Source organism: Molossus molossus, unplaced genomic scaffold (assembly GCF_014108415.1).
Source record: "Molossus molossus isolate mMolMol1 unplaced genomic scaffold, mMolMol1.p scaffold_m16_p_4, whole genome shotgun sequence".
Lineage (NCBI taxonomy): Eukaryota > Metazoa > Chordata > Mammalia > Chiroptera > Molossidae > Molossus > Molossus molossus.
This window is the reverse complement of record NW_023425377.1, coordinates 79,545,165-79,686,823: the sequence shown is the minus strand read 5'-3', so window position 1 is coordinate 79,686,823 and position 141,659 is coordinate 79,545,165. Positions and strand designations below refer to the sequence as shown.

Genomic DNA, 141,659 nt, shown 5'->3' with positions numbered 1-141,659 from the left:
CAACACCATTTGTTAAAGAGGCTCTCTTGACTCCACTGTATGCTCTTGCCACCTTTGTTAAATATTAATTGAGCATATTGCCTTGGGTCCATTTCTGGGTTCTCTGTTCTGTTCCACTGGTCTATATGCCTGTTCTTGTGCCAGTACCAGGTTGTTTTGATTACAGTGGCTTTGTAGTGTAACCTGAAATCTGGTAATGTGATCCCTCCAACTTTGTTCTTTTTCAAGATTTCTGTGGCTATTTGGGGTCTTTTTTGGTTCCATATGAACTTTTGAAGTATTTGTTCTTGTTCTGTGAAGTATGTCGTTGATATTTTGATGGGGATTGCATTGAATCTATAGATTGCTTTGGATAGTATGGACATTTTAATGATGTTGATTATTCCAATCCATGAACAAGGTATGTGCTTCCACTTTTTTATATCTTCCTCTATTTCTTTTTTCAATAACCTGTAGTTTTCTGCAAATAGGTCCTTTATTTCTTTGGTTAAGTTTATTCCTAGGTATCTTAATTTTTTTTGCTGCGATGGTAAATGGGATTGTTTTTTTAGTTTCTCTTTCTGTGAGTTCATCATTGGTGTATAAAAATGCCATCAATTTCTTGACGTTAATTTTGTATCCTGCTACTTTGCCAAATTCATTTATTAAGTCTAGTAAATTTTGATGGAGTCTTTGGGGTTTATTACATATAGTATCATGTCATCTGCGAATAATGACAGTTTCACTTCCTCCTTTTTCATTTGGATCCCTTTTATTTTTTCCTCCTGTCTGATTGCTGTGGCTAAGACTTCCAATATTATGTTAAATAAGAGTGGCGAAAGTGAGCATCTTTGCCTTGTTCCTGTTCTTAAGGGAAATGCTTTTAATTTTTGCCCACTGAGTATGATGTTGGCTGTAGGTCTTTCATATATGGCCTTTATTATGTTGAGATATGATCTCTCTATTCCCAGATTACTGAGCGTTTTTATCAGAAATGGGTGCTGGATTTTGTCGAATGCCTTTTCAGCATCTATTGACATGATCATGTGATTTTTATCTTTCATTTTGTTTATGTGGTGTATCACACTTATTGATTTGCGAATACTGTACCAACCTTGCATCCCTGGGATGAATCCCATTTGGTCAGGGTGAATAATTTTTTTGATGTATTGCTGGATTCGATCTTTGTTCAAGATTTTGACCTCCATGTTCATCAGGGATATTGGTCTGTAGTTTTCTTTCTTTGTAGTGTCTTTTTCTGGTTTTGGAATTAGAATTATGCTGGCCTCATAAAACGAGTTTGGAAGTCTTCCTTCTTCTTGAATTTTTTGAAATAGTTTGGGGAGAATGGGTGTTAGTTCTTCTTTGAATGTTCAGCAAAATTCCCCCATGAAGCCATCCGGGCCTGGGCTTTTGTTTGCAGGGAGAGTCTTGATTACATCTTAAATTTTTTCTGTTGTTATTGGTCTGTTCAAGTTTTCTATCTCTTTCTGGTTCAGTTTTGGGAGACTATGTGTTTCTAGAAATTTGTCCATTTCACTTAGATTGTCAAATTTGTTGCCATATAATTGTTCATAATATTTGTTAACAATCTGTTGTATTTCTGTGGTGCCAGTTATTATTTTTCCTCTTTCATTTCTGATTTTGTGTATTTGGGTTCTCTCTCTTTGTTTCTTGGTGAGTCTAGCTAAGGGTCCATCAATCTTGTTTTTCTTTTCAAAGAACCAGCTCTCTGTTTCATTGATCCTTTGAATTGTTGTTTTGGTCTCTATGTCATTTATTTCTGCTCTGATCTTTACTATTTCCTTCCTTCTGCTTGCTCTGGGGTTTTCTTTTTGTTTGCTTTCTAGTTCTTTTAGTTATGAGGTTAGATATTCTGTTAGAAATTTTTCTTGCTTCTTGAAGTAGGCATGTAGTGCTATAAACTTCCCTCTCAGAACTGCTTTCGCTGCATCCCATAGATTTTGTGTTGCTGTGTGTTCATTTTCATTGCTTTCCAGGAAGCTTTTAATTTCTTCCTCGATCTCCTCGGTAACCCATTCATTGTTCAATAACATGCTATTTAGCCTCCATGTTTTCAAATGTCTTTGCATGTTCTTGTTGCAGTTGATTTCTACTTTTATGCCATTGTGATCTGAGAAGATGTTTAATATGATTTCAATCTTCTTGAACTTGTAGAGACTTAGTTTGTGTCCTATCATGTGGTCTATCTTTGAGAATGTCCCATGTGCACTTGAGAAGAATGTGAATTCTGCAGTTTTGGGGTGTAATTCTCTGTAGATATCTATTAAATCTATTTGATCTAGCGCTTCATTTAGAGTCTGTGTTTCCTTGTTAATTTTTTGCCTAGATCTATCCAGTGATGTCAGTGGGGTGTTGAAGTCCCCTGCTATGATTGTATTGCTGTCAATTTCTCCTTTGAAGTCCTCCAAAAGATGTTTAATATATGTTGTTGCTCTTATATTGGGTGCATATATGTTTACCAAGGTTATATCTTCCTGTTGGATAGATCCTTTCAATATTAAGTAGTGGCCTTCTTTGTCTCTAGTTATGGCCTTCATTTTGAAATCTACTTTATCAGATATGAGTATTACTACCCCAGCTTTTTTTTGCTCTCCGTTTGCTTGAAAGATTTTTTCCATCCCTTCACTTTCAACCTATGTGAGTCTTTTGTTATGAGGTGGGTCTCTTGTAAACAACATATATGTGACTCATGCTTTTGTATCCAGTCAGCTACTCTGTGTCTTTTTATTGGTGCATTCAAACCATTCACATTTAAGGTGATAATTGATATGTACTTATTTATTGCCATTTTTGTTAAGGGTGGTTCTATTTTTCTTCCTATTTCTTCTACTAATTACAGCAGTCCTTTTAGCATATCTTGCAGTGCTGGTTTGGTGTTAATATATTCCCTTAGCCTTTTTTGTCTGGAATGCTCTTTATTTGACCTTCTATTTTGAATGATAGCCTTGCTGGATAGAGTAGTCTTGGATTCAGATCCTTGTTTTTCATGACCTTGATTACTTCATGTAACTCCCTTCTGGCCTGTAGTGTTTCTTGTGAGAAGTCAGCTGAAAGCCTTATGGGGTTTCCTTTGTAGGTATCCTGTTGCTTACCTCTTGCTGCCTTTAGGAGTCTCTCTTTGTCTTTAATTTTGGGTATTTTAATTACTATGTGTCTTGGTGCGGGCCTGTTTTCGTTCTTCTTACTTGGGGCTCTCTGTGCTTCTTGAACTGGAATGCCTTCTTCCTTCACCAAGTTAGGAAAGTTTTCTGTCATTATTTCTTCAAATATGTTCTCTAACCCTTGCCCATTTTCTTCCTCTTTGGGGAATCCTACGATGTGAATATTAATATGTTTCCAGTTGTCCCACAGTTCTCTTAAGCTATCTTCCTGTTTTTTAATCATTTTTTCCTTTGGTTTTCTGATTCGTTGATTTTTTCTACCCTGTCTTCTAATTCACTGATCTGGTCCTCAGCTTCCTCTACTCTGCTGTTTAGTCCTTCCAATGTGCTCTTTATTTCTGCTATGTCATTCTTCATTTCCACTTGGTTGGTTTTCAGTGTTTCTATATCTTTATTCATGGTGCTGATGTCCTTACTCATGCTGTTGAGCTTCCTCAAGATCATGGCTCTGAACTCTACCTCTGATAATTTGCTTAGCTGCATTTCATTGATCTCATCTTCGATAGAGTTCTCTTGTTCTTTCATTTGGGATTTGTTTTGTTTCACCATTTTGGCTATCTCAGTGAGTTTTGGAGCCTGCCAAATTTACCCTGTGGGTGTTGGTGTTCTGCTGTTTGTGGCTCTCTCTGCTGGGTTCAGATGAGCCTGGGTGGGCCCACATTAAACACCACTGTCAAGCCTTACTTTCCTGGGTAGATTTGCAAGCCCAGAAAAGGTTCGGTTATACTCTAGCTTTTTCCTGGTGGCTAGTAGTCTCAATTACTCAGTGCCTTGGAATGTAGCTCTGGTGTTCTGCCTAAGAGGATTTCCAGAGGGTGGGATAGATGCTGACTGTTAATGAGCCTCAATTTTTATTTTTTTGCCTCACCTGGGAAAGTCTGAATCTCTGAGGGCGGGGGGCTGCTGCTTTTCCCCACAGCTCTGGGAAGGAGTACACTGGCCACTGTCCTTTGTGGCTGCAACTCAGCAGAAATTCTGAGTGCCCTCCAAATCCTGGGTGTCCCCACAGAGTTCCAGCCCAGTCTGTCCTCCCTCTGCCGTAGGCCCCAGGTGAGTGGCTGTGGCTATTTTAGTGCTCTGTCCTGGCTCTCTGGGCTGTGGAGCGGGCTTGGTCTATTCTTCAAGGGTGCTGCTCACATCTAAGACTGCTGCTGTCCTTGGGCTCCAAGCCCGCTACCCTCTCATGCCTCCGCAGATCCTACCAGTGTCCCTGGTTATATGGTCCTGTCCTGCTGCTTTTCTGTTGCTTTTTTCTGAGGTTTTGTCTTTATTTTAGTTGTAATTCCCGTTTGGTCCTGGGAGATCGTCTGTGTGGCTTCTATTCACTCTGCCTCCTTTTTCACAACCTCTAAGCCTATCTTGTGCACAGCTGGGTTGCACAGGCCTTTCTGGTGCCCCTGCACCCTGCAGGTCCCATGGGTAACTGGATCGCACAGTCCCTCTGGGGACCAGGTTCTATGCCTATATTATGGGCTTCTGGGACGCACAGGCCTCTCTGGTGCTTCAGCATCCCACCGGCCCCGTGGGTAACTAGATTGCACAATCCCTACTGGGTCGCACATTCCTCTCTGGTGCTTTAGTACCCCACAGGCCCTTTGGGTAAGTAGATCGTGCAGTCCCTGCTGAGTCATGGGGGCCTCTCTGGTGCTTCAACACCCCACAGGACCCGTGGGTATATGGATCGCACAGTCCCTGCTGGGTGTCACAGACCTCTCCGGTGCCCCTGCGCCCTGCAGGTCCCATGGGCGGGCAGCTGGATCGCACCAGACTCTCTAGGGATCAGGCTTCCCACTGCTCTTGTGGGCAACTGGACTGTACAGGCCTCTGTGAAGCCCCAGGTCCCGCTGCTGGCGGCTGGGGAGTGCTGCTGCCCCGTGGGGCTCAACTCCTGCTCAGCTTTTACTGTAGATTGTGGGGATGGGTCTCAGCTGCTGGTCTGTACTTCTGTTGCCTGGGGATGGATGTCTGCTCCCCAGCCTCTGTTGCTAGGAGTATATCTCAACTCTGATCGGGCTGCTACTATGGGGGATGGTGCTGGGCTCTGGGCTGTCTGTGGCTTCCGTGACCAGCACCTTGGGAGCTCCACTACTGTGCACGGGTCTGTGTTGACACAGAGTGTCCACTGGTCCGATGGTGCCAGGTGCGCTGGTGGCTCAGGTTGCTGGGCCCTAGCCGCTCCCACTGCCTCCTCCCAGGGAAGACCCGGGATCTTCCAAAATGGTGGGACCTCCCCGCGGGCAGGGAGAAGCTCCCTGAAGGGCTGCCTACCGAGGTAGCCGGCTCCGTCCACAGCACAGGAACCTTCTGCTCCGCAGCTCTGCGCTGCTCGGGTTCGGACGTCCACCTTCACGTCCACTCACACTCTCACACACTCGCTCACTCTCACACACTCGCTCACCCTCACACACTCGCTCACTCTCACACACTCGCTCACCCTCACACACTCGCTCACTCTCACACACTCGCTCACCCTCACACACTCGCTCACTCTCACACACTCGCTCACTCTCACACACTCGCTCACTCTCTCACACTCACTCACTCTCACACACTCGCTCACTCTCACACACTCGCTCACTCTCACACACTCGCTCACTCTCTCACACTCACTCACCCTCACACACTCGCTCACTCTCACACACTCGCTCACTCTCACACACTCGCTCACCCTCACACACTCACTCACTCTCACACACTCGCTCACCCTCACACACTCGCTCACCCTCACACACTCGCTCACCCTCACACACTCGCTCACCCTCACACACTCGCTCACTCTCACACACTCGCTCACCCTCACACACTCGCTCACCCTCACACACTCGCTCACCCTCACACACTCGCTCACCCTCACACACTCGCTCACTCTCACACACTCGCTCACCCTCACACACTCGCTCACTCTCACACACTCGCTCACTCTCACACACTCGCTCACTCTCACACACTCGCTCACCCTCACACACTCGCTCACTCTCACACACTCGCTCACCCTCACACACTCGCTCACCCTCACACACTCGCTCACTCTCACACACTCGCTCACTCTCACACACTCGCTCACTCTCACACACTCCCCCTCCCTCCGGTCCTGCCCGCCGCCATCTTTTTCTTTCAACTTCAAATAACTTTTATTCAAAAATGTTTAGGGTCTTTCAGAGCTTAGCCCTTATTCACGTTTTTTTCTTAATTCTCATCTGAGGACACTTTTCCATCTTTTGTTCAGATAGAGTGGGAGGAGAGAGAGGAAGAGAGAGAGAGAGAGAGATATCAATGTGAAAGGGACACATCGAGTGGCTGCCACCCGCACGACCCAACCAGGGCCGGGGACAAACTGCAGCTGAGGTACGTGCCCTTAGCGGGAACCGAACCCGGGTCTCTCTGGACTGCAGGCTGATGCTCTAACCGCTGAGTCAAACCGGCCAGGGCTATTCATGTTTATTAATCTAACTTTTACCATTGGAGGATTTTACCTTTTTTGTGTACTGATTGAACTGCGAAAGTCTTTTGGCACTTCCATAGTTTTGCTATTAGGGTTAATGTTTCTAATAACATTATTTTTAAATGTTTTAATTTTTTTAAATATGTTTTTATTGATTTTTTTAAAGAGAGAGAGGGGAAAGAAGAGAGAGATAGAAACATCGATGTGGGAAAGAAACATCGATCAGCTGCCTCCTACACGACCCCACTGGGGACCAAGCCCAAAACTCGGGCATGTGCCCTGACTGCAAATCAAACTGGGGCCTCTCAGTCCATTGGACAATGCTCCATCCACTGAGCCACACCTGCCAGGCAAATGTTTTAATTTCTAAATTGTAGTAAAATCCTTTTTATTTTTATTTTTTTATTTATTTATTTTTTTTTATCCTCACCCGAGGACATTTTTCCATTTTTTGTACAGACAGAGTGGGAGGGAGAGAGAGGAAGAGATAGAGAGAGAGAAACATCGATGTGAAAGGGACACATCGAGTGGCTGCCACCCGCACGACCAACCAGGGCCGGGGACAAACTGCAACCGAGGTACGTGCCCTTAGCGGGAACCGAACCCGGGTCTCTCCGGCCAACCGCTGAGCCAAACCGGCCAGGGCATAAAATCCTTTTTAAAAGGGTTTCTGTCGTGAGTGGCACACGTAGAGCAGCTTGATTGCTCCACGTGCAGAATCGACATCGAGAGATTTCGGGAGCATAATTTTTTGGTCCTTGGCAGCTGGTGATTGTTGGTCCTGGCGCCCTCCCCCCCAAAAAAAATTGTAGTAAAATCCAATAGTTCTTGTGCCTTTATCTTCTGCTTTAGTTTGTCCTAATCTCATCCCCACTTCAACATGTTGCAAGTAGAATCTTCACAGTTCACCGAAGTCCTCCATGGGTGAAGACTTACATCTCAGTAAATCCATCCAGCCCTTTGTTCCTGTACAAAACAATGGGGTCACCCTTGAGTCCTCCTTTCACCCCAATTCAGTCCATTAAGAAATTCTGACAACTCTGACTTCCAACTAGATCTAGGAAAACAGTATCTATTCTCAAGGTAACTGAGGGATCTTGGGAAGCTGCCCCATCAGATCACTTTTAGGCTCCATGTCACTTACCACCAAAGTCAGTCTATCATGGTTGCCAGTTATGACAGGATGTGCTCACCCACCCCATCTCTGTCCTGTCACCTCTGCTGTCCTTGCTCCTCCTCTCACTCTGCTCCAAGTACACTGGCCTCTGGCCATTCTTCAGATATCCACGGCCCACTCCCTCCTCGGGAAGTGTATTAGTTTGCTCGGGGTGTCATGACAAAGTGCCACAGACTGGGTGGCTGAAACAACAGAAATTTGTGTTCTCACCATTGAAATCAAGTTTTTGGCAGAACTGTTTCCTTCTGGAAGCTGTGAGAGAGGATCCGACCCAGGCCTCTCTCAGTTACCGTGGTTGCCTACAGTCCTTTGTATTCCTTGGCTTCTAGACAGATCACATGAATCTCTGCTTCTGTCTTCCCGTGGTGCAGACACGTCTGTCTTCTGTGCAGGTCTCTGAGTTCAAATTTTCTCTTTTTGGAAGGATACCCATCACTAGATTAGGACCAACTCTAATTCAGTATGACTTTATCTTGATATCTAAAAATTTTTATTGATTTTAGAGAGAGGAAGCAGGAGAGAGGCAGAGACAGACATCAGTTTGTTGTTCCAGTCATTTATGCATTCATTGGTTGATTCTTTTATTTATTTATTTTTTAATCCTCACCTGGGGACATTGTTTTCATTTCTTGTTCAGATAGAGTGAGAGTGGGGGAGAGAGAGAGAGAGAGAGAGAGAGAGAGAGAGAGAGAGAGACATAGATACGAAAGGGACACGTTGAGTGGCTGCCACCCGCATGACCCAACCAGGGCCAGGGACAAACTTCACATTGGTTGATTCTTGTACGTGCCCTGACTGGGGACTGAACCCACAACCTTGGCATATCAGGACAATACTCTAACCAACTGAGCCTGCCAACTAGGGTGACCTTATGTTGATTACATCTGCTAAGATTTTATTTCCAAATAAGGTCATATTCTGAGGTTCCCAGTAGATATGAAATTTGGGGGAACACCATTAAAATCAGTATATACACACACATGTACTTGTATATATTTTATAATCAATTTCGGTATCGGCTTTTAGTGTTATCTGAAATAATTATTTTACTGTTCTGGTTTACTACTTTCTGGACCCAGATTATATATATGAAATATATAAAATCTGTATATTCATAATCTTATCTCCTCAAAGTACTGAATATTTCTGTGCTACTGTGAAAGGTCAATGAAATCTACAAATAGATAAGGTTATTCATTGTGGGTAAGGCTGGGAGCTCTATTTCCCAGAATCCCCATCTTTATGACCCAGGTTAGAATTCAGCAATGGCCTCGCTTGCATGATGCTTGGAAGGTACTAGTGAAGAAACCATTACTCTCAGGGTTTGGAGCCACCATACTGACAATGCATTGGGCTTCTTGGGCAACAGCTCACAGCTTGTTTTTCTGATAACCAGCCCAGTCAGTCAACTATGTACCCAAACCAAAACCCACTTTTTCTTTTCAATTTCCTTAGAGGTCCTGGCCTCCACACACGAGCTACATGAGCTCCCGCATCATGGAACAGGTCTTTAGAAAAGAATGCACAGGTTTGAGGTTTCCAGCAAGCCCTCATGTGTCCACCAGGCCACAGATTTAGGTTGTGGATCTTCTGATACTTTGACTTTTCTCTTCTCCATGTCTTACCAAGTTTATATAAGGTCTCATTTCGGTAGCGAACTCCACTCTATTGACAATTTGAGATCTGAGACCCTGATTCCATCACTATGGTGCAGATCCATAGGACTTTGTTTCTCTCTGGAAGTGTTGAGTGGCCAGCCTTCCATGTAAGAAGCCCCTTCCTCATTTTTTTTAAATCCTCACTTAAGGATTACTTCTCCATTGACCATCTAGAGACAGTGGAAGGGAGGAGGGGAGAGGGAGAGAGAAAGAGAGCAACATCAATGTGAGAGAGGCACATTGATGGGTTGCCTCCTACACGACCCCAACCAGGGCCAGAGCACTGGGGCTGAACACACCTCGTGCAGGACTGTAGGATGTGTCCATAAGAACATATTAGGACATTTGACATATATTGAGTGTTCAAGAAAGTGACCCTTTACTCTGGATTCGATGCTGTCAGAAGGTAAACAACTTTATTATTAGATATCTTAATTGTTCTTTTCTCAAAAGCAGAGAGAATGAAGGGCAGCTAAAATTACTTAGCAAAGAGGCACCAGTTGCATTAGCAAGAAGCAAGAATGTTCGATGAGTTTTGTGGTTTGGACCCCGTTCCATTTTTAGCCTTTTTACAGATGTGCACTCTCCATCTTGCCTACGAGCTCCCTGCTCTGGGCTTACTCTGCTGCCCTGCAGGTGAGAATATAGGGACTGGACTCCAGAATCCTGCTGGGCAGGTATGCGCAAGCGCTTCAGCTCCTGGGAGAGCAATGTCCAGTCCAGGGGGACTGTAAGCACACCTGCCCATCCCTGCTTAGAGGGTACTCCTGGAATCCCACTGTGTGGTTGTGATCCATACCTTCCATGCTGTGACAGCTCAGTGCCAATATAGTGAGCCTTATTAGTGTGCGAGTGTCCCCACGAGTAATGGTAATATTGATTGGTAAATCAATGACACTGAAGAGTCAAGTCCATTCTGACAATTGTTGGAATTGATTAGGTACAAGCTTCCTCTCACTACAGGTATCTTTTATTATTATTGATTTCAGAGAAACATTGATCAGTTGCCTCTTGCATGTGCCCTGACCTGAGAGCGAACCCACAACCCAGGGGGTGCCTGAGTGTCTGACCAGGAATTGAACCCACCACCTTCTAGTGCACGGGATGATGCTCCAACCAACTGAGCCACACCTGCCAGGGCTCAGTACAGGTATCTTTACTGACCATTTCCTCTCTCAAGTCCCTCAGGGACTCGTCACTTTACACACCAGCTGAGACATAGAGCTACAGCAGGTAAATGAAAACACAACACTTCCAGAATGCACACGGCCAGAGAAGTATCACTGGAGGCCATCTGACACAGAGACAAACTAAGCTTTGTCTTCTGGGGCAGATCAATAGAACCATAAGTGAGCTGAATGAAAAAAGAAAAGCATGGCCCATTATTTCATCCTACAAAGGATCATCACTGGGCAGTAGCATTATCAACCAATTACCATCCTGTGGATATTCAGCAAAATTACTAGCAAAAAGATGTAAGAAGGAAAGTGTTTCCATTCTGGTATCAATTATCCATTAAATCTCTAAGAGCAATTGGAAAACAAGCATTTAGAAGCAGCATTTCTAGAAAAAATTGAATTTACTACTCAAGACACTTATGCCTGTAAACTGAAGCTCCATCTCCTAACTTATTCACACCACATCTAAAGTGCTCACCTAACCTAGAACACTCTGTCCCAGTTTTCCACAGACAACTAGGGAAGATACACACGTCCACTTCCTCTCCCACCCTGTTGAGCTGCATAAAAATGAAGGAAAACAAACCAGAAAATACTTTCAAAAGGTATTATGTATTTAATACTATTACCCCAGAATACATATGAAAAAATGGTCACAATTAGAATAAATTATTTCTTAGAATGGGTTATTTTAACATATACTCTCAGGTAATTAATGAACATAAAACATAATAATATGCATCAGTATACAACAGATTTGAAAATCTAAGTAATAGCTTTCTAAGAAACAATGTAGAAAACTCCATCTGAAAAAAAAATTCACTGTTCGAATCATATATAAAAAATGAAAGAATTAAACACTTGGTAATCACATATGAAAATTGAACATAATTAAACATACCGGGCTTATCATTTACAGAGCGTTCAGCTATAAACTTCCACAAATGTATTTACAAATGCTTATTTCAACCATGGAAGCATCCAGAAACAAGAAATGCAAGCTCAGTGCAGCCTCTGAACAATGCATCCTGGGAGGTAAGTTTCCTGTATTTGTGGCTCCAGCGTTAAATGTGTCAGGTGGAGGCAGAAAAAGGATCTGCCAGTAGAGAACAAGATGCTTCCTACAAAAATCATGTTATTAGGAGAGGTCCTGGAGATGATGGGGTGACAGGATGAGAGAAGATTGCTAAGTTCCACAGCCTGAAGAACTGGCCTGTTGGACATCAAAGAGCTACGGGAAAATGTAAGGATCCATGTGAACCTGAAAACCAAAGAGGGTCCATGATGGGGGAGCTCCTGGAAATGTCTGTAGAATCTGCTACCTGAGAGAAAAAAAAAAATCAATCATTTGTTTGATTGGGGCTGTTCCAGAGGAGCAGAGCCAGAGGTCAGAAGAATGTGCTGTATCTCAGGCCCACTCAGTTCCCATATCCCTGTCTCCTGATGGTAGAGATCTGAGAGCCGTGCCTTCTTCATTTCCAAACTCTTCCTCTTCTCTTGACCTAACAGAAGGAAGATGGGAAAGATATAGCTTCCCACCTTACACCTGTTGACAACACAATACATGGAATCATCTAGACATCAGCCTTCACTGTCACACTGTGAGGTCTCTCTTTGTAACCACAGTTACTGACTACTGCAAGGAACATAGATGTGGTATCCACTAGCAACAAATAAATGTGAAAGATACAAGTTTCAATAATAAAGACTAAAGGGAAGGGTAGATATCAAGTCAGGAAATTCCAGTATCTGCAGCAGTGAACCAGAAAAGAAATTTAAACAACAGAGGTCTCATATCATGATCACATACTAAAAACATAATGAGCCCTGGCCAGTTTGGCTCAGCGGTTAGAGCGTCGGCCTGCGGTCCAGAGAGACCCGGGTTCGGTTCCCACTAAGGGCACGTACCTCGGTTGCAGTTTGTCCCCGGCCCTGGTTGGTCGTGCGGGTGGCAACCACTCGATGTGTCCCTTCACGTCGATGTTTCTCTCTCTCTCTCTCTCCCTTTCTCTCTCTCCCTCCCATTCTATCTGTACAAAAAATGGAAAAATATCCTCGGGTGAGGATTAAAAAAAAAAATAAAAAAAAAAAATAAAAACATAATGAAAAGTAGAAATCAAAAAACCTTTCATCTAAAATCTTATCGTTTCACATAAAAAATAATTTTTAAAAACCACTTAATCTAACCACTATGCTGTTACACTTGAAACTAATACAAAATAATACTGAATGTAAACTAATTTTAATTTTTTAAAGCAAAATATGAAAGGAATAATATATTTACCACTCAGAATTTACAAATATAAACAAAGTTTAGCCATTAAAAAAAGAGAAGCCCTAGCAACTCTTAACTGTTATATGATATTCAGCAAGTCACGTTGGCTCTCTGAGCCTCAGTTTCCCCAACTGTAAATTTGACACAATAAAAATCACTAAATTATGAGGGGAAAAATAACACTTAATACCCCTATGTCCAAAAGTAACTGTAATGGAAATGAACAAGTTTTATACAACTATACAATCATTTAAAACCCAAGATAATAAAATATGTGTAGTACAGATGAAGGGACATAAAGAAATATTTCTTACCTCAAGCTTTCATATCAGCAACATGAGCCAGAAATTAATACACTGAAAATCATTATTAATAATGAGCCATTTACAAAGGCAATACCATATTTATAAGTAAAAGATTTCAATCCTGCTCTGAATTTTCATGTACAAAATAAGTGAAGTGCTACATCTGAAGGTTTTTCCACATTCTTTCCATCCATAGTTTCTTTCCAGTGTGTTCGCTCACATTTACAACAAAATTTTAAAGAAAAATGAAAGCATCCCACAGTCCTCGTATTCAGTTTCTGTCCATCATGTGCCTTCACATGTGCCGACAGATATTCAAGATGCATGAAGGCTTTCCCACATTGCCGACATTCAGGTATTCTTTTCACTGTGTGTTCTCACATGTTTTCGCAGGGATGTGGGGTACCTGAAAGCTTTCCCACAGTACTGACATTCATCAGGTTTCTCCCCAGTATGTGTCCTCACGTGTACTCGCAGGTTGTCAGGATACCTGAAGGTTTTCCCACACTCCTTACATTCATAGGGTTTCACCCCAGTGTGTGATCTCATATGTCCTTGAAGGGAGCAGAGACGACTGAAGGCTTTCCCACATTGCTGACATTCGAAGGGCCTCTCCCCACTGTGCATTCTCACATGTATTCGAAGGGATGAGAGAAAACTGTAGGATTTCCCACATTCTTTACATTCATAGGGTTTCACTCCACTATGTATTCTCATATGACCTTGAAAATGTTGAAGCTGCCTAAAAGCTTTCCCACACTCCTTACATTCATAGGATTTCTCCCCACTGTGTGTTCTCACATGTTTCTGAAGGTAAGAGTGACTAGTGAAGGCTTTGCCACACTGCTGACATTCATAGGGTCTCTCCCCAGTGTGTGTCCTCACATGAACTCGCAGGGAGGCAGCATACCTAAATGCTTTCCCACAGTGCTGACATTCACAGGGTCTCTCCCCAGTATGTGTCCTCACATGTACTTGCAGGTTTGCAGGAAACCTGAAAGCTTTTCCACATTGCTGACATTCATAGGGTTTCACTCCACTGTGAGTTCTCACATGCCCTCGAAGGGAGGAGTGACGACTGAAGGTTTTCCCACAGTGCTGACATACATAGGGTCTCTCCCCACTGTGCGTTCTTGCATGTTCTTGCAGATTTGTGAGATACCTGTAGACTTTCCCACACTCCTTACATACATAGGGTTTCGCTCCACTGTGTGTTCTCACATGTCTTCTAAAGTATTTCAGACTACTGAAAGCTTTCCCACATGCCTTACACTCATAGGATTTCTCTCCAGTGTGAGTTCTTACATGTCCCGTAAGGTAAAAGTAATACATAAAGCCTTTCCCACATACTTTGCACACATGGATTTTCTGTCCACACTGACCTCTCACATGTCCCCGAAAGGCTGAGTAACAAGTGAAAGTTTTTCCACATTTCTTACACTCAATAGAGCCTTTATTACTGAGACTCTTCACGTATTTCTTAGATGCTCTCCCAGTATCCTGACATTTATAGGGTTTCTCCACAAGGTCAGTTTCCACCTGAGTACTCTGGCATGAAACCAACCCACAGGCTTGTCCACATTCCACACATGGATGAGGTTTGTGTCCAGTGGGAGATCTTTGCTGATTTATAAGGAAAGAACAATCCTTGAAGACTTTTCCACACTTGGTGCATTCATAGTATTTAGCTCCAGTCGGATGTCTCTCATTCACAGGAAGATCTGTGATCTGGTTCAGGGAGCCTCCACATTGATTATGTTCATTAGTTTCACAGAGACTCTCCACAAGATGACTTCTGTTCAAAACAGGAAGCACACTATTATTAATGATCATAAGTGATTTCTTTATTAATGATTATTGATGGTGTTAATGATTACTTTGACCACATATTTACCATTTTCAATGCACGGGTATGTTTTTGGCAGTGTCTGCATTGTTCCATCATGAAATAAGCTTATTGCTCTGGCTGAGCTAAAATAGGGCCATCCAGCCCTGGCCGGTTTGGCTCAGTGGTTAGAGCGTCCGCCTGCGATCCGGAGAGACCCGGGTTCGGTTCCCACTAAGGGCATGTACCTCGGTTGCAGTTTGTCCCCAGCCCTGGTTGGTCGTGCGGGTGGCGACCACTCGATGTATCCCTTTCACATCGATGATTCCCTCTCTCTCTCTTCCTCTCTCTCCCTCCCACTCTGTCTGTACAAAAAATGGAAAAATGTCCTCGAATGAGGATAAAAAATAAATAAATAAAAAATAAATAAATAAATAAAATAGGGCCATCCAGAGTTTCCTGATCATTGTTTCCATCTAAATTCTGTTTCAAACACTCAATATCTACATCACATTTATTAAAATAGTGTGAAAATTCTCTGAGTATACTATTAATTAGCTAAGTTTATACTTTGTCTTTAATTTCAAGTTAGTCTAACACTCTGCTGAGATTCCCTATTCCCCTGTGTCACTTACCTCAAATGCCTCTCTTTAGGTTGGTGCTGATCTGCAATGTTATAAATTGTACAGTTTTCTCTAAAAACAGACCAGGAGTCGTCATCTCTTGTGAATCTTAGTATTTTCTCTTCACTGGATATTTCATTCTCCAAAGTATCCTGCCCAGGACATGATGCACGGGTTTTAACTTGAGTGAAACAATCTGTAACAACTGATAGCATAATTCAATTAAATTTCCTGGGAAAGAACAGTGAAATAAAGAAAAGAACAATGTATGGATTTATTTTCATATACTGGTCCAAAACTGTAAACAAATTTTATAAGGACCATTAATTTAAAAAAAAATTTTTTTTTCTTTATTGATTTTAGAGAGGAAGGAAGAGGGAGAGAGAGATAGAAACATCGATTAGAGAGAACATCTATTGGTCGCCTCCTGCATGTCCCCCACTGGGGATTTGGCCCACAACCTGGGCATGTGCCCTGAGCGGGAATCGAACCGGCGATCTCTTGGTGCATGGATCGATGCTCAACCACTGAGCCACACCAGCTGGGTAGGACCAATAAATTTGTAAGCAAAGAAAAACTCTAACAACTTTTGCTATTTGGAACTTTGGCAATAATAAAAAAACTGAGTCAAAATGGCAGCCTGCTCACTAAGAAATACTACAAAAAAGATAAAGACCAAATAAAGATAAATAAAAAATGCAAAGTAGGGATGAACTGGGCAAAATGTTGTGTCCAAATGCTCCCTTTACAAGAGAAGACACAGAAAGGTTTCCCATGTGAGTGAGGCTACATAAAAAGTCCAACAGAAAAGCTAGGTAAATGTAAAATGTCACCCTTCTCAAACACAGATTAAGTCATGATTCTAACAGATTTGTCCGAATATCAATCCTTTATCCAGAATCTATTCCTCCTGAGGGTTTTCGTTCTCTGGAGTTCTCAGACACAGAGGCACTAGATGAAGCCTTTCTTCACAATCCCCAGCTGCCACTAGGAGATAGATGGCGTGTTTGGCCAATGCCCTGCACCCTGGAGAATAGGTCTTCATCATAGAGGATGGAGGGCAACAAACAATCTATAAGAAGAGCCCATATTTGGGTTTCATGGCCAGTGATGATGTACAGTGTGGATTTAATTACAGTGTGACCATGTCAAATATGTATTAATCTCAGTGTAACTATCTCAAGGGTGAAAACCGTAAAGCTGCTCTCTCACTTCCCCACAACAAACCAGAAACTATGCTCACACATAAAAATTAGGGAACCTTAGACTTTTGTTCAAGAGAAATAAAAAGTAAATTTAATACATATTTTATCATGAAAAAGATATTTGACTCTGGATAGGTTCCATGAAGACTTGGATTGCATCTGTTTGTTTATTTATTTTCAACATACTTCCCTTCCTTGGACCCAATTAAAAAGACATTTGTAAGAAATACTTTTTCCCTAAAAGAGTAAGTGAGGGATAAAGCCATCCTTACCCACTGAGGCCAGGTTCCTGAAGGTCTCTAGCATCACTTCTCTGTAGAGCTTCCTCTGAGCACCATCCAGCAAAGCCCACTCTTCCCGAGTGAAGTACACAGCCACATCCGCAAAGACCACTGTGTCCTGAAACATCACACATATTCTATTTTAACAAGGCACCTCTTCACCAACATGTGCGGGAGGATGGGGGAGGCCAACAGGGAATGGAACTCAATTTCTAGGACTCCTGAGCTCATGCTTTTCGGGGGGAAATGACAATAAGCAAGCAAATCAAATGCAGTACACTCAGTGGTAATAAAGGCTTGGAACCTTGAAGCAAAGTACAAGTGGTATATATAAACGTAGCCACATAAACTAAAAAGAATGATTTTTAGCCCAGCCAGTGTGGCTCAGTGGATTAAGCGTCATCCCATGGACTGAGAGGTCCTGGTTCGATTACCAGACAGGGCACATGCCTGGGCTGTGGGCTCAATCCCCAGTAGTGAATGTGCAGGAGGCAGCCAATCAATGTTTCTCTCTCACATCAATGTTTCTATCTCTCCCTTCCTCTCTCTCTAAAAAAAAAAAAAATCAATAAAAATATTTTTAAGAATGATTATTACTGAGATATAGCAGATTCTAAGTATGTTAAAGACTGAAAATAAGATCATCATTCAGATAATGTAGAATCGAATACTTGGCTTGCTCAAAAGTTATTTCTTTGTCAGCTCCAAGACCTGGAACCAGAATGTCAGAAATTCATGAACACTGTGATTTCCGGCACCACTTGATATAAATGGATCTTACCTTGGAAGTCAACAGTTTTGAGGAGCCTGGTCTAGTTACCTCATATTTGACAGAGGCAAAGACAAAACCAGTCCCAGAATGAGATGGACACTATAGACATAGGTGTAGGCCAACCTGGGGTCTGGCACACCTGGGTAAGAGGAGAACCTGGTTCCTGAAGAAACTTTCAAGCCAGCAGGGCCTCACAAATAAACAACCAAGTGCCCAGAATCTGAGAAAAATTATCCCACAATGAAGAATCACTGAGGGATCTAATGGTAATAGAGCCAAAGGCAACTTTTTTTTTTTTTTTTTTTAATCCTCACCCGAGGACATTTTTGCATTTTTTGTTCAGACAGAGCGGGAGGGAGAGAGAGGAAGAGAGAGAGAGAGAAACATCGATGTGAAGGGACACATCGAGTGGTTGCCACCCGCACGACCAACCAGGGCCGGGGACAAACTGCAACCGAGGTACGTGCCCTCAGCGGGAACCGAACCCGGGTCTCTCTGTACCGCAGGCCGACGCTCTAACCGCTGAGCCAAACCGGCCAGGGCCCAAAGGCAACTTTTAAAAAGAGAGAAAAAAACTAGCTAATGTGTATTTTAGAGCAATATTGAATGACACTGTACCAATAAAATAAAGAGCAAACAATTATTTCAAAAATTGAGATTTAAAAAAAATGTGTTCTAAAAATCACAAAACAAAACAAAAAAACAACTACATCAGGTACAGAAAAGGCAGCACTACTTCAACCAGGGTTGCAACTGGGATTTGCCAATCACATACCTGATAAAAGACATAAATGTATATAGAAAACCTCATATGACCAGTTTTTATTTATTTGTTTTTTAATCCTCACCTGAGGATTTTTAAAAAATATTTTTATTGATTTTAATTTTTTTTTTTTTTATCCTCACCCGAGGACATTTTTTCATTTTTTGTTCAGAGTGGGAGGGAGAGACAAGGAGAGAGAGAGAGAGAGAAACATCAACGTGAAAGGGACACATCGAGTGGCTGCCACCCACACAACCCAACCAGGGCCGGGGACTAACCGCAACCGAGACACGTACCCCTAGTGGGAATCAAACCCAGATCTCTCTGGACCGCAGGCCAATCCTCTAACCACTGAGCCAAACCGGCCAGGGCAAATATTTTTATTGATTTTAAAGGGAGAGGAAGGGAGAAGGGGAGAGAGACAGAAACATCGATGAGAGAGAACATAGATCAGCTGCTTCCTGCATGCTCCCCACTGGGGATTGGGCCCACAACCTGGGCATGTGCCCTAAATAGGAATCAAACTGGCAACCTCCTGGTGCATGGGTCAATGCTCAACCACTGAGCCACACCAGCCGGATGATATTTTTCTATTTATCTTCAGATAGAGTGGGAGGAAGGGAGAGAGAGAAACATCAATGCAAGGAAGACACATTGAGTGGTTGCCTCCTGCACGACCCGGACCAGGGCTGGGGACCAAACCGCAACCAAGGCACGTGCTCTTGACTGGAATCGAACCCGAGACTCATTGGTCCACGGGCCGACACTCTAACTGCTGAGCCAAATGGGCCAGGGCTGACCAGTTCTTTTTAAAAGGCAACAAGATAAGGACAAATAATATAATTTAAAAATGGGCAAAGAATGTGAGTACATATTTATCCAAAGGAGAAATTCATATGGCCAATAAGCACATAAAAGATTCTAGACATTACTTATCAGGAAAATGCAAGTCAACACCAAAGCAGATATCTGTTCACACTACTAGGATGGCTATGAAGACAGACAAGTACTGGCGAGGATGTGAGGAAAGTGTCTAATGAGAAGTAGTGAAGCCACTTTGGGAGACAGCCTGGTAGGTCCTCAAAATTATGCACATGGTTACCACATAACACAGCAATTCCACTCCTACATGTCTATATAACCAAGAGAAGCAAAAACAAAAATCACCGCAAAACTAGTATAGTCACAAACCAGATAACATTTCAGTCAAGGATGGACCACACATATGAAAGTGGTCCCAGAAGATTATAATGAAGCTGAAAAATTCCTCTCTTTGTAGCCACTGTACCATCATAGCACAATGCATTATTTGTGTGGTTGTGGTGATGCTGCTGTAAACAAACTTACTGTGCCACCAGTCATATAAACATAGTACATACAATAATGTACATGTTACTTGATAATGAAAATAAAGGACTATGTCAATGCTTTATGTATTCCCATGATGCCAAGAGACCAAGCTCCAGTATTTAAGAATTTATTAAGGAAGTCCTGGCCAGTTTTCTCAATGGTTAGAGCATAGGCCCATGGACCAGAGAGTCACAGGTTTAATTCCAGCCAAGACCACGTACCTCAGTTGCGGTTCGGTCCCTGGCCCTGGTTGGGGTCATGCGGGTGGCAACCAGTCGATGTGTCTCTCCCACATCGATGTTTCTCTCTCTCTCTCTTCCTCTCTCTCTCCTTCTCGCTCTATGCAAAAATGTCCTTGGATGGGGATTAAAAAAAAAAAAAATCAGTCAGTTCAACTATCCCCATATACTAAATGTAATTCTCAAATGGTTCCTAGGCCAGGTACTAAATATTAAAAAATCAGTGATTTTAAATTGTAGAGAGAAAAAAAACAGAGTATTACCAAAACTAGAAAGGGACAATTCAAAAAATATTCATTGGCAAAAACATTCACAAACATAGAGGCAAAGCCTTTTAAAAAGGAAAGCTAATACATAAATGTATAAAAAGCATACCAAATCAAAAGCAAGTTCATTTCATTCCAGAAAGGCAAAATAGATTAAATACTGATTGTTCAATGAGTATAATTTATCCCATTGATGAAAAGAAAAAAATGCACACTAACCATAGGCTTCCAGTCCATAAATACTGAGGCCATGCTGGTCTCATGTCACTGCTCATTGATGACAATACAACTAAAGACAAGAAGGGAACACACATAGACAGAAAGAAATGGTGTCTACATAAAGCCCAGAGTCAATTTCCTATTTAACAGTAAAATGTTACCACTTTTCCCTCTGAGATCAGGAACAAGAAGGTGAGAATGAGCATGTACAGGATTGTACACCTATGAAGTCCTAGACAATGTGGCCATGGAAAACAAGAAAGTGGAAAAAGATTTACAAAAGGAAAACACTAAACTTCACTAGTACCAGACGACAAGATTTAGTATTTAGAAATCTTCCAATCCTATAGTTAAATATTAAATTTATAATTGATCATAGCAGGGGTGTTAGTTAAAATATAATATTCAAAAATCAAAATCACTAATAATACATCTGATAAGGGGTTAATATACAAAATTTATAAAGAACTCATACATCTCAACACCAAAAAAACAAACAATCCAATTAAAAATGGGCAAAGGACCTAATCAGACAGTTCTCCAAAGAGATGGCCAATAGACACAAAAGATGCTCAACAACACTAATCATCAGAGAAATGCAAATTAACACCACAATGAGATAACACCTTATACCTGTCAGAATGGGTATCATCGATAAATCAACAAACAACCATCATTGAGAAAGTGGAGAAAAGGAAACCCTCGTGCCCTGTTGGTGAGAATGCAGATTGGTGCAGCCAATGTGGAAAACAGTGTGGAGGTTCCTCAAAAACTTAAAAATGAAACTGCCTTATGACCCAGTAATTCCACTCTGGATATATATCCAAAAGAACCCAAAACACTAATTCCAAAGAATATATGCACCCCTATGTCCACTGCAGCATTATTTACAATAGCCAAGCTATGGAATCAACCCAAGTGTCCATTGATAGACCAGTGAGTTTTAAAAAGCTGTGGTACATATATACAATGGAATATTACTTGGCCATTAAAAAGAATAAAATCTTACCATTTGTGACCATATGAATGGGCATAGAGGGTATTATGCAAAGTGAAATAAGTCAGTGAGAGAAAGACAAATACCACATGACATCACTTATATGTGGAATCTAAAGAACAATATGAACAAACAAAACCAAAAGAGACTCACTGATACAAAGAACAGACTGAGGGTTCTCACAGGGATGGAGACTGGGGGTTGGGTGAAAAAGGTGAGGGTTTGAGAAGTACAGATTGGTAGTTACAAAAAAGTCATGGGGACGTAAAGTACAGCATAGAAAATATAGTCAATAATATTGTAGAACTATGTATGGTGCCAGCTGGGTATTAGAATTATCAGGGGGAACAGTTTGTAAAGTATATGACTGTCTAACCACTATGCTGTACACCTGAAAGTAATACAAAATAATACTGAATGTAAACTGTAATTTAAACATTTTATTATTATTTTCGTTAATCCTCACGGGAGGATATTTTTCCATTGATTTTTTTTTATCTTCACCCAAGGACACTTTTGCATTCATCTTCAGATAGAGCAAGAGGGAGAGAGAAAGGAAGAGAGAGAAACATCAATGTGAGAGAGACACATCGACTGGCTGCCACCCACACGACCCCAACCGGAGCCAAGGACAAACTGCAACCAAGGTGTGTGCCCTTAGCGGGAACTGAACCTGGGTCTCTCTGGTCCACGGGCCAACGCTCTAACCACTGAGCAAACCAGCCAGGGCTTCCATTGATTTTTTAGATAGAGTGGAAAGGAGGGAGGGATAGAGAAAGAGAAACATTGATGTGAGAGACAGACATATTGGTTGCCTCCCACACAAACCAACCAGTGCTGGGGATGAACCTGTAACCCAGGTACGTGCCCTTGATTGAGAATCGAACCTGAGACCCTGCCAAACCAGCCATGGTTAAAAAAATTTTAAATCTATTTCAGTTCCACATACAGTGACAGGAAGATAATGACATTTGAAAAGATACCACTTAGCTCTGGCCAGTTTGCCTAAGTGGTTAGAGAATCAGCCCATGGACCAAAGAGTCATGGGTTCGATTCCTGATGGGGTTTGTCCCCAACCCTGGTAGGGGCTGTGCAGAAGGCAACCAACCAATCAGTGTGTCTCTCTCACATCGATGTTTCTCTCTCTCAAAGTTTCATCACATCGATGTGTGTGTGTGTCTCTCTCTCTTTCTCTCTCTCAATGTTTCTCTCTCTCTCTCACCCTCCCACTCTATCTGAAAATAAATGGAAAAATACCCTCGGGTGAGGATTAAAATAATAACAACAATCATAATAAAAGATACCACTTAGTCTCCTTCTCCCTAGGTGCCCGGGTGACCCACCTGCCTCCACCACAAAACTATCAGGGAATAGATGAGGACAACAAGAATCTGGAGATGAAACTGGAAGTATTATGTTCTATTTCTAGAGGAGATTAAAGTTTCTTGAAATTTTCTGGTTTCCTTTCAATATAGGGTGAAAATGGTGATCCCAAAGTCAACTTAATAGAAAGTTCTGTCCTCTCCAGGAAAAAAAGGGAAGAGTGGTCCGATGAAAGCCAGCTCAGATCACAGCCTGCTTCCTACAGTGCACAAGGCAACCCAAACACCTTTACCTCCGGATCTGGGGGCCAGGCCCTCCCTGTTGACAGGTAGTCCAGGGTGGCCCCACCCAGGGAAGGAGTGAGGGGGCCCTGAGCCCCCGGAAACCAAACTTTAGATCCCTATACACCCTGCTCTCCCTCCTCAGTGTGGAAACAATGCCTTCTCCAGGGCCTCAACTCTCACCAAGGAGGTAAGCAAAAGTCCTGACCCAAATTAACTCTCAAATTCATCAATTTCCCTCCAACAGTAAAATCCAAAGGTTCTGACCTTCCCAGTCTTACTTTGTTTTAACAAATCACACTTAACTCCAGCAGCTCTGTGGATGATGCCATCACAGGTCACAATTCACAAAATGTGCATTACTCTTTGACATCAGCTATGAATAGGAAGTGAGACAGGATCACAGTGTCACAAACTCTGTGCTGAGTGGAAAAGTCACTACGACTTTTATGAACCTTTTTTTTAAAAATGTTTTTATTGATCTTTTAGAGAAAGAGGGAGAGAGAGAAACATCGACATGAGAGAGAAACATCAATCGGCTGCCTCCTGCATACCCTGCACTGGGGATTGAGCTCATAACCCAGGCATGTGCCCGGACCGGGAATCAAACCAGGACCTCTCAGTCCATGGGACAATGACTCAATCCACTGAGCCACACCGGCTAGGCTTTATGAATCTTTTCAATCCATATTTCCACCAACTTTGCATGAAGGTGTGAAACTGTGTGCATTTCCCCCACAATTCTAATAAAAGAGAGGACATTTACTGTATTTGACACACTTTTCTTCAGAAGCATCTCTGGTTAAGTGGAGGAATAACATGGGTTGGCAGGACAGAGACTTGAAACATTTAACTACCCTCATTAACATGAAGAAATGAGGCAAAAGGAATTCAGTCATTTTACATCTGCCGAAACCTGAGGCTGGAATAAGGGGAAGCTCTTAGTGCTGAGCTGGACACACAAGGGGCTGCTCACTGGTGTTGGGTGACAATGCTGAATCAATCCTTCCTGACCCTGTTCTGGAAACAGCCATGAAGATGAAAGGGTCCACCCCAACCATTTGTTCTGAAAAGGGCACATTGCAAGAACCACTGACTTAGTTGACTCTCAGATATTTCCTATGTTTACCTATGACAAAGCCAGAGGCAGACACCCCATATCCCATTCTCTGAGTCCTAAATGATTGGCTGAACTGTTCCTCCAAGAACAAAGGCTTGTTGGCCAGACTTTGGTTCAGCTTCTCTCCTACCCCCAAAACCCTGGATTCAGGCCTGTGCTCAGCTTTAGCCCACAGACACCCCCTCCTGAGAACACACTGGCCTGGGGGACCTGCCATCCCAACCACACCTGATCCTTCCTACTTTTGTTGACTACCCTCTATAAAAGCAAAACTCAAAGCCCAACTCTTGAGACACATCTGAGTTCTCCATAATGCACAGCCCCTGCCCCGAATGCAGTCTTCTCCTCACCCTGTGCAGTAACTCTTTCGAATAAAAGTCTCTCTTCACAAAGCTTGGATTTTTCAAATGTCACAGGTTTGACCAAGTGTTCACAATTTCCTATCTTTTATCCAAGCTTTACTAGCCTTCTGTCCTCCCGACGGGCTCAGACATTGCCCCCCCCCCCCGCCCCCTGCCCCCCAATCGGAACGGGCACTGAGATGTGGATGAGGCCCCGCGGAACTGAGCGGATAATTCGCTGAGCACAGGGAGGCCGGCTGCTGTGACACCGCCTTCCTGCTCACCCTCCCGCCACGGAAAAGCAAAGCCCGGTTCTGATGGGAGACGCGGGCACAGCTCTGAGGTCCACGCACCAGTCTTTGAACCGTGTCTCATGGGACGTTATCTGTCAGGTCCAGATCAGGTCCTTCCCCCCTCGCCCCGCCCCCAGCCGCTGGCCGCCCGCGATGGCGGTCGCCTGGTCCTTCCTCGGTCCCCCAGCTCGGCCAGGGACTCGGAGCCGGGACACGACGCTGGGGCCGACCCCGCAACCGAGAAAGGAGACTAGGAAGGGTTGGTGTGGCAGAAGATGCGAGCCAAGTGCCGCTTCCAGCCGGTTCTTGCCGGTTCGAACCAACCTATCCCGGTCTCCGCCCGCTCCGAGCACTCACCATCTCGAGGCCGCGCTCCGGGCTCTCAGGGCGTCGTCCCCGCCGCGGCTCGGCGCAGCGTCCTGAGACACTGACAGGACACCTAGGGCCCCTCGCGCAGGTACGCAAGAGCGCCTCCGCCGGCGGGGAGAGACGTCTACGCTGGATGCGAGGGAGCCCGCCTCCGGCGGTGACCGCTCGGTCCCTTCACAGATTGGACAAGTGCTGCAGGCATCCGCGACTTGATTGGATGGGACTCCAGGCTGTTCCTTTTCTAAGGATCCTGATTGGGCATAATTCCGTCACGCCACCAGGCCATGATTGGAGAGTTTTGAGACCCGCTCTGGGCCCCGCCTCCGTCTTCCCTCATTGGACAGTCACAGACCTGGGAGCCTGAGTAATGGGCGGAGGTAGAGGTCGCAGGGCTGAACCCTAAGGCTGTAGGAAATATTGGCTTCAGCCCTTCCCTGCCGAGCCGCACCCTCCGGCGCACGACTTGGACTGCGAGCCAACCCGCTCCTACCCAGGCCACCCCGCGTCTGTGCGCAGCTCAGGGGCATAATCTTGCCCTCCTCTTGGACAGGACTGAAGTTTCCCCGTGGATCTTTCCTTGTCAGGAGCCGGGGGCAGGTCCCGATCGAAGGGTCAAGGGTCGGCATTGGGGCGAGGTCACAGTGGATTTGTGCCCTTTGTTTAATAACATTCATTCATTGAAGGGACCGTGTGCAAGGCAGTGTCAGAATAGATTTTCACTTGTGAGGTTTGACACCGTGAGGCCCTGTCCCCACATTGAGGCTTGAGGTCAGCAACCTGTGACCCCAGGTACTTTGTCTCCACCGGAAGTGGAACCCTGTGGACCCAGCTGACTTACAGGCCTAGTTTCAGTACAGCCACAGGTGAGATATTGGAATTCTTAGGTGTGCATTTTACACTGCAAGAGAAATTGAGTCAGATCAGGATTTTAGTCCCTGTGAATTTTGAAATGTAAAAGGTTGCAATTTGATGGAAGATTAACAGACTTGAAACAAACAATCAGTTGGGAGGATCTGTGGAGGAGCTAGGGCTCATGTGAGGAGTTCTCAGGATGTTGACGTTCTCACACACATCGTCAAAACTTGACACGAAGAATTCTGTGCTTACAATAAAGCTCTATGGTTGTAACTGTCACTCCCCTTAGCTTCCTTTTTTTCCCACTGTATAAATACCTTGCCAACGGTGGCGAGTTCAGTGTGCATGTGGCTTGCCATGTCTGTATGCACTGCAGTGTAATTTTTTTCCCCAGAGTAAATCCTTTTTGGTGATGAAACAATTGATATCGGTACATCTCTATTTTTAAAAGCAAACTTAAAGGCCATAATACCCATAATCCTACCTCCTGGCCACCATTCAAATGCTTTCTGTCCCTATGGATTTCCGTATTCTGGATACAGTAGTTCCTCGTTTATCGCGGTTAATCAGTTCCAGACCGAGATAAATGAATTTCCGTGAAGCAGGATTCTTTATTTATATACAGTCATCCCTGGCGATTTCACATTTGACTTTAGCAGCTTAACCGCGATAGAGGGAAGCCCCGAATTCAAAGCACGATGTGGCGAGGGACAGCCGTATTTTGATATAAAGTGAATCACTATGTGGCCTTTTGTGTCTGGCTGATTTCACTTAGCATGATATTTGGAAAGTTCTTTCAAATTGCAGCACCTAACAAAGCTTCATTCCTTTTTATGGCTGAATAATATTCCATCCTATGTATATGCTATATTTTGTTTATCCAGTCATGAAACCAGGAAGTGAAGGCCCCTCAGAAAATATCTTTAATTAAAATTTTAAAAGGTCTGTATGCTAATTTGCACTAACAGCCACAAGAAGGAAGTCACATAGCACCCTGTTAACCATTATAAAAATTGCTTGGCCTAGGGCCTGTTAAACTTCAGGAAAAATAGCCCTGGCTGGTTTGGCTCAGCGGTTGGAGCGTCGGCCTGTGGAACAGAGAGTCCCAGGTTCGGTTCCCGCAAGGGGCACGTACCTAAATAAATAAATAAAAATTAAAAAATTAAAAAAAAAAAAAACTTCAGGAAAAATAACCAAGATGGCAGAAATAATAATAGCATAGAATAAAAGTCACAAGATGTGTAGCTTCTACCCCTGCACATCAAGATAACCAAGTAAGGTGCATTGTTAAGATGTTTTCCAGCACATAAAGCAAACCATCAACTGAAACCAAGGGTCCTGATTTAATGTATGATTTTGATGTAATAGGAAGCCCCAGCCCTCTATTCAGTTTCTTCGAAGCATGTCCTATTAGCCCTATCCCTTATTAGTCTAGTCATTAACCTCCTAACACAGCCAGAAACAATGGCCATTCCTTGACTAAGGGGTCACAAGGTTTGGGTTTCTGTTAAAGATAAAATCATGACCTGGCCAGTTTGGCTCAGCGGTTAGAGCGTCGGCCTGTGGTCCGGAGAGACCCGGGTTCGGTTCCCGCTAAGGGCACGTACCTCGGTTGCAGTTTGTCCCCAGCCCTGGTTGGTCGTGTGGGTGGCAGCCACTCGATATGTCCCTTCACGTCGATGTTTCTCTCTCTCTCCCTCCCTTCCTTTCTCTCCCTCCTACTCTATCTGTACAAAAAAAATGGAGGAATATCCTCGGGTGAGGATAAAAAAAAAAAAATCATGACCCAACTTGTGTTTCAGCTCCAGAGTCCTAAAGCAGAATGACCACTGGCCATGTCCCCATTCAACAAGACTGAGGGACACCAATGCTGACCTCAAGATCTGAAATTATGATTTACTACCCTTACCTCACTCTTGCCCAATCAGCAGGACCCATAACCCCAAACCCCTTACTCATTATGACACATGATTTTGCTCTCTAAAGTTTGTCTGCAAAAATTCAAGGAGCTAAGGCCTTTAAGCATCAGCTTCTTGTTCTCTTAGGTGGCACCATTCATAACAAAATAGCCAATCTTTTTCCACTGCAATTCTCTGCGTGTAGTGTTGGGCTTTGCTGGAACCAGGTGGACAAACTTTCAATAACATTCATCCATTGATAAACATCTACACCTTTTGGCCCTGGCCAGTTTGGCTCAGCGGTTAGAGCGTTGGCTTGCGGTCCAGAGACCCGGGTTCAGTTCCCGCTAAGGGCACGTACCTCGGTTGCAGTTTGTCCCCGGCCCTGGTTGGGTCGTGTGGGTGGCAACCACTCGATGTGTCCCTTTCACATTGATGTTTCTCTCTCTCTCCCTCCACTCTATCTGAACAAAAAATGTCCTCAGTGAGGAAAAAAAAACATTTACACCTTTTGGCTATTTTGAATAGTACTACAAGGTACATTAATGTAACCTATTTGAATATCTGTTTCCATATAGGTAGGAGGAAAACAGTGGGGTCATGTATAATCCTATGTTTAAATTTTTTGAGGGAGTACTAGCTCTTTTCCACAGCAGCTGCACCATTTTCACATTCCCACTGGAAGGGGTTCCAATTTCACCACATCATTGTTTTTTTTTTTTCCTTTATTGATTTTAAAGAGAGAGGAAGTGAGAGGGAGAGATAGAAACATCGGTGAGAAAGAACACCGATTGGCCGCTTCCTGCATGCTCCCCAATGGGGATCTGGCCCACAAGCAGGGCATGTGTCCTGACCGGGAATCAAACCAGCGACCTCTTGGTGCATGGGTTGATGCTCAACCACTGAGCCACACCAGCCGGACACATCATTATTTTTTCTGAATTCTTTCCAGCTATCTTAATGGGTAGAAGTGATATCACATGGTTGGTCTGATTTGCATTTCCCTGGTTATTAGTGATGCTGAGGATCTTCTCATGTGTTTATTGCCATTTGTATTTCATCTTTGGAGAAATATCTATTCAAGTCCTTTGCCCACTTTTTATCTGGGTTGTTTGCATTTTTGTCCGGATGTGTTATTTATATATTCTGGATAATAAAAGCTTATCACTTATAGGATTTACTAATATGTTCATTCTGTGAGATGTCTTTTCATTCTCTTGATAGTGTTCTTGGATGCACAAAGAATTTTAATTTTGAAGAAGTCCAATTTACATACTTTTTCTTGCGTTGCTTGTACTTTTGCTGTAATATTTTTTAAATCATTACCAAATCTGAGTTCATAAAGATTTTACCACTTCCTTCACTCCTGGGTTACCCAGGACAACCTGCTGGTGGGGGAGGGATTCTCAGAAGAGCCACTTTCATGTCCTGGAACAAGGAAGAAGATCCTGATAAAACACATGTACCTAGAAATTTTTTGTGAAAAGCCATGAAGTTTAAGGTAAGTTTCCACTTGACATAACTATTAAGTAATAATCCTACAAAGCTGTTAATAACCATTTTCCTATGGCTACCTACATATAGTTTTGAGGTTTTATATAGGAAATTGTGTCAACTCTGAAAAAAATGTGACTTTTTTCTTCTTTCATATAATTTACACCGCCCTGGCCGGTTTGGCTCAGCGGTTAGAGCGTCGGTCTGCGGTCCCAAGAGACCCGGGTTCGGTTCCTGCTAAGGGCATGTACCTCGGTTGCAGTTTGTCCCCGGCTCTGCTTGGGTCGTGTGGGTGGCAGCCACTCAATGTGTCCCTTTCACATCGATGTTTCTCTCTCTCCTTCCCTCCCACTCTATCTGAATAAAAAATGGAAAAATGTCCTCGGATGAGAATAAAAACAATAAAAAAATAAAAAAAATAAATTAAAAAAATAATAAAAAATAAATAAATAAATAAAACTTACACCTATTTCTCATGGCACTGGCTAGGATATCTAGTTTACTACTGAAGGGATTGAAGTGATAGGTATCCATAGGTATCCTTGTTTTGTATATAATTTTATTGAACAGGTGAATTTTGACCACTTATATATGAGTTCTTTCATAAACATTGCTTTTGATAATGCCCATCAAAAAGTTGTGCGAATTCTTGCCCTGGCCGGTTTTGCTCAGTGGTTAGAGTGTCGGCCTGTGGTCCAGAGAGACCTGGGTTCAGTTCCCGCTAAGGGCACGTACCTCAGTTGCAATTTGTCCCTGGCCCTGGTTGGTCGTGCAGGTGGCAGCCACTTGATGTGTCCCTTTCACATTGATGGTTCTCTCTCTCGCTCTCTCTTCCTCTCTCTCCCTCCCACTCTATCTGAACAGAAAATGGAAAAATGTCCTCGGGTGAGGATTTAAAAAAAAAAAAAGTTGTGCAAATTCTTATCTATTCCTAAACTCCTAAGAAATTTGTCATGGATAAATGTTGAATAGTATAAAATGCTTCCTCTGCATTTATTGAAATAATTTGAAATTATTTTTTAATGTGGTATGGTAATGAGTTATCTTACTTAGTAATGACAACCTTAGGTAAAATAATTGCTCAATTACAAGAGTAAGCTAATTATCCAGAATAGGACATTTTAACATATCATTTTAGTTAATGAAATATAAAACATAATAACACTTGTTAGTATACAACTAATTTGAAAACCTAGGTAATAACAGCTTCATAAGAAACGATGTCAAAAACTATTTGACCAAAATGCACATTATTTTGAATCACATATCAAGAAAAAAATTTTTTAAACAGTGTGGGTAGCCCTGGAAGGTGTAGCTCAGTTGGTTGAAGAGTCGTCCTGTACACCGAAAGGTTCTGGGTTCAATTCCCCATCAGGACACTACCCAGGTTGCAGTTTCCATCCCTGCTCCAGATGCATGCAGGAGGCAACTGGTGGATATTTCTCTCTAACATTGATGTGTTTTCTCTCTCTCTCCCTCTCCCTTCCTCTCTCTAAAATCAATTTTATTTTTATTTTTAATCCTCACCCAAGAATATTTTTCCATTGATTTTTAGGTAGATGGGAGGGAGGGAGAAGGCGAGAGAGAGACACACATCATTTGGTTGCCTCCTGCAAGACCCAGACTGGAGCCAGGGATCAAACCTGCAACCGAGGGCAATGCTCTAACTGCTGAGCCAAACAAGGCAGGGCTAAATATCAATTTTTTAAAATTATTTTAAAAAATATTGTGGGTTACCACATATAAATACAAAAAGTAATTAAACATATTGGGTTTATCATTTAGAGAGAATTCAGTTGTAAGAGAAAACCCACAAACTACCTAACGTTCACAATTGCTTATTTCAATCCTGGAAGTATCCAGAAACAAGAAACACAGGGTCACCCAGCCAGTGTGGCTCAATGTTGAGCATCAACCCATGCCCATGCCCCAGGAGGTCACTGGTGCAATTCCTGGTCAGGGTACATGCCCAGGTTGTGGGCCAAATCCCCAGTGGGGGCATGCAGGAGGCGGCCAATCGATATTCTCTCTCTCCCTTTCTCTCTCTCTCTCTCTCTCTCTCATATCAGTAAAGACAAAAAACAATTAAAAAATAGTAAAGAGCCCTGGCCGGTTTGGCTCAGCAGTTAGAATGTCGGCCTGTGGTCCAGAGAGACCCGGGTTCGGTTCCCGCTAAGGGCATGTACCTGGGTTGCAGTTTGTCCCCGGCCTTGGTTGGGTTGTGCGGGAGGCAGCCACTTGATGTGTCCCTTTCACATTGATGTTTCTCTCTCTCTCTCTCTTCCTCTCTCTCCCTCCTCCTCTCTCTCCCTCCCACTCTATCTGAACAAAAAATGGAAAAATGTCCTCAGGTGAGGATAAAGAAAAAAAGAAACACAGGGTCAGTGCAGTCTCTCACTGTGGACAAAAAGGGGCCACATAACCTGACAAGCTCAGGTAAGTCCTGTGTGGCAGCCTTGCAAACTCAAAGACCTAAAAGTAACCCCAAAAGATGGTCTGAATTGAAACTTTTTAACTAAAAGCAGTTTATGGCAGGTAGTCATATCCTAGGCTGGCATCTTCCCTGACAAAGGTCAATCTTTACCTTAACTGACCCTGTCTATTGTCTTTTCACAATATAGAGAGAGGAACATTGATGTGAGAGAGACACATCAATGGTTGCCTCCCACATGACCCTGACCAGGGCCAGGAATTAAACCTGCAACCCAGGTACGTGCCCTTGACGGGCAATCGAACCCGAAACCCTTCAGTCCATGGGCTGATGCTCTAACAGCTGAGCCAAACCAGCCAGGGAAACATATCTTTGGAATGTCAGAGTAATTTCCTTTTTCTGGACCCTTCAAAGCATAGGCACCACTCTGCAGAAACCACAAATTTCCTCATTGTTACTGAGTTACTTTTAACTATCCTGTATCCACCTATGTAAAAGATGTATGTGTCGCCCAGCCAGTGTGGCTCAGTGGTTGAATGTTGACCCATGGACCAAGAGTTTTCTGGTTGGATTCCTGGTCAGGGCACTTGCCCAGGTTTTGGGCCTGATCCCCAGCAGAAGGTGTGCAGGAGGCAGCCAAAGGATGTTGATGTTTATCTCTCATTGATGTTTCTATCTCTCTCCCTCTCCCTTCCTCTCTCTCTAAAATCAATAAAGATATATTTTAAAAATTAAATAAAGATAAATCATTTTTAAAAAATAAATGTATGTGTCTATCATTTTACTTTTCATCCGATCTTAAAGGTTTCCCCACTTTGCTTTCTCCAATCTCCCTAATCTATCACCAATGGATTTCATGTAACTCACTTGTGTCTTCTTTTTTATTGTAATGTATAAAATAAGGTGCAAAACTGCATTCTCTGGAGCATTGCCTCAATCCATTGAGATTTTGCTTCCTTGCAATTGTCAACAGTTTTGGCTCAAATAAACTCACAAAAATCTTCACAGATTTGAATGTTTCTTACGTTGACATCAACAACATAATCAGGGAAGTGTCCAGCATCTGTGCCTACAGTGTTAAAAGTGTCATGTGAGAGGCGGGAAACAGGTCTACTATTAGAGGAACAGATGCTTCCTACAGAAATCATATTAGCAAAAACAAAGGAGAGGGGTTAGAAAATGAGAGAAGATCACCACGAGTGACACTTTGAAGAAGTGGCCTGATGGAAACCAAAGAGCTACAAGGAAAATGCAAGGATCTGTGTGAACCTCAAAACCAAAAAGTGCCCAGGATGGGGAGCTTGTGCAAAGGTCTCTGGGATGTGCTGCCTAAGAGGCAACTAACATCAATGTGTGTTTGGTCAAAACGGTTACAGAAGGGCAGAGCCAGAAATCAGAAGAATGTGCTATAATTCAGTCCCATTAGGTTCCCATGCTTCTGTCTCCTGACAGTACAGAAGATCTGAGCCATGACTTCTTTACTTCTGCCTTATAAATCTCATGTACCTTCCTCCTCAGAACCATAAACTAAAGGACAATAGGATAAAGTTTCCTACTTCACCCAAGCTGACAACACAATTCAGTGGGACCATCTGGACACCAGCTTTCATCTTCATACCATGAAGTCTCTCTTTGTAAACTCAATGTATCATGTTCGATTTCCAACCAAGATCAAGGACAATGAGCAGAGGCCAAATTATGAACATAATCAGATGAGATTGTCTCCTTCCAAAATCTTTCAACAACTACTAATTTCTGTGAAGAACACACATGTGGCATCCACCAGCAACAAATGTGGAAGATATGGCTTTCAACAGTACAAACCAAAGAAGAGGGTAGATAACAGGTCAAAAAAACCCCAGTGTTTGCAGGCACCGGACTAGAAGAGAAATTTCAACAATACAAATGATCACATACTAGGAACATAATGGAAAGTAGGAATCAAAAATTATTTCATCTAAAATTTGCCCTGACCAGTTTGGCTCAGCAGTTAGAGCATTGGCTTGTGGACCAAAGAGTCCCAGGTTCGATTCCGGTCAAGGGCATGTACCTCAGTTGGGTGGCCCTGGTCGGTTTTGCTCAGTGGTTAGAGCATCAGCCCGCGGACCAGAGAGTCCCGGTTTCAGTTTCTGCTAAGGGCATGTACCTCGGTTGCAGTTTGTCCCGGCCCCAGTTGGGGTCATGTGGGTGGCAGCCATTCTATGTGTCTTTCTCACATCGATATTTCTCTCTCTTTCCCCCTCTCTCCCTCCCACTCTCTCTGAAGATAAATGGAAAAATGTCCTCGGGTGAGGATAAAAATATATAGATAGGTAGATATATAGATAGATAGATATATCCTTGGGTGAGGATTAAAAAAATAATTTTTTTATAAAATAAAATTATATTAAGTTGCACAGAAAACAAAACACAAAAACTACTATCACTCCTGGGTCCAAAAGACAGTGTAATAATAATGAGAAAAGCAGCAATGCATTTGAAAGTCAAAGACAAAACTCATGCCCGGTTGTGGCTCAGTGGTTGACTGTCGACTCATGCACCAATAGTTTCACTGGTTCGATTCTTGGTCAGGGCACATGCCCAGGTTGTGGGCCTGATCCCCAGTGTGGGGCATGCAGGAGGGGGCCAATCGATGTTCTCTCTCATCGATGTTTCTATCTCTCTCTCTCCCTCTCCCTCCCCCCTCTCTAAATCAATTAAGAACAAAAGGTTTTTTAAAAAGACAAAAATCATGACTACAGAAAAAATACCTTTAACACAATGAGGACACTGAAATTGTTAAAGATTCTGCTTACCTTACTTCAGTCATCAATTCAAATGAAGTCTGCAGCCAAGAAATCTAGAGAAGGCTGAGACTTGGAAGGGCAATAGAATTAGGAAACATTACCAAGAGCAAAGTTGTGTCATTAGAGACCAAGGTTAAGATATCCACACCCTCATATTCTCAATTACTATATAGGAAGGCAAAAGTTGGAGAGTGAAGAAGGCAGATAGGAAAAAAATCAATTCACTTGAAATATAGTGTTGGAGGAGAGCTCTACTGATACTCTGAACCATCAATAAAATAAATAAGTGGGTCCTAGAGCAAATTAAGCCTGAAACATCGCTGGAGACAAAAATGACAAAACTGAAGGTGTCCTACTTTGAGCACATCGTGATAAGGCAGGGTTTTTAGGAAAACACCGTAATACTCCCAGCCAGAGTGACTCAATTGGTTAAGCGTTGCCTCGTGCACCAAAAAAATGTCTCCGGTTCTAATCCCTGTCAGGACACATGCCGAGCTGTGGGCTGGATCCCCAGTAGGTTGGCGCATGTGGGAGGCATCAATGGATGTTTCTCCCTCACATTGATCTTTCTTTCTCTCTCTCCCCCTCTCCTTTCCTCTCTCTCTCCAAAACACAAACACACAGCCTGGCCGGTGTGGCTCAGTGGTTGAGCATTGACCCATGCACCAAGAGGTCAGAGGTTCGATTTCCGGTCAGGACACATGCCCAGGTTGTGGGCCAGATCCCCAGTGGGGGGCATGCAGGAGGCAGCCAATCGATGTTGTTTCTCATCAATGTTTCTATCTCTCTCTCTCTCCCTCTCCCTTCCTCTCTAAAATCAATAAAGAATAAATAAATAAATAAATAAATAAATAAATAAATAAATAAATAAATAAATAATAAACACATACAATAATGCTGGGGAAAACAGAAGGCAGCAGGAAAACAGAAAACCAAGTATGAGCTAAACTGACTCCATAAAAGAAACCACAGATATGAGTCTATAGGAACTAACCAAGCAGGGCTGTCAAAGACAGGAAAGACACTGTAGAATCATTCATAGTGTCACCAGAGTCAAAGCCAAGTCAATGGCATGTAACACACACACTTACAAAGGCAAAGTCATATTTATAATAATTTAAAGGGTTTTGTCTTGCCCTGAGTTTGCATATGCAAAACAAGTGGTGTGCTGCATCTGAAGGCTCCCCCACATTCTTTCCACTGGAGGTTTCTCTCCAGTGTGTTTGCTCACGTTTACAAGGTGTTAAGGGAGAAGGAGGCTTCCCACAGTGCCTGTATTCAGGGTTTCACTCCACTGTGTGTCCTCACATGTGCTCGCAGGTTGGTGGGATACCAGAAGGTTTTGCCACATTGCTGACATTCATAGGGTTTCTCTTCATAGTGTGTTCTCATGAGTTTTTGTAAGGATGAGGACCAACAGAAGGCTTTCCCACATTGTGTACACTCATATTTCTCCCCACTGTGTGTTCTCACATGGTCTTGAAGGGAGAAGGAACAACTGGAAGCTTTCCCACAATCTTTACATTCATATGCTTTCACTCCACTATGCATTCTCACGTGTCTTTGAAAATACCGAGAATGCCTAAAAGCTTTCCCACACCTTACATCCATGGGGTTTCTCTTCACTGTGTCTTCTCACATGTTCCCAGAGGGAAGATGAACAACTGTAGGCCTTCCCACATTCCTTACATTCATAGGGCTTCTCTCCAGTGTGAGTTCTCTGTACCGCAGGCCAACGCTCCAACCGCTGAGCCAAACCGGCCAGGGCGTCCAGTGTGAGTTCTTACATGTCGTCTAAGGTGACACCCATACATAAAGGCTTTCCCACACACTTTACACGTGTGGATTTTCTGTCCACACTGACATCTCCCATGTCCCCGAAAGGCTGAGTGGCAAGTGAAAGCTTTTCCACATTTCTTACACTGAAAAGAGTTTTTACCACTCAGACTCTGCACATCTCTCTTAGATGCTCCCCCAGTATCCTGACATGGATGGGGTTTCTCCACAAGGCCAGTATCCACGTGACTGCTTAGGTACGAGACACACCTGCAGGCTTGCTCACATTCCTCACACAGATGAAGTTTATGTCCAGTGGGAGATCTTTGCTGATTCTTAAGGAAACAATGATCCGTGAAGCTTTTTTCACACTTAGTGCATTCATAGGGTCTAGCTCCAGTCAGATGTCTCTCATGCACAGGAAGATCTATGGTCTGGGCATCTCCACACTGATTATCTTCATTCCTCCTGTAAGGAATCGGGGGCACCACCGAATAAAACAGAGAAGAGACTGGAGAGCCAATCAGCCGAATAAACAGGGATCAGGCTTTATTGGGTGCACTCCGGGCGGGTTCACAGACTCCGGGGGTTGAGTCCTAGAAGCCGCGCTCAATGTAGGGGCTTGTGTCTTTTATATCTGCCTGTTGTAGCTGGAATTTGTCCCTTAGGGTTTGGCCCTGCGGGGGCTATGCATGGAGCCTCTGGAATGTGAATCGATAAGAGCAAGATGGGAGTTAATCTACAAGCTCGAGGCAGGCCGTTCAGGGTGGGAGGCAAGGCTGAGCAAGCGAGACAATGGTCGAGCACTTTGCCTGGCGCCAGTCCCCAGGCCATCGGACACCTCCCACAGGGAGTCTCCACAGAATGACTTCTGTTCAAAACAGGGAACAGGGATTAAAGATTATAAATGATGTCTTGATTAATGATTTATTCATACTTGGTCATGACTATATTGACTACGTAGTTGCCATTTTCAACAAATGGGTATGTTTTTCACACTGTCTTCATTGTGACTATGTAGAACAACCTTATTTCTCTGGCTAAGCCCTAATTCAGTGTTCCTTACACCTGGGGTTTCCTGATCATTGCTTCTAACTGAATTCTGTTTTAGATGCTCAGCATCTATTTCAAGTTAGTTTAACACTCTGCTGAGAAGCCCCTTCCTCCTGTGGAAATGCCACTCACCGCAAACGCCTTTCCCGGACTTGGTGATGATCTCCAATATAGTGAAACGTTCAGTGTTCTCCAAAAACAGACCAGGAATCATTTCTTGTGAATCTTACTATTTTCTCTTCACTGGATATTTCATTCTCCAAAATATTCCATTAAGAGCACAATCTACTGGTTTTGTGCGTGAAACAATCTGCAATAATTGGTAGCATATAATTTCTTCGGATCAAGACGGTGTGACAGAGGAAAGTAAATAAACCATATGTGGATTTCTTTTCATATACTGATCCCAAGATATAAATGAATTTTATAAAAAGGACTGGAGCAAGATGGTGGAGTAGGTAATCGCGGTATCACGTCCTCCCACAACCACATCAAAGTTACAACTAAACTACAGAACAACCATCATTCAAAACCGCCTGAAATCAAGCTGAATGGAAGTCCTACAACTACGGAATTAAAGCAGCAGCCACATCCAGACTGGTAGGAGGGGCGGCGGTGGCTCGAGGGCCTCAACGGCTGCTGCAGCGGCGCGACGGGCTGGTCCCACACCCACGTATGGTGGATAAAAATCAAGAGGATACCTCGGCTGGGAAGGTCCTTCCTGAGGACTGAGGGGTCCCCGTCCCACACCAGGTGCCCCGCTCAGGGTTCCAGTGCCAGGAAGAGAATCCCCATAACTTCTGGCTGGAAAAACCAGCAGGAACTGAGGCTCAGGGAAGCTGAAGCGGCTGGAGCCCCAGGCAGCTCCTTAAAGGGCCCGCGCACGGACTTGTCAGATTCTCTCCCTCTAAGCTTGGAGGGGAGGCAGCTGGAGGGGCGCCAGAGACATACAGGGAAGAACTGAGCTATTTGGCACTGGAGCGAGGGCTGGAGAGGGGGCTTTCTCCGGGACAAATGTGCTGTCAGAGGCCTTTGTTCCTTTGGTGAGCCCTTCCCTGGGGCAGCAGACAGAAGCCATATCTGGGACTCCAGCAACCTGGTTCACACTGGTAGCCCCACCCTGGTGACTCCCTGTGGCCCCGCCCCACCCAACTTTCAAGCCCACCCAAGCTGTTGCCACTTGCTTAACCATAGGATTGGCCTGTGTTGGATCCTGCTTCAGGTTTTTCCTAAATTCTTTCAAACGAGCAGCATCTGGTCTCAGCGAGCCCCATACCTCTCATTAAGTAATACACTGAAACAAACACAGAGAGGCAGCCAAAATGAGGAGACAAAGAAACAGGTCCCAAATGAAAGAACAGAACAAAACCCCAAGAAAAGAACTAAGCGAAATGGAGTTAAGCAACCTAACAGATACTGAGTTCAAAATACTGCTTATAAGGATGCTCAATGAACTTAGTGAGAACCTCAGTGAACTTAGGGAGGGCCTCAAGAGCATAAAAAAGGACCAGTCAGAAATCATGGAAACACAGTTAGAATTGAAAGAGGCATTAACTGAAATAAAGAATAATTTACACAGATTCAATAATAGAATACGTAAATCCAAGGAGCAAACCATCAATTTGGAATATAAGGAAGCAAAAAATGCCCAATCAGAACAGCAAAAAGAAAAAAGAATCCAAAAAAAATGAGGATAGTGTAAAGAGCATCTGGGACAACCTCAAGCGTGCCAACATTCGCATCTTGGGGGTGCCAGAAGGAGAAGAGAGAGAACAAGAAATCGAAAACCTGTTTGAAACAATAATGGCAGAAAACTTTCCTAACTTGGTGAAGGAAACAGACATACAAGTCCAGGAAGCACAGAGAGTCCCAAACAAGATGAACCCCAAGAGGCCCACACCAAGACACATCATCATCAAAATGCAAAAGTTTCAAGACAAAGACAGAATCTTAAAAGCAGCAAGTTACCTACAAGGGAGTTCCCATTAGGCTGTCAGCTGATTTCTCAAAAGAAACTTTGCAGGCCAGAAGGGAGTGGCAAGAAATATTCAGAGTAATGAAAAGCAAGAACCTACACCCAAAATTACTCTATCCTGCAAAGCTGTCATTTAGAATCGATGGACATATAAAAACTTTCCCAGACAAGAAAAAGTTAAAGGAGTTCATCACCACCAAACCATTATTATATGAAATGATGAAGGGTCTTTTTGAAGAAAACGATAAAATGTATGAACAAACAAAATGGCAATGAATACAGATCTATCAACAATGGAATCTACAAACAAAATGAACAGGTAGAACAGAAACATTCTCATAGATACAGAGAAAATTTTGTTGGTTGCCAGTTGGGAGGGGGTTGGGGAAATGGGTGAAAAAGGGGAAGGGATTAAGAAGCACAAATTCATTGCTAGACTGACAAACCTCAAAGGGAAAGGGGTTGGGGGGGTGGGAAGAAATAAACCAAAGAACTTATATGCATAACCAATGGACACAGACAATAGTGTGGGAAAAGGTGGAGGGGGGCAGGAGTGGGGAGGAGGGGGTCAATGGGGGAAAAATGTGGAACATCTGTAATACATTTTACATCCAACAATAAAGATTTGGGGGGAAAAAAAAAAAGGACTGGAGCCCTGGCCAGTTTGGCTCAGCAGTTAGAGTCACGGGTTCAATCCCGGTCAGGTACCTCACTGCAGTTCAGTCCTCAGCCCTGGCCGGGGTCGTGCAGGAGGCAAGGAATCAATGTGTCTCTCTCATGTCGATGTTTTTTTTTTCTGACTCTCTCTCTCCCCCATTCTATCTGAAGATAAAAAAGAAAAAAGTGACCTTGGGTGAGGATTTTAAATAGATAGATAGATAGATAGATAGATAGATAGATAGATAGATAGATAGGATTGGACATGTGAACAAAGAACATCTCCAAGGACCTTGGCTATTTGAAACTTGGACAATAGGAAAATGAGTCAAAATGGCAGCCTTTGCACTAAGAAATTCTCCAAGAGATGAAGACTAAAGTTGAGGTAAATATTATCAGGAAGTCAAAGTAGGAAGGAACTGGAAAAAATGCATATGCCCAAATGCTCCCCTTACAAGAAGAGATACAGAAAGTCTTCCCACATGAGTGAGCATAGATGAAAACTCCAACAAGGAAACCACATGAAAAACAAACGTCACCTTTCTCAAACATGGGCTGAGTCATTTGGACTTGTCCAAATATTTTGCCCTTACACAGAACCTATTCCTCCTGGGGGTTGTTCTCCTGCTGTTTGCAGGTACAGAGCCAAGATGAAGCCTTTCTTCCCGTCCCCAGCTGCCACTGGGAGATCAGATGTGTGGCTGCTGCCCCACACCTGGACAAAAGCTCAGCCAGTGTGGCTCAGTGGTTGAACGTGACCCATGCACCAAGAGGTTGCCAGTTCGATTCTCGGTCAGGGACACACCTGAGTTGTGGGCCCGATCCCCAGTGGGGGGCATGCAGGAGGCAGCCAGTCAATGTTCTCTCTCATCGATGTTTCTCTCTCTCTCTTTCTCTCCCTTCCTCCCACTCTAAAATCAATTTAAAAATATATTAAAAAGAAAAAAAAAGGGCCCTGGCCAGTTTGGCTCAGCGGTTAGAGCATCAACCTGCGGTCCAGAGAGACCTGGGTTCGGTTCCCACTAAGGGCATGTACCTCGGTTGTAGTTTGTCCCCGGGCCCTGGTTGGGTTGTGCATGTGGCAGCCACTCAATGTGTCCCTTTCATGTTGATGTTTCTCTCACTCTCTCTTCCTCTCTCTCCCTCCCACTCTATCTGAACAAAAAATGGAAAAAATGACCCTGGCCAGTTTGGCTCAGCGGTTGGTGCGTCGGCCTGCGGTCCAGAGAGAACAGGGTTCAGTTCCCGCTAAGGGCACGTACCTCAGATGCAGTTTGTCCCCGGCCCTGGTTGGTCGTGTGGGTGGCAGCCACTTGATATGTCCCTTTCACATCGATGTCTTTCTCTCTCTCTCTCTCTCTCTCTCTCTCTCTCTCTCTCTCTCTCTCCCTCTCTCTCCTTCCCACTCTATCTAAACAAAAAATGGAAAAATGTCCTCAGGTGAGGATAAAAAAAAAAAAAGGAAAAAAATGTCCTCAGGTGAGGATTAAAAAAAGAGAGAGAGAGAGAGAAAGGGGGCGGAGGCTTCAGGTGGGGTCGCCATCGATGGGGTGGGGAGAAAAAAAGAAAGAAAAAAAAGGCTCATCATAGGGGAAGGTGGAGGGCAACAAACATTCTATGAAAAGGGATAACACTAGAACTTTACAAAGCAGTCGCGTTGGACAAGTGTAGATTTAATTACAGCAAGACTACCACGTTAAAAGTGTATTAACTACAGTGTAACTGTCTCAAGGGAGAAAACCACAAACCTGCTCTCACTGCCCCGCAGGGAAATAAAGATTGTGCTCACACTTACAAAAAAGGGAAGTGCCCTGACCAGGTGGCTCAGTTGTGGTTGGAGCATCGACCCATACACCAAAAGGTTTTGGGTTTGATTCCTGGTCAGGGCACATACCTAGGTTGCGGATTCCATCCACAGTAGGGGTATGTATGGGAGGCAACCAATCAATGTTTCTCTCTCGGGAAAAAAAAAAAAAAAAAAAATCAACAAAAAAAATCCTTGGTGAGAATTTTTTTTTAAATGGGAAGCCTCAGACTTTTCATCAACCGTAATAAACAGATTAATACATGAGTCTCTGTTTTCATGGAAAAGCTACTTGATTCTAGGTAGGTTCCATGAAGAGTTGGACTGTATCTGTCTTTTTTCCCAACATATTTCCATTCCTCGGCCCCAAAGAGAAGAGACAACTGTAAAAAGGATATCTCCCCTAAAATCTAAGTGGAGGGGTAAAGATGTCCTTATCACCGACGCCAGGCTCCTGCAGGTCTCCAGCGTCACATCTCGGTAGAGCATCCTCCGCAAATGAGCCAGCACAGCCCACTCTTCAGCCACATCCGCAAAGACCACCGTGTCCTACATCCCATATATTCCATGTCAACAAGTCACCTCTTTACCAATGTGTGTCAGTCAGGGAACTGGACTCAATTCCTAGGACTTCTGAGCTCATATTCTCAGGGAAAATGACAATAAGCAAGCAAACCAAATGCAGAGCACTGAGGGACGGTAGGTGCTTGAAACCTGGAAGCAAAGTGTGACAACAACTGACACAGGTTTATCCACAGATAATTATAATGATTTTTACTGAGATAGAACAGATTCTGAATAAGGCAAAGACTGAAAAATCATCATTCAGGCAATGGAAAGGGATACTTGCCTTGCTCAAAAGTTATTTCCTTGTCAGCTCCAAGACCTGGAACCAGAATGTCAGGATTTTGTGAACAATGAGATTCCTGATGCTGCTTGATGTGAACAACTCTGGCCTTGGAAAACAACAGCATTGAGGAGCCTGGTTTAGCTCCCAGATTTGACAGAGACAGAGACAGTGACCCCTCCCCAGCTGAGGTGAACTCTGTGGGCAAGGTGTAGGCCAGGACCTGGCACACGTTGGGTAAGAGAAATGCCTGCTTCCTGAAGAATCTGCCAAGCCAGCAGGGCCTCTCAAATAAACAACTCAGTACCCAGAATTAGAGAAAAATAGCAATTGTAGTAAAAAAAAAAAAAAATACAAGTTGGGCAAATAAAAGAAAGTTTAAAAAAGGAACAAATTTACAGATGTTTCAGAGATCATGCAGATTGAAGAGACTTACAAACCGCTCGTGAAAAGAGATTTTTTTTAGATTAGATGTACTGGGATAAATGTACAGACATCAGTAAACGTGGCTGAAATGATGCAAGTAAACAGAACATCTGTGCATGTCTGTGGTCATGCCTAAGCCAGGTATCAAAAATCAGTGGTTTCTAATTGCAGAAACTGCAGAGTATTACCAAGACCAAAAAAGGAATGATCAAGAAATATTCAAAGGAGCCCTGGCCGGTTTGGCTCAGCGGTTAGAGCGTCGGCCTACGGTCCGGAGAGACCCGGGTTTCGTTCCCGCTAAGGGCACGTACCTGGGTTGCAGTTTGTCCCCGGCCCTGATTGGGTCGTGCGGGAAGCAGCCACTCGATGTGTCCCTTTCACATCGATATTTCTCTCTCTCTCTCTATTCCTCTCTCTCCCTCCCATGCTATCTGACTAAAAAATGGAAAAATGCCCTCGGGTGAGGATAAATATATATATATATTTATATATATTCAAAGGAGTCAGTAGGGGCCCCTGGATGACGCTGCAGTATTTACTGGGCCCTGTGCTCAGTTCTGGCTCCCACAGGCCTGGCTCTGCCCCTACCCCATGCATGCAGCTCCAGACCCTGCCCTACCCTGGGGGCTGCAGGGCCCTCCCTCAGGTGCATGTCCCAGAGTGGCACCCCAAAATGAAGGAGAACAGAACTCCTGGGTAGAACCACACTTTAGCAATATAAGGGGAGCAGTTTTCCAGCCTCAGTTTCTATTTATATGGTGACATGGAAAAAGTCCTGCTGGATGCCCAGCATGAGTCTGGTGGATCAGTTCTAAGAGTTGTCACTGTGACAGCCCATGTGACTCACAGACCCAACAGAGCATTTGAAACAGACACCCAGAGCACTGAAGGAAAAAAAAAAAGCTCTCAGTCTGATTATATTGAGGGAAGAAGTCAAAGCATCTTTAAAAAAAATTCAGACAGGAGACAGGCCCTGGCCAGTTTGGCTCAGTGGTAGAGTGTCGGCTCGCGGACCAATGAGTCGCAGGTTCAATTCTGACCAAGGGCATGTACCTCAGTTGCGGTTCGATCTGGTCCTGGGTGGTTGTGAGGGAGGCAACCAGTCAATATGTCCCTCATCGCATTGATGTTTGTATCTCTCTCTCCATCTCCCTTCCTCTCTCTCTAAAATCAATAAAGAAAAAAAAAATGTTTTTAAAGAAAAAAGAAACAGCACGTATTGAAACAGGCCCAGTTTTTGGCAAGTGGATCTACCTGAGAGCAGGTGTTCCAGGGCAGCAGTACGATGATGACACTTTGACTGGCGGGGCAGTGACAACTCATTACCTGCAGGGAATAAGGAATCATTTCTCCTTATCAATTTCATGTACAATACTCAATTCAATGTAGATTTAACTGCAACAGATGAGAGAAGAACATACTGAGATCAAGTTATAGGCAAATGTGCCCGGCTGGTGTGGCTCAATGGACTGAGCATCGTCCTATCGACAGAGAAGTCCCGGTTCCATTCCCAGTCAGGACACATGCCTGGGCTATGGGCTCCATCCCCAGAGGGGGGCATGCAGGAGGCAGCAGATTGATGTCTCTCTCTCACATTGATGTTTCCATCTCTCTCCCCCTTCTCTCTCTAAAAAATCAATAAAAACATATTTTTTTAAAAAAGTTATAGCCTGGCCGGTATGGCTCAATGGTTGAGCATCGACCCAAGCACCAAGCGGTCGTGGGTTTGACTTCTGGTCAGGGCACATGCCCGGGTTGTGGGCCTGATGCCCAGTGGGGGACATACAGGAGGTGGCCAATCGATGTTCTCTCATCAGTGTTTCCATCTCTCTTTCCCTCTCCTTTCCTCTCTCTCTAAAAATCAATACAGAAAAAATTTTTTTAACTATTTCAAGGAAGATGAAACAATGCAGGAGAAATGCCCAAACCCAGTGCTAATCAGGAAACACCCACAATGCAATCACAAGAGGATCCTGTTTCACAGGCTCCAGATGGTCAAAGTTAGATAACTCCAGGGCTGAAAAGGACTGGAATGCCATAAACACTTTATGTGCGACAGTGCGACAATGGATTCATACACTCCATGAGCACTTCCTGGTAAATTCTGAACTTACCCATAACCAGCAACCCCTCAATTTTTCTAAATTGAGTAAAATAATAACACACTTGCATTTGGAAACAAGAGGAATGACTGTAGGAGCACTGCCAACAGAAGCAAGAAAAAACTTGAAAACCCCACGTCCCGCAAGGATAAGTTAACTGGGTGAACTGAGCTCAAACACTAGCTCGTGTAAAACAGACTGAGGCTGAGAAACCACAGAGAAGCTTCTGTGTGACCTTGATGATGTGTTACTGGTAATGGTCACTTATTGCAAATTCAACAGAGAAATATTCATCAAAACACTGCTTGGTGATGATGAACAGATTTAAGCTGCAAAGAGTGACAAGAACCAGGACTGTGGTCACCATGGGAGTGCACGAGGAGCAATGCTAACAACTGAGACAATAAAAATCTTACATACTGAAATAATGGTGGTGTACTCTGGAGTTACATGGCAGCAAGATCCTCTCCAGGAAACAGAAGGGAAGAGCAGCCCTGCGTGAGCCAGCTCAGATCCACAACCTGCTTCCCACAGAGAAACCTGTGTGTGACCCAAGGGAAGGTCCAAGCCTTCCTGAGCTGAGGGGCTGGGCTCTCCCAGCTGACAGATGGCCCCTCCCTAAGAAGGAGTAAGAGCACCGCCCCCAACTCCCTGCTCTCCCTCCTCTGTGTGGGAACCACTCCCCCTCCAGGCCCTCAGTTCTCACGAAGGAGGAACACTCAGCTGGAATAAGTTTAAATTCTGACCAAAATTAACTCTCAGATTCACCAATTTCCCTCCAGCAACAAAATCCAAAGATTCGCTCCCTAAGTCTGCCCTTCACAGACTTACAGTTGTCCCTCGCCACTTTGCGCTTCCACGGTCCAGGCTTCACTGTATTGTGGTTTTTTCAAATATATTCATTAAAAAGTTGATCAAGACAGTGAAAATGATTCAGCATGTGCCAGGTTGTCTAAGGTAATTATACACCCCTGTATTACAATTAAAATTACTGTACGTATGGACTGTAGGCCTATGTATTCGAGCACCCCAGGAATCCTTCAACGCCAGGTGCAGCCACTAGAGTCTGGAACTGATTAACCGTGATAAACAAGCAACGACTGTACTCAGTTGGCACAAATCATATTTAACTCCACCAACTCTGTGGAGGACGGCAGAACCAACCTTCAGGAAGTAGCCCCAGAGCAGCCACAAACCGTCCCAGCCCATCTGCAGGTGGGTTTCCCTTTGTCAGGCTCTGTGGCTTCTCTAAGCACCCAGATAATTTTGGGTGGTTCTGGAGGCTGGAGATCAACTGCAGGGGTAAGTGCCCAGCAAGACCCTGCTGCAACTTCCTTCACCTCCCACGCAGGCCCAGCTTTGGGCGCAGCTTATTCCAACCCATGTGATGCACCTGCTTCAAGCACTGTGGGTCATTTAGATGAGACAAAGACTCTGTCCCAGTGTTTGAATGAGACCCCATAGAGTCACTGCTTCCACCCCTGTTCAAGGAAAAAGTAGGGAGGAAATTCTAGGGCACTTTTATGGGTTTAAATGACTGCTTCTCTCTTTCAGAAAACAGGTATTAGTTTATCATTATCATCATAATTACTACTATAACAAATTGTAAATCAAATAGTCAGAATTGAAAACATCTCAGTTTCACACATCACATTTCACAGAATTTACATTAATCTTTGACAACCAGCTATTAACAGTAAGTGGGACAAGATCACAGTGTCACATTCTGCACCCTGAATCAAAGAGTCACTGTGATTTTTGTGAGTATTTTAATCCACATTTCCACCCACCTCTCATGAAGGTGTGGAACTGCGTGCACTTCCCCCGAAATTCTACTGGAAAACAGGATACTGAGACACTTTCCCCAGCAGCGTCTACGGGTCAGCCCCATAAAAACAGGAGTCAGCAGGACAGGACAAACAGATCTGAGACACTAACTACCCTCACTAACATGAAGAAATGAGGCAAAAGGAATTCAGTCATTTTTTATCTGCTGAAACCTAAGGTTAGAATATGGAAAAGTTGTTTGTTTTTTTAAATAAATTTTCTTTATTGATTTTAGAGAGAGGAAGGTAGAGGGAGAGAGAGGCAGAAACATCGATGAGAGAGAACGACTGGCTGCTTCCTGCACACTCCCCACTAGGGATTTGGCCCACAACCTGGGCATGTGCCCTGACCGGGAATCAAACCTGAGACCTCTTAGTGCATGGGTCAATGCTCAACCACTGAGCCACACTGGCCGAGCTAAGGGAAAGTTCTCAGTGCTGAGCTGGACACAAAGGAGACAGGTGTCAGGTGACAATGCTGAATCCTCCCTGAGTCCTGTGTTCCTGGAAATATCCAAGGAAGGTTGAAGGATCCCCTTCACCCTTTTGTCTGGAAAAGGGCACACCAGCAAGAACCGCCTTCCCCCCTTATTTACCCAGGACAGGGCCGAAGGCAGACCCGTATGCAGCTCATCATTGATTGAGCTGAACTGCTCATCTCCACTGACCAAGCAGAGGAAATTCTTGTGGGCCAGACTTGGTTCAGCTTCTGTTTTTCCCTTAGACCCCTAAACTTTGGCCCCAGCTCAGCCTGAGCCCTCAGACACCCCTTCTAAGGACAGGCTGGCCTGGTGACCTGCCCTCCCAACCTGGTCCTTCCTACTTTTGTTGACTTCTGTTTATAAAAGCCCAACGCAGAAAGCCCCTCTTGAGACACTTGCAGATCCTGTGGTCAGAGCGTTCTCCCTACTGCACAGTCCCTGCCCGAGTGCACAGTCCCTTCTCCCCACCTCTTGCAATAATTCATTTGAATGAAAGGCTCTCTTTACTAAGTTTGGATTTTTCATTTGCCATAGGCTGGACTGACTGATCACAATTGCCCATTTCTTACCCAAATTTTAGTCAGCCTTCTGTCCTCCAGACATTGAGGTTGCAGGCATTGTCCCTCAACCTGTCTGAACAAGCACTGAGATTGCAGAACGAGGCTCGGCTGTCCTGAGCCAAGAATGCACTCAGCATACAGAGAATAGTTCCTGCTGCAAGATCAAAATTGAAAACTGCTGAAGGTTTCATGTTTCTTCCCCTATCTCTGGAACAGGCACAGATGTGCCTGGATTTCTTCTCCTTGTCTCTGGAATGTGCAAGGCAGACCAGGCACTATCTGCTTGATGGACACATACTGCCCCGAAAGAATGCAGGTTGTTGCAACAGCCTGATAAATTTTATAAGACCCAGCACCTAGAGGCTATAAACATCTACCCTATATAAGCAGACCCCACTTCGTTCAGTGCTGACACCATTTTTGACTCAGGCCGTCTGCCTTGGAGATGCCCTAAATAAAGTTCTGTTCCTGCATTATTTTGGCCTCTTTTGTTCCTCCCCCAGGGATCTTACATCTGTCACACTACTTCCTGCTCACTCTCTTTCCACTTTCTGAAATGTGAGCCACATCCCTATTTCAACGGTCTAGGAACGCTAAAAACAAGACAACAGGCCCCCAATGGGGTCATTTATGCTACTCCTCACCAAACGTAGACTTAATTTTGGTTTCAGCCCATCCCTGGAATGGAATCTTAAACCTGTCAATCAGGAATTGGAGAAGTTATCTGCCTGATAGACCCCATCTTCTCCTAAAAGAAAGTGACCTTGCCACAGTCAGCTCTTTGCTAGTATAACTTCCCAGTTGCCTCTCCTACCTGTAAAAATCCACAGCTCCTAGGACTCCTTTCTATCTGCTCTTCATTCATGAATCATTAAAGCCAACTAGATCTTTAAATTTACTCAGCTGAATTTTATTTTTGTTTTTGTATTTTTTATCCTCACCTGAGGACATTTTTCCTTTTTATTGTTGTTGTTCAGATAGAGTAAGAGGGAGAGAGAGGAAGAGAGAAACATTGGCTGAAAGGGACACATCGAATGGCTGCCTCCCGCACAACCCAACCCTGGCGGGGACAAACTGCAACTGAGGTATGCGCCCTTAGCGGGAACCGAACCTGGGTCTCTCTGGACCGCAGGCCCACGCTCTAACCGCTGAACCAAACCGGCCAGGGCTGAACTTTGTTTTTTAACAGAAATAAAGTCTCTCCTTAACCAAGTCCGGGTTTGATTTTATCTGCCTGGTCCAGTGCGGGGTCCCCCGCGTGGCCGCCGCCGAACCTCTAGGAGACTATGACCGCCGGCGCCCATGGTGGTCCAGTCCTCCCTCGGACGCCGCCCAGCCAAGGGCTAGGATCTGGACCTGGGAGAGTTAAGGAGACGCGGGAAGACCCAGGACGCCAGGACCCTACCCCTCGACCGAGGGTGGGCACTCAGGTCGGACCCACGGGCCCTCCAGATGAGGACAGGATAGGACGCCTGGACCCCCCTCCGCAGCAGAGGAAAGAGACTGGGTTCAGGACCCCGGAGTTTGGGGGTGGTGCACGGGGACCCAAGCCCGCAGCCGCTTCCAGGCAATGGTGCCAGTTCAAACCAGCGCCTCCGCGCCTCGGCTCCAGCCGCCGCCGGGCACACTCACCATCTCCCCGCGGGATTCTAATACGGCTCCTGGGCGTCCTTCCCGCCGCCCCGGTGACTCAGCGAGAGCGACGGCTGTGCTGCTCCCGCACCCCGCCGAGGGTCCTGATTGGAGCCCCTCACCCTAATGGACAGTTCTCTGAAGCCTGCCCCGTGCTCTTATTGGACAATGCTTCCAGGCACTCTTGTCCAGCCTCTGCCCCAGCTCCGCCACCCGCCTGTGTACTGCTCTTGGACCAGAAGTCCCGACTCAGTCTCTCCGCGGAGCGCCCCTGGTCCGGACCCTGGACAGGACCGGGGGCCTGGTGCGGGGTCAGGGGTCATCCTACCACAATATCCTACGGCGTTGATCTGTACCCCATTCTTTTTTTTTTTTTTTTTTTATCCTCACCTGAGGACATTTTTTGATAGTTTGTTCAGATAGAGTGGGAGGGAGAGAGAGAAATATCGACGTGAAAGGGACACATCGAGTGGTTGCCACCCAGACGACCCAACCAGGGTCGGAGACAAACTGCAAAAAAGGTACGTGCCCTTAGCGGGAACCGAACCCGGGTCTCTCCAGACCGCAGGCCGACGCTCTAACCGCTGAACCAAACCGGCCAGGGCTGTACCCCGTTCTTAAGAACAAAAGCGCGCAATAGCAACGTCACCTCCAGCAAGGCAGGGTCGGGCTCAGGTTTGACGTTTGACCTTTTACACGGAAGGCTCTGACTTCCTCCCCAATCCCAAGGCCAGCAACCCAGGGCCCAGGGTCCTTTGCCTCCACGAGAAGTGGGGCTCTGTGTCCCTAGACTGCTCGCAGCCACTGGCGTGAGATGTTAGAATTCTCAGGTGTGCATTTCACACTGCAAGGAAATGTTTTTTGGATCAGTTACTGAGTGTCTCTACAGTGTGTCTCTACAAAATTGTGAAATATAAAAGCTGTGATATTCCTAAGGTAATTGCATTCCTTTTTAACCGATTTAAGAAAAAAACTAAAAAGAGCTTAAATAAATTTGGGTTGGACCTGAAAACTCTTAATACACTGATTAAACTGCTCCAAGACACCTAGAGCATTTCCTATGACTGACTGCTCATTTCAAAAATACCCTCCACCGCCCTGGCCGGTTTGGCTCAGCGGTTAGAGCGTCGGCCTGCGGTCTGGAGAGACCTGGGTTCGGTTCCCGCTAAGGGCATGTACCTTGGTTGCAGTTTGTCCCCGGCCCTGGTTGGTCGTGCGGGTGGCAGTCACTCGATGTGTCCCTTCACGTCGATGTTTCTCACTCTCTCTCCCTTCCTCTCTCTCCCTCCCATTCTATCTGTACCAAAAATGGAAAAAAATATATATATATATCCTCGGGTGAGGATTAAAAAAAAAAAAAAAAAAAATACCCTCCACCTGTGGGTAGAGTCTAACTTCCAATATTACGACCATTTTTCTTATGAACATAATTATAAGAACGCATTTTCTAAGGTCTGCAAAAACGTTTTAATCACTTTCATAAAATTAGTGTTTAGGGGAACAAATTTAACAATGGTTTCATGCTCTGGCCAGGTAGCTAAGTTGGTTAGAGCATTGTCCTCATATTACCAAGGTTGCAGGTTCCATCTGGGGTCAGGACACATACAAGAAGCAACCAATTAATGCATAAATGAGTGGAACAACAAATCGATGTTTCTCTCTCTGTGTCTCTCCCCCTCCCTCTCTCTAAAATCAATAAATAAAATTTTTAAAAGAATGATTTACTATGTAGAAGACTTCCCATTAAAAATAAATTACTTTTGGTCCAGTGGTTGAGCATCAACCCATGCACCAACAGGTCCATCAGTTCGATTCCCTGTCAGGGCACATGCCCAGGTTCTGGGCCTAATCCCCAGTTGGGGGCATGCAGGAGGCAGCCAATCAATGTTCTCTTTCATTGATGTTTCTCCCTCTCTCTCCTTAACTCCCTCCACTCTATCTGAAAATCAATGGAAAAATATCCTCAGGTGAGGATTTTAAAAAAGTAATGGTGTGAACATGGTAACACAATTTGCTTTTTGGTTCAATTAAAACTAAATCCATTTGACCCAGTGATCCCACATCTAGGAATATATCCTAAGAAGCCTGAAACACCAATCAGAAAGAATATATGCCCCCCTTTGTTCATAGCAGCACTATTTACAATTGCTAAGATCTGGAAACAGACCAAGAGTCCATCAATAGATGAGTGGATAAAAAAGCTCTGGTACAGTCCCGTGCGATTCCTCAGATCTCTAAGGGAGAAGACTCAGGCAGAGGATGCTCACGGCTTTGAAACAGCCATGATGGAGTCCACATTTCCACAGCAGAAGCCCCAACAGATGCTCTGGTATTCCCCTTGGAAACAAGGACACAAGCTCATTTATCATAAGGCTGGCCAAGGCTAAGGCAGAGGCTGTGACCAGGGCTCTGTTTATACCATGCTCCATGCATAAGGCTTGCAATGCTAGGTAGCACTGGGAGAGTATTAACTGAAGCACGAGGTGACTTTTTATCACAGTTTATGTTATATCAGCAGACTCGCACTCCTCCACCATAGCCTTGTAATAGTTCATCTGGGATTAACATCACTAACGTAGGAGGAGAGGCTCAAAGGTGAAAAGAGACCTTGAAAACTGACACAACTTCTGGAGACTTTTACAAGCATGACTTTTATTGATGCCTTGGGACCACTGAGTATGGAAGTCCAGCCAAATTCTAAACTTTGCCTCCCAAAATACTGTCTCTACCTTCATTTGAATTCATTTTCCCCCCTTAAGAGCTATACATTATAACAATCTATACATACATACAATCTATACATATAACAATCTATACATCTATATATTAAGTGATTGCATATTATTTTGTAAACACATTGAACCTAAGCGACAGTGGCATTCATTACTGAAAAGTTATTACCCTTATACTTGGCTAATTAATGTACACTATTAATATCTCCCTAACCACTCTCCACATGTACTGTACTTCTCTTGTACATAAGCTTTTTTTAAAGAAGTTAAAATTGGCATTAAATAAGAGAAAAAAAATTTTTTAAAGCTGTGGTACATATACACAATGAAATACTACGCAGCTGTAAGAAAGAAAAATCTCTTATCCTTTGAGCCAACATGGAGGGATCTGGAAAGTATTATGCTAAGCAAAATAAGCCATTCAGAGAAAGACAAGTATCACATGATCTCACTTATTTGTAGAATATCATGAACAAAATAAGCTGATGAACAAAATAGATCCAGAGACATAGAAGTAGGATTCAAACTGACAAACCTCAGAGGAGGGGTTGGGAGGAGGGAATAGATAAACCAAAGAACTTATGCATATAAGCATAACCAATGGACATAGACAATAACGTTGTGAGAGGGGCCGGGAAAGGGAGGAGGGTGTCAATGGGGGAAGGGGGGGACATATGTAACAAAAATGAAATAATTAAAAATTAAATAAATTTTAAAAAAAAACTAAATCCTCCAGCTCTTTCATCTCCATGGGTAACATCTTTAATTTTTATAAAGGGGTGTATGATGACACAAGTTTATGAACCAGTTCTCTCTAAGGAGATGCTGGGCTTATTTCTTATCTTTCACTATTCAAATATTGCTCTATGTTGGGGAAATATGATTGAAAACAAAACCTCATGCCAACCCAGGAAACCTTTCACAAAGGTAGAAAAATTTTTTTTTACTATTTAAACAGCACTAAACCAGAATGTGACATGTATCACAGGCAATCCGCTAAGAAACTGCAGACAACAGCAACAACAAAAAAGGAAATTGCAAAGACAGAAATAAATCTTGAGTCCTCATGTAGCCAAGCAGATGCAATGCCTCCTCACCTGAGAACCCACAGCATTGATTATACATAGTCATCAATTCCCCAGGAAGCTAGCTGACTATCTGTTAACTGGTTTTATTCAAATGAAAAACGTTTCCTATATTTAGGATAGGAGGTTGTTTTGCAACCTGGATAGAAGGTAGGTTCCCACAAAAACTGGAAGAAGGGCACTATCTCCCTTGATGATTGCATTTCAAAGAGATGGCTCCCAGCAAAGACTCGGAGGTGGTAAAGCTGGCAAGAGCCTTATTTGGCTTTCAAAGAGGTCTATGTACATTTCAAAAGAAAGAGAAAGAAATCCTAACCACAAGTTCTCTAAAGAAAAGACTCTAAACAGAAAACCCAGAAATTGACCCAAGGCAATATGTTCAATTAATATTTGACAAAGGTGGCAAGAGCATACAGTGGAGTAAAGACAGCCTCTTTAATATATGGTGTTGGGAAAATTGGACAGCTACATGCAAAAAAATGAAACTAGACCATCAACTTACACCATACACAAGAATAAACTCAAAATGGATAAACGACTTAAATATGACTCATGAATCCATAAAAATCCTACAAGAAAATGTAAAATTTCAGACATCATACGCAGCAGAATTTTCACTGATACATCACCTAAGGCAACAGAAACAAAGGAGAAAATGAACACATGGGACTACATCTAACTAAAAAGCTTCTGCACAGCAAAAGATACAATCATCAAAATGGAAAGGCAACCCATTAGTATGGGAGAGCACAACTAATCAATGTGTCTCTCTCACATCGATGTCTCTCTCTTTCTCTCTCTCTCCCCCTCGCTCCGTCCCACTCCCTCTAAAAATCAATGAAAAAAAATATTCTCTGATGAAGATTAACAAAAAAAGAAAAAAAATGTTGAATATTGTTCATGAATGTATATAATATATGTATAAATTGTTTTAAAGAATGACAAGGACACGCAGAATTTTCACTGATACGTCACCTAAGGAAACAGAAACAAAGATAGAAATGAAGACATAGACTATATCAAACTAAAACATTTCTGCACAGCAAAAGAAACAAGCATCAAAATGGGAAGGGAACCCTCTCTATGGGAGAGCATAATTGCCAACAATACATCAGATAAGGGGTTAATTTCCAAAATATATAGAGTACTCATACAACTCAACAAAAGGAAGACAAAGAACCCAATTAAAAAATGGGCAGAGGACCTAAATAGACACTTCTCAAAAATGACATACAAATGGCTAAGAGACATATGAAGAAATGCTCAACATCACTAATCATCAGAGAGATGCAAATTAAAACAACAATGAGGTATCACCTCACACCTGTCAGAATGGCCGCCATCAACAAATCATCAAACAAGTGTTGGCGAGGGTGTGGAGAAAAGGGGACTCTAGTACACTGCTGGTGGGAATGCAGACTGGTGCAGCCCCTATGGAAAACAATATGGTGTTACCTCAAAAAATTAAAAATTGAACTGCCATTTGACCCAGTGATCCCACTTCTAGGAATATACCCTAAGAAGCCTGAAACACCAATCAGAAAGAATGTGTGTACCCCCATGTTTGTAGCAGCACTATTGACAGTAGTTAAGATCTGGAAACAGCCCAAGTGTCCATCAGTAGACGAATGGATAAAAAAGCTGTGGTACAAATACACAATGGAGTACTATGCAGCTGTAAGAAAGAAAGATCTCGCCCTGGCCAGTTTGGCTCAGCGGTTAGAGCGTCGGCCTGCAGTCCGGAGAGACCCGGGTTCGGTTCCCGCTAAGGGCACGTACTTCGGTTGCAGTTTGTCCCCGGCCCTGGTTGCCACGTGCGGGTGGCAGCCACTCGATGTGTCCCTTCACGTCGATGTTTCTCTCTCTCTCTCCCCCTTCCTCTCTCTCCCTCCCTCTCTATCTGTACAAAAAATGGAAAAATACCCTCGGGTGAGGATAATAAAAATAAAAAAAAAAAAGAAAGAAAGAAAGATCTCTTATCTTTTGAGATGACATGGAGAGACCCGGAAAGTATTATCCTAAGTGAAACAAGCCAAACAGAGAAAGACAAGTATCATATGATCTCTTTTATTTGTGGAATATAATGAACATAACAGTCTGAGGAATGGGGTAGTTCCAGAGACGTGGAAGTGGGGCACAGACTGACAATCTCCAGAAGAGGGAGTGGTGGGGGAGAGATAAACCACAGAATTTAAATGCATGTGTGCATGAACAATTCACATGGACAACCAAGCTGGGGACAGGGCGGGGAGGAAGGGAGGGAAAACAGTGAGGGGGGAAAGGAGAAACATCTGTAACAAAAGTAAATAAATTTTTAAAAAATAAAATTTTTTTTAAAAATAATATAAAAATAAAAATAAATACTCTAAGAAAAAGGAGGAGGAATAAATAGTTTTCCTTCTTTTCAACAAAAAGAACAGGCTCTCATTCATCTTAAATTTTTATTTATTGATTTTAGAGAAAGGAAGAGATAAACATCGATTTCTTGTTCCACTCATTTATGCATTCCTTGGTTGATCCTTTTCTTTTCTTTAGAGAGAGGAAGAGAGAGAAACATCGATCATGCCTCCCCCCTAGGAATCGAGCCCACAACCCTGGCACGTGCCCCAACTGGAAATTGAACTGGAACACTCTCAGTCCATGGGAGGAGGATCAATCCACTGAGCCACACCCACTGGGCCACTGGTTGATTCTTATATGTGGCCTGACCAGGTGCTGAACCCCAAACCTTGGCACATCAAGACTACACTAACCAACTGAGCTACCCAGCCAGGGCCAAGTTTCTTATTAATTTGATTTGCCCTTACACCTATTAAAAAAAAAAAAAAGGTAAATTTCAAGGGATCCAATAGAACAGGCTTGAGGACCTCTTGGTGCCAATTCAACGCCAACAGGAATCCCCAATTTGGGGTGTGGTGAAGAAGGAAACTTTATCCAGTGCAAAACAGCTCAATTGTGCCACCCTGTCTAGTTTTGCTCAGTGGTTAGAGTTTTGGCCCCCAAACCAAAGGATCACGGTTCCCAGTTAAGGGCACATATCTGGGTTACAGGTTTGATCCTGGCCCCAGTGGGGGCACATGTGGGAGGCAACCAATCAATGTGTCCCTCTCACATCGAAAGTTTCTCTCTCCCTCTCTCTCTCTCTCCCTCCTCCCCCTCCCTTCCACTCTCTCTAAAAATCAATTGAAAAAATATCCTAGGGTGAGGATTAAAATATAATAATAATAATAATAAAAAGAGGGCTGGGGTGGGGAATGACTGCTAATGTGAAGGATGGGTTCTTTTGGGGTGATGGAAATGCTCTGGAATTGGTGGTGATGGTTGCACACATTGTGACTATACTAAAACCACACCTTAAATGGATGAATTGCATAGTATGTGAATTATATCTTAGGAAAGCTGTTGTTTACGAAAAAGAATGAATGAATCAAGTCTCTCACAATGCAATGTGGAGGTTTGTACCCTAGGGTGTTGTGGTGTAAAGCCTAAAATTAAATCTCAATATTATGTACCGCCTCAATCTGGTAAAGGCAGGAGAGTCTTGAATGCCCTAACCACTACCCCCTCAACCCTGCTCCTGTAGAAAAAGTCCTCTTGCCAAACCACTGTCCTTATGAAGGTGACCAGATTCAGTTCCTGCTTATCCCCATGAAGTAGGTTTAACTTCCCTGCAGGGCATGTGGTGTCCTTCTACCTCAGGCTGAGTCTGTGCCAAACTGCTGTCTGTCTCATCTGTCCAGTGTCGTGTGCTGGTCAACCCCATAGCCCCGAGGTGGGGATCACTTCTTCACCAATGGGGTGGGAAAAGGGCAATTAAAACAGATGTGCCCAGCCAGTGTGGGCCAGTGGATTGAATGTCATTCCATGCACTGAGAAATTCTGATTCAATTCCCAGTCAGGGCTCATGCCTGGGTTGCAGGCTCGATCCCCAGTAGGGGGCATGCAGGAGGCAGCAGATGGATGTTTCTCTCTCCATTGATGTTCCTATCTCCCTCTCCCTTCTTCTCTAAAAACTCAAGAAAAACACATTTTTTTAAAAAAACAGATGGTGCACCTGGCCGGTGTGGCTCAGTGGTTGAGCACTGACCCATGCACCAAGAGGTCACCAGTTCGATTCCTGGTTAGGGCACATGCCCAGGTTGTGGGCCAAATCTCCAGTGGGGGGCATGCAGGAGGCAGCCAATTGATGTTCTCTCTCATTGATGTCTCTATCTCTCTCTCCTTCTCCATTCCTCTCTCTAAAAATCAATAAAGAAAAAAAAGTTTTTTAATAAAAAAATATAAATAAAAAACAGATGGTGCCCTGGTCGGTTTTGCTCAGCAGTTAGAGCATCGGCCCACGGACCAAAGAGTCCCGGGTTTGCCCTGGCCAGTTTGGCTCAGCGGTTAGAGCCTCAGCCTGAGGTCCAGAGAGACCCAGGTTCGGTTCCCACTAAGGGCACATACCTTGGTTGCAGTTTGTCCCCAGCCTGGTTGGGTTGTGTGGGTGGCAGCCATTCAATGTTTCTCTCTCTCTTTCTCTTCCTCTCTCCCTCCCACTCTATCTGAACAAAAAAAATGAAAAAAATGTCCTCACCCAAGGATAAAAAAAAAAAAAGAGTCCCGGGTTCGATTCCGGCCAAGGGCATGTACCTTGGATGTGGTTCATCCCCAGGCCCCGTTGGGGTCGTGCAGGAGGCAACCAACTGAAGTGTCTCTCTCACATCGATGTTTCTCTCTCTCTTCCTCCCTCTCTCCCTCCCGCTCTATCTGAAGATAAATGGAAAAATATCCATGAGGATTAAAAAAATAAAATAAAATAAACAGATGGTATCCCACGTAGCAAGGTATAAGATGTTATTTGTTTATTCCTTTGGACCAGCTCTGTCCACTAGAATGTAAATAATTAGAAAAATGAAACTATTATTGGTCACCACTGTGCCCTCAGCACTCAGAGAGTAGAATCAATGAATGAGAAGGCATTAATAATGAAAAAAGATTGTCACCATATGTAGAGAAAGGAATAATCCACCATAAAGATGCAAAGATACAGGCCACCCAGCCCTCACCTGAACTCACTGGAACCATTCAAGTCTTAAATTCTGGGTTGTTTTGAAAGTTAATAAGGCACCTCCTCAAGGAAATTATCATGCAACTAACCTCCACCACACCCAGCAGGGTCCAAGGCAACCCATAATCAAACATATTAATAGTTCTGCAGTGACAGGTAGAAATAGCCCTAAGTGAGGTAATGAAACACTATACAGAGCACCACAAAAGTCGGGATCAGTTTTCCCCCAACATGAATGTGAATATAGTCTTTATTACAGAAAAATGAATGACCAAAATTATACTTCCAAAGACTTCTGGATGTTGATCTATATATAATTTCTAAATCTGTATGCACCTAGTAACTTGATCTCAAAATATTGTAAACAAACAAAAAGACAGAAAGGAAGCTGCAAAATTCAGTCAAAATGGGAGACTGGGGCACAAATCTCTGAGGAGTAACTGAGATTTCCAGAAGAAAAATTAGTTACAAGGGGTGTTTTTCAAGTTTTCTCAGAGTTTGATCTAGTGGACTTACATGAAACTCTTAAACCAACAATTAGAAAATACACATCCATGACAAACCCACATGGAAAAATTTAACTTTAAAATAATAACCACATATTGGATGTATTGGGGATTTCAAGCATTCTTTTTTTTTTTTTTATCCTCACCCGAGGACATTTTTCCATTTTTTGTTCAGACAGAGTGGGAAGGAGAGAGAGGAAGAGAGAGAAACATCGACGTGAAAGGGACACATCAAGTGGCTGCCACCCGCATGACCCAACCAGGGCCAGGGACAAACAGCAACCGAGGTAAGTGCCCTTAGCGGGAACCGAAACCGGGTCTCTCTGGACTACAGGCCAACGCTCTAACCGCTGACCCAAACTGGCCAGGGCTCAAGCATTCTTAAAACAGTGGCTTCAGGAGAAATCTTTGTGGTAATGAACAGATTTTGGTGGCAGTTGCACGAATTTACATCATAAAATAGCACAAAACTCTACACGTACATATGTACATATACACACACGCACACACACACATACACACGTGTGTGCATGTAAAACTGCCAAAATATGAATAAAGCCTTTGGATTGTACCAATTTTGATCTCCTGATTCTGACATTGTACTAAAGCTCTGCAACATATTACTGGGGGAACCTGGGGAAGGGTACACAAGACCTCTGTGTGAAAAACTCGTTATTCTGAAGTTAAGTTTCAATAAAAAAAAATAGTGTCTTAAACCAGTACAGGGTTCTTTTCCTCACATAAAGATGCTCAAAGTTAACCATGGGGCTGACTAGTGTACTACTGCAGGCCCAATCTCCTGGACCTTTCTCCAGCTGGTGGCTGTGACCCTCATGGCTACAGGGGGCCCCTCCAGCCCAGGCACTGGGTGGGGATTCCAGGCTGGCATAAAAAGCAAGCCAGGCTTCACTGGTGTGGCTCCATTGGTTGAGCATCCTCCCACACACCAAGAGGTCTCAGGTTGGATCCCCAGTAGGAGGCGTGCAGGGGGCAGCTGGTGGATGTTTTTCTCTTAGGTGTTTCTCTCTCCCTCTCCCTCTCCCTTCCTTTCTCTCTAAATATCAATTTAAAAAAAACTTTGTTTTTAAGGCAAAGGAGATGGAAGACAGCAAAAGGTAGACAGTGAGTACAAGGTGGTCATCTCGGTCCCTGATGACTTTTCTTGACCTCTCACTGCCCAGGACCATGGGGCATGGCAATCAGTGGGTGCAATTAGGAGCTCGAGAGGACATTTTTGTTAATTGTTGTGTTTATGGTTTTCTTCCTCTCAAAGCACAGTACTCCTCTAAACAAAACCAGTTGTTAGTTAGGCAGGAGAGAGTTTACTGCTTACAACCTCAAGTGGCCTCAGCAATTTCCAGTAACACACCCTAAGACCAAAGAACTGACGTTAGAAAGGCCGCATACTCTCATCACAACGCCACCAACTGAGCAATCAATTGTGAAAGATAACTTAAAATAGCCATTCTGAACATTAATACATATTGGACAATATTTAGAATTGGATTGTGATGGCCTGGAGGGAGGTGGGGAGAGAGGGGCCGGGGCCGCCACTTTCCTCTCCCCAGAGAGCTGAGGGCGGACCACACCCCGGGCCCATATGGCCCGGAGGGGGAGCGATATCCCCATTTTGCAGATGTGAAAACTGTAGCTCAGAGAGATGCAGCTGTTCACTTGGCCGAGATAGCAAATTAACTCGAAAATGGGGTTCCGGAGTCGCTCCCCGACAAACTCTCCCCGTCTGAGGCATCAACCGGCTGCGTGCCTAGGCTTTCGTCCGGCCAGCTTCTGGAGAAGCCACACGAGATGTCCCACCGTAGGGCAGTGACCACACCAACCCCAGGGGCTCAACCTCCCAGAAGTGTCAACCTCCCGATCTCTTCTGGTGCGAACCACGGGGGAGTGACTACCCCGATCGCCCGCACCTTTCTCGGTGCTTCTGCTTCCGGTTATGGGGCTGCCGGGAGCGGAAATGGGCGTGTCTTGGTTAAGGGATTGGCGAAGCCTCAAGAGTTCGAGCCACTTCCTCCAATCGCTGAGCAGGGTCGGGGGGCAATTGAGCCCAAACACCGCATCCGCCCTTCTGGGGCGTGTCTGAACTGGAATGGCATTGTGGGCGTAGCTGATATGGGACCCGCCCCAGGGCGTGGCCATGGCTAGAATCAGGACCGGGTGTGAGGCTGGGGGCGTGGTTACCGTGCCAGTCTGAAGCGTCCGAATACACAATCACAGCTCACATAAGCAATAAATACTTATTTCCTCCAACACTTTCTTCATGCTAACACATTCTGTAAAAAGATATTCCCATTGTTGGAATGTTTCTTCCTTGAATCTATCTTTTTTAAAATAAGTTTTAATTGAATTTTAGATAGAAAGGGAGAGGAAGAGAAAGAAGCATCGATGCCAGAAACATTGATTGGTTACGTCCTGCACGCTCCCTTCTGAGGATCAAGCCCGCAACCTGGGCATGTGCCCTGACCGGAAATCACACCAGCGACCGCTTGATGCATGGGACGGTTCCATCCACTGAGCCACACTAACTGAGCTGTCCTTGAATCTCTTATTTCTTCCAGAAATGGAATCAAATTTTGTGCATTTTTTTACATATAGCTTTTCTTGCTTATAAATGTGTTGTGATATCCTGTCCTGGATGGCGACCTAGTTCATATTGCCATATTTGAATATTTTGTTTTTATTCATTGGGAAGACCCAGGAAAAATGCGTGTGGATTCCTCAAATACCATCTGATTAAGCAGCTTCAATATCCCCCACTCTGTTATCTTCACTGAACAGAAAAATCTTTACCCTCATCCTTTTTATTATTTTTTTTTTTATCCTCACCCGAGGACATTTTTCCATTTTTTGTACAGATAGAGTGGGAGGGAGAGAGAGGAAGGGAGAGAGAGAGAGAAACATCGACGTGAAGGGACACATCGAGTGGCTGCCACCCGCACGACCAACCAGGGCCGGGGAGGAACTACAACCAAAGTACGTGCCCTTAGCGGGAACCGAACCCGGGTCTCTCCAGAACGCAGGCCGACGCTCTAACCGCTGAGCCAAACTGGCCAGGGCCTTTTTATTTTTTTAATAATTTTTTTTTCTTTATTATTTGAGAGAGAGAGGAAGTGAGAGGGAGAGAGAGAGATAGAAACATCTATGAGAGAGCACATGGATTGGCCGCCTCCTGCATAACCCCCACTAGGGATCGGGCCCACAACCTGGGCATGTACCCTGACCGGGAATCCAACTGGCGACCTCTTGGTGCATGAGTGGACACTCAACCACTGAGCCACGCCAGCGGGACTACCTTCATTCTTTTTAGATTCTGGTTGTGAGGAGACAAAATTAACCGTATTAATAAATAGCATATATAATACATTTTGTATGTCAGAATGGACAGAGAGCCCTGGCCAGTTTGGCTCAGCGGTTAGAGCGTCGGCCTGCGGTCCGGAGAGACCTGGGTTCAGTTCCCGCTAAGGGCACATACTTCGGTTGCAGTTTGTCCCCGGCCCTGGTTGGTCATGCGGGTGGCAGCCACTCGGTGTGTCCCTTCACATCGATGTTTCTCTCTCTCTCTCTCTTCCTCTCTCTCCCTCCCAATCTATCTGTACAAAAAATGGAAAAGTGTCCTCGAGTGAGGATTAAAAAAAAAAAAAAAAAAGAATGGACAGAGAAGTGACTGCAAGCCCTGTTCCTTCTGCTGTCTCCCCCAATCCCCGAACAGCTGTTTGATTATCATTATATATGGGAAGTCTCTAACCTGCCCTAACTACTTTCACTCCTCCCCCTCTGGGGACCGAGCCCCAGCTTTTTCCAGTTTCTAGGCAAAATGCTTTTGGTACTGGTGGCTGTCCCAGGGTGACAGAGGTAGGTCTGGGGCAGTTCTAGGACCTTGTGGGCAGCTTCTGTCTGTGAGCTGCCATATCAGGCACCTGGAGAAGATCAGGTGTACAGTGGCTGGCAGGCAAGATGTGCTGGAACAGCTGGTTGAAGTTTAGGGAGAACTGAAAATTCTTACAGGTCTTCCTTTTAAGGACATGTCTATCTATTCAGAATTGATAACTTCATTATACTATAGTGCACACAAATCAATTCAGAGTGAATTATTGCCTTGAATGGAAGACTATAAAACATCTAGAAGAGCCCTGGCCAGTTTGGCTCAGCGGTTAGAGCGTCGACCTGCGGTCCAGAGAGACCCAGGTTCAGTTCCCGCTAAGGGCATGTACCTCGGTTGCCGTTTGTCCCCGGCCCTGGTTGGGTCGTGGCCCTGGTTGGGTCGTGCGGGTGGCAACCACTCGATGTGTCCCTTTCACGTCGAAGTTTCTCTCTTTCTCTCTCTCTCCCTCCCAACTCTGTCTGAACAACAACAACAACAACAAGAAAAACAGGGGAAAAAAATCAAGAAGAAAAACAGGAAAAAAATCTTTGTGATCTTGGGTTAGGCAAAGATTTCTTTGATAGGACAGAAAATGTGACAAATACCAAGAAAAGATCAAGTGGGTCATTAAAATTTGTAATATTTGATCTTTAAGTCACTGTGAAGCCCTGGCTGGTTTGGCTCAGCGGTTGGAGTGTCGGCCTGCGGACCAGAGAGTCCTGGGTTCGGTTCCCACTAGGGGCACGTACCAAAAAAAAAAAAAAAAGTCACTGTGAAGAAAACAAATGACAAGAAAAAAATATTTGCAAAACATATACTGACAAAGTCATTGTATCCATAATATATAAAAGATTATTTATTTTTTAAATTAAAAAACATATCTTTATTGTTGAATGTATTACAGATATTTCTCCTTTTTCCCCTATTGACCCCCCTCCTCCCCACTCCCGCCCCCCTCTTGCCTTTCCCCATACTGTTGTCTATGTTCATTGGTTATGCATATATGCATATAAGTTCTTTGATTTATTTCTACCTCCCACTCCCCTTTCCCTTTAAGGTTTGTTAGTCTAACAACCAATTTGTACTTCTTAATCCCTTCACCTTTTTCACCCATTCCCCCAACCCCCCGCCCATCTGGCAACCAATAAAATGTTCTCTATATCTATGAGACTGTTTCAGTTCTGTTTCTTCATTTTGTTTGTAGATTCAACTGCCGATAGATATGTATTCATTGCCATTTTGTTTGTTCATATTTTTTATCTTCTTTTTTTTTCAAGAAGACCCTTCAGCATTTCATATAATAACGGTTTGGTGGTGATGAACTCCTTCAGCTTTTTCTTGTCTGGGAAACTATATGTCCATCGATGCTAAATGACAGCTATGCAGGATAGAGTAATCTTGGTTGTAGGTTCTTCTTTTCATCACTCTGAATATTTCTTGCCACTCCCTCCTGGCCTGCAAAGTTGTTTTTGTTTTTTTTTTGAGAAATCAGCTTACAGCCTTATGGGAGTTCCCTTGTAGGTAACTAACTGCTTTTCTCTTGCTGCTTTTAAGATTCTCTCTTTGTCTTTAACCTTTCGCATTTTGATTATGATGTGTCTTGATGTGAGCCTCTTGGGGTTCATCTTTTTAGGGACTCTCTGTACTTCCTGGACTTGTATGTCTGTTTCCTTCACCAAATTAGGGAAGTTTTCTGCCATTATTGTTTCAAATAGGTTTTCGATTTCTTGTTCTCTCTCTTCTCCTCCTGGCAACCCCATAATGCAAATGTTGGTACACTTGAAGTTGTCCCAGAGGTTTCTTACACTATTCTCATTTTTTTGGATTCTTTTCTCTTTTTGCTATTTTAATTGGGTGTTTTTTGCTTCCTTATATTCCAAATCGATGGTTTGCTTCTTGGCTTTACCTACTCTACTATTGAATCTCTGTAAATTATTCTTTATTTTAGTTAGTGCCTCCTTCATTTCTGACTGGCCCTTTTTTACACTCTAGAGGCCCTCACTAAGACCCTTGAAATTCTCACTAAGTTCATTGAGCATCCTTATGAGCAGTGTTTTGAACTCTGCATCTATTAAATTGCTTATCTCCATTTCATTTAGTTCTTTTCCTGGAGTTTTGTTCTGTTCTTTCATTTCAGAAACGTTTCTTTGTCTTCTCATTTTGGCTGCCTCCTTGTGTTTGTTTCTATGTATTAGGTAGGGTTGCTATGTCTCCTGGGCTTCCTAGGGTGGCCTATTGTAGTAGGTGTCCTGTTGGGTCCAGTGGCACAGTCTCCCTGGTCTCCCAGCTGGGCCCTCAAGGTGCACCCCTCATGTGGACTTTACAAACTTCTATTGTAATTGAGTCTTGATTGCTGTCTTGATGTGGCTTCTTTAATTTTGTAGTTGTAGGACTTCCATTCAGTTTGATTTCAGGTGGTTTTGAATGATGGTTGTTTTGTAGTTTAGTTGTAATTTTGATGTGGTTGTGGGAGGACATGATACTGTGTTTACCTACACCGCCATCTTGACCGGAAGTCCAAAAAATTATTTTAAAAAAATATTTTTTTTTACTGATTTTATTTTTATTTTATTTTTATTTTTATTTTTTTAATCCTCACCCGAGGACATTTTTCCATTTTTCGTTCAGGTAGAGTGGGAGGGAGAGAGAGAGAGAGAAACATCGACATGAAAGGAACACATCAAGTGGCTGCTGCACGACCGACCAGGGCCGGGGACAAACTGCAACTGAGGTACGTGCCCTTAGCGGGAACCGAACCCGGGTCTCTCTGGACCGCAGACCGACGCTCTAACCGCTGAGCCAAACCGGCCAGGGCTTTTTTACTGATTTTAGAGAGAGAGATAAAAATATTAATGAGAGCCCTGGCCGGTTTGTCTCAGCAGTTAGTGTCGGCCTGCGGTCCAGAGAGACCTGGGTTCAGTTTCCGCTCAGGGCACGTACCTCGGTTGTACTTTGTCCCCAGCCCTGGTTGGGTCGTGCAGGTGGCAACCTCATCGATGTGTCCCTTTCACGTCAATGTTTCTCTCTCTCTCTCTCCCTCCCACTCTATCAGAACAAAAAATGGAAAAATGTCCTCAGGTGAGGATAAAAAAAAACAAAAGAAACATCAATGAGAGAAAACATCATTGGCCGCCTCCTGCATGCCCCCCACGGGGGATCAGGCCCACAACCTGGGCATGTGCCCTGCCAGGAGACGAACTGGTGACCTCTTGGTGCATAGATCGACACTCAACCAGTGAGCCACACTGGCTGGGCTATAAAGAATTCTTTTAATGGTCCTGGCCAGTTTGGCTCAGCAGTAGAGCATCAGCCCAGGGACCAAAGAGTCGAGGGTTTGATTCCAGTCAAGGGCACATACCTCAGTTGCAGATCGGTCCTTGGCCCTGGTCGGGATCATGTGGGAAGCAACCAATCGACGTGTCTCTCTCACGTCGATGTTTCTCTCTCTCTTTCTCTCTCCCACTCTATCTGAAGATAAAAGTGAAAACAAGTATCCTCTGATGAGGATTTTAAAAAAGAATTGTTTTAATTGGAAAAAGCATGACCACAAAAGGGCCACCTGTCACTTTCAAAACCTCCTAGCTGGGTATTCCTGGGAAATACCCACTAACTTGGGATAAAGGGGCACAGACTGCAATTAACTCTCAAAGGAGGGAAATATGTACAATTTACATGTGTACATGCCTATATACACAGAAGGAGAATGATAAATCAAAAGGGACAAAATATTTCCCTGACCGGTTTTCTCAGTGGTTAGAGCATGAGCTCGAGGACCAAATGGTCTCGGGTTCAATTCCTGGTCAAGGGTACGTAACTTGCTTGCAGTTCATCCCTGGCCCTGGTCGTATAGTGCGGGAGGCACCCAATCCATGTGTCTCTCTCACATCGATGTTTCTCTCTCTCTCCCTTTCTCTCTCTCCTACTCTATCTGAAAATAAATAGAAAAATATCTTCGGCTGAGGGTTAAAAAAATAAAGGAACGAAATATTAACATTGGAGACACTGGTACTATTTTTGCAACTCTTCTGTAAGTTTGAAATTATATCAAAATTAAAAGTTACACCAAAATAGTTTCCTAGTGTGTACTATAAAGTTACTGCCACAATGAATCCCCTAATTGAAAAATGATTCCCTGTGAGGATGTGGAGAATCTGGGGTCCTGAGACACTGCTGGTGGAAACAGAAGATGATGCACCACTTTGGGAAACAGCCCAGGAGCTCCTGAAAAAGTTAAACAGACACATCATATAGTTCCACTCATAACAATTCAACTCATAGGCATCTAACCTAGAAAAGGAAAGCAAATTGCAACACACAGAGCTGTTACATGGATGTTCATTACAGCTTTGTTCATGATCACCTCAAACTAGAAACAACCCAAATGTCCATCAGAGGATGAATGCAATGAAATATTAGTTGGCGATAAAAAGGAGCAAAGTAACCCTGGCCGGTTTGGCTCAGCGGTTGGAGCGTTGGCCTGCAGACCAGAGTCCCAGTTTGGTTCCCGCTAAGGGCATGTACCAAAAAAAAAAAAAGGAGCGAAGTACTGACACACGCAAAAGCATACATGAACATCAAAAAAATTATGCTCAGTGAAAGCAGCCAGGCACAAAGACCACATGTTTTGTAATTCCATTCATATGACGTTTCTAGAAAAGGCACACCTACAGAGACAGAAAGCTAAAGATGGGAGGAAAGGATTGATTCAAAAAGAACAAGAGGGACATTTCTGAGACATTTCTGAGGTGGTGGAAAATTTCTAAAATCGGGTTCTGGGGGTGGTTGTACAATTGGACAAATGTACTAAAAATCATCAAACAGCATGCTTAAAATGGATGACCTCATTGTTATGTAATTGTACTTCAATAAATCTGTAATAAAAAGTTTCACCAGGAGAGGGTGCCAGAGACCACAGGTTCAACACAGAACCAGCCTAAGGCAGCAATTTTCAACATTTTTCATTTCATGGCACACATAAACGAATTACTAAAATTCTACCACACATCAAAAAATATATTATATTTTTTGCTGATCTGACAAAAAATAGGTATAATTTTGATTCATTCACACCAGACACTATTGTGTTGGCTGTTGTCATTTTTTTAATTTGACAGTCTAAGGGAAAAGAAGTCAGTGCCCCTGACTAAATAGTCAGGTATTACATGTTTTAAAATTTTTTGTAGCACACTTGTGTGCCTTAGCACACCTATTGAAAATCTCTAGCCAGGCCCTGGCCAGGTAGCTTAGTTGGTTGGAGCATGGTCCCAATACACCAAGGTTGCAGGTTTGATCCCCGGTCAGTGTACATACAAAAAAAAAAAAAAAAAAAATCTCTGGCCCAGGGGATTATGTCTAATTTGCACAGACTACCTTCCCCTCCTCCCACCTCATGGAGAAAATGAACTGGACCCTCAAGAAGGTATTCTAGCCCTGGCCAGGTTTGGCTCAGCGGTTGGAGCGTCAGCCTGCGGTCCAGAGAGACCCAGTTCCATTCCTGCTAACGGCACGTACTTCGGTTGCAGTTTGTCCCCGGCCCTGGTTGGGTTGTGCAGGTGGCAACCGCTTGATGTGTCCTTTTCACATCAATGTTTTTCTCTCTCTCCCTCCCACTCCATCTGAACAAAAAATGGAAAAATGTCCTCGGGTAAGAATAAAAAAAAAAAAAAAAGTATTCTAGCCTGGCCTGGTGTGGCTCAGTAGGTTGAGCATCGTCCCATGGACTGAGAGGTCCCGGTTCGATTCCTGGTTAGGGCACATGTCCAGGTTTCAGGCTCAGTCCCCAGTGGGGGTAGTGCAGGAGGCAGCCAGTTGTTGTTTCTCACTCACATTGATGTTTCTATCTATCTCTCTCTCTAAAAAATCAATAAAAACATATGTGTGTGTGTATATATATATTAAAGAAGGTATTCTACAGTCTCTCCATGCCATGGGAGGGGTCTTGCTGGGATAAGGCCACTGCCTTCATTCACATGATACCATTGGAACTGGTCAACTGCAAATTTGCTGGGAAGCCTTCAACAACCTAACATAGCCTTAGCTTGACTGTCAAAAATCAACCTCAGCCCTGGCCAGTTTGGATCAGTGGTTAGAGTGTCGGCCTGCAGACCAATGAGTCATGGGTTCAATTCAACTCAAGGGCACGTACCTGGGTTGCGGTTCATCCCTGGCCCTGGTTGGGTCATGTGGGAGGCAACCAGTCGATGTGGCTCTATCACATCAATGTTACTCTCTGTCTCTCTCCCTACCTCCCTCCTTCCCTCCCTCCCTCCCATTCTATCTGACAATAAGTGGAAAAATATCCTCAGGTGAGAAATAAAAAAAAAAAAATCGCCCTGGCCAGTTTGGCTCAGCGGTTAGAGCATCAGCCCTCGAACCAAAGAGTCTCGGGTTTGATTCCAGCCAAGGACATGTACCTCACTTACAGTTCATCCCCGCCCTGGTTGGGGTCATGCAGGTGGCAACCAATTGATGTGTCTCTCTCACATCAATGTTTCTCTCCCCCGCCCCTACTGTCTGAAGATAAATGTAAAAATATCCTCAGGTAAGGATTAAAAAAATTTTTTTCAAAAAAAAAAAAAAAATCAACCTCAGCACGCCCACCCTACTCAGCCATAATGGGAAGAGTGTCAGAAGTATGCAGGGCCCCCTGGAGGGCATGAAGCCACCTTGGAAGCCAACTGAGACAGGCATCTGAGGAAAATAAGCACACACAAAAATGCACATGTATGGACTCAAACATCTTCCATTCAGCCATCCTTCCAGAATGTGTAAACACAATAGAAAAGGAAGGATTAAACAAAAGAAAAGAGCCCTGGCCGGTTTTGCTAAGTGGTTAGAATGTTGGCCCAAAGGACCAAAGGGTTGCGGGGTCAATTCCAGTCAAGGGCACGTACCTTGGTTGCGAGTTCCATCCCCAGTCAGGGTTGTGTGGAGGCAACAAATCAATGTGTCTCTCTCACATCAGTGTTTGCTTCCCTCTTTCTCTCTCCTCCCCCCTCCCTAAAAATCAATGGAAAAATGTCTTCAGGTGAGGATTAACAAAAAATAAAGTAAAATAAAAAGTAAATAAAACAAAAAGTATCACAGGGTGGTGAGTAGGATTAGGAGCACATAAGAGAGAAAGTGATGGGGCCTCCCTGATAAGAGACTTGTCAATAGAGTTCTGGATAGCAGAAGGTGTTTGCTATGAAAAAAGAAAAAGAAAGGCTGGAAATTGGATCATTGCTCATCAGTGACCCAACGTTAAACCAGTGAAGCCACCCCCAGATTTCTGCCCATCAGAACCTGTGAGAAGGTGAAGGTTTATTGTTTCAAGCCACCAAGTTTGGGGACAATTTGATCTGTAACACTAGCTAATACATCTGGATATCTTCAGAAATGAGAGCCAAGTCCAAGAGATCCAAAATTCACTTCTGTAAGGGATGTGTCTTCCTCCAAGCGTGGGTCCATGTGGTGGTCTAACCTAATGCCACTACGTGGGCAGTTCAGTGGTGAAACCTAATTTAGATATGAGTATTATAGTGTAAGGGTTATAAGGCTACATCCTAGAGCAAAATGCCCTGGGTTCAAATCCTAGTTTAGCCATTTATAACTGTATGACCTTGGGTAGGTTAGGTAACCTCTCTGGGCCTCAGTTTTCTCCTCTGCAAAATGGGGATGAGGCTTCATGGAGGATTGAGTGGGTCACTATAGTAATTTCATTTGACTTTTAAGATACACTTGTAGAGGGCAGAATTGTGTCCCCCAAAAAGATACATTTAAGTCCTAACTCACGCCCTGGTCAGTTTGGCTCAGCGGTTAGAGCGTCGGCCTGCGGTCCGGAGAGACCCGGGTTCGGTTCCCGCTAAGGGCATGTACCTCGGTTGCAGTTTGTCCCCGGCCCTGGTTGGGTCGTGTGGGTGGCGACCACTCGATGTGTCCCTTTCACATCGATGTCTCTCTCTCTCTCTCTCCCTCCCACTCTATCTGAACAAAATATCAAACAATGTCCTCAGGTGAGGACTAAAAAAATAAAAAAAATAAAAAAAGTCCTAACTCACTACCCCCTCTACTCCCCTCACTTGTCCCCCAACAACCTGAGAACGTGATCTCATTTGGAAATGGGTTATTGCAGATGTTAAGATGAGGTTATGCTAAAATAAGGTGTGCCCTAATCCAATGACTGGTGTCCTTATAAGAAGAGGGAAATTTAGCCCTGGCCAGTTTGGCTCAGCGGTTAGAGCGTCGGCCTGCAGTCCGGAGAGACCCGGGTTCGGTTCCCTCTAAGGGCACATACTTCGGTTGCAGTTTGTCCCCGGCCCTGGTTGGTCGTGCAGGTGGCAGCCACTCGATGTGTCCCTTTCACATCGATGTTTCTCTCTCTCTCTCCCTTCCTCTCTCTCCCTCCTACTCTATCTGTACAAAAAATGGAAAAATATCCTCGGGTGAGGATAAAAAAAAAAAAAAAAAAAAGAAGAGGGAAATTTAGTGCTGGCCAGTTTGGCTCAGCGGTTAGAGCATCGGCCCTCGGATGGGGTTTGGTTCCCACTAAGGGCATGTACCTTGGTTGCCATTTGTCCCCGGCCCCAGTTGGGGTCATGTGGGTGGCAACCAGTCAGTGTGTTTCTATCACATGGATGTTCCCCCCCCTCCCCTTTCCCTCCCACTCTATCTGAAGATAAATGCAAAAATGTCCTCCGGTGAGGATTTTAAAAAAAAAGAAGAGGGAAATTTGGACACAGAGATACACAGGGGAGAAGGCCACATGAAGACAGACACAGCAATTAAAATGATGTATCTAGCCCTGGCTGGTGTGGCTCAGTCGTTAGAGTGTCGGCCCACGTACCAGAGTCTTGGGTTCCATTCCTGGTCAAGGGCACGCACCTGGGTTGCAGGTTTGATTCCCTGGCTCCTGTTGGGGCACGTGCGGGAGGTGACCAATCAATCAATGTGTCTCTCACATCTCTCCCCGCCACACACCTTCCACTCTAAAAAAAATAAATAAAGAATCAATAAACAAATATCCTTGGGTGAGGATTAAGTAAAATAAATATGTATATATAAAATAATAAAAATAAAACAATGTGTCTACAAGCCAAAAAAGGCCAAGGACTACCGGTCACCCCCACAAGCTGGAAGAGGCAGAAAGACCCCCTCCCTGCAGCCTTCAGAGGGAGCTTGACCCTGCCAACACCCTGATTTTGGACTTTGGGCCTCTAGCATGTGAGAGAATAGATTTCTGTTGTTTTGAGCCAACCATTTTGTGGTCATTTGTTACAGCAGCTCTGGGGAAAGGATTACAAGTTTCTTTCCACCAGGTGGCAGAAAGCAAATCTTAATCAATGCCAGGTACTTCAATAAATTCACTTTTCCGGGGGCCAGATCTAAGTTCAAGGGTGGTCATATGGTGTCTGAGAGTGGGGACAAGCTGGGAGTCATCCTGCCCTTGAGCGTTCCCCAGCCTGGCCAGCGTCTTCAGGCTAGTGAGTCCTTGTCCCACTGCACTGCTCTTGGTCATTCATTAGCTGGCAGGACACTAGAGTCTTTCTAACTACAGGCTTTCTGCAGCTACTCCCTCACTTCTGACATTTGGCTATTTTCTCTTGCTCACAAGGGTCACTGAGAAGTTCTGGGGATGAAGGAAAGAATGGGAGCCCGGCTGGTGTGGTTCAGTGGTTGAGCATCACCGGTTCCATTCCCGGTCAGGGCACATGCCTAGGTTGTGGGCCTGACCCCCAGTGGGGAGCATGTAGGAGGCAGCTAATTGATGTTCTCTCTCATCGATGTTTCTATATCTCCCTTTCCCTTCCTCTCTCTCTAAAATCAATAAAGAAAAAATATTTTTTAGAAAAGAATGGGGAAGTTGAAGCCTGTTACAACCTCCCTGCTATTGCCTCCCTGTGGTCACTCCACAGCCTCCTCTCCACCCTGGGCTTTCTCTTGACCCTTCTGTCTGGTACACACCTAACCCAGGTGACTCTGGGGCCCCCGAGGTACCAGTTCTGAGGTCTCCTAGATAGGCCCAGGGAAATCCAAAGCTTTGGAAATGCAAACCTCTTTCCTTTCAAACTTTCATCTAGACTTTGGATTTCCACCAAGTAAAGCACAGCTCAGACGCCAAGAAGGAAGTCTGTGCTTCCTCCTTTCCTCTCTGTCGTGTCATCCATCCCCTTCCCCAGGGCTCAAGGAGGCTGATCCCTGATGGACAGGCTGGGGCATGCAGGGGACAGTAAAAAAAAGAACCATTGGGGAGTACACACCAGCAAAAGTTCCAACCATCCACACAGGGCTTTCCTTTTTTTTTATCCTCAACCGAGGACATTTTTCCATTTTTTGTTCAGATAGAGTGGGAAGGAGAGAGAGAGAGAAACACCGACATGAAAGGAACACATCGAGTGGTTGCCTCCCACACGACCCAACCAGGGCCAGGGACAAACTGCAACTGAGGTACGTGCCCTAAGCGGGAACTGAACCCAGGTCTCTCTGGACCACAGGCCGATGCTCTAACCGCTGAGCCAAACCGGCCAGGACCCACACAGGACTTTCAACAAGTGAGAATGGAATGGCTGCCATAAAACACTTCCTACTTCTACATGGACCTAGAATTTTTCTTTTTAAAGAACCTCAGATCTATGCCATCCAGTGGAACTTTCTACAACGATGAGAATTGTCTAGATCTGTGCTGTCCAATGTGACAGTCCCAGCCACATGTGACTACTAAGCAATTGACATGCGGCCAGTGCTTCTGAGGAATTGAGTTTTAAATTTTATTTCATTTTAATTTGTTTTAAGCAGCAACAGGTACTCAGCAGAAACCAGATGAGACAAGCCAGCTTTGGATGAACTGATGTGCGCAGCTGAAAGTCTGCAAACCACAGAGAGGAGAGCCAGGCGCACAGAGGGAGGCAATTAGCAGGCTGGACCATAAATAAAATACACTTCAATTAAGGGCCAGTTGAGGGATCATGGGTGAAAACCTATTTTGCGGTTCATATATGGCAGCCCTCACTTTCTCCTCCATAGACCAGCCACAAAACCCAAGTTATGTGTTTACATCAGAATCTCGTGGGGCTACACATCCCAAGATCTGAACCCTCAGTTTTCCCCTACTAGCACGAATCAGGGGAAATGGTAGATCTCTGGTTCATGTGGATCCCAGGCCAGCACACCTGCGCAGGAGCCTGTGGCCAGTTGTGAGAATGTATTAGCGTCCTGTCAGCATTATATTGAGACAGGTCAGTAAGCCAGGGCTAGGTGAATAGAGAAACTGAGACATATAGTTAAACTGCAGTTTGCAGCCATAGAGTAAATCCTATCTTCCCTAAACCAGGGACACTTAATAAGAGTAAATGGTTTGCACTTCTTCCCAATCAGAAGGTAAATAGCTTAAATCACCCTACTCAAGGAGACAGATAGCAGAAATCCAATTAGTGCTATTTGCTAACCACACCCAAGGACAGATGAAGTTAAGAGAACAAATCTCATTTTTGTATATTAGCATAAAATTGATAAATATTCTATTGAAATCCTCCCGTAAATACCCAGCCTTTAAAACCCCTCAAAACAAAGGGCCCAGCTTGTGTTCTCCCTCCCAGGAGCATTTTCCGCTCCTCCCTCCAACCCCTTTCCTCACAGCCATGCAATCTCCTAAACTGTAAGGGACCCCATGAGGCTTACAACTAAGGTAGCAATGGGCAGTGGCAGGTCATCCCAGGCAAACCCCCTGAACCTGTCACCAATGCCTCCTTTTCTCTGACTTCTTAGTGAGCCAAAGCAGCCCAGCCTAGGCTCATTGTCCCAGCCCTTGTGTCACTGTCCCCAGCTTTAATAAGCATCCTCTAAAATTTACCTGGACTCGTGTTGTGACACTTTTCCTGCATGAAGTCCGGAACCCACACACTACTGGCTCGGCCCTAGGCAGACCTGCTCAAGGCCAGGTCCTCTTTCCGGTAACAATATGAATTTTGAACACAAGGCTTACAGCCACTTAGATTAAAATAAGATTAACTTCAATTCAAACCATATTTGGAGTAAATAAAATAAGAAAGGAAGAATGGAGGTCTTGCTGAGGTGGTGACCTCTGGGCCAGAGCTGAAGGTGAGGGAGTGAGTCAGGTAGAAGACTATCCCTGGCAGAGGGAATAGCTAGCGCAAAGATCCTGGGGTAGGCAGAAACTTGGCCTCTCACTCCAAAACTCCAGACTGACCACTTCATATATTGAGTAGGCATTTCAAACCAGGCTGAAACAGAACTCTTGAATCCCTCAACAGCCTCATACAATCCCCCACCCACTTTTCTCTGACATTGCCCTAGGCCTAGAATACCCACTACTCCTTCCCGCCTAGCCCTTGAACCTAGAAAAAAATGTACCGGCCTCAAGGCCTTTGCAGTAACTGCTTTCAGTTCTCAGATCTGCAGTCCCTGGGCTTGGAGGGCAGTTGGGAAAATTCCTGATAAAATGCGTAGCCTGGGGCTTGGCTCATGGGAAGCACTGGATAAAAGGGAGCTGTTAAGATTTCCTCAGAGAGGGGCTTGAAGCTTCGTTTGCATTGCACGTTATTTAATATCAGGAAAACGTTATTAGCCCATATCTAAGGATTAGAGTGAGAGTGTTAAAGATTCCCCCCATTCCAAGTGCCAGCCCCCACTCCCTATTTCCTGCCCTAAGCCACTGCTGGGCATCACAGAAAATTATTAGGTTTCTCACCAAACAATGCAACTACATGCCGCCCAGCCCCGCCCCAACTTGTACATTCTGCTTCCAAGCCCCAAGCCCTTCTAAAAATCCTCGCCCTCGTCTGCACCCCAAACTGCTTGCGGCTCTGCACGCTGCCCCTCCCCGCATTGGAACGGCAAGGGTTAAAACGCGGCCCCGAGTGTGCTGATTGACAGCACGACCGGCGGCCAGGGCGATCTGGCCAATAAACAACGGTGGCCGTGGCCCACGTGGGCAAGCAGCCTCAAGATTGGTCAGAGCTGCCGGCCACCACCCCCGGAGCCCGAGCCCACGTGCAGCTGCTGGTCGTTCATTGATCCGCTTCGCTGTGCAGGTGGCGGCGGGGCGGGGCTGGGGCGGGGCGAGGCGGGACCAGGGCGGGCCGGGGCGGGGTCCGATGGGTCAAAAGGCCCCCGGGTGAGGGTAGGGGGAAGGCGCTTCCTCTTGGTTTGAACTTGGCTGACCCTCACAGCTTCCTTCTTTGCTCCTCTGATCCTGCACCCTAAGGGAGGTGAGTAGGCCCTCCAAGGTCACCCGGCTGGGGAGGAGGGGTAGAGGGGCAGACGCAAAGTAAAGAAGGGACTTGGGTACAGCAAGAGTGATTAGGTTAGAGTGGTTTCTTTCCTCCTACCTGAGAAAGTTCTCCTAATTCACCTGGCCAACTCTTACTCATCCTCCAAAACCCCTTTCCAATGGTGTTCTCCTGGGCTTTAGGAAATTGTCTCAAAACTGAGGTTGAGCTTTGATGTCCTTCTCTGGGTTCCCCAAGCCCTGAATGCTCTCCCTCCACACCTCATAGAGTGAGACCTCAGGGGTCCCCACTACTAATCAGCACAGCTGTAGGCACCAGAGTGTTTGATGAATGAACATAGCATGTAGGGAATGCAGTGGAGTGCTGGAAGTCAGTCATAGGGTTGGGGGCTGGGACTGGGTCCTGGAGGGAAGACCATGGTGAGTGGTGCAGGAGGCCCAGGCATGGGGTGGGGCTGGTTTGTCGTTGCCCAGCTTTCTGCCCTCAGGACCTGCCATCTCCTTGTTACTTTTAGAGTCCTTGTGAGTACTGCCTGAAGATGACCTCTTGTGGCCATCTCAGCCCCCAGGGGCACCCTCCAAGGATGGTGAGGCCCCCAGGAACTTTGGTGAGGAGAGTGTGGTATGGCATTATCCCCTGGGGGGAGGGGAAGAGCCTGGGAGCTGGGCTCATATCTAATTCTCCTGTCTCTGATGGAGGGACATGGGGTGGCTGGCCAGGCCTTTAAGCTGGGGTCACTAGCTCATCATATTTCACAGGTGGCACTTGGCTTTTTATTTTGTGTGTGTGTTTTAATTTTTTTAATTCGGATAGAGCAGGAGGGAAAGAGGGAGGAAGAGAGAAAGAGGAATATCGATGTGAGAAGGACACAATCTACTGGTTGCCGTCCACACAACCCCAACTGGGACCAGGGACAAACTGCAACCAAAGTACATACCCTTAGCAGGAACCAAACCTGGGACTTCTGGTCCCCGGGCCAACACTCTAACCGCTGAGCCAAACTGGCCAGGGCAGCACAAACAACTTTTTTTGCCTGGCTGGTGTGGCTCAGTGGTTGAGCATCGACCCATGCACCAAGAGATCACTGGTTCCATTTCTAGTCAGGGCATATGCCCAGGTTGTGGGCCCAATCCCCAGTGGGGGGCATGCAGGAGGTGGCCAGTCTATGTTTTCTCATATCGATATTTCTATGTCTCTCTCCCTCTCCCTTTCTCTCTAAAATCAATAAAGGAAAAAAAAGTTTAAAAAAAAAAAGGATTTTTAATTGATACTTAGAGAAGGAGAGAGAAACTTCCATGTGAGAGTGGGCTGCCTCCTGCATGCCCCCTACTGGGGACTGAGCTGTAATTCTGGCATGTGCCCTGATCTGCAATCCAAAGGGCAGCCTTTTCATGCACTGAATGATCGTGCCCAACAAACTGAGCCACACTGGCCAGGGTGGCACTTGCTCCCCCCCACACATTTATTAATTTTTTTAGAGAGAGAGTGGAAGGGAGGGGTAGAGAGAGAGACAGACACATCGATTGGTTACCTCCCACAAAGGCCCCCACCAGGACCAGGAATCGAACCTACAACCCAGGTCCATGCCCTTGACCAGGAATTGAACTCTAGATCCTTTGGTGTGCAAGCTGGCTCTAACCACTGAACAACACTGGCCAGGGTGGCAGTTGCATTTTTATTTAATTTTTTTTTTTATCCTCATCCGAGGACATTTTGTTGATATTTTGTTCAGATAGTAGGAGGGAGAGAGAGAGAGAGAGAGAAACATCGATGTGAAAGGGACACATCGAGTGGTTGCCACCCACACGACCCAACCGGGGCCGGAGACAAACTGCAACCGAGGTACGTGCCCTTAGCGGGAACCGAACCCGGGTCTCTCCAGACCGCAGGCCAACACTCTAACCGCTGGTCAGGGCAAATTTTTTTTTCTTTATGCCCTGGCCGGTTGCTCAGTGGTTAGAGCATCGGTCCGCGGACCAGTGAGATTGGGTTTGTTTCCCGCTAAGGGCACATACCTCGGTTGCAGTTTGTCCCCAGCCCTGGTTAAGGTCATGTGTGTGGCAACCAGTCGATGTGTCTCTCTCACATCGATGTTTCTCTCTCTTCCTCCCTCTAGACCTCCCTCTTTATCTGAGGATAGATGCAAAAATGTCCTCAGGAGAGGATAAAAAAATCTTTTTTTCTTTATTGATTAGAGAGAGAGGAAGGGAGGGGAAGAGAGAGATAGAAACATCAATGAGAGAGAACATCAGTTGGCTCCCTCTCGCATGCCCTCCACTGGGGATTGGGCCCACAACCTGGGCACAGCCCCAACGGGGAATCAACCAGTGACCTCTTGGTGCATAGGTCGATGCTCAACCACTGAGCCACACCAGTCAGGCGGGACTTGCTTTTTTTAGAAATTAAACTTACTTCTTATGACCCAGGTATAAAACACCCAACTATATCGTCTGTTCTGTTAATAATTTACAAACAAAATCTCCCTTCCTCCAGATGTTATTTCCTAGAAATGACCATTGCTAACAGTTTTGGCCAGGGGTAGGCAAATTTCTTCCAAAAGGGGCCAAAGAGGGAATACTTCAGATTTTAGATGGAAGATACTCTATGGGTACTTAGTAGCAAGAGAGAAGGCGAATTGCCGTCAGGTTTTAGGAGATTCCCATCTCACCTTCCATCAACCTTTCCAGGCTCATCGTGGGGCCAGCCTTCAAGACCCGAACTATCAGGGCTTCCTGGATCAGCTCAAGAAGCAGTTCCCTAGGTGAGGACAATTTTAAGTGTTTGATTTCTGTTATACAGTGTGAATTTACTTACATTCAGTTATATTTATATATATATTTAATGACTTTTAGGTTAGTTAACTTTATTGTTTTAAAATATGTTTTTATTGATTTTTGGTTTTTTTTTTTAAGAGAGAGATGAAAGGAAAGAGAGATAGAAACATTGATGTGAGAGAGAAACATCAATCAGCTGCCTCCTGCATACCTGCCACCAGAGATCAAACCCACAACCCGGGCATATTCCCTGACCGGCCATTGAACTCCGACTTCTCGGTCCATGGGACAACACCAATCCACTGAGCCACACAGGCTGGGCCATTTATACATATAATTTTAAATGCTGCCTTAAAATCGTATTAATATTTACACTGCCTTAAATGTGACCCCTTGAAGGGGACCCTCATTCCCTCCCAGCCAGGGGGCTGGCAGAGTGCTGTGCTCATTCTGAGGAAGGTCCTGTCCGCCAACATCTTCCAGCTGGTCTTTCTTCCCCGCAGGTTCCCGCCTCACTTGCCGGCACAGGTGGACAGCATTTACTATTTGGTGAGCCACAGACCAGGCAGTGCCTCTGGGCAGCCCCTGGAAAGGCTGTTCTGTTTGGCGTCAGGAACAGGGTTTTGAGATACCCTCTTCTCTATTTTGCTGACTTTGGGCTAGTCAGTTAACCCATTGAGCCCCAGCTTCATGTGAGTTTTTCTTAATAATCTTGCTGTGAAAACTAGAAATTCCATATTTAAAGGAAGTGCCGCTTTAACTCATAGCACATGACTGGAGTTTCTGCTCTTGAGGTGTGTATGTGCTAGTGTGCTGTTTTCTAGAACTTTCCATGATCTATATCAACAGTGCCCATGATCTATATCAACAATGTCCAATATGATACCTGCTAGCCACATGTGGCAATTGAGGACTTGTACGGACCTGCGCTTTTTTGTTTGTTAATCCTCACCAGAGGATGTTTTTCCATTGATTTTTTTTTTTTTTTTTTTAGATAGAGGGAAGGGAGGGAAGGAGAGAATGAGAGAAACATCAATTGGTTGCCTCCCACATGACCCTGACCCATGCCAGGGACATTAACCTGCAACACAGGTCGGACCCTTGACTGGGAATCGAACCCATGACCCTTCAGTCCACAGTCAGACACTCTTTTGGGGGGGGGGGCGGGGTACGTGCCGCTAGCGGGAACCGAACCCGGGACCTGATCCACAGGTCAACGCTCCAACCGCTGAGCCAAACCAGCCAGGGCTAAGGACCTGCATTTTTAACTGGTTTAAATTTAAATAGCCACACTTGACTAGTGGCTACCACATTGGACAGGGCAGCTCTAAGGGGAGGAGAGGGACAAATAAGTAAACAGAAACAAGATTCAAAAACATGCAAGAATTAAAAGGAAAATAGAAAATGAGTAAAGATTTTTGAGCTCAGAGGGTCTAGAAGGGCTTCTTAGAGGAATTGATGTTCATAGAGGATAAGGGGCTCCTGCCACCCCTAGAGAGAACTGGGAAAGGAGTTCAGGCAGAGGGCACAGTATATGTAAAGGTCCTGGGGCAGAATTAGATATGATATGTTGGAGGAACAGTAAGGAGGCTAGTATGCTTGGAGCACAGTGAGCAAGGGGATGTGGATGGGACGGGGAAGGGGTGGGCAAGAGGTCTCTGGGAAGGCCTGTGTTTGACTTTCACATCTAGAATGAAATCCAGAGGTTTCCCTAATTAGCTCTCATTCTGAGTGTGTACTGTGGTATACTATTTGATGAGAGTAGGGACCAGAAAGGTAAAGTGACTTGCCCAGGGTCACACAACTGGGCCACACAGTGTTCAAATTTCAGACCCTTGCCCACTTCTATTGACCACCACCCAGTGTGATTGATCCCTGTTGTTCCTTTGTAGCTTCAGAAGATTCGACAGGGTCTACAGGAACATCACAGGCAGGTGAGTCACAGGGAGCTCAGGGTACAGCTGCCCCTCGTTGAAAGGCAGGGGAGTAGGTGAAGGCAGGGTGGGGATGGGGGCAGGGCCGTCTGGGCCTTGGGGGGACTTGTGCTTTTACCCCAGGGAGGTGGGAGCCCTGGAGGGCTGTGAACAGAGATGGGGTGGGACCTGGAACCCCCCCAAGATATCAGTGGATCCCCACATTTTGGGAGTGTATCTCCCATGCTCTTGCTGAGCCTCTTTCTGGCCTGCTCCCTGGGTCCCTGTGTGGCTCAGATGAGGCCAGGGGTGTTTTCAGCACTTTGCAGGTCAGTTGCTTCAGCTCTGAAGGGCCTGTTATGTATGCCAGACATACCCGGATTACCATCTTCCTTATGTCTGAGAGTTCTCAAGGGCCTGGCTCACATGCGAGCCAGGGGCAGGTCTGCACCGGAGGCCCTGGCTCCTTTCACAGGGCGCCTTGCCCAGGCTGAAGCATGACTTCCACCCCTGCCTGTCCTCCTGCCACCTGGCCCTTTTCCCCTGGGTGCTGGCAGGACTTTCTGCCTATGCCAGATGTGACTGGCAGAGGGCCAGGGCCATGTCTGCAATTTAGCAGGGGCTGGGGTGAGCAGCTCAGAGAACTGGGAGAGACAGATGGGGGTGGGGGGGCAGGAAGCAACCAGAACAGTTATTCATTCAACAGATATTTATCCATCTTGCCAAGTGCTGTTGTAGGCGCCAGGGAAATAGTGAAGAACACAGGCCAAACCCTGCCCTTGGGTGAGAGGAGCTTGGTAAACAGAAGTGTCAGATGGTGAGGGCTGGGCAAAAGTGGGCATGGAAATGAGCAGCCCCAAGGGGGATCAGAATGGGAGTGGGTTGCAATTCAGGGTGGTCAGGAAAGGCTCACTGAGAAGGTGACATTTGAACAGAGAACTAAAGGAGAGGGGAGGGAACCATGAAGGTATCTGAAAAACGGCACATGCAAAGGACCTGGGGTAGTGCCATGCCTAGCATGTTGGAGAAACAGCAGGGAGGCTCTTGTGTCCAGAGCAAAATGAGAGAGGGAGGAGGTGAGGGCAGGTTGTGCAGGGATGTGTGGGCCACCTTGAGGACTTGGGCTTTTACCCCAGGGAGGTGGGAACCCTGGAGGGCTGTGGGCAGAGGGACAGGACATGACTCAGGTGCTCACAGGTGCCCTCTGGCTGCTAAGGGTGGTTGTACTGTAGGAACTGGGGCACCAGTAAGGACCATCCAGATGTAGGATGCTTGTCACTTAGACCAGTTATGTGGTGAGAAGTAAGCAGATTGTGGGCCCTTTTAGGGTAAGAACCAAACAGCACTTGTTGAATATCAAAATGTGGGGGGTGGCAAGGGCCCAAAATTGGCTACTTCTGTTGCTGCTCAACCCAGGAGGTTTTCCCCTTACCCCCAGGTGATCATCCCTAGCTGCCTTGCTGGCTTTGTAGTCCCAAACAGACCACATCCACCTCTCCTCTCCCCCTCCTTGTTTTTCCAGCCTCCTTGCTGTGCATTTAAAATCCCAAGCAGCAGCAGCCCCACTGCTCCCCACTGCCTGCCTGCACACAGCTTTCCCCAGGGAAGGCCAGCTAGCAGGCAGGAGGGAGCAGCACTTTTCATGCTGAGTGCATTAAAGTGCCAGTAAATTGCACATTAACGAGCCAGGGCGAATTGGGGAAGGCTCCCCTGGGCCTCATGCGGCTGGGAGGCCCAGCTGGGGAATCCATCACTGATGGCCCCAGGAGGCAGCAACCCTGAGCCAGAGAGCAGCTCCCATATCCCAGACCCTCCTACCACTATCTTGTTGCCTAACCGGCAGGAGAGATGCCAGGCTGTTGGAGGAGGCAGGTAAACACTGCCTGCCCCCACTCTCCACCCACTCCTATCACCTCCACCCACCCACCCACCCCTCTCCTCTGACTTTGAGAAATTGGCTTTGCTTTTCTGGGCCTTAGTTTTCCCATCTGCAAAATGGGAAGGGCAGCAGTGCCTGTGAAACAACTGATTGCCGTTTATGCTTATGCTGCATTTCTTTATTAATTATCTTCCTTTGTGAATCAGAACATTTTATTTTGGAGTTTGCCCTGGGCCAGACAACTTTAGGAGCTTCTAGAGGGGAGTGGGCATCTACCTCCAGAGCCATAAGCCAGCCAAGACAGCAGTCTGTGCTAGCCTACATGGTAGCCATGGGACACATGTGGCTATTTAAGTTGACTTAAGCAAGTGGCAGCAGTCACATTTCAGTTGCTCAATAGCCACATATAGCTTGCAGCTACCCCGTTAAATAGGCAGCTCTAGAACAATTCACTGTCACTATGTTTAGTCTGGTACTGGACTAAATATAGCTGCACATACACACATTTCCACACTGCAGGTTCTTGAGAATACTGGCCTGGAGGGTCCAACCTTGTTTGTTCTTGTCCTCGGGTGGATGCGGGGCACCACCTAGGAACCACTGCCCTTGGTTCTACTAGGTGCCCGTGCCATCTGGTTCAGCAGCCGCTGGTCCCACATAGCTGTTAACACTTGAAATGTGCCTGCTGGAACTATAGAAATGTCCTTTTTAATTGTACTTAACTTTTTAAATAGCCATCATGGCTGGTAGCTACTGTGCTGGGCTGTACAGTCCTATGGAAAGAGTTAAAAACAGACCCAGTATCTGTCATATCAGTGCCGTGGAGAAAAGGGAGTAGGCTATTTGATAGGAGGGAGCATATTCTATTTTATTTATTTATTTGTTTATTTATTTATTTATTTATAGTCCTCACCCAAGGATATTTTTTTCCATTGTTTTTTGTTTTGTTTTGTTTTTTTAGATAGGGAGGGAGACTAGGAGGGGAGGAGAGAGACAAACATCGATGTGAGAGAAACACAATTGATTGCCTCCCATACGACCCTGACCAGGGCCCAAACCACAATTGAGGCATGTGCCCTCAACCAGAATTGAACCCGTGACTCTTTGGTATTCAGGCTGACACTCTAACTGCTGAGCCAAACCGGCCAGGGCTGGGCATTGATTTTACATATAAAATAATGTAGGTGACCCTCCTACCAGGTGGCTCATCCCCAAGAGGTAACCGTCAGTTTCTTAGTATCTTTCTAACATTTAAGCAAATTCAAATAGTCTCCACATGGGGACACAGGTATATATTCTTTTATGCTTCCTGAAAAAAAAAAAAAGTGGAAGGGAGAGAGGAGGGAGAAAGAGACATCTATGTAAGAGAGACACATTGATTGGTTGCTTCCCACACACGCCCCAACCAGGGCCATGGATCGTACCGGCAACCCTGGTACGCACCCTTGACCGGGAATTGAACCTGCAACCCTTCCATGTGAGGGCCGATGCTTTAACCATTGAGCCACACCGGCCAGGGCCCTGAAGCCATGTTTAAGCAAAACGATTCAGGTTTCTGTTTTCAAACATCCCAAGGAAACAGCTGGGATGTGAACCCAGATCTGCTCCACTTTCTACCATACTTTAACAGTGACTTGTCACCCATTGCCGAGGCTAGCTTCTGGGTACCACAAACTTGCTTTACACTAGGTGTGGTGCAGAGGGCTCTGTTATCAGGAGTCACCCCAAAATGTTCGCAGTAGGTGGTATATTCCCTGTTTCATACACAGGGAAACTGGCTTGCAAGAGGGGGTTCGTGCCCACAGCCGTCTGATTACAAAGCTTTAGTTGGGACATTTTCCTCCTTCTAGGCAGAAAAATTCCTACAGATCATGGAGACGTGCAACCAACCCCTGGGCTTCCAGCCAGCAGAAGTAGGTTCTGGCTTCTCCAGGAGGAAGGGAACAGGTTCCGGGTGAGGGGCACATCCTCCTGTCCCTAACAACCCGGTGCTGGCAGGACCAGGTCAGCCAGGTCTCCTCTGATGAGCAGGCTGACCAGGACTCCTCAGGACCAGCCAGCCCCATTGCTTCCCAACTTCCTGGGGTCAAGCCCCCACAGCCCTCCAGTCTTCAGGGGCCAGACTTTGAAGATGTCATGGCCACAAGGTCATCTGACTGGCTCCAGCAGCCCTCTGGAGTGGACAACGCCCCCGTTCACCAGCTAGACATGCGGCCGTCCTGGGACTCTGAGCCCCAGTTTTGGCAGGATGTTCTGACCCAGCAACTCTGGCAGATTTTTGCTGGGACCTACAATAAGGTGGACCAAGCGAGACATAGGCGTGAGTCTCCCTGAGGTTGGGGAGTGGGTGGCCTCGCACTGTGTGGAGGGCAGCACAGATTGAACTGTGTCTTTCTGCTGTCTCTCCATTACTTTCCTCCCCTCCCCTCGTCATAGTGACAGAACAGATGCCAGACTTGGTAAGTAAATGAGCAGGGAGGTTAGCCTGGCTGGGCCCCCAGGAGGGGGTATTTAATTTTCTGTGGGATTGGTCCACCTCCTCCACCCTCAGCCCTTTCATGCCCTCTGGAGTCAGGACTCTGCCCCGAGACTGTCTCCAACTCTCCCTGGATGGGAGGACTTAGGCAGTTGCCTGGTCTTGTCCTCCCTGCCTGGGTCTCCCTAAGGTTTTCTGGTTCTAAGACTGCCCCTGGGCAGGTCCTTTGGTCTGAACAGATCGCCCTGTTTCTTGCTGGCAGGAAAGCCAGGACTCGGGACCACAGTACTTTGGAGCAGAACCCTGTACCGAAGATGCTTTGGGTAATCCTAGTGGGAGGGAGGGGCCATGGCTGCTACTAGTCTGCTCTTGTCTTAGCCCCGTTCTCACCCCACCCGTGCCCTTCCACATTTCTCTTGCAGGTTCCCAAGAAGGGAGCACAGGGCCAGGCATGGCGCCAGGGGTGATGCTGCCTCACACGGCCCAGGTGAGACCCAGGCCTGAGTTGGTACTCCCTCCCACCCCCACTGAAAATCTGGGGCCTGGCGCAGAGAGCCAGCATGGCTTAGCTGTGATCTTGGTCCATCCTCAGGAGCCTGCTGGGAGAACCCATCCCTTTCTGAAGCCCATGTAAGTGTTGGAACTGCCCCACCTATGTGTACCTCAGTCCCCAGGAAATAGAGGGGACCAGAGGTATAGGCATGTCCTCCCCCTCACCACAGTGCTGTCCTCTCCCTTCCCCATCACCATGATGCTGTTCTCAGTAACTGGAGAAGAGGGGTCTGGATAGGGAGGTGTAACTCGAGTTATTTTCATACCAGCATCATTGCCCCTACCCACATAAGCAGCCTGGGTTCCAGGGATTTGGGGAAGCAACTCCTATGGAATGAGGAGGGAGAAGGGGCTGTGTCAGCTGGAGGCAGAGTCCCAGCCTTGTGGTGTGAAGTTGGAGGAGCCCAGATGCGGGAGAGACGGCTTGCCTAGAGGAAGGGGCATAATGGTTAGGACCTTGAAGGATGAGCAGTTTTCCAGGTGGGATCAAATCATTCCAGGCAGAAGGGAGCGGTGTTTGGTTATGGGACAGGGGGAACACTTGGAGGGACGTGGGTAGGAGAGTGGGGGAGGTGGAGTGTAGTGGGGGGGGGGAAAGGCCTGAGAGAAAACCTCTACATCCGAAAAAGAATGAAGCCCCTTGAGGGCTTAATGGGTGCCTGCTTTTGGGTAGAAGGGCTCACAGGCAGACAGGTAACCCCAAGGTCTCCCCTTCTAAGCTGCTGGGACCCTGAGGACTTTGAAGACACGTGGAAGAGGCCAGATGCCTTGCCCTGGCAATCCAAGAAGTTGGCGATCCCACACAGAATGGAGAAGAAGCGGGTGCTGAAACACGGGGAGCCCGTGCTGGCCACCGCAGTCAGCAGCTTCACGCGGCACGTGTTCACCTGCGGCAGGAGTGGTGTCAAGGTGTGGAGCCTGGTCGGCCAGATGATAGAGGACAGGTTCCCCGAAAGCCACCTGCGTGTACAGGTGAGAGGAGCTGGCTCCAGGAGGTGGGGCTTGTGGGAGTGGGAAGAGCTACCTACAGGGGAGGAAGCTCACCGGTGCCTCTGCCCATTCCAGACCCAAGGGGCCTACCTGCGCACCTGCCTGCTGTTCTCTAACAGCACTACTCTGCTGACTGGTGGCTACAACTTGACCGGTGTGAGCATTTGGGACCTGACAGCACCCTCCCTGCACATAAGAGATGAGCTACCCTGTGCAGGTTTCACATGCCAGGCCCTGGCTGCCAACCTGGAGGACAGCCAGGCCTTTGCCAGCTTCACTGATGGGACCATCAGGATCTGGGACTTTCGGGACCGGAGTGTGGTCAGGTGTGGCCCTAAGGTGGTCGGGGTCACCCTGAGAGCCCCTTCTAACAGATCTGCTGAGCAGGGCCTCAGCAGTCTCAAGGTTAAGCCCTTGCCTGCTTGAACTCAGATTTGAGAGAGTTGAAGACCTGGGTTCAAATCTTGGCTGGACTGTTTCCTCAAAGCCTAGTCCTGGTATTTTTTTGTGCCTTAGTTTCCCCATCTGTCAACTGAGGGTGGTTGAGTGGGTGGTGTTCTTGGCCCAAAGCTTAGAGTCTCAGTTCCAAACCCCTTCTGATGCCTCTCCTGTCCAGGGACCTGCCGGGCCCCCCGAATGGAGCCAAGAGCATTGTTGTCAAAGACCAGAACATCTGGGCCGGGGGTCTGGATGCCTGCCTGCGGTGCTGGGACCTACGGACCAGTAAGGAGCCCCAGGAATACCACTTTGAGTCTCAGGTGTGCAGGCTGGGATAGGACCTGCTTGACGAGGTAGCAGCTGGGCCTCAGGCTAGAGAAGGAGGTGGATGCTGTGAGGTAGAGTACCTCAAGTCTCGGTGATGCTGGGAGGAATAGGAGCCATTGGAGATGTTCTTTCCTGTTGCCCAAATAGCATCAGATACTTACATAGTCTGTGATATTTCCATAAAGTAGAGAGAACCAACCCATTCTACAGATGAGCAAACCGAGATCTGGAGATGTGAAGTTTCTTTTTAGGGCCTTGCAACCAGGAAATATGCAGGCAGTCAGCCCCTGTGCAGACAAGGTTTCTGTTCTTCTGCTCACCTCCTGGGCCAGGCAGGGCCCTGACCAGATTCTTTCCTTCCACCTACCCCCAGATAATAAGCTTATCCCCCAGCCCCCGGGAGGACTGGGTTCTGGTGGGCACAGCCAATGGCCAGCAGTGGCTGCAGCCCACCCGCGGGGGCCAGAAACACATGGTGGGCTGTAAGGACAGCACCATCCTCGGTCTCAAGTTCTCCCCTCTTGGTGAGTGGCCCAGAGGAAGTGGGCGAATACCCTGTGGCCCCCAGCCTCCCGTAGGGCCCCACCCCACTCAGATTGAGTCCAACCCTCTCTGACCCTTCCTGAATTCCTTCTTCCTTCCCTTGCTGGGCTTCTTCCTCCCCTCCATACTTCAGCAGCAAGAACCTCTCTCAGATGCTCTCTCTCCTTGGGGACATGTGGGAGGTGGGGGTTTCCTCCATTTCCCAGATCCCCAGGGGTATGGCCCTCAGCTGCCAGCTTTGACGTGGTGTCCCTCTGCCTCCTTCCAGGCCAGTGGTGGGTGAGTGTCGGGATGGACAGCCTGGTCAGCATCTACAGCATGCCCGCAGGAGCCATGGTGTTCCAGGTACCAGAATGGGCTGGGGTGGGATAGGCAGTGCTTAGGTATCCTGGGAGCTCAGGGGCTTAGCCCAGGAGTCAAAATGCAAAGGCCCCCATAGGGACCACATTTGCATTGATAGGCACAGATAGGGGCAAGGGTGAGTGAGCCCCCCTTGCTGTGCTCCCCTATCCTCCCAGGTACCGGAGCCCACCTCTGTCATGTGCTGTGATGTGTCCTCTGACAACCGCCTGATCGTCACGGGATCCAGGGACCACGCCTCAGTGTACCAGATCACATACTAAGGGGCTCACTACTGTCATCTCAACTCGGGGCCCTTTCCTCCCCAATGAAAGGGGTAGTAGTGGAGGGGCGTGATGGGTGGGCCCGTGATCTTTGTCATGTGTAATAAAGCAATTGGAGAAAGCAGAGCTGATCTGGTTCTGTCTTGTACTCTGGCCATCTTGGTGAAGATTTGGAAGGACTTTGTCCAGCCTGCATCTCTAAGCCCTTTGAGTCACATTCACTGAGAATCTGATCAAAGCCACTAACCCTCACTGCAGGTGGGGATGGGGATGGAGCACTTCCTCCTGCTCCCCTGAGCCAATCTCCCCTCATCTTCTGGAGAGATGTTTTCCTGCCACCTCCTGCACAGGTCCAGGGATGGGGTACTCCGTCCTTTCTAAGATACCCTGTCTGGCTAGACCAGAGCTCCTCACCCTCTCAGTGGGATTCTGACATCACCATTTGCTCACCTGTTCTTCAGGATAAGAAGCGTGCAATGGTCAATAGATCTAGCTTTCTTAACCACAGAATTATCTTTCTTCAGAAACCCCACCTGAGACCCTGTCATCACCCCCCAGGAAGTCCTAGCAGCAGCCGTGGTCCTTGTGGCAACCCACAGGAGCTTCCAGAACTCAGATCTGATAGTGTCACCACCTCTACCCCCCTGCCTGCCTGCCTCTGGCTCCCACTTCTGTGGCTTTCCCTGTTTAAGCCTCATCTGGAGACCTGTCTCCCTTGTAGTTGAGAAGGAACCCCCACCCCGCCTTCCTGGTTTTCACCAGGCCAAGTTCCTTAATCACTTCTGAGTCTTTGCACATGCTGTTCCCTCCGTCTTTTGTGACCCTTCAAACAACTGTGTCTCCTCCTTTGGCTCTTGGCTTAGCTGCCACCTCCTCTGGGCCTGACTTTTGCTGTGATGATGACAGTGGGCCAGGTATCATGTGCCAGGCTCTTAGGAATTGTCTCTGGGTCTCAAAGGAAACATGACTGCACCCCAAATAGCAACATGCTCCACTATAATCTCCAACCCTTTGTACATGGGCAATGTCTTGGGATGATTCTGTCCAAAGCAATACGTGAAATTTGGGGCTAGAGATTTAAGTCATGTGCAACCTGTGTCCCTGCTCTGTTAGACCCTGAATTTACATATTGAGGGGGTGAAACCACCAACCTGAAGTCAAGCCCTACATGCCACATGGACTTGCCTGAGAAACGTCTATTGTGTCCAACCATTGAGACCTGGGGGGCTATTTGTTACATGGCAAGACTTAAGCCACACTGCCCAAAACAACACTCATTTCTTGTAGTAGATCCCACAGTTTTTCATGTACAATGAATGACCTCATCCAGATTAGGGAAAAGGAAAGACAACCCATGGTCACACAGCTAGAATGTGACTTTTCAGTTGCCCTAGAAAAGCAGTGGTGCCCAGTTCCCCCATCTGAGACAGAAGGCAATTGTGATAAATACATTTATTTCCCCGAAGTCCCTCTGCCCACTTGGCCCCACATCCCACAGAAGATGTGAGGGGGCCGGCCAGAGAGCAGATGAGGTTTGGCGCCCACAGGTACGACTAAAGGGGGTTTTGGGGTCTCCGTTCTGCATGCCCTTGCCAGGGGTGCAGGAATGGGGGGTTCTCTCAGTAGACCACCTCATACACAGTGGCCTTCTTGTCCCCTGAGCCTGTCACGATGTACTTGTTATTCCCAGAGATGTCACAGCTCAGCACGGAGGATGATTCCTTGGACTGTAGAAGGGAGAGGGAGAGAAGGCAGGGATGAGACGTGACTGACGCTGGCACAGGCTGGTGCAAGCTCCTAACCCCCCGCACAATGTTCAGAAGGAAGAGGCATGGGGACTGGAGCCACTCCAGCCTCCAAGGATGAACTATAGTCAAGGCAGGGCTGAGACAGGACTCAAGATAGGAGAGCCCAGAGTGGGAGCCAAAAACGAGGTGACACATGTTCCAGAGAAAGGTCCTTTCTGGACAGGTGATGTTCCTGAGAAGGGCGCAACCTCTGTTATCTGGCCACCAGGAAAGAGGAACTGGAACACGGCCCCTTCCTGGGAAGCTCAGAGAGGATGTGCACCCGGCAGACCACACAGCACTGCAGGGGGCTAAGCTTAGGGCACAATGACCTACAGCGGGGCCCGGCAAACCTTTTCCTACCAGGGCACAACAGTACATTGTCAGGCTTTGCCTAAAGTCCAAATAAGTCATTAGCCATTAAGTCCAGAGGCTAAATAAATCGAATATATATATTCAGTTTTAGTTGTTTTTTTTTTTTACAACCCTTTAAAATGTAAAACCACTCCACATCCACTAGAATGTCTATAATAAAAAAAGACAAAATAGCCCTGGCTGGTTTGGCTCAGCAGTTAGAGTGTTGGCCCATGCACCGAGGGGTCAAGGGTTCAATTCCCAGTCAAGGGCATGTGCCTGGGTTGCAGGTTTCATCCCTGGCCCTGGTAAAGGGGTCATGCAGGAGGCAACCAATTAATGTGTCTTGCATTGATGTTTCTCTCTCTCCCTTCCACTCTATCTAAAAATCAATAGAAAAACATCATTGGGTAAGGACTAACAAAATAAGAAGAAAGAAAGAAAAAAGACACCAATAGCCTGGTCAGAGTGGTTCAGTTGGTTTGAGCATCGTCCAGTGCACCAAAAGGTACCAGTTAGATTCTCGGTCAAGGCACATACCCAGGTTTTGAGTTCAATTCCCAGTCCAGGTGCATGCTGGAGGTAACTAACTGATGTTTCTCTCTCACATTGATGTTTCTCTCTCTCTCTCCCCCTTCTCCCCTCCCTTCCCCTCTCTCTCTGAAGATCAATGGAAAAACCATCCTCAGGTGAGGATTAAAAACAAAACAAATAAATAAATAAACAAGGAAGTAAAAAAGAAATGTTGCCAGTTCAAATCCCAGTCAGGGCACATACTTAGGTTGCAGGTTTGAGTTTGATCCCCAGTCAGGGACCATACAGACCACAATCAATTGATGTTTCCCTCAAACATCAGTGTTTCTCTCTCTCCCTTTCTCTCTCTAACCATGTTCTTGGGTAGGAATTAAAAAAAAAGACACAATAACAAGTGTTGCTGAGGATGGGGAGAATTTGGAACACTCCTGTGCTGCTGATAGAAATGGAAAATTTGGAAAACAGTCTGGTAATTCCAATAAAGATTAAATTATTATCAGCAATTCCACTCCTAAGTATATGCCCTGGAGAAATGAAAATGTATCTACATAAAAACATGTATGTGAATGTTCATAGCAGCATGATTCACAATCACCCAAAGGTAAAAACAACCAACAGATGAATGGATCAAGTGTGGTCCAGTCATACAATGGAATATTATTTAGCCTTAAAAAGGAAGGAAATTCTGCCTGGCTGGTGTGGCTCAGTGGATTGAGCATTGTCCCATGGACTGAGAGATCCCAATTTGATTCCCAGTCAGGGCACATGCCCGGGTTGCCGGCTCCATCCCCAGTGAGCGGCGTGCAGAAGGCAGCTGATCAATGTTTCTCTCACACATCGATGTTTCTCTCTCTCTAAAAAATCAATTAAAAAAAAAAAAATATATATATATATATATATATATATATATATTTGGTTAAAAAGAAAAAAGGAAGGAAATCTGACACCTGCTACAAAGTAGATAAAACTTGAGGACATTATGCTCAGTGAAATAAGCCAGACACAAAAGGATAAATACTGAATGATCCCACTCATAGGAAGGCCCTAAATGACTCAGATTCATACAGACAAAATGTAGAGATGGTGGGTGCTCAGTGGAGGGAGGGTGAGAGGCTGGGGGGGCAGAGGGGTTGTTAGTGTTTAATGGGAACAGAGTGTCAGTTTGGGAAGATGAGAAAGTTCTGGAGATGGGTGGTGGTGATGGTTGCACAACACTGTGAATATATTCAATGCCCCTGAATTGTACAATTAAAAATGGTTAAGATGGCCAAGCCAGTGTGGCTCAGTGGTTGAGTGTCGACCCATGAACCAAGAGGTCACTGGTTTGATTTCCGGTCAGGGCACATGCCCAGGTTTGGGGCCGATCCCCAGTAGGGGGCATGCAGGAGGGGGCCAATCTATGTTCTATCTCTCTCTCCCTCTCCCTTCCTCTCTCTCTAAAAATCAATAAAGAAAACAAAAAAATATATATTTTTTAATGGTTAAAAAAAAAAAACAGGTTGTATACTGATGTAGCCCATGGGCTGAAGTTTGCTGACAGCTTTAGTAGCTACGGCAGATGAGAGACTTGGAGGATCCAGGAGAGGCGCCTGTTTCACCACCAGTGCAGCCACCCTGGGGCCCTGGGCACATGGCCTCCTGCCAAGAGCCGGGCTCCAGACTGCCAGTACCTGGAAAATGCTGGCACCATATGGCGTCCTCCAGGCATTGAGCAGGTTGTCCTTCCCGGTGCTCACGAACCACCGCCCTGGGGGAAAGAGAACAGGAAGGGTTGGAGGAAAGAGGGACTGAAGAAAGCCCGGGGCTGTGGACTGCTGGCAGAGGTGGGACGGCCTGGCCTCTCCCTTTAGGGCACCTCTGTCCTCATTTGGGAGACACAAGCCCCCTTAGGGAGCTGAGGCTTGAACCTTCCATTTTCCAGATGGTAAAGTCAAGGTCCCAGGGCTCCATCTGGTCTTCGAGAAGGGGGTGCCCCCAGGAGAGGGCTGGCCAGATAAAATACAAAGTGCCCAGTCACTTCTGAATCTCAATGAATCACAAATTACCTTTAGTGCAGAGGTGTCCCAAGTATTTCATTATATGTATGTGTGTGTATATATTTATATATATATGTGTGTATATATGTGTGTGTGTGTGTGTGTGTGTGTGTGTGTGTATTTAGTATATGTATATCCCATGCAATTTTTTTTCTTTTAGTGTAATTATATCCCACACAATATTTGGGATATATTTGTACAAATTATTGCTTTTTAGTATAAGCACATCCCGTGCATTGTTTGGGACATACTTATGTTAACAAATTATTTGTTGTTTATCTAAGATTCAAATTTAACTGTGTTGTCGTTGTTGTTGTTATGGGAGGTACTGTTTTTGCAACCCTGTCCCAATGCCCTGGAGTCCCACCCCAGCCCTAGACAGACACACCGCAGGAGGCAAATTTCAGAGACAGCACACAGCTCTCATGAAGGTGCAGCTGGTATTTCTCTGGCTTACGGACGTGCAAGATCTCAACATTACTGCTCTCCATGCCAACGGCCAGCCAGTCCTGGTTGGGGCAGTGGCCCAGGGAAAAAATCTGGGGGTAAAGAGGAAAGAGGTAGGGTCAAAACCCCTTGGGCCAGTGGGAAATGCCCAGAAGAAGGGGGTTGGGAGGAGTGGAGTCCAGCCCTCTCCCGCTGTGGCCCCTGCATGGAGAGGCAGCTGGCCCAGGGCTTGGAAGCAGCAGGCAACTGCATGTCAAATCATTAATATTAATCAGCATTACACGGAACCCCAGGGCCTCACATCCATTATCTGCTTTGAACACACAACAGCTCTGGGAGGAAGGGAGGGAGGGGGTGGTGGGTGAAGCCAGGGGAGGACAGTCGCTCCCTTTGAGCAGATGGTGGAAGGGAAGCTGAGGCCAAGTCTGGCTCAAAGTCACGCAGCAAGTCCAGCAAGTCTGAGAAGGCCCAGGCGTTCTGACTCCCAGATTGGAACTTTTCCTATGTGCCAACACCACCTTTTACTTTGATTTGAAAGGACTTGACGGCCTCATCATTCTGTGCCCACCCCATGTGAGGCACGGAGAGGAATAAGGCCCTGTTCCATCCTAAACCTTGCAATGTCTTACTGACATGGAAGACCTGTAGAAAGAACCATAAGTATATAGCAGAGAGAAGACTGGAAGGTTTCACATGTTCTCTCCTGGCCATATAGAATGTTCCTGTATAGAGACAGGTGCCCAGGTGGGGTAAGAGACACTCACCATGGAATCCCCTGGTATGTATATAACCCATCTTAATTTTGGAGTTAGAGGATGAACAACTGTATCCATCTGCACCCCTGATTTCCCTACCAAGAAAACATTCAAGCTAAAGAGAAGGTAGAACAGAAAGAGTTGGAGAACAGAAAGAGTTATCGGCTTCAAGGAAGGGGTCAAATTTTATGGGTTTTGAAGGATGAGTAGGAGTTCAACAATAGGAGAAATGAAGGGAAAGGCATGTCAGCCAGAGGGAACAATAAGTAGGAGGGACTGGAGGTATCACAGGGCATGGTGTATTGGAGACTAGAGAATGGAAGCCTTAAATCACAAGCCAAGGAGCTTTCTCCCTGCCCTCAAAGCAGTGAGAGATGGGATCTGGGTCCAGTGTATCTGAAGTCCTGTTCTTGACTCTTTGCTCAGCCCTGAGAAGCCCCCCGACTGTTCAGCTCTTCACTACATCCTTCAGCCTGGATTCCCACAGGGTCCTCAACAGAGACCTCTCTGTGCCCATCTCCTATGTCACCTCTACCTTTCCCCTCAGGCCAGCAGCTGCCCCATGGTGAGTCTTGGGGTTGGGAGTGGTCAGAAGCTCTCATTAAGGTCAAAGGTTGAAGGTTGGGTGGAGAAATCAGCTATACAAGGAGAGACAAAGGAACTGGGGAATGGCTTGGCAAGAGCATCTGGGAAGATGATCTGAGGGTCTTAGAAGCCCCACAGTGTAATATGAGTCAGTTCCTTTGTGGTTCACTGTGTCTGTCTTTGGAGAATAAAGGGGAAGGCCTGAATCTGAAGGACAGGAAAGATGGACACAGATAGCAGGTATCTGGCCCTGCCCAGCACCTGGAAGTGGGTTTCTCGGGGGGAGAGAGAGGGAGGGAGACCAGATTCCAGGAGCTTCTACCCCACTCCCACTGCACCCCGTCGGGCACCTGGGAGCTGAAGTCATGCTGCTGCAGCTGGCGGCCCTCCCGAAGGTCCCAGCAACGCACGGTGTTGTCCAGGCCCCCTGTCCAGAGCCGAGTGCCATAGTCAGAAATGTCAATACAGCTGGCACCGTCCGTGTGGCCCTGGAACTGCCTGAAGGGAGAAGGGCCCAGCATCCATCCTGGAGTTGGTGCTGCTCCAGCATCCTCCAAGGCCACTCCTCTGCCCCCACAGCACAAAAGGGAAGGAGGCAGGGGCTTGTCCAAGGTCTCAGGGTACCCGCCACCCACCTGACCATGGTCTGGTTCTGCAGGTCCCAGACCACGATGTTGCCATCGCTGCAGCAGGAAAAGCAGACCTTGGCGTCAGGGCTGACCGCCAGGGCGTAACAAGCGGGGGCTGAGGAGGTCAGCTCAGCCTTGATGCGGGGGGTGGGTGCTGCCAGGTCCCAAATGGACAAGGTACTGGCCTCACCACCCACGATAAGACTCCGGCCATCCGGCAGTAGCTTGCAGGAACGAATGTAATTGTCCCGGTTCTGGGAGGAGAGAGAAACAAGGGCGTAGGGTTGACCCCCTCAGCCTTGCCTCCAAGAGCCCAGCTGAAGAAGTCACATCCCATCCCTGGTTAGCCTGGAAGTCCTGCCCCAGGGTGGCTTGTAAACTCCACCCTTTGGGCTGTAAGTTCCAACCTCACAGGCCTATAAGCCTCGCCCCACTGGACTTCAAGCTCAGGTCCTGGTTGGCCTAAGTTCTACCCAATGGCTGATAAGCCCACCTGATTTGCCTATAAACTCCACCCCATTGACTGATAGTCCCTGCCCCTGCTTGGCCTGTAAACAACCTCCTTCATTGGTGTATAAGCCCCACACTGTTGCCCCCCTCCCCCCAGTGTGTACAGGCCCTGCCCCCCCTCACCAGGCAGTCCAGCTGGGCCACCGGTGTCTTGGCGCCAGGCTGGCCTACATCCCACACCTTCACGCAGCCCTTGCCTCCCGTGTACACGTGCTGCGTAGAGCCACTGATAGTGACAGCGCAGACCACCTCGCCGTGCGCCAGTGTGTGCAGCTGCCGTGCGTGCCGTGGGATGCCTGCACCCACCAGCGCATCCGATGGGAAGGGCACCGGCTGCATCTGGCCATCCGCAGACACGTGGAAGGAGTAGGCCCTGGACAGGAGGTGGGCGTGACGCGCGGGGAGGGGGCACCCCAGACCGCATGGGGGGCCTCCTCCCCGGAAGGCAACAAGGTACCTCTGCCTGCCTGGTCCGCACCCCACCCCCATCCTGCTGCGTTTAGGGAAGGGAACCGCTTGATCAAAGGAGATGTGGGACAGTGGTGTGGTACAAAAGAGAGAAAGGGGTCCAGGTGGTGGCCTGGTACATGGTCAACAGGCACTTAGTAAATGTTTGTCCATGAAGATGCCCTGAGTTCCAGGGAATGCTGTCCAATAGTGGTAAGTTAAATTTAAATAAATTAAAATTTTTAGTTCCTTGGATGCATTGGCCACATTTCAAGCACTCAAAAGTCACAGGTAGCTGATGGCAATCAGATGGGCTAGTAGCAGGTACAGAATGTTCCCGGGGCAGAAAGGTCTATGAATACTTGGGGCTAAGTCGTTCTCTGTGGGGGGCCATCCTTGGCGCTGTGGGTATTAAGCAGCATCCCTGGCCCCCACCCACTACAGGCTGGAAGCATTTGGTTGTGATAACCAAACATATCACTGGATATCATCAAATGTCCTGAAGCAGGGAAGCAAAACGTACCCGTTGAGAACTACTGGTCTAAACTTTGCTGGTTACCTACCTCTCTCTCCAGAGAGAAAGAATGGAGAAGGGGGCAGGTAGACCTAAGGTAGGTAGGAGCTCCCATTATCACAGAATAGACTTTATAGAGAGGCATCAAGGAACCCCAATCCCCACCCCACCATGGAAGGCCCTTGGAGAAGCAGGGAGCCCCACCCTGGTACTCACGGTTTTCCCCCAGGGATGCTGGGTAGGGAGGAAGAGATGGATGACCCTCGGAGATGTGGATGAGACTCAAATGCCATCTGTCAAAATGCCAAAGGGGGTGTCACTGGGCAGGTGACTCAAACCCCCATGTGCCCTCTCTCATGCTCCCCTACCATATCCCTCTCTGTTTATCAGAGGATGCCCAATGAGTTTATTAGCCCCTCCCCAAGAAAGCACAGATGCCCTCTACAGATGGGAGATGGAGACTTTCACATGAGAGACCCCAAGATCTCTGTCCAGGGAATCCTAGAGCCCCAGATTTGGAAGGATCCTGAAGAATCTTCCATCCAATGCTCTGAACAGGAGTCTGCAAACTACAGCCCCCTACTTGATTTTTTTTTTTTTGTTTGGTTGGTTTTTTTTTAAATCCATTTCTCTTCAGATAAAGTGGGAGGGAGGGAGAGAGAGAGATAAACATTGACTTGAGAGAGACACATTGGTTGCCTCCCACATGACCCCGACCAGGGCCTGGTACAATCAGGCAAACAAGGTACATGCCCTTGGTTGGAATTGAACCCGTGACTCTTTGGTCCATGGGCCCACACTGTAACCACTGAGCAAATCGGCCAGGGCCCCTGCTTGTTTTTGTAAATAAAATTTTATTGGCACATGGCCACATTCATTCATTAATAAGTTGTCTATACTGGCTTCTGAGCTATATAAAGGCAGAATTGAGTAGTTTCAACAGAGACCAACTGGTCTGCAAAGCTAAAAATATTTATTATCTGGCCCCTTACAGAAAATATTTGCTGACTCCTTTTCTTTTTTTAAAAAAATTTTGTTTCCTTTTTATTGATTTTAGAGAGAGAGGAAGTGAGAGGGAGAGATAGAAACATCGATGAGAGAGAACATTGATTGGCTGCCTCCTGCATGCCCCCCACTGGGGATCAGGCCCACAACCTGGGCATGTGCCCTGACGGGGAATGGAACCAGTTACCTCTTGGTGCATGGGTCGACGCTCAACCACTGAGCCACACCGGCCGGACTGCTGACTCCTTTTCAATGCCATCTCTTGCAAGTGCCCACCTAGGCTCTGGCCTGGGTATCTCCAGTGACAGGCATTTATTCCATCTGGAGGCACCATGATCCACTTGAGGATGGCTCACTATCAGCCTGTCCCAGTACTGCCTTCTGGGGTCCATGTAGAACCCCCATCACAGCTCAGGAGTCTCAGGCCTCATTCCTTCAACTCCTCATGGAATATCACTTCCAGTTCTCTCCCCAGGCTAGTCTTTCCTCTGCAATCTACCAGAATTGTCACTGTGCCTTAAAAATCAGAGCTAACGCCCTGGCCGGCTTGGCTCAGCAGTTAGAACGTCAGCCCACGGAACAGAGAGTCCCGGGTTTGGTTCCCGTAAGGGCATGTACCTTGGTTGCAGTTTGTCCCCGGCCCCAGTTGGGGTCGTGTGGGTGGCCACCACTAGAGGTGTCTCTCACATCGATGTTTCTCTCTCTCTCTCCCTCCCGCTCTATCTGAAGATACATGCAAAAATGTCCTCAGGTGAAGATAAAAAAATTTAAAAATAATAAAATAAAATTTAAAAAAAAATCAGGGCTAACAACTGAGAACGTCTGTCAGGAGGCTAAATGGGACCCTCACCTCTCATGGCTGGGGCTCTCTGTTCCTCTTAAGGCAGTACAATCACAGTTGCTTTTTCCACAGTCACAGGTGTGATTTGTATTAAGCTTGTGGAACTACTGAGACCCTCAGATTATTTTTCACATGCACTTGCCAAGTCAGGACTCCCTTCCCTTTCCCCAACCCCTTGTTTTTCTTAGTGTAACTGGTTTTTCCTCCCAGCCTCCAGCTCTTGGGCCCTGCTGACATCTCCTGGAATCTCCCACACTGAGGACTCACCATGGGGGAGCGTCCATACACCACAGAGCCGCTGACCTGGGGGGACAAGTGGAGGCTGACGTAGGAGCTGGGCACAGAGAGGTCCCCATTAAGTGCACTGTGGGAGCCCAGGCTGAAGGACGCAGTGAAGGGACTGGACAGGGTCAGAGGGCTCCTCAGGGCTGAGTGAGAAGAGACAAAGACAGGTCTTCAGATACCCTGGACCCAGATCCTGCCTCCCACTACCTTGGGGTCAGGGTGCCAGCACTGTGGCCTGTCATTCAGGGCTCCCATGCTCTGATCCAGCATTCACCAGACCCTGTCACAAAAAAATGTTGTTCCCTCTGGCTAACATGCCTTTCCCTTTCCTTTTTCAGTTTCTGAACTCCTACTTATCCCTCAAGACCTAGACCCAATGTCTGACAACATCTCAGGAACATCCTTGAGTCTCTCCAGTCCACCCTTAGCCTCAACTTTGCCTATCTTGAGTCCCTGCTTCTACCCCAGTTGTAATCACACAGGGCTGGGAGTTTTGGGATCTGGGTCTCCTCCCCACCATCTGGAAGCCCCTTGAGGGCAAGTTCCAGGGCTGATATCTTTCCGGAACCCCGAAACCAGCACAAGGCCTGGCCATAAGACAGAAGAGAAGAGCAATGTCATTCCTATATTACTAATGGGAGATCTGAGTCTCAGAGAGGTTGGATCCCTTTGCCAACGTCACACAGCTGGCAAGTGTCCAAGGCTGGCCTCAAACCCAAACCTGTCTGACTCTAAAGCTTGTCTTTCCAGGGCACTAGGCTGAAGCCCTTGAGTAAGTCACTTCCCCTCTCTGGGCCTGAGTTTGCCCACCTGTCAAGCCAAGACAATGAAAAAACCAAAGCCCAGAGTGAGGCAGCATCTAACTCACATAGAAAGGACCAAGACGATGCTAAAGCTGGAGTCCAAATCTCCTGCCTCCCTCACCCCCTACCACTTTCCAGAAACCCCCTCTCCAGAGAGACTTTCTCTGGCAGGCACCAGTGGGGGCTCACCAATACTGTCCGTGGTAGGTGTTGGCTTGGCAGCGAGCTGGCGGAGGTGACTAGCCGAGCTGGGCCCAGGGGTAGAAGCATCCTGGGGTGGGGAAGAGTCGCAGGACTTGGAGGCAGGAGTGCTGGTGGGAAGATCATTCTGGGGAGAAAAGGCAGGACTGAACTTCGCCAGGCACCTGGCGCCTTGCAGGCCAAGGATCTGGTCAGAAATGGATGGGAGAAGGGAGCAGATAGACTGGTAGGTCAGGTCTCATGGGAAGTGGCCCCACAGCTGATCCCCTAGGCACAGGGGACACGAGTGTCTACACACATTGGAATGCCAGGTGGGCACCTGGGCACATGTACACTTATGCATGGTGATGGGAACAAACATGCACATATATGGCAAGAACCTGAATGCATATGATAAGGTATGCAGTGTGGATACACGGTCAGAATGCAGGTGTAGACAGAATGGTGCAAGGTGGGCCCACAGCAAGGGCATACCCTGCAGGGTGTGGGGGGATCACAGAAGGAGGCGAGAGACAAAGTTGGAGGCTGTCAGATCCCTTGGGGACAAGGAATGAAAAACTCTGGGAGGGGCTCATGACACTGGAGACCACAGAGCATTCTCCCAGATGAAGGAACAGCACTGGTACTGGTGGACTTTTCCTTCTCCCCACGGGGAAGGGGATGTCCCCCATAGCTGCCCCTCCCCATGGGAACACTGGAGAAGAGGGGAAGCCAGACCTTCACATGGGAGCACACTGTGTTGTCTCTGCTTTCTGCCATTACCGACTGCCTTTTAAGAAATTTCACATCTTTGTCTTGTATTTAGTTACATCTTATCTTTCTGCCACAAAATGACAAGTATTATGACAGCCACACTCACACACCCACAAAAGGGAGTGGACAGGGACAACGTGGAGACTGGGGACGGAGGCTTCTCCATCAGAACAGAGCTGCCCCTCCCCCTCTCTGGTCTCAGGGTAGGAGGAGGGCACATGAGAAGCAAAGTGAGCCCCAACCTTGACGGTTGCCATAGCAACTTGCTGGGAGGGTAAGCCTAGAAACTGAAGCAATCTCTCAGGTAGGTTCAGAGCAAGGGTCTAGGGAAGATTTGGGGGAGGGGGAAGGGCAAATAGAGCTGAATTAAGAATTCCCCTGGGGGTGCCCTGGCAGGGAGCTCAGTTGGTTACAGCAGCATCCCCATATGCCAAGGTTGCTCGATAGATCCCTGATCAGGGCACATACACAAATCGACCAATGAATGCAAAAATAAATGGAACAACAAATTGATGTTTCTTTCTGTCTCAAAATCAATAAATAAAAAATTTTTTTGAATTCCCCCTGGGGGCTGTATAATCTTAGGTGGTCTCTACACCTGGTATTAAAGCTGGGGAGAGGCAAGGAGAAACTTGTTCTGATATGAATCCTGGTTCCCGCTGGGGACAGTATCTCAGGTTGTGGCTGGTCTGAGTTCGGTGCCTCTCAAAGGCCTTAACACTTGCAGGGCTTAAGTATGCCTTGGCAGTGGCCCATTCTACAGTTTCTCTGTTTATTTTCAGGGGATTTTCTATTTATTGCAAGAGATACTTGACTTCCCCACAAGATGGTGAGTTGCCTTTTAATATGTATTTACAGCTCTGGCCAGTTTGGTTTAGCGGTAGAGCATCGGCCCACAGACCAACGAGTCACGGGTTCGACTGCGGCCAAGGGCACCGTACCTCGGTTGATTCGTCCCCGGCTCTGATCAGGGTCTTTCGGGGGTCAACCAGTTGATGTGTCCCTCTCACATCGATGTTTCTCTCTCTCTCCCTTTCTCTCCCTCCCACTCTATCTGAAGATAAATAGAAAAATATTCTCGGGTGAGGATTAAAATAATAATAATATGTATTTATAAACTTTACTTACAAAATTGCCTTTTAATATTTATTTAGGTGCAACAGAGTGAGCTGACTTAGGAAAAATTGCCTAAATAGGGTAGAGGGGGTTTTAGGTCAGTGGTCAAATAATCTGGAAGGGAATGCTAGAGCACACCAGTCTGGCCAATTTTTCATCGCCTCATGTCAAATGGGCAGTATCTGTTTCCAGGGCCCCAGTGTGAACACAGTGAGTTTCAAGGCCTCCCCTACTCCTTACCAGGACGAGCTCCTTGGATCTGGGGAGCGGTGAGCTTAGGCTGGAGGCTAAGGAGGCTGGACTTTCCACAAGGTCCCGACGGGCAGGGACACAGATAGGTGTCTTTCCACAAGGGGTGGTAGTTGGGCTGGGGGGCTCCGAGGGTTGGTCCTGGGTTTGAGGTAATGTTGAGTGGAGATGAAGTGGGTGAGAAAAGAGAGGCCTTCTCTATACTCCTCCCAAGCTCCACCCCAACCTCTAGACAGGGCACCTGCAACCCATCTTGGGAAGATTATGAAACCTCCATGCCTCGGTTTACTTGTCTATAAATAGGTTTAATGATGGGACCTACTCTATAAACACAAACAGCAACGACTTATAAAGGCTATGATTTTGCCCAGTCGGTGTGGCTCAGTGGTTGAGCACTGACCCATGCACCAGGAGGTCACCGGTTTGATTCCCATTTAGGACACATGCCCAGGTTGTGGGCCTGATCCCCATTGGGGGACATGCAGGAGGCGACCAATCGATGTTCTCTCTCATCGATGTTTCTATCTCTCTCTCCCTCTCCCTTCCTCTCCCTCTAAAATCAATCAAGAAAAAAAAGTTATGTTTTGTTTTTCCCCACTGGACAGATGGGGAAAGAAGCCAGGGAAGGGGCAATCACCACCCCCCACCCCAAAGTCACACAGTGAGCCAGGGCTTGAAGCCACTCTGCTGTCCATCTCCAGTGTGCTCTGGGCCTTAGTTTCCCCACCATGCTATGAAGAAGATGTTGACCTGAAGTGTCTAATAACCCCTACTTCCCCTGGCCCCAGCCATCTCACAGAGAAGGGACAAGCAACCCCATTCCCTCTGGGACCCCCACACTCCAGAAAACCCACCTCTTGCTCTGTGTCCAGACCTACTTCCCTGCCTCTGACTCCTAGAGTCAAGGAGGCTGGACCTCAACTCACCTCATCCACCACCAGGTTATAATCACTCTTGTCCTCGTCGCTCTCCTGCGGGGACATGGGGGAGAGAGCTCACCCTGGCCAGGTCCCTGCCTCCACACCCCCTTACATCTATTCCGGAGGGGGGAGCATACATTTAGCAGGCCCTGGGTTGGATAGGAATTCTGGGGCTACAGCCCCCCATTTGCTGGTTCAAAAAGGAAGATGCATTTGCTCAGAGCAAGGGAGGGCTTTAGGGGGTGAGGGGTAGGGGTGAAGGGGACGGGTCCCTCCTGGAAAAAGATGAGGGAGATAGTGCTGAATGCCCAAGACTTGCTGTGTGGCCCTGAGCTCCTCCCAGCCCTCCCTGGACCTCAGTTTCCTCTGTGCAGTTAGGGGAGAGCCAGAGACCAAGAGTCATCTATACCTCCTTCTCACCCAGCCATCTGTTTCCCATCCCCATGGCCCAGCACAGACCTTGTTCCCTCCTTGGTCTACTGGTTTGCAGCCTTGCCCCTTCCAGGGAGCCCTCCAAGCTAGCCCCAGAGAGATGTTCCTAAGACCTATTCTCACATCTGATCTTCATCCTTCTATGGCTCCCCATTGCCCTCAGGAGAAACACATGTTGGGCTGTCCTCTGGTTTGGCTAGAAACTAAGGGAAGACCAAAGGTTGCAGCCTGAAAGCCACATTTGCCCAGTGGGTGGGTTTTCTTTGACTCCCTTATCCCCAATTTTATTCTTTAAAACAAAATTAGCTGCTGATATTTATAAAACAAGCTATTATGTTTAATTCTAAAAAAAATTTTTTTAGCCCAACCAGTGTGGCTCAGTGGTTGAGCATCAACCCATGGACCAAGAGCTCACTGGTCAGGGCACATGTCTAGGTTTCAGGTTCGAACCCCAGTAGGGGGCATGCAGGAGGCAGCCAATTGATGTTTATCTCTCTCCCTCTCCCTTCCTCTCTCACTAAAAAATCAATAAAAATGTATTTAAAAAAAATTTTTTAAAGAATAAAGTCTTCTCTGAGAAACAGCAAGATTGGCCAACACTGGGCTCACTAGTCAGGTAGGACCAGGTCACAGCTGCCCCTCTAGATGAGACAAATGCCCCCCAGCTGGCCACTGTCCCAAGCCTCACTTTCAGCATGAGCCCTGGGGCACTAGAGTTTGAAGCTACCGGAGCAGCAATTGCTCTGACAATGAGAGAGGAGGTCCCAGCCCTCCAGGGAGGGGGTCAGGGACAGCTTCCTACAAGGGGGAGCAGTTTTTTGTGCCTTGATGAAAAAACTGGTTTCTGAGGCAGGGGGAATGGGATGTAGGGGGAGGGAACAGCTGGCAAAAGCCAGGAGGTGGGGAAAAAGTACATGGTCCAGAGGCCACAGGGACTTAAGCAACTAAAGAATTAAGCTTGGCCTCACAGGGTCCTTTCTGATTGGCCAGTGCTCCATGAGCAATCGGGAGTTATGGAAAGCTCTGGAGTGAGAGTCATGGACGAAGCTGGGCTCTGGAAGGCTGCAAGGGGTGGGGCTTGGGGCTTGGGGCAGGTGGAAGCGATGTGTGCCCACCCCAGTCCTCCTCTTGCTCCCACTCACATAAGGTCCCGAAAGATCTTTTTCCTCAGCTTGCTGCTTCCCGTTGCCACCCAGGCCACCTGGTCGCTCTTCTTCCACCACACTCTCAGGGGGGGAGGGGGATGCACTCTGCAGAGAGAAGGAGCCAGGCAGGAAGAAGGATCAGGGCCCTGGGCCCCCAGATTGCATCCTGGCCCAGCCAAGACTGAGCATCCCCACTGCTGTTATTGGGATCTGTGCCTCAAGCATCTCATTTGGGAAATAACACCTTTCAAATGTCCCCAGACATCGCCCAGTGTCCCCTGGGGGTCACTAGTGCAAGTTGAGATGAGGTCTGAGTGCAAAATGCATTTGGATCTTAGAGTCCTAGTTCAATAAAAAGAATGCAAACCCAGCTGGTGTGGCTCAACGGTTGAGCGTCGACCCATGCACCAAGAGGGCGCTGGTTTGATTCCCAGTCAGGGCACATGCCCAGGCTGTGCGCCTGATCCCCAGTGGGGGGCATGCAGGAGGTGGCCAATCTATGTTCTCTCTCATCGATGTTTCTATCTCTTTCTCTCTCTCCCTTCCTCTCTCTCTAAAACCAATAAAGAAAAATAAATAAATAAATAAATAGAATGTAAAACATCTTATTCATAATTTGTATGTTGATTACAAGTTGAAACATTTTGGATACATTATATTAAGTAAAATATATTATTGAAATTAATTTCACCTGTTTAACTTTTTTAATATAGCTACTAGGAAATTTACAATTACATAGGAGATTGTGGCAATGTTGGCTAAACTTGATAAAGCTGCAAAGTGCTACACACAAACACACACACACACGATGAATGGATATAAAACTGTGAAGTCTGAATAAGCTCTGTGGGTTGTGCTTATGTCTATTTCCTAGATTTGATCCTGTATTTTAGCTTTATAAGATTTTATCATTGGGGGAAGCTGTGCATGGGACCTCCCTGCACACTTCTGTGTGACCTCCTGTGCATCTATAATTATTTCAAAATTAATTTTTTTAAAATTACATACAGGGCTCACATAGTATTTCTACTGGGCAATACTCTTGTAGATAATAATAATATTGAATGGATAATGGATAAATTAATGAATGGAAAGATGGACAGAATGCTACCATGGGCATGCATTCATTTATTCAATTGCAAAAATAGCTCAAGATTGAAATTTTTAAATAAATAAAACTAGCCTGTGGGCATCTCCTGGGAAACACAGTGTGAAAGCTGGATGTGGTCCCTAACAGCTCAGAACAAGCAGCCTTAGCCACACATGAATACAAAGCAAATTTTATATAAGAGGAAAAGTCCCCGGATGTCCCTCAACTTACCCTGCTCAGGGTTCTCTCCACTGGTGGGTTGGGGGCGAAGGAGAGAGAGAAGGGAAAAGAATGAGGGTTTCATCTCCCATGGTGCTAGACATGGCACAGCCCTCTACAATTTATAAAGCCCTCACCTCAGCTCAGAATCTCCCTTCTCCTTCCAACACCCCTGCAAGGAGTGGATTATCCCTTCCCCATACCAGTCAGGTAAATGCCCAGAGAGGGTTAGTAACTTGCCCAAGGACACACAGCCAGTTGGAAGTAAAGGGGCCCTGCAACCCCCTCATTCATTCCTTCACACTTATGTGAGTTTGGTGCGCTGGGCAGGGTGGTCTGCCAGTCCTCCCCGCCATCACCACCACACCCCCAGGCCAATGCTACCCTGCCCTGTCCACTTACCTCTGGACCCCTCAGCCTCCACACCTGCCCGGTCCTCCTTGGTAGTTGCGGCCAGCTGAGCCTGAGCGGCCAGTGCTCCGGACAGGGCCAGCAGCCCTGTGGCACTGCCACCCACCAGCCCAGATGGGCGAGGGGTGAGGGGCACAGGGGGGACGTGGTGGGACAGTGGCTGGAGCTGCTGCTGCTAGAGAGGAGGAGGGATGGGCCAGGGGCAGGTCGGGGGTGGTTGGGTGCCCAGTGATACCCCTGGTCCAAAAGGCCACAGAGAGTGGGGGCAGGGTCCACCCAGGCCAGCTGCCCACACAACACCCTCAGCTTTAGCACCTACTGGTGCAGGGAGCTGGGGTGGCATCTACCCAGGGCAGGGGCAGGATAACTCACCCCAATGAGGCTGTTCAGCTCCCCCACAGTCACCTGCTTGGCGCGTTCCATGGCCTGTAACACCTGCTGTTGATGCTGGGAGGTAGGGAATATGAAAAAGGGGGTGCTCAGGAGAACCCCCTGACTGCTTGGGACCCCTATCTGCTCAAGCAATGCCCTCTGGGGCTCGCTCTCCGCTCCCAACCTCATCCAATCCCCAGCACTTGCTATTTCTCCTCTATTCCCCTCTCCATTTCCTTTTTAAATTATGAACTAGAGAAAAAGAAACAAAGCATATAAGTGCAGTTAAACTAATAATTATAAATTGGGGCTTATACATCGAGATCTCCCCTCAGCACTGCTGACATTGGGGCTGGACCATTCTCTGTGGGACTGTCCTGGACACTGGGATGCTGAGCAGCATCCCTGACCCCACCCACTCAGTGCTAGGAGCACCTCCCATGTGACAACCACATCTGTCCCCAGACATTGCCCAGTGTCCCCTGAGGGCAGGATCACCCTTAGTAAAAAACCACTTTATAAATCAACACCTATATACCAACCACCCAGGTCAGAAAATACAAACTGGCAGCCCCTAGGAGGCCCCACACACCTTGCCTGCTTGGCACAATGCCTTTCTTCTCTCCCCTCCTCACCTTCCCACGAGGACGCTTTTGTTTTTCTATACAATGTTCCCACCTACAGCTGCTTTCCCAGATCTGCCTGAATTTGTCTTTGTGGAACTATTTTGTCTCAATCTCTATGTGCCTTTTTGTGTCTGGCTTCCTTCACTCAACATTATGTTTTAAGCCTTGTCCATGATGTGGCTGGTGGCTGTGCTGTGTTCGCTCAGTGCTACAGATCTTTCTGTGATGTGATGATGACATTTTCTCCCTCTGTGCTGTTGGATACAGAAGCCACTAGCCACATGTGTCTACTGAGTACTTGAAACGCAGGTGGTGCAACTTCCACCAATCTTCTCTCTATGAGTTTGACTCCTCTAGGGACCTCCTATGAGTGGAATCACACAGTATTTGTCCTTCTGTGTCTGGCTTATTTCACTCAGCATAATGTAAGGGCTAACTTTTATTGGGTGCTTATTAAGCACCCAGCATTGTCCTCACTACCTTGTATGTATCAACTCTTCTAAACTACAACAGAGGCACAGAGAGGACAAGCAACTTGCTGAAGGCCACAGCACACAGCCAGAATTCAGACCCAGGCAGCCTGGTGCAGGACTTGAGCCCCATTCCTCGCCCTTGGCCACCCCCACCCTCCATCCCTGAAACCCACGCGCCAGCCAGTGCCCAGGCCCCTACGCCACTCAGCAGAACCACTGCCTGCGGCACCCAACCCTACCCACCTCCCTTCAGTCTTCTTCCAGCTCTCCTCCTGCCCCCACCAGGCCCACTCACCTCCTGGGTCAGGAATGGGATAATCTGAGCACAGATGCCACTGAGGCGCTTCACAATCTCGGCCTGGCAGGAAGCAATTGGGAGGGGGCTTGGAGGAGGAGCCTCCACTGGGAGTCCCAGGTTTGAACCCTGGCTGAATCCATGTCCCTCTCTGGGTCTCATCTGCAAATTTGGGCTGCAGCCAGGCAGAGATCCCGGTGCATCCCACTCAGGGGAAGTGATATAACAAATATGTAATATTTGGACTTTGTGTCCAGTTTCTGGCATAGAGCTCCTAAAACCCTTAGGATTTCTGAGTGAAGGAGGGGGGTATCTTTATTTATAATAAGCCCCTTTCAACCACATCTAAGTTTATTGAAGGGTTGGAACGTGTAGCCCCATCCCCTGACCTCTGGGGAGGGGAGAAAGACTGGGATTGAGTCAATCACCCATGGCCAGTGATCTAATCAATCATGCCCGTGCTACGAAGCCTCTAGGTGGCAGAGGAGTGGGTACTTTCAGGTATCTTTGACCCGGCGCCTTGGACCCAGAAGTGCCCAAGGGTTTGCTATGGAGCTGGCCAAGCTGGGCACTCGGTAGTGTGGCAGGAAAGGCAGGTGTCATGGCCCTGGTTGAAGGGGTAGGGGTGATGAGATGATGGTCCTTTTCAGGGTGCTTGCCTGCCTTCTGATGCTGGCTCTCACCTGGGTCTCCACACACACCTCAGAGGGTGCCGACCCAATGCCCCAGGCATCAGGGACCCCAACACCAGCACACCAACAGCATCAGAGAGGAGGCCAGGAGCCAATACCCCTAGCCTGAGATACAGAGGGAAGGCTGCATAGCCAGAGCCTGGCACAGGGCTCCTAGCAACGCCGCCACCCCTGGACTCTCCCACAAGAGTCCCTAAAACTACATTAAAATTCCTCAATGATTTTAAGCAGGTTGCCATGATTTTAAGAGGCAGGCCCCATGACACCACTGGCTCCCTGAAAAGGACCCAGTTTCCCAGCCAGGAGCAGTAGGCACAGCTTATTTACCAAGGGCAACTGCTGGGAGATGACACTGACCCTGGGAAGCCTTCACCTCCCTCCCATCTGGGTTTTCAAATGCCACACAGGCTGGCCCCACACCCCCTCTGCCCACCAGGGTCAGAGCCAGGTCCCTACGGGCTGGAAACAGGCAGCCTGCTGCTGCTGCCCCAGCTGTAGTACTACCAGAGCCAGTACCGACCCTTCTTCCCCGACTGCCAGTCTGGGTCTGGTTGGCTTCACCCTGCTCCTCGGTCTCCTGGCTTCTGCCATGTACCGGCCTTACTGCCTCCACAGGCTCTTGGCTGTGTGGCTGGCCCCTCCGGGCCTCTCTCCCCATGACATGGTGGGACTTGCTGTCTGCCCAGGCCCACTTCTCTGGCCTGCCTCTTCCTGCTACCCTGGAGCCAACCCTGTACCTAAGAGCACTCCAGAGGCAGGTGGAGTTCCCTCCCTGTGACCTTCATGGTTCTGAGCAACCACCCAGGGCTGCTGGCTCTCGGCCCCCACCGACAGTCAGCTCCTTCTCCAGGGTCAGGCAGCTGCTGTCACTTTCTTGGCCCTAGGCCAAGCAGGGCCCTGCCCCTGGACCCAGCTTAGTGTTCTGCCTGAAGACCCAGCCACCTCTAGTCTCTAATAGCTCCTTGGGCTGATTTGGGGACCCAAGGACTATGGGGGGCTGGGAGGAGTGGAGGGCATTCCCTGAAACATGTGCAAATTAAAAAACTGTGAAGTTTTTTTCCCTCACCCAAGGATATGTTTTTGTTTTTAATTGATTTGAGAGAGAGAAAGAGATGTGAGAGGGAAATAACCATCAGTTGCCTTCCGTACATGCCCTGACCAGGGATGGAACCCACAACCTGGGTATGTGCCCTGACTGGAAGGAAACTGAACCCGCCACCTTTTGGTGTACGGCACCACACTCCAACCGACTGAGCCACACCAGCCTGGGAAAAACTGCAACATTTTTTTTTTGGTATGTGCCCCTAGTGGGAACCGACCTGGGACTCTCTGGTCCACAGGTCGATGCTCCAACCGCTAAGCCAAACCAGCCAGGGCTGCAACATTTTTTAAAAGGAAAAAACTCTACATTACAGGGTATAATGAGCTTCTGGGTGAGCGAGCACAGGGAGGTGCTGGGGGCGGGGGGGGGTTGGAAAGGGCATGGAAGCTTTGAGCCCTTTCCCCATACCCTGCCTCATGCATCTTTCCATCGAGCTATTCCTGGGTTATAACCTTTATAATAAGCAGGTAATAGTAAATAAGAGCTTTCCTGAATTGTGTGAGCCATTCTAGCAAATTATTGAACCCATGGAAGAAGTGGTGGGAACCCCCCAATTTAGAGCCAGTTCGGCAGAAGTACTGGTGGTCCAGACTTGCAGTTGGTGTCTGAAGAGGAGGCTGAGCCCTGAAGCTGAGGGGTCTGCACTAACTCTGGGCCGAGAGTGTCAGAATTGCAGGATACCCCACTGGTGTCAGAGTTGGCGAACTGGTTGGTGTGGGGAAAACCCACACTTAGTGAATAGAGCAGAAGGAAAATAGAGCGGCTTTACTTGTAGGTTTCATCTGGGACAAGGTCTGGGCTGGGAGTGCCCCATTAAGGCTGAACAGAGGGGAAGCCCTGTGGGTGGGGAAGCAGTGGCTATGGCTATCCAAGTGTGTGGTCAGTCAGCCTGTGCTTTGCCTCTGCCTAAGTTACAGGCGACTGTGTATTGTGTGTGTTGAGGGTGGGGTGTTCCCATCAGGAGGGCAGAACCAGGCTCCCAAGGCCTGAGCCCTACCCCATGTCTGCACTTAATAAAGGTTCTATTTCATACACCACTGGGACCACATCATGCTCCAAAAAGACACTTTCCCTCCCACCCACCCTAGAACCAGCAGAGCCCATACATACCTGGAAAAGCATACCAGGGCGGACACCCTCATGCACCCTACATCCCTAGCCCCCCTACCCAGAAGACCCAATACTAGGCTCTGCCTATTAACTCTAATATTCTGATGAACAGAATCTAAGATTCCATCAACCTCAGAATCTCCATCCTATTAGAAGCCATCAAAGAACCTTGAGGAAAGGCTCAGGATGTTGGGGTTAATCTTGGATAACAAATCAATTCCAGAACCTTCGGTTCTAACTCAGAACCTTGAGATCACTCCTAGAAGCGTAGGAGAGTCTCAGGACCTCAGAGCACTAGAGTCAATCTCAGACCCTTCAAAACAGCAACAGAAGCCCTAGCTGAGTAACTCTGTTGGTTACCGTGTTGTTCCAATAGGCCAACACAATCTGTGGGCTTGATCCTCGGTCAGGGCACATACAAAAAGCAACCATTGAATGCATAAATAAGTGGAACAAGAAATCTCTCTCTCAAAAAAAAATCAATAAATAAAAATTTTTAAAAAGATACAGCAACAGAAGCTTGGGGTCATCTCAGACACTCAAAATCCATCTCCAAACGTCAGATTCTCCAGGCTGAAAGGGACCTCCAAAACTATTCATCTGGCCCCTTCCCAGGACAGAAGTCACCTCCACAGCCTTCCTGACCTGGCTGCCAGCCTCTGCTATGAGTACTCCTTGGCAGGGATGCCTCGGCCTGCTCATCGCTCCCCTCTCTGCTGGATAATGTCTCCAGAAGTTCAGACTCATTTGTCTATCCGGAAGCTAAAATCTGGCCCCCAGGTCACAGGGATTTCCGTTAAGAGCCCTGTTCCCTGGATCTGCCTTGCCTCAGAGTGCCCTAGCACGGGGTCCTTCTCACAGCTTCCTGATTCCTGCCCCCCTACTGAACATCTTTATCCCCAACAGTTACCTGCTTATGCATTTCAACGTTGAGCCCATAGGACATCTCATAGTACTGCAAAGGAAAAGCCACTTGGAATGTCCACGGTGCTGATGGATGTCCAGCCCTGCGCTGGGTGACTCTGGATCTTCCAGGAGCCCCCAGACCGGGGGATGACAGCAGGACATAGATCATCCCAGCCCCATCGGACCTCCTAAAGGGAAGCAGGGTCCCCTCCACTTTCTCCAGGGAGGTGGGGCAGGTAGTGGTGCCCAGAGACCCTCCCCCCCCCTCCCCCAGAGATGCCCATGAGAACAAGGGACATCCTTATCTTATTGTTAAGAGCTGCGAGGGTCCGGAAGGAAAAGCCTGGAATCCCAACCAGCCCACTTTACAGATGGGGAAAATGAGGCCCGGAGAAGGGCAGGGATGTACCTGAGAAAGGCACAGTGAGTCAGGATTCACACTCCAAGCCTTGCCTCCCACTGCCTCCGCCCTGGCATGCTAACCCCCTCACCATAACATAATGTCGCTGCATTTCCGTCTTCTCACTGGCCAACTTCTCACATTCCAGCTTGAGGCTGGAAAGGAGACAGGGCATGGGGGCCCCATTGTCCCTGCCTCCCCCAAGGGAGACCCACGGACACACTATCTGGGCCAGTTTCAAAGTGATGCCCCCGCCCTCTCCACTTCTCCTTCTACGACCCGCTCCGCCGCGCGTCCCAGTCCCTCTCCGCCCCTTCACAGGCTCGGAGTGCTCCCTTCCACCTCACCTGCGCTTCCACCTGCGGGGCCTGCCCTCGCCCCCGGGGAGGGGGCTCCCTTCCCCCGCACCCTGGAGGCCCGCCCCTCTCCCGGGCTCCCAGGTGAGCTCGCGGGTGGACTCCCCGGTCCCCGGGGCGGGGCGCCCCGCCCCCCCTCACCTGTGGTACTGAGCCTGAAGGAACTGGAATTCTTCTTTGATGCGGTCGCAGATCTCCAGGATCGAGAACTTGAAGGGCTGGCCGGACTGAAGCGGGGTCTGGGGGGGACGTCAGGGTCTGAGTTCCCAGGCGCCCGGGCCCCCCACCCCTTCAGCCCAGGACCCCACTCACCGGGTGCCTTCCCTGAGGGTACATGCTGCCGATCCGGGAAGCCCACCTGCGCCGGAGTGTGACACTGGGGGGGCAGTGGCTGGGGCGGGGGGCTGCTGGGAGAAAGAAGCCGGGGACCGAGGCGGCGTGGGGCAGGGGACCCTGGGGTCCCCCGAGCTAGCGCGAGGAGTCGCGGGGACTGAGAGGGGCGCCGAGGCCCACTCCCCGGAGCAGGGGAGCGGGGCGGCGGTCGCGGAAGGTCGGCAAGCCGCGGCCCGGTGTCGGAGGCGCGGGCAGCGGGCCTCGATCAGAGCCGCCTCCCTCCGGCGGGGCTCGGCCGGGAGCCGCGGGCAGAGCCGCCTTAAGGTGGCGCCGCTGTCCCCGGGGCCCGCCCACCCGGCCCGCCAGCCGCCCACCCACCGCCCTCGCAACTAGGACCGCGGCCCCCGGAACTCACCCCCTCCCTTTGACCAGTGCCGGGTGGGGAAACTGAGACTCCCGTCCAGTCCCACAAACACCGGCCTCCCTCTCCCTCACCGAGAGCACCAGAGAGAAAAACAAGCAAACAAATAAATACCTGGTGGCCCACGGTGGGGAGTCTCTTGGTGGGGATGGGAGCTGTTTGCGGTCAGAAATGGCCTTGCTGAGGACGAGAGCTAAGACTTAAGGATCAGGAGGAAGCAGCCTTGCCAGTGCGGGCAGGGAAGCCTTCCCCCAGGGGAAAGGGTATAACAGCATATGCAAAGGCCCAGAGAAGAGAAGGAAATGCTAGGCAGATCCAGGCTCACCCACCACTCTGGGCTTCAGTATTCTCTGAAAATCTCAGAGTTGGGGGCTTTTAAAAAAATTTTTTTTTTCTTTATTGAACTTTAGAGAGAGAGGAAGAGAGAGAAAGATAGAAACATCGATGAGAGACAACATCTACTGGCTGTCTCCTGCATGCCCCTCACCGGGGATCTGGCCCACAACCTGGGCATGTTCCCTGACCAGGAATCTTGGTGCATGGGTAGATGCTCAACCACTGACCCACACCAGTCAGGCAACAGGGGCTATTTTTATTTATTTTTTATCCTCACCCAAGGACATTTTTCCATTTTTTGTTCAGGTAGAGTGGGAGGGAGAGAAAGGAACAGAGAGAGAGAGAGAGCGAAACATCGACATGAAAGGGACACATAGAGTGGCTGCCACCCACACAACCAACCAGGGTGGGGACAAACTGCAACCGAGGTAGTTCCCTTAGCGGAACTGAACCAGGGTCTCTATAGACTGCAGGCCGATGCTCTAACCGCTGAGCCAAACTGGCCAGGGCTCAGGGGCTATTTTTTAATGAAATGGTACATGAACAGTCCTCAGCCTGGCCTGGATCACAGTAAACTCCCAGAGATGGGAGTTGGTGTTCCGAATGCCACCAGCAGCAGACTGGACTGTCTCCCCTCTCAGACTATGGGCTCCTAGAAGGCATAGGTCCCAGTGAGAATGGAAACTGAATCTCTGCCATCAGACAGAGGTCTCTCTGAGAAGAAGGGCTCTACCCCCACCACAGACCTCAGACATCCAGTGAGTGTCCCTCACACTCACCTGGGAGGTTAGCCATTCTTATTCCCATCTTGCACATAAGACCTTAGTGTTATTTATTAAGTCAGTCAACAAACATGTATTGAGTGCCTACTGTGGACCAAACACTGCTCTAGGCACTGGGGCTCAGAAGGGAACATAACAGAAAAACTCTTGCCTGGTGTTAATGTCTGCACCCATGTCAGTAGGTGAGAGAGTAAAAGCATACAAAAGTTCTTATGAAACTTAAAATATCACTTTCCAGCCAAAAAATGTATTGAGCATCTACTATATGCTAGATATCCTTCAGGCACCAGGAATATAAGGGTGGGTAAAGGAGAACAAATTCTGGCCTTGTGTGAGTTCAGGAGACAAGATCACAACTTGATAATGATAGAATTATTTTATGTAAACAAAGGAAGTTTAGGGAGCAGTGATAGTAGTAGACAAGAGAAAACCTACTTATCTAGGGTGTCTGGAAGAGACCTCTTTGAGGAGGTTAACATTGGAAACGAGACCTGAAGGACAAAGACAGAAAGCTATGGAAGGAGAGGGGAAGAGAGATCCTGAGAGTGTGTATGTGTTGAAGGGAGTCTTCCATGGCTTCCTATTGACATCAAAATAAAATCCAAATTCCTCCCTCTTTCCACAAAGCCCTATACAAACCTCCTTTCTGTCTTCCCCTCCCTGATCCCAATCCCCTTCATTTTTACCCTCATTCACTCTGCTACAGCCACACTGGCCTCCTTGCTGTTCTTCCAACTCACCAGGCACAGTCCTGCCTCAGGGCCTTTGAAATGATTGTTCCTTCTACCTGGAACACTGTTCCCTTGCTTCTCATCATTCAGGTCTCAGCTCAAAAATCACTTCCTCCGAAAGGCCCCTGCTGGCCACCCATTTAATGCTGCATTCACCCTGTTATTTTCAAAGACTGCATCCTATTCTCTCTCTTTCTAGGTCCTAACAGAGTTTGTTTCGTTTTTAACATGAGCATGTTTCTTCCTGGATTATTCTAGTTGTTATTTGTCTCCCCCTAGTACTAGGCTGTGTGGGGACAAAGCCTATCTTGGTCCCTGCAGAGCTGGCACACAGTAAATGCTCAATAAATGAACAGGCAGTGGGATAAGAAGAAGAAACAGCAGATGTAGCTAAAGGCAGCGAACTCTGGCCACACTCCTGCTGAAAAATACTAAGAAAAAAGGAGTTCCAGGATTCCACAATGCTTCTGGTTGGGGGGGGGGGGTCTGTGAAATGCTCTTTTAAAAACTTTTCCAGGCACCCTTTCCTTCCCCTGCCTCCATGTCCTCTTGATGACTTTCATGAGGATGGCTCTAAGCTCTGGTTCCACCCTTGGTTCCTATCCTGAGACCCAACCACCAAATGGGCATCTCCCCTGGATGCCCCCCAGGCCTACAGACAAAACATCTTCCCCAGACCTGTTAGGCCCCACAGTCCACCCTGATCCCCCAAGACAGCATCAGCCTAGCTTCTTCTCTCCCTATCACCTGCCATACAACCCTGCTCCCCACAGCCTCCTGCCTGCACCAGCTCTTCTTCCTCTCCCATTGGACTTCAAGCCAGCTCCCTGCTCTAAGCAGTCTTCACTCTTGTAACCTTCCATTTGAATTTGGCCCTTCTTCACTTAAAACCCTTCCCTGGCCTCCTATTGACCTCAGAACGAATTCCCAGATCTTCAGGTTAGCATGGATGCCCTTCACCTTCTGGCCTGGCACAGTTTCACCTCCCTCTGGCACGTCAAACACTCCCTCTGCTCCCAGCCAGATTACTTAATCTGTGTTCTTTCCCACCTCTGGGACTTTGTTTATCTCTTCCTCAATTCCCTCAGATCTTTTTCTGCCCAGACAAAATTCCTTCCTTCAAGGCCTTGCCCAAAAGGCACCCCTTCCAGGCATCTCCTCCAAAAGGCATCTTCCCCTCCACACACATATTGAACACAGATTGTCTAAAGTTGGTAGATAAGTGGATAATTATTTTATAACCACCTCCTTATGATAGAAGATTCTGGGGCCCTAGAAAGAACCCAGACCCAGGCTTTGCCAGGAAGGTTGCCAGGGTGGATTTGTGGGGAGAGGCAGAACTCAGGACAGAGTCCAGAACCTACATAGTAGATGCCAGAACAGAGGTAGACCCAGGGCCCAACGGACCCAAACGGAGCTAGAACAGGGTCTGTGCCTGGTGGGTCTACAGGGGGCTTCCTGGAGGAGGGAACCTTGACCCACCAGTCTTTAGATCTCTCAGCCAGGCACACTCCACAGGGGAGGGTAAATACAGATTTGTGGATTGCCTGAGAAGCCACAAGACCACACACAAGGAGGAGACATTTTGCTTTAGGCAGTAGCATCCTCAGCTTGGGAGCAGTTTTGAGAATTTGGAGAGGCTCAGCTGAGAGCAGTCTGTGAGGTGGGGGGACCCTTAGGCATCCTGTTACTCCATAACTTGCTGAAATCCCGCATCCAGCCAAGGCCTCACCATGTGTGAGTTACAGCCTGGGCAGTGTAGCACAACCTTCTCATTTTCCCAGCTAACTCGTTTGCCATGGGGATGGGGGTGGCACGCTTCCAGCTCCACTTCTCTGGGCCTCAGTTTCCCCATCTGCAAGAATCAGGAAGAAATTGCAAAATGAGGGAAGGGGCTTAGCTTCTGATATCTCCCCGGTTTCTGGCTGGGTTTTTAGGGTGTGTGTATGCGCGCGCGTGAGTATATTAAAGGAAAAAGCTGAGAAGCAGCGCTGGGACCCCCGGATTGCTCAGACCACCTTAAATCAGCCTCGCCGCCTGGGCTACTGTGGAAATTCCTTTCTTTGCGGTGGTTGGCTGGGCACGCCAGCCAATGCGTTCGCGGCGCTCCCACATGGGTCCGTGACGTCACAGAGGGCGCTGGCGAATGGGGATCGGGAAACTAGCAACCAATAGCAGGAGGCACTATGATTGGCTGGGCCAATCAGAAGGCGGTGAGGCGCTCCCTGCGGGGTGTGAAGAGTGTGGCTCACCCCTTCCCTAGAAGCTGAGACCCTAGTGAATGCCCCAATCTGGCCGGGTAGGAGGGTGATCGGCTCGATTCTTATCCTAAAACAGAGAAGCGAGCCATCACCTGAGCCTGAAGGGTCTCCCCTTAAAAACAAGAGCCCCTCATTCAACAACATTCTTGCAAACGCCCGGCCAGCTGTCGGGGCTGACTGGGCGCCCTTCGCCCTATTTCACTGCTAGGTAAACTGAGGTAGAGTGACATTAAGTCACGCTGAACCCCTTCGGGGAAGAGCTGAGACTATCGCGGAAGCCTCGAGGCTTGTAGCACCACTCAATTTTTGTCCTCAGGTCAGATGGGAGGACGGATGGACCGATTAATAGGCAGGCGGGGGAGTGTTGCTTGTTCCTGTGCCTCAGTTTACCCGAGCGCGAACGGAAAGGGGAGACGCGAGCAGGGCTTCTTGGAAAGACTACGATTCCCAGAAGCTCCCGCGCGGCACCCTCCCGGGCTGTCAATCAAAGTAACGTGGGTACCTCTCTGGCCCGCGCTCTCCCGCCCGCTTCCTAGCTCCTGCCAGCTCCCGCTCCCTTCCCGCCGGCTCTGGGCCCGGCGCGGTATAATTACAGCCCATTGATCCGACCCGGGCCGGGAAAGCGGCTCCCTCGGGGAGGCCAAGCCTTTGGCTTCCGACATCACCAACCTCTGCCTACCGCCCTCCCAGCAGAGCTACTGGGCCACCAGCCAGGCCTGTCCCCTCCCGCAGGCTAGGGCTTTTGGGTGACCTCAGAGCCTCGATTCCCTGCCACGGTTGGCGGTGAGCCCCGCACCCCCTGGAAAACGACACACGCAGTTCCTTCCATCCAGGAATATGGGGAGCCTTCCCGCCATGTTCCAGCGCCCACTGCCTCGTGTGACCTTGAGATTCTGAAGGGCCTCTCTCCAGGCCTCAGTTTACTCACCTGTATAGTGAGATAGTTCGACAAGAGTTATTCAAGGAACCAGTGTTATTTGCTGTCCCACCTATGAGCAGCCAGGGCTAGGCTATGCTGGGGACTCAAAGAGGGTTCCCAACTCTGGGGAAGTCATTGGAGATCAAGAACTCCCTCAGACCCCTGTGCTCAGGGATGGGGTAGAAGGAAGGACCAAGGGTGGTGGTGTGGGGGCGCTCCGCCAGGAGTGAGGTGCCTGCTTGGGAAGTTGAAAAGGCTTCCTAGATGTTAGGTGGGGGTGTTTAAACGGGTTCTGCAGAATGCATGGGATTTGTCTCATTTAAGCAGTGCATTTGTATCACCCTAACCCAGCGATTTTCTACCAGTGTGCCACAAGAACGTTTAAAGCATGCAATACCTGACTATTTAGTCAGGGGCACTGACCTGTTTTTCCTTAGATTGTCAAATAAAAAAACGACAACAGCCAACACAACAATAGCTGTCCAGTGTGAACGAATCAAAATTATACCTATTTTTTGTCAGATCGGCAAAAAAATATATATATTTTTTGGTGTGTGGCAGAATTTTAGTAAGTAGTGTATGTGTGCCATGAGATGAAAAAGGTTGAAAATCGCTGCCCCAACCCAAAGTGGACAGAGGAAAGATGGGGCAACCTTAAGTCCCTCTTGGGATTGAGGAGCCATGAACTCTGACTCCAGGCCTTGCTGGGTAGACCTCTGAACATTACCTGGCTGTGAAATGGGGGGAGGATATGCCCATGGAGTGTAGGCCCTTCTGCCTACTTTGACCAGGATTTGTAAAGTCACCATAGGCTCAGTGGCAGGAAGCACTCCAGCCTCTCCCTGGGCAAGAATTGGGCAGCTCCAGGGAGAAGAGTGACAAGGAACCCAGTATGGATCATGGCTGAAGGAAATGAGGTTGATAATAGAATCTTCAAATAAGTTAAGGCCTATAAAGTACTTAATACAATTCATAGTAAATGTTCAGTAAGGAGTAGCCATTTGTATTCCCCAAAGGGCCCTTCTCTCCAACCCTGACCTCATACCCCACAGCTGGGGTAGGCGCTCATTCTTCATTCCTCCTACATCTTTGATCAACTATTGAAATGTGAATCAGATACCATCCTCCCTTCTGCTTAAGAACCTTCCATAGCTCATCACTCTCAGTATAAAATGCAAACTCCCCACTTTTGTCTACATGACCTGACCCTGTCCCCTCCCTACTCTTACCTCCTCCCTCTCTCCCTTTTACTACTCATTCCCCTCTTGCCACATGGGCCTCCTCCTTGATCTTCCAATACACCAGATCCTGCCTCAGGGCCTTTACATGTACTGTTGGGCCATAGTTTCTCTTCCTTCCAGTTTTGGATCAAATACCACATCCCAGTGAGGCCTGGCCTAGCCAGCCTGGCTACAGTAGCCCCCACCTCTCTGCCTGGTCAACCTCTCATTTCATTTTCTCCAGAAGCCTCATGACTTTCTGAATACTTACCATGTATTTGTTTGTGTGTTTATGGTCTTCCCAGGCCCAATACAGTGACTACCCCACATATATGTGGGGAGGGTAAAGGGACAAGTTTAGGGAGGGGTAGAGCCTTGCCTAGGTCACCCAAAATGTGGGGCAGGGTCCTAGAAAACCTGCCCAGTGCCAACCCAGCTTGTAGGGGTCCTCTGCAATCTAAGCTCACACTATCTTGATTGCCTGGGTTCAAATCCCACTTTGGCTGCTGTGTCACTATGATTCTATAAAATGTAGGTCATGATCAGAAACTTCACCCTATTATTATAGGATCAAATAGCTCAATAGATGAACCAGGTTTAGCTATTATTGTGTATGTGTGTGTGTGTGCGTGTGTGTGTTTGTGTGTGAGGTGGGGTGAGGGGGAACAAGGCTAGAGCTGGCACCAAAAGGCATTCCTGTTTTTGTTTGCTTTTTTAGAATTTTATTTTTCTTTTCTTTTAAAATATTTTTTAATTGATTACAGAGAGAGGAAGGGAGAGGGAGAGAGAGACAGAAACATGGATGAGACAGCAACATCATTTGGCTGCCTCCTGCAAGCCCCCACCAGGGACAAAACCAAGGCAACCCAGCATGTGCACCAACCAGGAAAGGAACTGGCCACCTCTTGGTGTATGGGACAATGTTCAACTAGCTGAGCCACACTGGTGGGGCAGCATCTCCTATTTTTAAAGCCCTGGGGGCATCCTGGTCATTGCTTTTATTCCAGACCCCACACCACCCATGCCCCCTACATCCCAAGTCTGGGCTTCACTCTCTGTACACTTTGTCCTGGCATCCTCCTTGCCTGGCCCCAGACTGACCCAGCCCCCAGTAGGCACTACACAGGTGTAGGTGGAAGAAACCATGGGGCTCAATATAAATCTTACTCCTCCAGCTTCTTGATTGTGCCAAGACCTTTCATCCTCTCTGGGCCTCGGCTTGCTTATCTGGAAAAGAGGGTCTAGCTAGCCCTTGCTAATGGTACCTGCCACTGTTATTATTCTTGAGCTAGCTGGCTTATTCACTTGACCTTGTGCGAGATCAACTAGGCCTTGCAAAATAGGGGCTGAGGGCCTGCAACAGAATACTCAGTCCTGCCTCCAAGCCTTTGCAGTGGTGGTTTCCTTTGCCTGGAACACCCTCCCACCTCAAAGCCATCTCCCCCTGCAAGGCAGGCTCCTGTCACCCAGGTCTCAGCTCAACTGTCACCCCCTTAGACGGGCCTCCTCCTATCTCCTGTCATTCTGTCTTCTGCCCCTGCTGGATTTTTCTTCCTAGTACTTGACTGTTGTCTTAAATTATCTTATTTGCTAATTTGTTTGTTATCTGTCTTTTGCCACCACCCAGTGGGTTATATGAGGGTCGAGAGGGCCTAAAGTCAGGGTCTCTGGGCACCCAACTCAGCTCAGCGTCTGGCACATCACAGGCAGGTGCCCAATACATTCAGGTTACCAGTTGGTCTGGCTTGGTGTCAGGGGTGCAAAGACGCCTTGGGGACCTGTTCAAGGTCACAGCCCTGTGCTCTCAGGGTGGGCACTCTGGCTGCAGTTCAGGGGTCCCAGGGCCACCCCTTCCCCACATCCCACGCCCGGGAGGGGGGCAAAGTGCCAGACTGCCCGCCCCCTCCTCCCCTGAAGCCGCTGCTGCTGGGGAACCCACCATTACCCACGCAGCAGGGCCCAGCGCTTAACCCAACAGGCCCGGTCAGGCCCAGCAGGGGACCAGAAGCGGAGGAGGCCGAGTGGCAGAAGGGTATCGTGGGGCGAGGGGAGGAGGAAATGGAATAGGCAAAGCTCTGGGTGGCTGAGGGAAGGGGTGAGGAGGGGTGAGGGCGGAGGGTCAAGGGCGGGGGAGGGGCGGGCTTCCAGGCCTAGCAGGCGTTCAGCAACAGGGCCCAGGGGGCCTGGTGGCTGGGAGAGGCTGGTAGGAGGAGGCAGCAGGGGTGCGGGGGTGGGGATCCATTAGGTTGGCTTAGAGGCAGGGAGCATAGGAAGGGGGGCTTAGAGCGGGGACACAAGGGAAGAGGAGGAGGGAGAGATAGAAGGAGGAGAGATCTGGAAAGACCTTGAAGGACAGAGGGAGAATTAGATCAGAGAGAGAGAGTCAGAGAGAACACAGGCAAACATAGAGAGGCAGAGACTCATAGACGCTCAAAAGCAGAGGGGTGGAGAGATATCAGAGCAGGATGGAAACTGGGGTGAAACCCTCAGAGTGGCGTCCTTGGTGGTGAGCAGGAGGCTGGGGTGCATGCAGCTCCCTCCTGCAGCTCCAAATGTCAGCAAACATCCAAATACCCCACGGGCATCTTCCTAAACCCCTGCATCTGCCTGCACGGCAGCATGATTCTAGTCCCCAGAAGACCTTGCTCATTGCACCTCTGGGTGTGCCCTTCCCCTGCTTAAACACCTCCAGTGGCTCCCAGAAGCCCCAGCTCTCCCCTTCCCCAACCCCAAGCAGGCAGGGTCCTGCAGGGCAGGCCCAGGCCACCCTTCTCACTGGCTCCTCTGCCATTTCCTCACTTTCTCCTTCAGTCTTCACTGAACACCCGTGTGCCACGGAGGATTCTAAGCTAAATCCTGGGAATTTGGGTGTGACCAAAAGGGACCAAATCTCTATGGTCACAGAAGGAACATATATCAGAGTAGGGAAAGTGGAGAACAAGGGAATCTTTGTTAAGTTGTGCATAGCCATCAATGTTGTGAAGATAAAGCAAGCAGGAGATGGAGTAGTGATAGTCCAGTGTGGTGGCTCTGAGGACAGTGTGTTCCAGGCAGAGGGAAAGGCCCTGAGGTGGTAGTGGTGGTGGTGCTGGTGAGGGAAATGATACACAGGTCTGCCCACCTGCACTGGGTCCAGAAGCTTCTTCTTCTTCTTTTTTTTTTTTTTTTTTAAACAAATGAATGAGATAAGAAGCCAGATTCCATGGCTGTGTGCCCTGGGGTGAGTCACTTTGGGTTTCAAACCTCAGTTTCCTTGTCTGTGACATAATCCTTCTTTCACTGGTATTTTCAAGAATTAATTGAGAGCCTGGCCGGTGTGGCTCAGTGGCTGAGTGTCCACCCATGCACCAAGAGGTCACGGGTTTGATTCCCGGTGAGGGCACATGCCCAGGTTGTGGGCTAAATCTCCAGTGGGGAGCATGCAGGAGGCGACCAATTGATGTTCTCTCTCATCGATGTTTCTATCTCTCCCTCTCCCTTCCTTCCTCTCTAAAATCAATAAAGAAAAAAAAATTTTTTAAAGAATTAATTGAGAGATGCAGTTGAAGCCTTTAGCCAAGGCTGGAGCCTAACAGGTGTTTGGCAAATCACAGCTGTTCATTTGTTATACTGATTACTCGCTTTCCCTTTCTGATTGTTTTTGGTAGCTCTGCCAGTCAAGGACAGGAGACCTGGCTGTGGCCTGCCTTGTTTTGTGACTTTGACAATTTCCTGCCTTTCCTGGGGCCTCAGTTTCACTCTCTGCACAATGGGGAGAGAGTGAGATTATATCATCGAGGTCTCTAATTTCACTGTCACTGCAGTATAACTCCTTTTTGTTTCTCCTCCAAGTCTATGTTCAAGCTGAAAACACCCAGATGACTTGGGAAGGAGGAAGGCCATATAAATACTTCAGGCAGCAGATGTACCTGGCAGGCCTGGACTGTGAACTTTTAATGTGTCACATCCCAGTTTATATTCCAAGGGTGTTTTTCTACGAGGCTGGGGAGTCCAGCAGTCCTTCCGCCCCAGTTGTACCCCAGGGGCCAAACGAGGAGGCAGTGGGCCTGGCTCTGGGGGTCGGGGTACTCTCAGCCCCCCACACACACACACACACTACGAGTGGTATGTGGGGACAGGGGCTGGGTTAGTCTCAGGCCACTGGGACCTGTGGGATTCTCCAACTCTGATGACATTAGAACCATTGTATGGACAGGAAAATCGAGGCACAGAGATAGCTAGGTCCCTCACACCCTTTATATACTCAGATCGCTTGCAGGTAAGACCCTTGGAAAAGGGGAGGAGGCTGGGAGAAAGGAGAGGTCAGATAAGGGGAGGAGCCTTCAAGAGGTGAGGGGATCTGAGAGTGGGGGTCCGAGTAGTCAGAAAGGGAGGGCTTCACCCCAGTCCCCACTGCTCTTCTCCCTTCAAGTCTCGCGCCCAGGGAGCTGGGAGCATTGCTCCCCCACCGCCCTTCCCCCTGGCTCCTTTCCCGAGGTTCTCTGCCCCTCCCCCTCTACACTCTCTCTCCCTTTAATTCCCCTTTCCCTCCCTCCTTTCCCCATCCCCCTCCATCCCCTCTCTTCTCTCCTCCCCCTCCTTTCTCCCTCCTCTCCCCCCCTTTTCCCCTAACTCCCCTCCTCTCCTCAATTCTCTTCCCCTCCCCCTCCACCCGTTCCCTTCTCTCCCTCCTCTCCCCTCATCCCTGCCTGACCCCCCTCCTCCATTCTCTCCCCCTCTCCCTCTCCTCCAGTCCCTAACCTCCCTCCTCCTCTCCTAGCGCCCCCTCCTCCCCTTTCTCCCGCCTCATTAGGCGCGGCCGCGGCGCGGGGCCCATTAGCGGATCAATTAGCCGAGGTCGCCGGCGGCGCGTCGTTAAGCGCGGGAGGCCGCGGCGGGGAGGAAGCTCCGGAGATGGCACCTCCGCTCAGCCGGCTTCCCAGCCGAGATCGCACACCCACCCTCTGCCTCGGCGGTCTCCGGGACCCTCTCTAAACCCCCAGGGGATCCACTCCGCAGGCGGGATGGGGGCGATTGGGGGCTCCGAGGTCCAGAGGTAGACCCGAGGTCACAGACCTGTCCTTGGCTGAGCAGGACCCCACTTTCCTTGGAGAAAACACTAGAGTGGGGACTGCTGAGTTTGTGACCCTCGTCCCCCACCCCCCACAGTGCCCTTCATCAGCCGGCAATATCACTGATAAAATCACTGACAGCTAGTGAGCCCTTGCAAGCTTTCTGCTAACAGTCTCTCAACAGTCTCCCGGAAACTGCGATCAGACAAGTGACTTCATGCCTCAAATCACTACTTAGGGTAGGAGGCGGGTACACACCCAGGTCTGCCCTCAGTACATTTGCTAACATGTACAGAGTTGCTTCTATGTGCAAATTTCAAAAAAAGAAAAAAATGCAACTGACAGTCCTCATCCCTTTTCTGCTTTGTTCTCTATCAACAAGCCTCCTGATACATTTTGTATTTCCCTTATTTGTTTATTCCACCCAGGAGGGCAAGGATTTGTGTCTGTTTTGTTCCCTGCTGTGTCCCTGGGGCTCATAGTTGGGTCTCTGAATGGATGATTATGCCAGACTCTGCTATAAGCACTTTTCAAGGGGGTGGGGGGTGCGTGGAGTCACTCTTCTACTTTGGGGTAGGTCCGTAGGAGGCCTGCAGAAAAGTAACTTCTGGGATCTTGGAGGATTAGAATTCTGGGGAGGGTAAAAAAGAGACTATTTTTTCCAGGCAGAGGTAACAATATGTGCAAAGGCCTCTAGGCAAGAAAGAACAAGATGTTTCAACCTGGTTGCAGCTTGCTGAAGAGGATCTCTTGCAGGGTTTGCAGGGTCTGGTGGGCCTGGGTGAAGAACTTAGAATGTACTTTGAGGGCTATGGAGGCCAAAGATAATCTATTTTTTAGTAATTTTTAAAATTGCCATTTAAAAAAAAATCTTCACCAAAGACATTTTTCCATTTATTTTCAGATAGAGTGGAACAGGGTCAGAGAGAGGGGGGAGGGAGAGAGAGAGAGAGAGAGAGAGAGAGAGAGAGAGAGAGAGACTGATGTGAGAGAGATACATCCATCGATTGGTTGCCTCCCACACAACCCCCAACCGAGCCAGGGACTGAACCACAACCAATGTATGTGTGCCCTTGACTGGAATCAAACTTGAGACTCTTTGGTCTGCAGGCTAATGCTCCAACCACTGAGCCAAACGGGCCAGGGCTAGTAATGTTTTTAAATTGTGAAATATAACACACAAAAGAGCACACAGATTGTAAGTGAACAATTCGATGAATTATCTCAAAGTGAACAAACTCAGGTAATCAGTCCCAAAGTTAAACCAAACATGACCAGCTCTGTTAGAAATCGCCTTCATCCTTACCCTCTCCCAAGGGTAACCCAGTGAAGTCATTTGGGCCTGGTTTTGTTCTTTTTTTTTTATTTTTATTTTTTATCCTCACCCAAGGAGGATTTTTCCATTTTTTGTTCAGATAGAGTGGGGAGGGAGAGAGCGAAACATCTACGTGAAAGGGACACATCGAGTGGTTGCCACCTGCACAACTCAACCAGGGCCAGGAACAAACTGCAACCGAGGTACATGCCCTTAGCGGGAACCAAACCCAGGTCTCTCTGGACCACAGGCCGACGCTCTACTGCTGAGCCAAACCGGCCAGGGAGGTTTTGTTCTTTTTATAGATGGAATCACACCATATTTATTCTTTTGTACCCAGCTTTTTTTTTTTTATCTTCAGCCCAGCATACCCTTCCTTTCTGATGGGAGAGAGACACATGAATTGGTTGCCTCCCGCAGGGTCTGAGTTGGGACTGGGAATTGAACCTGAGACCCTTCAGTCTGAGGGCCAGTGCTCTAACCACTGAGAAAAACTGTCAGGGCTGTACCCAACTTATTTTTTTCAGCATTATGTGTGAGAACTGCATGGTGTTGAATGTAGCAGTAGCACCTTTTCATGGCTGTGTAATATTCCATGACACAACTCTGTCACAGTATATGTGTTCTGCTATTACTGAACATCTGGTAGTTTCCAGTTTGGGGCAATGATGACTAACTATTAGGTTCTGAACACTCTTGTCTTTTTTGGCAGATTCAAGTGGTATGTCTACCGGGGGATGGGTCCAAAAGAAGCATTGACAAACAGCCGTCTGAAATAGATGTAACAATTTTTACTCCCCAAAAGGGGTGAGTTAGGGTTTTCAACACAAGGATAAATATGAAGCAACGAGTTACCCCATCACACTGGCGATTTTTATAAAAACTAAAAAAAAAAAATTTTTATTGATTTTTTTAGAGAGAGAGGAAGAGATAGAAACATCAATTAGCGACCTCCTGCATGCCTGCCACTGGAGATTTGGCCCACAACCTGGGCATGTGTCCTGATTAGGAATCGAACCTGCGACCTCTTGGTGCATGAATCGATGCTCAACCACTGAGCCACATTGGTGATTTTTAGAGGTGCTTTGGCTACAGTGGAGAGAGGTGGGACTTAGCAGGAGGCTGGTGTGACCACCCAGTCTTCTCTCCTCTCTCAATCTCTTCCTTTCCTTAGCACCAAACATTTTTCCTAAAGCCAGTGGGCCATCACCACCCATCCCTTTGTCCCTCTTTGTGCCCTTGGTCCTGCCCATGGGAACCCACTGGATTAGAGAGACAGATGAGAAGTCCCCTAGGCCCTGGCCGGTTTGGCTCAGCGGTTAGAGGTTTGGCCTACAGACCAAAGGGTCGTGGGTTTGATTCCCAGTCAAGGGCACGTACCTGGGTTGCTGGTTCAGTCCCAGCATGGATTGGGGTCGCGTGGGAGGCAACCAGTCGATTGATGTGTCTCACATCAATACTTCTCTCCCTCCCTGCCTTCCACTCTATCTAAAAATCAATAGAAAAATAGCCTTGGGTAAGAATTAAAAAAAAAAAGAGCCTAAGGATTTAAAAAAAAAAGAGCCTGGCTGGTGTGGCTCAGTGGACTGAGCATTGTCCCATGGACTGAGACCAGTTCCATTCCTGGTCAGGGCACATGCCTGGGTTGCAGGCTCGATCCCCAGTGGGGGACGTGCAAGAGGCAGCCGATCGGTGTTTTCATTCCCATCGATGTTTCTGTCTCTCTCTCCCTTCCTCTCTTAAAAAAAAAAAATCAATAAAAACGTTAAAAAAAAAAAAAAAGAGTCCCCTGGGGCCCTGGCTGGTGTTGGTTGGAGCATCATCCTGCACACCAGAGTGTGGCGGGTTCAATTCCTGTTCAGGGCACATACCTAGGTTGTGGGCATGTATGGAAGGCAACCATCAATGTTCTCTCACATCGATGTTTCTCTCTCAATTTAATAAAATAAAATAAAAATTCCTCTTGGTGCTCCAGGTCCCTGAGGGCCGGATTTCTGTGCCATACAGCCCTTGCAAAGATCTTGCAAAGTCAGGATGGCTGCCGGCCCTCCCACCCCCATGCCCACTCAGGCAGGCAAACATCAGGAAATCTCCTTTTGGCTCTCCCGGTGGTGGTCCGGCTTCGGTGTTGTGGGGAAGCAACTGTTTCTTAGAGGGTCGAGGTTCAGCTGGAGGGTCTGCATTCTCTGATCTGGAAAAGGGTCCATGTGTGCATGTGCACAGTGGGCACCGATTCTGCAGTCTCAGTATCTTATGTCTCTAAGGGAAAAGAATGTCACTTAGGGGCTCGCTAGCTTGCTGCTCAGAAACCAGCTCTGCTAAACCTCCAGCAACTGGGCTGGCTGCATGACCTGTAGCGTCCAGCTAACCCTCCCTGGTCTATGCATCAAGCTCTGGAGATAGAGTACACTTACAAAATGGACTCATCTAGGACTCTCAATATTTGGTCCTGTGACAGAGGAGGGAACCCAGACATGAAAGAAGTCCTCTCCTCCCTGGGAAGGGGGAAACCACAGGCAGCCCGCAACACAGAGGCAGGAACACAGCAACCAACCTTCTCACATCTTTATTTGAAAGGCACAGCTAAGCCCACCCTCGATACAGCATTTTCACTTCTCTGCAGAGTTCAAACGACTGAACACAACAAAAGCTGACAGTCTAAAAGGCTATATACAGACACAGGTGTGGGTGTTGCTTTTTTTTTTAAACACTTTTCTTTCTTTTTTTTTTTAATATTCCCTTTCTTAAAAGACAAGCTAGTATACTGGAAAAAGAAAAAGAAAATAAAATAAAAACCAAGACAACTCGAGTACCCTCATCTTTATTCGGGAAAGGAAGAAGGGGAATCTTGGGTCACCCACCCCCCACCCTGCTCATCCCAGCTGAACTTTCGTTCCTTGGTGGGCGAGGAGAGAGGACCAGGTGGGCATGGGCATCTGGAACTAGCAGAGGTGAGTGGGTGGGAGGTGGAGGGAGACAGGTGCCCAGGACAGGAGGGGGCAGCTAGCATTGTGTTTGCATGCAGTGCCAGGGTGGGAGGCTAGGGTGTGCCCTGAGGGGGCCCAGCGGGCAGACTGTCAGTTACACATGTGCGATATGGGGAAGTGCAGGGGGTGTTAGACTTCTTGAGGTTTTGCTCCTTTCTGACCTGGCCTCCCATTTGCGTCTCCAGGCCTCAGCTTGCCTTATCTGTGGTATAAGCAGGTATTGACCCATTCAGGCTGCGGGGGGAGGAGGGGGGAGGCTGGGAGCCAGAGCAAAGCTATGGGGTGGCACACAAGCAGGGCTAAGGCCCCAGCAGCTACCATAAATACTACCGGAGTTTAGCCAATCCCGAGCTATACTGTCTGTGGTGAACATTCCTCTCTCTGTGTATCTTGTCTCCTTTGTCCCCCCACCCTCCCCATCTCGGCCACCAGCTAATCCGACTTCTCGCCATCATCCTCCTGGTGGGTGTCACCGTCATGCCCATTCTTGTCTTCCTTGGAGAGGTGGGCCTGGGAGCCCAGCGCAGACAGGGAGAGGAGGCCAGTGCCCGCGCTGACTGCAGGCAGTGAAGGTGGCTGCAGCCCCACGGGCAGTGGGGTCAGGGGCAGGGCCAGAGCCTGCAGCTGGGACAGCTGGTGGGCTTGGAGCTGCTGCTGCAGGGCAGAGGGAGGGGGGAATGTTAACCACTTCCGGCCCACTCGCCACCTGCTGTCCTCCCGCCCACCCCAGACCCCAGACTTACTCGGATGATGGAGTTCAGCTCTGGAGCTGTGACCTGCTTAGCTCTCTCGATGGCTCCCAAGACTTGCTGCTGGTGCTGGAAGGAGAGAGGACACAGGGGGTTTGTGTCAGAGCCCAGGAGAAGCCCCACTCCCATCTGGCCTGTTAGTGCTATCCCCCAACTCCCATGGCTTCCTATCCCACCAGAAAGCCCCATCTCCAGCTGCTTCTTTTCACCAAGCCTCAGTCTCTTCATCTGGAAAATGGAGATAAATGGAGATGCGTAGAAGACCCTAAGGGGTTGGGGCCAGACACTTAGGAAAAAGCCTTTGGGTGAGTAGGAGAGAAACCTTGGATGGTGACCGATCCGATGCCATGTGCAAAGAAAACTGCAGTGTACACCTGGTCAACTGCACAGGAAAGTCTTGTTCCTTTAAGACCTCAGAGACTAAGCTGTGAGATCTGCTAATCCGAGCTCCTGTCCTTCCACAGCTGGGGAAGGCCCAGTGAATTCTGATAGGGCTGGGGTATAAGTCTAGGTTCAGGGAATATCTCCCACATCTTCCCACCCATCCTTGAAAGTCAATCTGTCCTGCTATCAGATACTGCCATCTTCCTTTCTGCCTTGGCTGCTGGGAAGACCCCATCTTGAAAGGTAAGCACAAATCTAAGTCTGCAGGGCCCCCAGAACCCTCTCCTCTGGTATTTTCATGGTGTCTTTCTGGAATGGTCCCTAGGCACACACACCACCCACAGGTCCCTGAGATATGGGTAGGGATTAAAGAGGAAATGATGAATCATCAACAGTAAGCCTGGCAGAGAGCAGGAGCTGGGCCTTACAGTTAGGTGGGGTGCAGGTACAGGGCCTGTGTGGAGTGGGCCTTACACCGAAGTCTGAGAAACCCAAAAAGCAGAAGAGGAAGAGCTGGACGCCTGGTTCCCAAGTGTGTGTTCGCGTCCATGTGTCCATCTGTGTCTGCATGTAGCTGGTCTGCTTAAATACCTGTATCCGTGTCCATATCTGTGTCTGTGCATGTCTGTGTACATGTGTGTGTTACATCTAAGTTTATCTGTCTCTGTATGTCTTCATGTGTGCAGAGTGCCTTCCCCTGGTCTCTGGCCCGAAGCAGCCCACAGGGCCTGGCAGGTGAATCTCAGTAGGGTGAAAGGTGGAAGCAAAACAAAGAAAAAAATTCTTGATGCAGCCCTTAGCATAGCTGACATTTGTATAGTGAAATGACTTACTCAGGCTAGGAATTCCACAGCAGGGTGAGGCCCTTCCTTCCACTGCCCTGCACCCCTTGGGGTTCTCCAGCCTGGGGATTCTATTGCACAGGCTGGCTAGTAGCTGGGAGGTCCAGAGAGGGGAGGCATGTGCCTGGGGGCACCCAGATCACTGCTGCCCCAGATGACTACAGTAGGGAGGGCTGGGAGCAAGTTCATGGGCCATCTACCTCCTGCTCTCTGAAGCCCCCGGGGGCATTGCTTACCTCTTGGGAAAGGTAGGGAAGGACCTGGGCACAGATCCCGTTCAGCCTCTTGACAATTTCAGCCTAGAACAAACACACAGACTCTTCAGTCCCCAGTCCCCTTGCAGGCACAGGTGCAGACCAGCCCGAGGCCTGGGGTTCTGTCTAAGAGGGATCAGCTCAGCCCAGGGTGGGATCGACACACAGGGCCCACAGCCCTCCAATTAGTGGCAAAGGCAGGATCTGAGGCTGGCGCTCAGCCCTGCAGATAATTGTACAGGATCCAGTCCCAGATCCAGACTGGGCCACTCAGGGTCTGGGTGGTCCTGGGAAGATGATACCCAGCGCCTAGTAGGTAGTGAGCACTCCATGGGAGGATGGGGGCAGTGGCATCATTATTCTGTGACATCCTTGATAATGGCCTCTTCAGGGCAAAGGTGGCTAAAGCAAGGCCAGAGGGTGAGACGCAATCCTAGGGTCTCACCAACTGTGGGAGTGTGTGTACATGTCACCCTCCTGCCACTGTCACAAAGGGGAGACAATGGGGTGGGGGTGGCAGATCTAGGGAAAGCCTCTTCCCCTCCTCCTCAGGCAGAACAACCTCCCAGGGAGACCTGAGAAAGTATGGGGTGCTTGGGAGGGAACAAGATCAGATCATGAAGGCAGACTTGGTGTTCAGCCAAGGGGCGAGCTCCTACCTGCCTGGGGGGTGCCATGGACAGAGTGAGAGGGCGTACCTGCTTGTGCATCTCAATGTTCAAGCCATAGGACATCTCGTAGTACTGCATGAGGGGAGACAAAGAGAAAGAAATGGGAGCCAGTGAAGGATGGGGTGGGTCAAGACAAAGAGATGGGGTGAGAGAGAGAAACAAAGGGGAGGCAGAAAAGGGTCTGGAGCAGGGAGTGATGGAGAGAGGCAGGTGGGAGGGAGATAGAAGGGGGAGACACCCACAACAGGAATGGGCCCAGGTGCCTGGTGGGGCTGTTTATAGAGTGGGGGAGTTCTAGGGCCTTAGCCCCAGCCTGGCTCCCTAGTTTCTGAAATAATTATCCAGCCCCACCTCCCCCAACACACACACATTCCAGGGCTCCTAATCTTTTATCTTTATGTGTCTTGTCTGCGGGTGGCCCCAGACTGCAGGGAAGTTTGCCTTCCTGGGTATAAATAATGGAAGATAAACAAAGCCTGCTGGGTTTGGCTCTGGAGCCAGCAGTCCCCCTCCCCACGCCCCAGATCTAACCCTGCCCCCTCCCCTGTTCTAAAACCTCTCATGGCTTCCTATCATTGCCACCCCCACCAAAGCCAAGTGGTTCCTAGGCCTTTGCTTGGTCACTGTCCCCCCTCCCTCATCCCATCCCCAAACCCACAAGCTCCTACACATTCTTCAAGACCCCAGGGGTAATGCTCCCCATTCTCCAAGCAGCCTTCCTCAGGCAGTGGCTCCCCTCTGGAGTCCCCCAATCCCTGCTGGGTCCCTCTCTGCCCAGCCCCCTCCCTCTGGAGCTGGGAGCTTCAGTGCCTGGCTCTGCCTCCCCAACAGCCTGGGAGAGCTGGGCTAGAGGCTGGGCCAAATCAAGGGTTTTTGATGCAGAACTCGCCACCTGGTGGGTATGAAACAGCAAGTGATTCTGGCAGTGTGGATGGGCAGGGTCTCAAATGTCAGCCCAAAGAATGCTTTGTTACCCCCTCCCTCCCACCAACCTCAAAGGGTGTCAGCCTCCTGGGGAGCAGAGGGGGAAAGCCCAGGGTCCTCTTCCCAAAGCTTGGGAGAGGAGGGGTTAAGTACTGGGATGCCTGGATGGTGGGGGCGGGGATCCGGCTGCTCCCCCACGTCAGTTCCTGGCTTCCACAACCACTGCCTCCTCTGCTGGCTGCCAAGGACAGCCAGGAGACCTGGCAGGCCCAGGCTGCAACCCGGTGGTTTGGCAACTCCACCACTACCTGGGCCAGCAGCCAGGGCAGCAAGGTGGACCCTGAGTCCTTACACTTCCCAGAGGAGGTGGCCAGGGTTTTTGGGCAGCAGCTGCTGCTGGTGGAGGACGGTCTGGGGTCCCCCCCATCCCCACCCATTGGACCTCAGCCAGCTCACCATCACATAATGACGCTGCATCTCCGACTTCTCACTGGCCAGCTTGTCACATTCGAGCTTCAGGCTGAAAAAGAACATGGGGAGAGGGGGTGGGAGCTCAGCTGAGCCCCAAACTTTGACAGGGGACAAACATGAACTCCTTTGTGAGAATGGGATGGGGGGGTGCCTCAAGTTCCCTAACTGTAAAATGGGGATTAGGAAACCAGCCTTGCAGATCTGGTGGTGAAGAAAACAACGATGATAATAAACATAACAAGTCAGAGCAAACGCCCTAACTGTGGGTCAGCCAGGGATTCAAACAACCTTTTACTTATCTCAAAATCCAATGAGGTCAGTACTATGAGCATCACTCATTTTACAGATGATGCAATGGATGCCCAGAGAGGTTGAATAACTGGCTCAAGGTCACACAGCCAGGAAGCTGGCTCTCAGCCACACTCTCAGCCACTGGGGACAACTCTCCAAGAAGGGGGAGGGACACATAGAAACTGTAAAGGGGCCCAGGAAAGGGCCAGGGGCTGGCTGATAGGGCTCTGAGTTGGACTCACCAAGGAATCTCCAGTGGAGCCCAGCCCCTCTTATGGCCCTAATTTCACTAGGGGGTAAAAGTTCCACTGTTGGGTAACAATAGACGGTGACAACTCTCTCCCCCCCAAAGGAGGAACTGCAGACATTTCTTAAAGCAGCCTCCCATCAGGGCCTCATGTAGAGAGGCTGACAGTACAGACTCAATCCAGACAGACTAGGCTCAAAGTTCAGCCCTACAATTTGGATGCTGTGCGACTCTGAGCAAACCCTTCTACCTCTCTGGGCCTAGGTCTCTGTGCCTGTTAAAGTACCTCCCCTGGCCGAGTAATGAGAATAAAATGGATTAAAACCAGAAATGTTCTCAGAATAATGTCTGGCATACTTTAAACATCCAATAAATGCTTGTTGATCTCATGGTCATCCCAGGAACCCAGTGTTTCACTCTGCCAGACTGACCATAACTGCACACCCCAGTTCAGAGATGAGCCATGGCTTACATTGTTGTGACCCTCCTTGAGTTTGTTTTCTCAGATTGAAAAAAAAAAAAAAAAGTTCATTTGTTGCCACCATTAGAAAACAAACAGCCCTGGCCAGTTGCTCAGTGGTTAGAACATCGACCTGTGGTCCAGAGAGACCCAGGTTCGGTTCCCGCTAAGGGCACGTACCTGGGTTGCAGTTTGTCCTCAGCCCTGGTTGGGTTGTGTGGGTGGCAGCCACTTGATGTGTCCCTTTTACGTCGATGTTTCTCTCTCTCTTTCTCTTCCTCTCTCTCCCGCCTACTCTATCTGAACAAAAAATGGAAAAATGTCCTCGGATGAGGATAACAAACAAACAAAAAGGCAGCCCTGGCCTGGTAGCTCAATTGATCAGAGCACGGTACCTGTATGCCAAGGTTGTGGGTTTCAATCCCCAGTCAGGGTACATATAAGAATCAACCAAAGAATGCACAAATACGTGGAACAAATTGATACTCTCTTTGTCTCTCTCTCTCTATAAAAACAAACAAACAAAAAACAACAACAAAAAACCCACAGGCAATTTTATCCAAATTCTGGATTTCTGGCCCTTCTCGAGGACCTTGCAGATCCTGTGTGCCAACATGGTAAGACCCCCTCATTGTATAATGGGAAGCCCAGGACACAGCACTGTAGTAGCACTGTGACTCTTGGTTTCAGGGACTGGCAGTCCTAGTGCTCACTGTGAGGTGGGTATGGGCCAGACAGGGGGGGAGGACCCCCAGCAGGGACTCAGAAAGGCCAGGCCTGGTAGACAAAGCCCCTAAACTCTCCACATCATAAGACCAGAACAAAGGTACTAGACCTGCCCTTCAACCATCATGCCTCAGTTTTCTTCTCTTTGATATGGGCATAATAAAACAAGAGAGATTAAATAAAAGGATGTATATTCAATATTTAACACTTTGGGAGCATGGGACATACCCCAAGAGGTTGGATGTTTGTTAATAAAAAAAAGAAAAAAAGAATATATGTCAGTAATTCCCCCCTTTCTTCTTGCAGAAAACCCAGGATCCTTTTGTGCATGTAAACTGAGGTCTTGCCCTGGCCAGTTTGGCTCAGCAGTTGGAGCGTCGGCCTGCAGACCAGAGAGTCCCGGGTTGGGTTCCCACTAGGGGCATGTACCAAAAAAAACAACAAAACTGAGGTCTTGAGAGGGCGCAAGACCTAGATGAAATCAGTGGCCAGGGATCACCTTCTGATTCCCAGGCAAAGCTCTTCTCTATAACAAAGCCACTGAGAATTTGCATTCTTCAACCCAGAAATTGGGTGTAAATCTCAGTTCTGCCACTTCCTTGCTGTGCTTCCTTCCCCTAGATATCCCTAAGCTCTCTGGGCCTGGTTTCTCAAGGGTAAGATGCAGATAATAGTTTCTTCCCCTTAGATCCCAGCACATGGCAAATGTTAGAGGATTAAATTCTGGAAGGAGAATGAAACAATCTGTTGGATGCCAGGAATCCTTTCCCCAGAACTGGGCAGGGATAACAAGCTGCAAAATTTTTTCATTATTTTTTCTTTTGGGAGGTGGGGGTCCACCCCCAACTCCAGTTGTTGCAAGGTTTTAAATCCAGTGGGGACTGGGGTGGGGTGAGGTGGGGAGCAGGGTTCTGAAGCCATACAGCTGAGACTGGGCAAATGATTTAATTTTGTGCCTCCGTTTTCTTACCTGTAAAATGGGCTGCTCTTAATATAAGTGCATTTAATATTGGTAAGTGCCTAGGACAGCGATTCCATACAACAGGACACTCTACACCTACATTTTTCCAAGTGTTTGTATACAGCGAGGCCCACCACCTCCACTTCAGGCTTCCTTCTTGCCATCTGCGCTGGGCAGGGACCTGCGCCCCCTGCTCACCTGTGGTACTGAGCCTGAAGCAGCTGAAACTCGTCTTTGATGCGGTCGCAGGAGTCCGAGGTGGTGAATTTGAGTTGCTGGGGTAGGTGCGACGAGCCCTGTGGGGAGGGGACCGCCCGGGTCAGGGCCAAGCTGGCGGGGCGGCCGCTCACTTCCTTCTGGGGCGCCCCGAGGCAGCGGCCAAAGCAGCTGCACGCCCCCCCGCGCAGCCCCACTTCCCCCGCCCCTGTTTACTGCCCCTGGCGCGGCCCAGCCCTCGCTTCCTGCCCCCGCCTCCCCCGGGGAAGCCGACGGGGTGGGTGCGCCCGGAGTCGATCGGTCCCTCGCCACCCCCCGCCTGTGGAGGTGCATTTCAAAGCCCGCCCTTGGCTGGGAGGGGGTTGGCAGGGTGCGCCCCCTACCGCCGCTCCAAAGCGCCTGGAATGGGGGCGCACACCCGAGCGTTCAACTGCCTGGGGGGGGGGTAGAACGCGTCCTAGGGAATCCCTCTCCCCAAGTATGGGGGTGGCGAGGCCTCCCCGCAAAGTCCCATTGGGTGAGGGGCCTCTTTCAGCGCCTGAAATTTAACTGGGGGCACCCCAGATTCCCAGCACCCTTCCTCCAGGCCGCACTCTTCCGGGAGGGGTGCGCCTCGAATCTCCTCCCGCTCCCAGGCCCCGAAGGCAGTCTAGGCGTTAGAGCTGTCTGGTGGGGCTCCCGGGGCTCCCGAGGCCAAGGCCACCCCGGCCCTGCTTGGCTCGGTGGGGGGCGGGCCGCAGGGTTCAGGGACTGGGGTGGGGTCCAGGCGAGAAGAGAGAGAAAACCCCTCCTGGGAGCTGGGGGAACCCCGGTCCCGGAAGCTGGGAGAGGGGCAAGGAGCTACAGTGGGGGAAAAGTCTGGGGAGCTGGGGGAGGGGGGTGGAGTAGCGCTGGGCCGGGAGCTGGAGGGGATCGGGCCCTGGAGTTGGGGGGAGGCGCCGAGCACCGAGCTGGTGGGGGAGGGCCGGGCGGGGAACTGCGGGGCGCAGGGCCCGGACCTGGAGAGGGGAAGACAAGCAAGGACCTGGGGGCCCGCAGGGCCGGGAGCGGGGTGGGGGGGATGGCCCAGCCGGGAGCTGGGGGGTGCGCAGGGCCCGAACCTGGGGGGGAGGGCGCCGGGCCGCGGGCCCCGCTTACCGAATGCCTGCTTTGTGGAAACATCATGTCAGTCGCTGCGGGGGGCGCGGGCTGCGCCCCGGCTGTGCGCCCCGGCTCCGGCGCCTTGGGGCGCCGGGCGGCCGCGCCTTTGTCCCGGCGCCGATCGGCAGCTCCCGGGGCCGCCGCCGCTGCGTCCCGCGCCCGGCCTCGACCGCTTCCTGCACCCCCTCCCCGTGCGCCCGGCCCCGGCGCGCCCCGGGCCCCGCTTCCTGCGCGCCCGGCGCCCCTCCCGCCGCCCGCCTCCTCGCACGCCGGGCCGCCGCTCCTATTGTCTAATGGCGGCGACGTCGGCAGTGGCCGCGGCCTCGGCTGCGCGGAGGCTCCGACTCCACCTGCTGCTGCCGCCCGGGCCCCGTGCGCGCCGCCGAGGGGGGGGCGCGCGCCCGGGGAGGCCTGCGGATCCCCACCCAGCCCGCCTCTCGCGGGCCGCCGGCTCGGTGACCTTGGGCTCTGCTCTGCCTCGGCCCTAGTAGCCACCTGGGCCTCGGTTTCCCTGTCAAAAAAAGGGGCCCGGCGGCCCCCAGCTAAACTGCCAGCGCTGTCATGGGGAGACCTGGACTCATGCCAGGGACGTGCTCTGTAACCTTGGCTCCCTGGCTGTTCTCTCTGAACCTCCTTATCCTCTTCTGTGGAAAGGCAGGGATTATACCTGCAACACACATGTATTGAGCGCCTACTGTATGCCAGGCCCTGCTCCAGGACGTGGGTGTGGGGGTGTACAAAGTCCCAACCGTGGTGGGGATGACTTGAGACAGATAAATAGTGGAACCCATCCTGACAGATCAGATGTTAGTAACAGCTATGGAGAAAATAAACCAGTGGGGAGGGCCAGGAAGGTACAATTTTAAAGAGAAAGTCAGGGCCTCCTTGCCTGCAAAAGGACCTGAAGGTGACAGAGGGAGCCAATAAGGGTATGGAATATGGTGGCTTATTCAAGGAGGCAGTAACAGCAAGTGCAAAGGCCCACAGGCAGCCCCGTTTTTTGGGCTCAACAGAGCCTGGGAGGAAGTGAGGGCAAGGAGGCAGGGCTAGCGGCTTCCAGCATTAGAACAAGGGCCCTTCTCCTAGAAGGGCCTGTGCTTGGGTTCATGATTTGCTGTTGCGGTCTGGTAAGTTCTAATTATTTTTTAACAAGAAGCCTCATTTTGCACTGGGTCCTACAAATTCTGTAGCTGGTGACAGATAGATGGTGCAGGGCCTTGTGGGCCACAGGAAGGACTTGAGATTTTACTCTGAAGAAAGTGGGAGCCATGATGGCTGTGGGCAGAGGAACTGACTCAGCTTTGATAGAGTGTCTCTCCCTGCCATATAGAGATCAGAGAAAGCTGTTGAAATAATGCATGTTACTGCCCTGGCAAGTGTTAAATACACAGTCTTTTAATTCTTATATCATCATCATCAACTATGCAGCTTGCCCTCTACAGATGAATAACTTTTTTGAGCTCTGGGTTTTCCCATCTATAAAATTGAAAGTTAGGACCCAGTCACTTTTCCAGGGCAGATGAGGGGCTAGGATGAGGGTGAAATGATTAAGCAAAATGTAAAGTCTTCTCCCACCAAAAAATCCCACCTTCAAATAAATAATATTTTAATGCAATAGTTTTTAAATTAAAAATTAGCCCGACCGGTGTGGCTCAGTGGTTGAGCGTCGACCCATGCACCAGGATGTCACCGGTTTGATTCCCAGTCAGGGCACATGTCCAGGTTGTGGGCCTGATCCCCAGTGGGGACATGCAGGAGGTGGCCAGTTGATGTTCTCTCTCATTGATGTTTCTATCTCTCTCTCCTCTCCTTTCCTTTCTCTCTCAAATCAATAAAGAAAAAACACAAAAAAACCACACAGAAGTGTGAAAAAAAATTAAATTAAAAATTAATGCAAAAAAATTCATGGTGATGGAAGAAACCTAGACTTTGGGTGGTGAGCACACAAAGGAATATACAAATGTTGCATTATAATGTTGTACACCTAAAGTTTATGTAATGTTATTAACCAGTGTTACCCAACTAAATTTAATAAAAGTGTATGATTATGATACTTACCTGGCCGGGAGATACCATGATCACGAAGGTGGTTTATCCAAGGCAAGGCTTATCCATTGCACTCCAGATGTGCTGACCCCTGCAATTTCCCCAAATGTGGGAAACTGCATAATTTGTGGTAGTGGGGGGACTGCGTTCTCGCTCTCAACTAGGAAGAAAAAAGCATGATGAGCAAAATGTCAACCTACTAAATGATGACCGGATCCGATGGGGCCAAAGATCAGTTGCAAAAATGCAAGGCCTCTCCAGTCCTGATGCTGTAAAAGAAAAGGAGCAAACTTTTGGAAAGTTCTTCAATATTCCAGTCAGGTTCTGGAATACACAGACCCCACAAATCATATGAGAGTCCCCGATTGGGATGGACTACAGAATTTTGGGGGCCTAGGGAAAAATGAAGATGTATAGCCTCTTGTTAAAAAATGATTAGGAATTTCGAGATGGTGATAACAGAGCATTAAACCAAGGGCAGGGTCCTTCCTTGGAGAGGACAGGGTCCTGTTTGAGTGGATGAGTTACCTGTCCTTGAAGCTGGACCTGCTCCCAATACACACCTCCCACACACCATGGGGACCAGACACCAGTTCTCCTGGGAGGCCACCTACATCTGACCCTCACCTGAGCAGCACCTCCCAGTATTAAGGCACTTGGTGACCAAACACTCCCATTTTAACAGACTCCAGAGCTGATCACAGACACACCCAGCACAGTGGGATTAGGGCTGGGCCACAGCGAGGGACTCAGGGCTTTGCCTTTGAAGGAGAATAATTATGAGAAAGTAATTTTTAGAAAAAAGGGCCTTTCGGCAAATAGCAAAGCCCAGAAGTGTGACCCAAACTATGAATAATAACAAACTAACTCACCTGTATACATTTTTACTACATGCTAGGCTCTCCCTTAAGCATTTTAATCCTAGGTACTGGCATTATTACATGAAAGAAGGGGAAATTAAGGCACAGAGAGGTTAAGTGATGTGGCCAAAATCAACAGCCAGTAGGTGCAGAGCCAGGAAGTGAACCCAGGTACTTAAACCCTTGACTCTGCATTACTGCCTTTCCAGATGGGGCATGAGGCAGGGCATGGTGGGATAAGGGCTGGAGATGGCCAGGGGCCAGAGCAATGTGGGATCTGCCTTCTGGAGAGGAGATGGGATTTACCTGGAGAGCCGAGGAAGGTTATAGAGCTGGGTTTCCGTCTTCACTCTTGACATTCTGGCCTGGATTATTCTTTGTGGGGGACTCTCCTGGGCATAGTGGGGTGTTGAATAGCATTCCTGGCCTCACCCACTCTGGCTGGAGCACCTCCCTGTCTAATCCTGAGAAGCAGAAAGGTATGCAGACATTGTCAGTTGGCTGGGGGTGGGGGGAGGGTAGCAAAATTGGCCCAGTTGCGAAGCCCTGGTTTAGAGCAATAGAGATACTGACAGTGCGGAGGGATAGAAGGTTTTGCTG

At 47.9% G+C, this 141,659-nt stretch overlaps 4 protein-coding genes, 2 non-coding genes and 1 pseudogene across 13 annotated transcripts; 3 read left to right on the top strand and 4 right to left on the bottom strand.

The window, feature by feature from the left end:
• Positions 1-7,265: 7,265 nt before the first annotated feature.
• On the top strand, positions 7,266-7,398 carry LOC118616699. The gene has a single exon (XR_004956675.1). It is a non-coding gene; the product is annotated as a U11 spliceosomal RNA (small nuclear RNA).
• Positions 7,399-12,851: 5,453 nt separating this feature from the next.
• LOC118616343 (zinc finger protein 77-like) lies at positions 12,852-25,553 on the bottom strand. Of its 3 annotated transcripts, XM_036241924.1 has the most exons (5): positions 25,455-25,553; positions 17,125-17,251; positions 15,660-15,852; positions 14,639-14,994; positions 13,231-13,250 (listed from the first exon to the last, which is right to left on the bottom strand). In XM_036241924.1, the coding sequence occupies exons 1-5, from the start codon at positions 25,455-25,457 to the stop codon at positions 13,243-13,245; spliced, it is 687 nt and encodes a 228-aa protein (XP_036097817.1). In that variant the 5' UTR covers positions 25,458-25,553; the 3' UTR covers positions 13,231-13,242. The 3 variants fall into 3 exon arrangements, with proteins under 3 accessions (XP_036097816.1, XP_036097815.1, XP_036097817.1); XM_036241922.1 differs by having other exon boundaries at positions 12,854-14,994; XM_036241923.1 differs by lacking the exon at positions 25,455-25,553 and having other exon boundaries at positions 12,852-14,994; positions 15,660-15,878; positions 17,125-17,210.
• Positions 25,554-36,208: 10,655 nt separating this feature from the next.
• LOC118643903 lies at positions 36,209-37,651 on the bottom strand (annotated as a pseudogene).
• Positions 37,652-76,468: 38,817 nt separating this feature from the next.
• TLE6 (TLE family member 6, subcortical maternal complex member) lies at positions 76,469-89,177 on the top strand. 2 transcript variants are annotated; one of them, XM_036240964.1, is made up of 17 exons: positions 76,469-76,525; positions 77,061-77,153; positions 79,234-79,307; positions 79,824-79,869; positions 81,213-81,254; positions 84,963-85,025; positions 85,111-85,432; positions 85,549-85,571; positions 85,851-85,911; positions 86,011-86,075; positions 86,181-86,218; positions 86,860-87,112; positions 87,206-87,456; positions 87,747-87,888; positions 88,269-88,419; positions 88,707-88,783; positions 88,957-89,177. In XM_036240964.1, the coding sequence occupies exons 2-17, from the start codon at positions 77,085-77,087 to the stop codon at positions 89,059-89,061; spliced, it is 1,782 nt and encodes a 593-aa protein (XP_036096857.1). In that variant the 5' UTR covers positions 76,469-76,525; positions 77,061-77,084; the 3' UTR covers positions 89,062-89,177. The 2 variants fall into 2 exon arrangements, with proteins under 2 accessions (XP_036096857.1, XP_036096858.1); XM_036240965.1 differs by lacking the exon at positions 77,061-77,153 and having other exon boundaries at positions 76,509-76,525.
• Positions 89,178-90,506: 1,329 nt separating this feature from the next.
• TLE2 (TLE family member 2, transcriptional corepressor) lies at positions 90,507-113,892 on the bottom strand. 5 transcript variants are annotated; one of them, XM_036282025.1, is made up of 20 exons: positions 113,774-113,892; positions 113,603-113,700; positions 113,197-113,260; positions 112,710-112,754; positions 108,896-108,958; positions 107,502-107,576; positions 107,121-107,304; positions 106,731-106,750; positions 105,407-105,514; positions 103,839-103,883; positions 102,904-103,053; positions 100,783-100,921; positions 99,773-99,933; positions 97,876-97,952; positions 96,822-97,071; positions 96,195-96,442; positions 95,910-96,057; positions 94,230-94,311; positions 93,407-93,483; positions 90,507-90,788 (listed from the first exon to the last, which is right to left on the bottom strand). In XM_036282025.1, exons 1-20 carry the CDS (start codon positions 113,795-113,797, stop codon positions 90,681-90,683), a joined length of 2,166 nt encoding a protein of 721 aa, XP_036137918.1. In that variant the 5' UTR covers positions 113,798-113,892; the 3' UTR covers positions 90,507-90,680. The 5 variants fall into 5 exon arrangements, with proteins under 5 accessions (XP_036137918.1, XP_036137916.1, XP_036137914.1 ...); XM_036282023.1 differs by having other exon boundaries at positions 94,161-94,311; positions 99,809-99,933; positions 113,774-113,888; XM_036282021.1 differs by having other exon boundaries at positions 94,161-94,311; positions 113,774-113,887.
• Positions 113,893-129,380: 15,488 nt separating this feature from the next.
• On the bottom strand, positions 129,381-138,249 carry TLE5 (TLE family member 5, transcriptional modulator). The gene is made up of 7 exons (XM_036282026.1): positions 138,151-138,249; positions 136,996-137,093; positions 134,098-134,161; positions 132,745-132,789; positions 132,029-132,091; positions 130,561-130,635; positions 129,381-130,471 (listed from the first exon to the last, which is right to left on the bottom strand). The coding sequence occupies exons 1-7, from the start codon at positions 138,175-138,177 to the stop codon at positions 130,250-130,252; spliced, it is 594 nt and encodes a 197-aa protein (XP_036137919.1). The 5' UTR covers positions 138,178-138,249; the 3' UTR covers positions 129,381-130,249.
• A 1,954-nt stretch (positions 138,250-140,203) lies between these two features.
• Positions 140,204-140,362, top strand: LOC118616719. Its single transcript, XR_004956693.1, has one exon. It is a non-coding gene; the product is annotated as a U1 spliceosomal RNA (small nuclear RNA).
• Positions 140,363-141,659: the final 1,297 nt, after the last annotated feature.

Bases quoted from the DNA above. Each gene is read 5' to 3' on its own strand.
- TLE5 (XM_036282026.1), bottom strand. From the start codon at position 138,177: ATGATGTTTCCACAAAGCAGGCATTCG. The intron at 137,094-138,150 runs GTAAGCGGGGCC...CCCTCCCCACAG, and splicing joins TTCCACAAAGCAGGCATTCG to GGCTCGTCGCACCTACCCCA. The intron at 132,790-134,097 runs GTGAGCTGGCTG...CCCCTCATGCAG, and splicing joins TGCAGCGTCATTATGTGATG to TACTACGAGATGTCCTATGG.
- TLE6 (XM_036240964.1), top strand. From the start codon at position 77,085: ATGACCTCTTGTGGCCATCTCAGCCCCCAGGGGCACCCTCCAAGGATG. The intron at 86,076-86,180 runs GTGAGACCCAGG...GTCCATCCTCAG, and splicing joins TGCTGCCTCACACGGCCCAG to GAGCCTGCTGGGAGAACCCA. The intron at 87,113-87,205 runs GTGAGAGGAGCT...TGCCCATTCCAG, and splicing joins AAAGCCACCTGCGTGTACAG to ACCCAAGGGGCCTACCTGCG.
- TLE2 (XM_036282021.1), bottom strand. From the start codon at position 113,797: ATGTACCCTCAGGGAAGGCACCCG. The intron at 107,305-107,501 runs GTGAGTTATCCT...CCTCCTCTCTAG, and splicing joins AGCTGAACAGCCTCATTGGG to CAGCAGCAGCTCCAGCCACT. The intron at 106,751-107,120 runs GTAAGTGGACAG...CCAACCCACCAG, and splicing joins GGAGGCTGAGGGGTCCAGAG to TGGAGAGAACCCTGAGCAGG.
- LOC118616343 (XM_036241922.1), bottom strand. The intron at 15,853-17,124 runs GTAAGGATGGCT...TTATGCTATCAG, and splicing joins CAGGAACCTGGCCTCAGTGG to TTGTTACAGATTGTTTCACT. The intron at 14,995-15,659 runs GTAAGTGACACA...TGTTTTGAACAG, and splicing joins CCTAAAGAGAGGCATTTGAG to AAGTCATCTTGTGGAGAGTC.